Source organism: Melospiza georgiana, chromosome 5 (assembly GCF_028018845.1).
Source record: "Melospiza georgiana isolate bMelGeo1 chromosome 5, bMelGeo1.pri, whole genome shotgun sequence".
NCBI lineage: Eukaryota > Metazoa > Chordata > Aves > Passeriformes > Passerellidae > Melospiza > Melospiza georgiana.
In genome coordinates, this window is record NC_080434.1 from 65,959,133 (window position 1) to 66,103,311 (window position 144,179).

Consider the following 144,179-nt stretch of genomic DNA (forward strand, 5'->3'; position numbering starts at 1 on the left):
TGACCTCCATACTGAATATTATCAAGGACTACAGACATCAATACTAACCATATGTCAACAGTGTTCACAGCTAAATTGCAATTTTTAAATTTTTTTTAAGAATGGACAGCTTTGTGTTTATAGTGATAGTGATTCATGCTACATAAAAATCAAATATTATCACAAAGTGTGTCATTAATGAATGGAATTAATAGGTGCCACTTTGAAGCAAAAACCGTGTTACCAGTCTTCTAAACATTCTCATCACACTGACATCTAAATCACTGATCTAGATAAATATAGATATAGATACAGATGATACAGAGATAGAGAAAAAGAGATACAGACTTAACTGCAACACAATTACTTCTGCCACTCAAGTGCTGAAATAGATGATTAAAAATTTGATCTATGAACCTAAATATTGACTCATCAGGGTAAAAAGACATCTTTTCATCAGAGATAATATTGCTACATAGTTTTCTAATTAATGTTTAGAAGACTCTTCTGTCAAATGTATAAACATATTGAATTTTATAACAAAATTATTAGTATACAGCCAGTTTTGCTGCAGCGATCTCCAAGAAAAATAATCAGAAGAACATTGCCCAGTCTGATCAAAATATAAATTCCCCATAAACAGGCACATGGAAAAAAAATAATTAGATACAATCTTCACCTGAATTCTTACTAAGAGCAAACTTTTTCCTCTGAATGGCTGTCAAACAAGGAGCATTAGCTGAATATGTAACAGCATTCACTTTCACCGAGTTTGCAGATGGTGACACAGAACAGTTGACACCTTCTGCTGCTGCTGCTGCAAACCAGAGGGACCTGGACAATATAGGGAAGGGATGGACTGCCAGAAACCTCATGAAGTTCATCGAGAACAAATGCCAGTTCCTCCTCTGGGTGTGACATGGTCTGGGACCTCTCCAGCTGGGGGGCAGCTCGGCAGAGAGGGCTCTAAGGGGCCGCTGCTTGGCAGCAGGTTGGGCCTGAGCCAGCAGCATGGCCTGGAAGCAAAATGCCAAGAGCAGCCAGGGCTGGACTAGCATGGTCAGGAGGGGCAGAGGAATGATTACACCCCCCTCTCCTCATGGGTCATTCGGCTGTCAGTTTTGTGACCCTTACTCAATAAAGACACTGGTTACCTGGAGTACGTTCAGCAGGAAGCCGCTAAGCTGCGGGCAGAGTGCAGCTGGTTCAGCCTGGAGAAGAGCTGAATTTGAGGGAACCTGACACTAACAAACCTTGCAGAGGGCAAAATGGAGCAATCCCATCACAGTGGTGCATGGCAGGAAGACAAGACACAATGACCATAAGTTTCAACAATAGACATCTTCCCTGTGTATAGGAGAAGCATTTTTCCTCATGAAGACGGTCACGCACTAGAAGAGGTGGTTTCAGAAAGGTGGTTCAGTCTCCATCCTTGAGACTTTTTGAGACCTGATTGAACAAAACCCTGGGCCACCTGGTCTGATCTCACATGTGACCTTCTGTGAGCAAGAGGTAGGAGTAGAGTCCTCCTGAGGTTCCTTCTGAGATCATGTTTCTGTGTGTGACATCAGAAAACTACAGAGACGCTGAAGACTGATTCTGTGATGAAAGAAAAAGAGAAAAATCCAGGGAAACTGAAACCCAAATGACTTATAGGACTTTGATGAAATTTATTTTAATTCCATTCTGTTAGAAGTGAGATTAGATCGATGCCAATTACTATAGGAATAATGAAACCTCATATCCACTATCTAAAAATGTCATTATGAATTTATAATAGGAACAGTTCTTTCTATCAATTATACAATTCCCTTCAGCAAAAAATGCAGACAAGTGCTCTCTTAATTTTAAGACCTTTATTTTGTAAACTTCTGGAGTGGCTCTTGCTGACTTTTGACAACAGCAAATGAAATGTTATGAGTTTTCCAGCAATTCTGGAAAGGGCATGTTGTGAGATGTTATCTTTTATTGTTCTACAGTGTTTTCTTGGTGTAGGGAGAAGTAAAATAAGACATGCCTTTCTCATTTTGTTTTATAATTATCAACATCAAAGCTAAATAAAATTCTAAAAAGAAACTGCAGTTATATGTGTATGTAAATACATATTTTCATAAAATGTATGTATCTAAAAATGCACCCTTATGAAAAATCACAGCAGTCAGGTGCTCTTAATATTTTTCATGGTTCTGTCTGTCTCAGAAATGTGTGTGCAAATACAAACATACACATGCAGACACAAACAGTATCATATCTCCATTTATTCAATACAATTATGGAGAACAATACCACCAAGTTAATGTAAATTAACTAGCATTTCATGCCATATTCCACACCCCGGGTTTAACAGTAGTAATGTGAAAATTATTTTGTTTCCTATCTCATGAAGTAAATTAATTTCCCTTATTCCTGTTCCCATGATGCAATGATTATGAAAAAATTGTTAATATTTTACAAATCTCTAATAAGATTAATCTTCATAACTCTTCATTCATCACCTATGAATTTAAATGAATTGTAGAGAATTTACAGAAGAATTTACAGGAAAATATATACTTATCTGTTTTGAAAAAATTCAATAATTTTTGAAATCCAAATAAGGTTTATTAAAAACAAGTGTTGTTTTTTTTTTGGTTTTTATTATTTCCTATTAATATTGATTGCATTGTATTAATATGCAATTCCTGGTAACCATTACAGCAAAATTGCAATGTCTCTTTAATTTGTTAATTGTATGCCTTTTAGGATAGTTCATCTAAAATGTTGCAAATATTTACTAAGCCCCATTGTCAAAACTTATTTAAAACTCACAAAATCAGTCTATTTGTTTCTCAAAGGAAAATGAAGAGCTGGAATTATACTCTCTTCATAAATGTCAGGTAGGGGAAAGAAATATAAAAGGGAGTTTAAATATGCATTATAAAATATTCTTTTAAAAGGGCTACCATATCTCATATGCTAATAAATTAATCATAAAATTAACTTATATTTTTTGAAAGCATGCAACAAAAAATAAAACGGAATCATTTTATATCCCAGCATTGCTTTGGAAGCTCAGTATTTATTGACTTGTAAAATAATTATTAATAAATTATTATTTAAATTTAAATTTATTTCACCTTTATCAATTGAAATAATAATTTCAATTTAGCAGCTGAAATAAACATAGGTGTAACAAGTGTCTTTCCATTTATTGAATCCTTGAAGTACATGAACTCTCCAATACTAATTTCCTTTCATTCTGATAACAGTCTCTGGTTTCTCTGAAGTTCCATTTTGAGACACTATTTACAGCAAAAGAAAAATCCCAGAGAGATACTTATAAATATGTGACTTTAATTCTATCCACACTTGTAACCAATATGAATTAACATTCAATCTTGCTGTACTTCTCTGACATTCTGATATTGAAGAAATATAAGGATCAATAGGATAATTTACAGTGGATTGAACTGTGGAAAAAAATTCCAAGTGATTCTGTCACTGTGTTTGAAAATAACAAAATAAATATTACTTTCTTTTTTTTTTTAATTGAGCTAACTGTATTAAACTAAATAATTAGAGTAATATTTAGTTATATTCTGAATATTTGCATTAGGAAATCCAATTGGTATCTGCACTAAATCTTTAAAAAAGGTTCATAAATAGATTTCAGACAACTTTATCTGGGCATAATTTTTGGATTCAGAATTCTGCAGCTTTGTAGTAGCTGTGAATGACAAGTATGACAGCTGTCATAGAACTTCCAGATCATACAGCTGTAAAATATGCCATAATTGGGTTTGAATGCCCAGTATAACTTTGAGAAAGTAGAATATTGCTTATGCCTTTGTGGCATAGTTTAGAAAGCTTGTCAGATTTACTATTAAATAAATTGGGCTGAAATTCAGGTCAGCTCAAGAAATAAAGTATTTCCTAAACCCTGTTTTCAAATTTTATGTATATAAATAATTTCAACCTATGAAGGTATTAGGATTATTTGGAAAAAAATATAAATAGCTAGGCATTTTACCCTATGGTAAACTATTATTAGTTTAGAATTCTTTCATCAAGATTAAAAAAAAAAAGTTCATTAAGTTCTCATATTTTGCTGGTGCTTTGGAAATTTAGAAGATCTCCTCCATTAAAAGACCCCAAATCATACCTGTCTTGAGCAATTTAGCATCATTTGGCAAATATTTGTATAACAGGTGATTACGCTGCTTTTTGCTGAAATGAAAATGGAACTTCCAAAGTCTACCTAAGACTTTCTGTTTAAAAGAGAATATGAAGTCCCAGAAGAGCCTGTAGATTGTGGTTGAAGAATTTGCCTTCAAAACAAATGTTCTTCTAATTCAAAGCAGGAATCTGAAGCATAGCAAAGATGATTACAATGAGAAAATGGTTTCTTATGATCGCCCAAGGTTTTAAACCTGATATAAATAACTAACTATGAATTTAACTAGAATATCTGAGCAGGACAAATTTTTCTGAAGGACACAGACAAATCTAGAATGCACATCTATCTTTCTGTCTTCTTTTGTGGACTCCTGGATATTTCCCATTCTTTTTTGCCTTCCTAGTAATGGAAATGTGAAATATTTCATTCAAGCACAGAAAGAAAAATATTAGAATAAAACATAACCAGTAACATAAAATAGATTTGAAAGCACAAAAAATAAATTAAAAAAAATAAAAAGGAAATACTGTTTTCTAAAGAGTCCATGTTAGCCCTTCTTTTATCCATGCTCCTAAGCTGTTCTAGAAAGAATCATTTACATAAACTAAGAATAATTTCCTTATTTATTTGTTCAGTTCAATTACTCATTCTGACTTTGTTTTTAATGTGGACTTATTGAAGAATTTCCTAAGAGAAAATTAATGCAAATTAAGATATTGAACTATAGTTCACCAACAAAACTAAATAAAACATCAACACCGACAAAAAAAAAAAAAAAAAAAAAAAAAAAACCAAACAAAAAAAAAAAAAACTCACAAAACCAGAAAAAAACAAAGTTATGCTGTTTAAAAGCAAAGACAGATTACTCTCTTGGCCACCACATTTTCTGGGTCTGACACAGCACTTAATCAGATCTTTTGGGGAAATTCAATAGATAGCAGCATACACACGAGGGTAGAGCCATCAGGATGGATACCATGCTTCACTTTTTGTGTGACTTACTCAGGTTCTGTAGAAGCATCTCTCATGATCTAGCAGGAGTATCTGGGTAGTGACTATTCATCAGCAAACTTATAAAGGAATGTAAAATTTTGATTAATAATATTTAATTAAAATAATTATGTACATAAAGTCAGCTCCCTGGATAATTCTGAATTGGCTTTAAACTTCAATATTTGCTTGTGAAAAATTAACATTCAATTAATAGATAGCATTTACTCCAAGAAAATTAATTTCATTATTATCTAATTAAGTAAATGTAGCAACAAACACATATTGTCTCCAGTACATTTATACAGTAGGAGATGAAGCAAAGTTACACATCAAGAGTTTCTAGATTTTGAGGGAAAAACACAATTCTCATTTTGCTTAAATAGAAATAAAATCTGAACTAATATTAAATTAGAAAATAATATAATAGAATATTATACTTAGAAGTTTTACACAAAACATCCTTCTACTTAATGAAATGAAAGCAGTACATCATCAGTCTTGGACTTATTTTCTAAAAAGTTATGATCAAAGATTATGCAGCAAAAAAAATAAGGGCCTGATCTTCTCTGGATAAAATAAACAAATATAAATTAACAGTAATAACTTGCTTTATGACTTTTACTGATTTATGTTAAGCAGGTTATTCCAGCTGAAGGCCAGAACAAACATCTGGTTGATCTGATTTAAAGCAACTACACTAATCAGCATAAACAGAATATTAAATAATGCATTCTTGAAAGCTAAGGAGTGTATCTAAATCTCTCTTATGCAAAGGAAAAGCAGAATGTCACATAGGTTTCTTTTAATTGTAATGAGGAAGCAATGGGTCACACCACCTGTGAGGCATCCTTTGTGTCATGTATAAATCCAGGAATTAGAAAAATCCAGAAGTGCCTGAAAGAGACAGCATATTTTCTGATATTTCAAAATAATGTAATCACTTAGAAAACACTGCAGTAAACTGGAACAATATCTAGGATTTATTAATAGTTTCAGAGCAAACTCAAATTCTTCATGAACGTGGTGTTGTACCTGGAGTTGCTTCCACTTCAAAGGGAATATCAGAAGACCTGTAATTAGCTGGGAAATTATTTGCAGGAAAAAGAACTTAAAATGGCCCCACTCATTTTTTTAAGAATTAAAAGAAAGTGTCTGGTGGTATTGTTATGTTTTAAAAGTAATTTTATCAGTTCTCTTGTGATTGAATTCTATCCATTTATGACACTAAATTACTAGAATTAGAAACAGCATATCTGTAAAAAAGATACAGAAGGTTAATGAAAATATCCTTATAATCATTCATACAAAAATTTCTTTTTATTCAGTCATGTTACAACATTGTACACTGCTCCCTCTGAACGTCTGCCTTTTATGCTATCCATTTTACATTTACCACATATAATGTTGCAAATAACAAGGATGTTGACTTTGCTATGTTTTGCCATTTTATTCAGAAAACAGATCTCCATACTAGAAAAAGTCAATCTTTTAAAAACAACACCATTTCTCTCCTTTGACTTTTTTTTTTTTTTTTTTTTTTTTTTTGGTCATCTTGTGCTATACTACATCTATTTAGATTTCAACATATTATTTGAAAAGCTCGATTCAAGTCTGTGTCTGTCTCCAGTATAACTCAAATTACTTGAAGGTAATACACACATAAATATTTCTCCAGGCAAATGAGTGTTTTGGAAAACATCCCCAGTCTTTATTTTCCTCTCTAGTATTAACAATTACTGGTAACTTAGAACTACTTGTAAATACACAAAAGCCTAATTCTTGAACTATCACTGAAGATTACTGATAAACATCTGAAAAGTTTTTAATCACCTTTTCAGTCTCCAAGAAATTTTAATTCCACAAGAACAAAACCATTTGCCCTGAAAGGCATAAAACTCACTTTGATAAAGAATATATGATTTCTTTTTCTGGCGTAGTTTATGTAGTGCTAGTTTAGTTCACAGTACCTTGGATGACTTGTAGTCAGTCATGCTATTGTAGGGAGAGTTTTATTCTTAATTTGCCTTTTGAGCAAACTACCTTAGTAGCACCTAAAAAGTGAACCCAACAGATATCTACTTGTTATTTATGCAAAGTGGAGCCAAAGAAAATGCTGTGAGAACTGTTTTACATCAGAGTTGATAGCTCCCTAATGAGACCAGACAAGAAATAAAGCTCATTAACTGAATCAGGAATAATCAGGGTTTGCATTTCTGGGGAGTGTACCAGCATTACAAGGAGAAATGCTCTATCTTTTACATTAGCCAGGTACTCCATTTTATAAATCGAGAACAACAATTTTCTTGAGTGTGTTACAAGCAGATTTGTTTTTCAGAAACTTCTATTTTTCAACTAACTAAAATCTTCAGCATTAACCTGCCTTGTGACATTTTTAGCTCAAAAGTAGCACTGAAAATTTGCTGAATGCCTAATAAAATCATAAAATGCACTGCAGTTGGGCTAAAACTCACATTTTTTTATAATGCCAGACAATCACTCAGGCATAACAGCAACTATTCCCAATGCTGAGCCCTTTCTTTAAGCTTAGCTTAATAGATACTGAGAAAAAGTAGGAAAGTAGTCCATGGGATCATCTGTCCTTAAGATTAGTTGTGCTCAATATCATATAGGATAAGCTTATGGGCAGATTCATTAATACCTTGCAGGAACGAAGTAAGACTACATAATTGTTGCCATAACCCTGTTTTCTCCTCCTGCTTGTCTTCTTGTGTTCAATAATCTACCTAGAAATGTAATGTTGCAATACTTTACCACACAGTAAAAATTTACCACACCCCATAAGATGTATAAGAACCTGGCATAGTGAGAGTAATATGTGATTAAAAAACTGTAATACCAGTGCAGGTTATCGTGATTATTTTTAACCTGAAAAGAGTTCAAAGCAAAATTATTATTCTTATTACATTTTGCCGGTTTTAGCTAGAACTTTGACCTTTCTGATTTTGTTACTCAGTGTTTGAGCAGTTTTCATACTACATTTTCTTTCCTACTCACCCCATTCCTTCTAAAAGTCCTTTTTTTCCATCTTGAATCATCAGTAGCTAGTACGGGGCTGTGTATTGGGTTTGTGCAGAAAACAGTGCTGATAACACAGGGATGTTTTTGTTATTGATGATCTGTATTGACAGAGTCAAGGCTTTTCTGCTCTACACCCCACTTCAGCGCACCAGGGAGGAGGCTGGAGGTGTGCAAGGGGACACGGCCAGGAGAGCTGACTCAAGGGATATCCCATACATTATGGGCTTGTACTCAGCCTATAAAACTGGGGGAGAGAAGGAGGAAATGGGAGACATTTGCAGGGATGGTGTTTGTCTTCCAAAATTCCCTTTCACACATGACAGAGCATTGTTTTCCTGAAAGTGGCTGAGCATCTTTCTGACAACGTGAAGTAGTGAATAAATTTCTTGTTTTGCTTTGCTTGCACACATGGCTTTTACCTATTTACCTATTAAACTGACTTTATCACAATCCAAAAGTTTATTCCTTTTCACTCTCTTTATTCTCTCCCCAGTCTTACAAGAGGAGTGTGAGGGAGTGGCCATATGGGATTTAGTTCTTGGGTGGGTTGAACCAGAACACCTATTTAAATAACCCCGCTCCAAATACTTATGTGTCCCTCCAAGTCTTCATGACATCAGTCATGAATATCAGGACATCATGATTGCAATCATGACATCATCATCAACAGCATATCCTACAATCATGATTAGGCTCTTCATTCTAAACAAGGCACCATAATGGAAAAATCAAAGTTAGTTGTGACATTAGATGTATAGTCAAGCACTTGGATACTTCTGCCTTTTGTTTTATCTTGATCAGAAGGGCTGAGGAAAACATTACTGGGGCCTCTGTACCCCTACTCTCACCCACAGTCCTGACACAACTGTGGTCATGTTGGGAGTTTCTCTGGCTGCAGTGTTTGTGCCGTGGTTGAGAAGCAGGGTAGAGCAGTTAGAAGCACAGGAAACAGCGGCTTATGCAATGCCACATGTCCTGATGGAGATACCTTCCTGCTTGAAGTGGTGCTAGGCATATCTGGCAAATGAATGCTTTTGTCCTGGGCAAGAGGTAGTCAGCAATCACTAGCACCTTTCACTTCATCTTCTGTGGACTCATCCTAACTTGAAGCCTGCCCCAGAATCCTCATGTCTGAATTTATTTTTTGTGCCTCCTTGTCAAGACCACGGGTTTAAACACTTTTATGGGGTGATGAAGCCTTGCTTCTACTGCCACAAATCCCAAGCTTCTAGTTTCCATGCATCAGGCAGTTCATGGCCTCTCCCTTCCAATTCAACAGTGACCATACCAAACTTCACATCTGTGGTCTTAGACTCTTGCCACTGCAGAGCCTTTGAGAATGTTTGTTGCGGTTTTTATTTCTTGTTGATCATTCCTGATGCAAGGAAGTCTGCTCCCCTTCTCATATACCTCCCTCACCTTCCACTTTGCCATAGCTACCAGATCATACCTTTCTGAGGATGAAACAAGGAGTACGAAGCTCTTCCTGCATTCTAGTATCTAGATGGTGGAATCCATCCTCATGAGTTACACCTAGACAGAGTTACAATACTAAAACAAATGACTGCAACAGCTGAGGCAGAAAAGTTCATCCTGTGGTGTGTTACTGTGATCCATGATTAGTATTACCTTACAAACAGAATGTCTGGACCTCCAATATGCTGTTTGAAAACTACCATGTCCTATTTTACAGCTCATTCAGAATGCTTCTCATTCTCTCCAGGCACCAGACAATTTGGGAGGTCAAATACAAGCCTCCTCACCTTCAAATAAGTCAGGACCTCATGCTATCTATGAGATTCTGGTCGTGGTTCACTTATCCTATGAATGTTCTTCTTCTGTACACAATTTCCCCCCATGCTATGCCTTTTTTCCCACCCATTCTCACAAATGCATATAAACACAGTAGCTTCTTTTCAGCACCTTACAGAAGGAAAAACCTGTTAATATTCAACCTTCCCTCCAGATCTGAAAAAATGCAGTATTTTAAAAGCTGTGTAAATACTATATATGAACTGTAAAATTACATGTTTTATTAGTAATTTTCAAGATATAATATTGCATACTTTTGTTGGCTGTAGGAATAGGTTGTGGACATGAGTGGAGCAAAAACCTATTAAAAATTAAAAGGACAATCACTGTTAAAAATACCAAAGAGAATATATTCTGCGTAAAGCTACTGAAACTCTTTCAGAATTACAGAATATTTTAAGCATATTTTGAAGATCTGAACCATTATATTAAAAGTTGAGAATCCCTGCTCCAATGCAGCCACAATAATGTGTTACCTCTCACCAAAAGATTAGATTTAGCCTCAGCACATTAAATAATAAAAAACCCCAAAGAGCTATTTCCTGGAGCAATGTCTCTCTGGTACATCTAGGAACATGGCTTCACACTTTTTTCATGAAAAAAAATAAAAAAAAATATGTAAAAGAAATGGAAAAAAATATTAAATGTTACATTTTACATACAGTAAATGCAGATAAGGTTAACATGCCTCATCATGCATCCAAGTACCAGCTGAGAGTCCCTCAATAGCCTGAATTATTTTCTAGATCCAAATATACTCTTTAGACTTTAACTTTTTTTGGCTTTGTGTGATTCCTAGAACCACTGGTTACATTTGTTATTCATACCAAAACTCATTAGTGAAGGAATATTTCTTCAAATTGAAGAATGAACAGTTATAAAGAAAATAAGCATTAATGAACATGTTCACTCTTCAGTTTTCATATTTTATTTATGCTATGAGTACATACAAATCTTCAAATCTTTACTTTCAGTATTACACATTAGATATAAGATTGTAGAATTTTTTTCTCAAATATTCCAGAAAAGAGAATTCTAGATCAAAACCACGATTTAGATTTTGTGGGGGTTTTAGGGTGTTTTTGTGGGGCTTTTTTGCAGGGGGTTTGGTTTTCTTTTGGGGGTTTGTTTTTTTTTAAGGTTTAGTTTGGTTTTTGCTTGTTTGTTTTTAATAGGGTGAATGAATGCTTTGTTTTTCAGCTAGTGAAATCCTTTTTTGGTTAATTCTTTAAATATGTTTTCTCATTCCAGTTTTGATAAATGAAGTGATTTCTGTTTTCTAATTTAGTCTCCCTTAACATTCTTGATTTTTACTTGAGTCTGTCAAGCAATGTTTCAGCACCTCTTAGAGTGCATTTCAACCAGGTTGTTTTTAATACTCTTTCCACTCTTATTTGATGATTTTTTCCCAATACCAAGTTTGGAGTGAAAATTTACTGCCTTTAAGCAACAAACACTGCCATGTCCTCTCAGGTAATTTTTATAAATTCGGCCAGCAATACCCTGGGTCAACTGTTCCTCACCAGGAATCTCTCCATTATGGATTGATCTTTGATCTTTTGGTTCATCCACTGTGAAGAAGTATTAGAAAGATCTGTCAATTATCTGGAGCTAAACACATCCTAGATATGGAAACAAAAGGTTGAAAAACCCCAAGTATTTATCTACTAATTCAATTACAGATTTAAATACTTTAAATCAGTTAAATATTATTTCTACCTTCTGAATATATACCTTATTAAAATTCTAGTATTACCTAAATCCTAAATATGAAAGTACATACTGAAGAAATGCATAGAATATACTGAATAGAAATAAATGGAAAGAATATACTGAAGAAAGACATAAGAAGAATAATAAAATGGGTGTTGGGGTTTGAGTATGTCTAGTGCATATTTTAGGATAGGATATGCATAAGGAAGGTGATTTGTCTGCTGAGGATTAGAAGATACATTATTAATCTCCCTGTGGCTTTTGTGGGGTTTTGTTTTTCTAATGTTACAAATGTTTTCTTTCTGATTCAATAATTGTAACTATTATTTAATTTTTACCTTATTAATTCAAGTTTTATCCCTCCTACGTTAACCTAGTGAGGACTGGGGAGTCATTGCACCTGAATGTAAAACAAAAATAATGAAAATAGATGAACCTTGTGTTGAAAATGGCTTGAAGAATTGTAAGATCTCACTTTTCATTTGCAACTGTTTCTTAGTATTATTTTGATTCAAAAACTAATAAAATCATTTAAAAAAGCAAACAAACAAGCAAGTAAAAGACTTGAAGTCTGTTCGAGGCTTTTTTATTGTAAGAGAATCAGGTGTCACACTTCTTGATCTATTCAACACAACAAACAAAGACACACAAAAATTGAAAGTCAGAATAAACAAGAACTCTTATTATAAGTTAACTTTAAATTTAAGTCAAACTTTAAACTCAGTCATGTTGTAGGTAAAGTTATCACCTGGCTTTTGGAGAGAACTATTCCAAATGTAAAGAGTGCAGACTTTTTTTTTTTTTCTTCATTTATTCTTTATTTTTTCTTTTTTTTTGTGCGTGTGTTTTGTGCAAAACTCAAGTCTGTTACTGAGATTCTTTACAAACAATAGAGATGATCACAACCTCTTCTAGTGAGAGAAATAATTTCTTGGATATGTTCAAGTAAGAGCCAAGCTGTTGAACATGGACTTTAGAAATTTTCTGTATGCATACATGTTCAATTAGCATGAAATATTAAAGCATGCCTGTACTGGTTTAATCATTCAAGGACAATAGACAATATTTCATTGCCTAAGTAAAACAGATTTAATTGCTAAACAAGATTTCAAGGAACCAAACTTCATTTTAATCACAAACAAGCTGCAAGGCAATTTTCAATTACAGCAAGCTTTTTATTTTTATCCAGCTGTGTATCCCTGCTGATTCTTGAAATTACATGTAAATTGTCCAAGATTTTGAAGTGCTATACCTACTGAGGCTTTTATTTTGTCAGCTGATGAAGTATCTGTGATTAGAAACTCACTAAATTGGCATTTTTAAGACTCATTACCCCACCCTGTATATTTTTGGGCTGGATGATTGAATATGAAGAAGGTTTTCTTGTCCCAAGGGACATCATTCTTCCTAATTAGGCTGTTGGTAGTGCAAATTGCTCACCTATCCTTCAACAACTTCAAAAGGTAATACAGAAACGAAGCTTTAGACAAGAGCCTATGGGGTATTGAAGAATCAGGTCAATAACTCTTGTCTTAAAAAAGTTTTAGATTAAATTCACCCTGGACCAACTTGCATAATGATGCTGCCTTTAAACTTTTACCATTCTTCTATTAACTCTTCAGACCTTAGATGTAAAGATACACACCTGTCTGCACTATATTTAACTCAATAATTCATATTACTGAGCTGTTTATTTTTAGCCTAAAGATTCTCTATTTGAACTCACGAGGTTGCCTTTTTTCTTACTATCGTCATGCATGACATAAACAGAAAAACAGGAGGTCCATTTTTATTCAAAACTAATGCATATAATCAAATGCAAGTGGAATGATTTTCAAATGACAGATTTTCTAAACATATTGTGATAGCATAAGAGTTTTGTGTAGTAAAAGAAGTCCTGTTTACCACAGCTATTTCCATCAGAGCTATTCCCAAAGCTGACACAACTGCTGGAATACACCAGGCACAAGCTAGCTCCTCATGGGAGAGGCGGGGGCGCGGGCATATGCCTGCTAGGCAAACACGGAGGAAAGAAATGTAGACATGAAGTCTGAAAATACAACAAATGAGTCAACAAAGATGTTAGACAGGGAGAGACTGAATGCTCAAGTGTTTTTAAAAACATAAAGATTTTTCCTTGGTGTGAATGACACTGGAAAGAACATAGGTTGTAGCGAGGAGGTTTTGCTGTTCTTTATTTCTGTGGTGTTGTTAGACAAATTGTAAAACTCCATAGGAACCTGTAAGCAGTTTAGACCTCAATCAAGTCATCTTTCCATAAGACTGCAAGGTTATTTCCATATCTATAAGACTGTAAGGGTATAAATTCTATTTCCCTTGAAATAGGATTTTGCAAATGTGAACTTTACATTTTTCTATAGCATTGTCTATATGGATTAAGTATTGAAGACGTATGGTGCTAATGCAGTGTTGAATGTGTGCACATAGAAGAAGAGAAATTCTCTAGCCATTTTTAAGCAATGTAAGAGATTCTCACTGGGCTAAAAGCATTAATTTAGGTAGTAATCTAGAAACTAAATTAGTCTTAACTAAGCTTAGAAAAGTATTATACTGAAACAAATATTTGACTGATTTCTGATCATAAATAAAATTGTGTGATTATAGTTGCACCTGAAAAGTAGTAACATCTCCCCCTTGGCTTGCACTGAACTTTGCTGTCAGTGAAACAACAAAAAAAGAGCTCTTATGAATCAAAAGGGCAAAGTTCTGAAGTGGGAAATGTTATCCTTAGCTTCTTATCCTGAAATGCCAAACCTGTGGCCTGGCCTTTTGTTGCTTAAGAAGTTCTTTTCCCGCTTTGTCACAATAGATTAAATGGCTTTATGCTCCAAAGCTTGTCCCTTACACTCAGCTCAGCACTTCTTAAAAGAATTGACTTTTTTTTTTTTGCAGCCATCTCTTTGCATAATAAATCCTGCTCTATTTTAGCTTCATTCCAAACTTCCCAGCTTTTAGGATTAAAAATTCTTTGTTTAAGCTGCATATTCATAAATATATTTGTTGTAGTATGCTTAATATTAACTTTTTAGTTAACTTAACCTGGTGAATATAACTTATTCACTAGGAAAGGGCTGGAGGCATCAGAAATATTATCCAACTGAAAACGCTGGAAGTTCTGGGCACAGTTTGCCAGCTTTGACACACTGCATCAGTTGCATGCGTGGCAAGATAATGACAAATTTGATTAATACTGTATCTGAACCAAAATAATGACATGGTAGAGGCTAGGCTTTGTGAGCCACGGATACAATATACACATAATATAATGGACATATAATCCATCTGTAGAAAAAGGAACACAATTAACTACTCAGCAGCTTATTTGCATCAACAAATGGAACCCACAAATCAGAACTGTCTCAGAAAAATGGATTTAGAAACTTGCTAGAAAGAATATTTTCTGTTAACAGGCTGGGAGTTAAATATAACTCATGAACTAAAATGTAGAATAAATCTTAATGCTAGTAAAGCCCTTGTTTACATCAGTAAAAAAATAAACCAAAACAAAACAAAACCAAAATCTAAAAAAAAAACCCAAACCAAACAAAACAAAAAAACCGGTTAATGGAAAGTCATTATACAAATTTGAGGGAAAAAGGATAAGGTATTTTGATTAGTTGTTTAAAAGCAGCTTTTGTTCAATGTGGTCTGCCAGAAATGACAAAAACATTGTAATGCAGCAGTTTTCATTTGCAATGCCCAATGCAACTCAAATAACGTCTGTAATAGCTACTTACAATAGTTGGCCTTTTAAAAATGGCAGAAAAACAGGATAAGGGGAATGCACATCATATTACCCTAGTGTCAAGAAATAAACAAAAACCAAGCACAAATAGAAGCAATGCATTAACTGTTTTTCAAAATGGAGAACAGTGGAGCGTGAGAGGTCTTTTCTACTGCCAAGGCACTTTGCTAAATGCCCTCTGGAAAGGCATTTTCTTCTGTAGTGTATTAGGTCAAAAATATATTTGGAAGAAAATGAAAGAGACTTCAAAGTGTTTCTGATATTTATTTATTTATCCATTTATTTGTTTGATTCCTGTTTTTTAAGCTGGTGAAAGTGTATAGCTGTATGTGCTTGCCTCAGGCTTGATGATATGACAGGACAGTCAAGATATTGAGAGGCATAAGGTGCTAAAAACTTGATAAAAACATGTCTGGTTTAAATTCCAAAAGTCCCAACTCGGTTAACAACTTTTATATGCACACATACAAATATTTGAACAATTAAAATGGAGATAAAACATCTTACTCTGCTACACACTTCTTCCTAATGTATTACCAGTTTATACAGTCCTTTCCTATGCTTGAGATATTATTAAGCAATTCAGTAATTTTATTAAGCTAGTCACAAGCTTCAGATCAGATTATACCTTCTGGCTTCGGTGTTTTTGGCTTTTTTCTCCCTTTTGTTACTTCAGTGCTGCTCTCCCTGTTACTCTTGAAAATGTGCTCCTTTGTGTCCATTTTTTATCTGCTGAATTCTTTCCTTGAGAACCAAAAGAAGCATCCTTAGTTCAGCGAGGCAAAACCAGGATATGAGTAAATTTCACATTATATTTACCCTTAATTTGGACTTTTTGTACACACATTCAAATTAATTTCATCCATCTGTAAAAGCGATACCACAGTATACTGTAATAACATTGTAAATATATTTTCTCAGTTCAGAATATAGCACAGTGGAAGATCATTCAGCTTAATGATGATATGAAATAACAACAAAACATAAACGCCACATCGAGGGCTAAGAGCAGTATTTCTAACTTGTTCACGTTTGAAAGCCAAATATTTGTGTCCACTAGCAACCAATCTTCCATTTATCTACACCCACCTAATCTTGAATATGGATCAAAGTGATCTCTTCCCTTCTTCCATTCTTCTCCATTCTTACAACCTAAAAGAATGGGAAAAAAGAAAAAAAAATCAGTAATAGAAAATAATATAACAGACTTTGGAGACCAGTAAAACTTAATAAATGTGTATCCTGAAATGTGGAAATATTTAAACATTAAGCAATTTATTCCTTTCCTGTGATAACAATCATTCCTCCAGTTTACTTTGTGTGTTCTCTAGGGCACTCAACCATGAAACAAATTTTAATAGGTCCTCAAATGATAGTACATGACAATAAGTTATTCAGCTCATATCCTGTTAAAATGACAGGATGGTACTGCTGCTGACATTATGGCTCAAGATGCCTTTACCTTCAAATGCTATTGGAGAGTACAACACACTTTGTTATTTTGTACAGTCTAGGAATATAGATTCTATTAACTGTGTTTCCTGAATCCCAAAAGTCTTATTGCCCAGCTGATCTGTCAGTGACTGTCCTGTCCAGAAAAGTAAGCTGAAGAAATTTCTCAGAGGTACCAGAAATAGGCAGATAAGAAGCAATATTGTTTTTTGTATTATAGTTTTAAATTTATACAAGGAAAGTTTGCATATATAGAACTTATTTACCTCTAATGGTTTGAGGGTTTTTTTCATATAGGAGGAATGTGTTTTAGTTTTTTAGCTATTTCACATATGTGTGTTCTGTATGTACGGAGAAAAGATTCTTTTCATTACCTTGAAAGAAAATAAACTAGCAATAGCCGACAAAAATAAACAAACTTTATAATAATTTTAAGAATTTTTGGACTTCTTTTCAGCTAAATTGGGTCATTTTCCTGCTACCTTCTGCCAAAAATATTTAGACTCAATAGGATAATAGATTGAGCAATTGAATGCCACACCTGGTGGGTTTCTTGCACATTCTTGCACATTCTTTCAACCACAAAAAAGACCATATGCGCATAATCCCCATTCTATAGATTCAGGCTTCATAGAATTAAAACAAAATACAGGACTTCAGTACCTATAAAAGGTCATCTACAACAACTACTTGATGAACTTATAGATCATTTTGATCTTCAGTAAGATCTAGCTGAGTCACAAGCAGGATAAAAATAGATATGCCTTACTTTAGGAATGCAAGTAGGGCTTATCACTCTAGTGCTGGAAAAACTATAAACTAGTGTTTTGTCTGTTATGGATATAATATCATACGTGTAAATTAATCTAAATTGAAAAGAATAATTTTCTGTAATAAATTACTCCTTATTTTAATTTCTTCACACTGTATATCTTGATAAGCTTTTCTAAAAATCTTTGACAATGGTGGATATCCCACAATGCTTAAAGTTCTTCTGACTAGGTTAAAATTGTTTTTTCAGAGTAACACACTAAAGTAACTAGTGTTTATTTTAACAGTGGGCATCTGTCTTTGCTGACATTTTTAGACATTTTGTAAGCCCTAAAGAGTTAAGGGATATCCCATTGTACACAATTGTTCTGGTTACCTATTTGTCTTAAAAGCTACCTTATGCCTCATATATGTGAATTTTAGATACACACTGCAAATAGCTTTTATTGTAGTGAAGTATTGTCCTAAGACCTACCACAGAATCTGAGGATCATAATAAATTATACAAATAAGAAGTAAAAGAGATGCCTTTTCCTAAACACCTCATGAAAAGACCAGGATCAGAGATTGAGAAATGCAACTGATGTAATCGGTTACCATTTTGAGTAGGTAATTCTATCAATGCAAAATCGGATGGATTGGCAAAATTTGGGAATTATAGCAATTCTGAAATGGAACCATTTATTTTCAATTTTCCCATGGATTGGGCATGAACTACAGTGAGATGTATGAGCCATATGCAATTATATGTAGGAGGGACAGCAACCTGAAGTGTTGGTGACCGTGGTAGTCCAAAACTGGAAAAGACTGAGAACAGCTTTACATATGGTGAGAAACTACTGAAAAAAATTGTATTCAGGTCTGACACATTTATCACTTGCATGTTTTTCTTTACATTTCTTCTGAAAAGGAAAGAAATATATGAAATCCATTATGTTAAATTTCAACACTAAGTGCAGACTGCAAAGACATTTGTGACACAGAACAGCAACCTGCAGCATGTATAATTATGTGGTGTGAGTCTGCACAAATACTACAGATCTCAGCTGTTATCTGTTCGTGATAAATAATGTAATCCATTACATGAAGGAAAATAATTCTGATTTGTAAGAGAGTCTAAAATGTACTTTTCTGCCTTAGGTATGCATAAATTAGCCGGGCATGCTTGGAAACTACCACCTCTCCCTGACTCCCTGAAGAAAAAAACCCCAAACCCCACAAAGTTATATAGAGGTTTCCTCTATAAGGCAAGTTTAAAAAAAATCCCCAAACAAAAAGGGTTCTCATTTTTTAAAACTGAATTTTTCATATTAGAAGCTGAGGGATCTTGGCATTAACCTGAAAACTGCAGAAAAAGGTTGTATATGGAAATTTTTAAATTGGAAACTACCACAGTGAATTCAGTGAATTTCAAGACTAGACAAACAACATTTTTGTCTGTGTTGTGGTTTGATGTTGGCTGGGTGCCAGGTTTCCAATTAAACCACTCTATAACTCCCCTCATCAATGGGACAGGAGTGAGAAAATATAATGAAACTCTCATGGGTTGAGATAAGGAGAGGAAAAGACACTCAAAAATTATCATCATGGGTAAAACACTTGTGGAAATGTGAGAACCCAGGAAATTGCTCTGGCTGCCCTGGAGGACCAAGACAGGTCCTCAGGGACTCAGAGACCCTGGCACAGAGTCCAAGATTCCTGTGGCTTTGATTATGACCCATGGAGCAAGTTACCAACCTTTGATTAAGATCTGCAAGCCATGACAGTTTAATGATAGTGAATTTTTCACGGGGTGAAAAAGCAGATTTTGGGGTTTTTAGAATGGGGGTTCAGGGGGAAAGATGGAGGAATTGGGGCGTGACCAATTTTCTCCTTCTTCTTCCTAGCCTCCAACTTCTGGATGATACTGGCACTTTTAGATTGGTTTAGAGTAGAAGCTCACTGTCTAACATAGATGATAGGTATTGGAAAGTAATTGTAAATAGTGTATTTGTAATTTTCAGTATAAAAAGATAACACTGCCCAGGGGCAGGCAGAGTGCCTGGACTGAATGGACCTCAGCTGGACAGGGGAAAATATTTTGAAGATAAGGAACAATAAACAACCTTGTGACCAAGAACTGAAGAGCTCTGACTCCTTCTTCAAGTACCGGGCTGGGAAAAGAGACTTTCTAGCTTTTCTCGGGGTCACTCTGACCAGCAGGAGGCCCCGAGACAGGGAAATTCCTTGAATTTGTTGCCAATAATATCAGAGTATGATAATGAGAAGGAAATCTAAATCTTAATAATATAATTCTCCCACTCCTCTGCTTCCCAGCTTAAATTTAGTCCTGATTCTCTACATCCTTCCCCTCAGTGGTGCCCAGGGATGAGAAATGGGGTTACAATCAGATCATCACACATTGTTTCTGCCACTTCTTCCTTCTCAGGGGAAAGACTCCTTTCCGTGTTCCAGGTCCAGGGCCCTCTCACATGAGACAGTCTTCCATTAATTTCTACAATTTGAATCCTTCCCATAGGTTGCAGTTCATGAGCTGCTGCTCTGTGGGTCTCTTCCACGGGGTGCAGTCCTTCAGTGCCCCAGTGTGGGTCCCCCATGGGGTCTTAGGTCCTCCCATCAAACCTGCTCCAGTGTGGGCTCCTCTTTCCATAAGGCCACAGGTCTGTCCAGGAGCCTGCTCCAACAAGGACACGGGCTCCCACTGCAGCTACCACCTCCATGCAAGTCTCCTTCCTGAGCAGTTGCATCTGGGCGAAAGCAACACACAGGGACTGTGTCAGGAGTCACTGGTTTAGGGTCTGAGGCAAGTGCCCACCATCAGGGCAGAGTCCTAGAGCACTCAGCATCCGCCTGAGCTGGGGACCCACTTGCAGATTGCACTCCCTCCACACATGAACTGCTGAGCCACACGCCTCTCTGTGCACCATGCAGCGTTCCTGCCCTGCCCAGCATGCTCCCTGGAGCAGTTTGCACCTCCCATGATCCCAGCTGCACCCACTCCTTGTCTGATCAGCTCTTGAGAGCTTCCAGCTCCGGGCAGGTGCTGCTCAGGTGACCCTAACCCCAGGGAGCCCCTGCACAGCTCGATCTCACCCTCACCCCTGGACTTACCTCAGTCACCTCACTATGAGACTGGTTTGGTCTTAGTACATTTAAACCTCTTGTAGTTCTCCTTTTTTTTTTTTTAATTTCTATTATTATTATTATTATTATTATTAGTCCTAAATTCTACTTGTATTCGAGTGCACCCGGACTTTGAGGGTTTCAGTGATCTATCTGCAATGATCTAATAACATTATGCTTGAGAAGAAACACCTAATTTCATGACAGCTGCTGTATGCACATAGTAAGGACTGGCTTTTTTCCCCTCCACTTTACTTCAGAACACTGAATTTCACCTCCTGTTTCACCAAGCAATTACTCCCATGCGAGATCTTGCTCCAATTCTCCTCTGTTCATTTTATTTTTGTAGAGCCCCAAATACTTTGTATTGGTAGCAAAGTTCACTATTCACACCCATTGTAGATAGCTTATAAATTTCTACAGCACTTGTAATTCCACGACTAATTTGTAAGAGGCTCCATTGGTGACCTTCAGCCATTCTGAAAACCGATCCATATTGTTACCCTTCCTTTACTGTATTTCACTGACATTTTTAAATTATAAGGCTATATTTCTTCTTACCCTATAAAAACTTAAAGAAATTAACCAAAGTCTTTGAAGAAGAAATTGATACCTTGATACCTATATCAATTCATTGACTCCTTTGAAAAACTGCAAGAGATCTTTGAGGTACTATACTTATCTCTGACTTGCTTACATGCTCCTTTTTCTTTTGTTACCACTGTTGGCACTTTTCTTGTTTCTGGTGAGGAGGCTGATTGAGACAACATATTAAACACAAGAACTCATTCAGGAGCTCTATATCTGATTTCTGGCATCCTATTATTTCTCACTGTATCAAACTGTTCTAAAGCTTTATCATGAGAGCAGTCTTATGAGGGTTTTGTTTCAGGAATATATCTTAGGTTTTCCACAGTATACATCAATAGAAAGAATTTAATTAATTTTTTTGCTTTTATCTTGTCTTTTTTTCAGTATGATTCTAACATGAAAAAAGACTGCAATTGTATTTCTCTCCGTTACTTGTTCTTTGAAAGACAGGCATTTAATGATGCTTTTGAAATTCCCATTATTTATTGATGTTTATCATTACCTAAATCCTCTAAAAAGTTCCTCAATATACTCATCAACGTTGCCCAATATTTTCATCTTCCTGCCTTATTATGCATATGTATATAATTCCTGAGTCACATTTTATAAAAAGCTGAATCTTTAATGTTTGTTTTCCTTACATTGCCTGACTGATGTCAAATTGGAATATATCATGCAAACTGCACAGAAGGCTTTTCAGCCTGCCATACAAATATCAGACAAAATCAATAGATACTGACTGATTTTTTTATTTACTCCCTAACAGTCAGCACATTGAGATGAAAAGTAAACCTTCTTTCACCAAAAGAACTTCTGCTATGCTAACCTAAAGCAAATACTATTAGAAATTACAATGTTCATTGAAATAAAAATTAGTAACTCTAGTCAAACATCTGTAAAATGACAGTTTCCTTTAAGGGTCTGTTGAAGTTTCTTTTACAATTAAAATAAAATATGAGGATATAGAGGTAAAATTATTTAAATAAAATACATCCAATTGATACGGATATGTTTGTACTGATATTTAAAAGCCTTTCCAAATTGGGACAAATTTTAGTTGCCTATTTATTGCAGTTTTAAGTGCACTTTGTCAGACAAAAATACATAGGAGACAATCCTCAAAGTTACTCTCTTTAGCTCTATAAAAGTTAATGAAGTAAAACATTAAGGCTATATTTCTAAGAGTCCACAGTAGCTGCACAATTAAGGAAGGAGCTTAAGAAAAAATATGCTGTTTAAATACATAAGCAAGTCTCTGACAAGAGCAATTTCTATTAATCTAAAGTGTATAATTGCTGAGATAAGTCTTTCTTATGAATGAACTATCATTAGTGTAAACATTCCTTGTTCTATTTAGTATAATTACTCAGTTAAAACTGGGATTCTCTTCTTATTAACTAGAGATTTGTTTAGGAAAAATATTATTTTATAGTAGAGCAGTAAAAATAACTGTTTTCAGCTAAAGATACTGCAGAGAGAAATGTATCAAATACATTGAAAATGTTTATGATCAAAAAGCAGCAACCTGCTTCCTGATACGCATTTTGCAAATAATAATGATCTTGTGATTGCAGAGAGAAAAATAATGGGCTTAAAAGTTACAATTCCTGTAAGTTTTTTCATTACATTTTCTGTTTGGTAGCTAATTGTTTGTGAAAAATCAGAGGTCACCCTGAAGCAATCTTTCTAAGGCCAGTTTACTGAACTATGAATCATTAGTATATATATTTTCTTTTTGTTATTGTTCAAAACCAATCAATTTGAAGTGTCCATCTGAACTGAAGGTTGAGAATGATGAAAACAGAAATATAAAGCATAATTTTCAAAGGCAAACAGTACTTGTTGCCAAGTTTTAACCAAAATAAATCTTGTCGTATTGCATTTGTATGACAGTACTTGAAACTGTTTAGTAGAAACAAAGAGATACAGTCTTAATGAAGGCATTAATTTCTATCAGTATCTAATAAACACACAGGTAGGCCTGACAGTCAGGTAGCATGACAAAAAATGAGATATAAGAAGAATAAAACATGAGATAAATGTTTGGAGAAGGCAAAATGTATGGGGTAGGACACAGGTCTGGACAGGTACACAGGGAAAGGAAAATAAGATGGGTGAAGGTAAAGGAAAAAGGAATAGAAAAATGAACTGCAAGAGGCTGAGAAACAACCGCATTGATTAAAGTAACAGACAGTTTCTTTATACTTTGTCTAGAAAACCAGTAATGTTGATATTCTAATGAGCAGAGATGTTTAGACACATGTAGTATTTCCACATATGTGAGCATATATGAATGAACATGTAGGAACAGGCACTCATTTTCATACACCTGGTTCCTCAGGTAGCTAGCTACATGCAACAAAAGTGCATTGGAAAAGCAATCTAACCCAGAACAGTAGTCAGGGTAAAGTTATTAGTATGAGAAGAGTCTCAGGTTGGACTTGATGATCTTGGAGGTCTTTTCCCACCTTAATGATTCTATAATCATGAAAGTAATGAATCTTTCATATTATGTCAGATCAACCTGATATCTCATGATGCCTATTCATCCATAGTTTGTCATACTCTTCAACCTTAACTCTATCCAATGTTCACACTGTGTAGATTATTTGGGTGCTGTTCAATACCATGGACAGAAGCTGAGAAATGTTCCCTTCCAGAAAGTAAATTATTGGGACTGAAGTAATTTTCTTTTCATAACTGGAGTTGATTTTTTACAACTTCTACCCATCAATTACTCAGAAGAAACTTCATAATGGTCAAATGAATTCAACAGCCAATTTTCTGCTCTTAGCCAGCAGTTTCACAGACCTGTGGGATGACCACTAATGGAGCTGAACTTTCTCTCCATCAGGACACTGATGTCACATAAAGTTTGTGTCTAAACTATGAGTTTAAGGTTCCTAAGCCATGATACCTAAGAGAGTTCATACTGAAATGAATGGAATACCTGATGCCTTGTACTATTTCTGGTCTTTAAGGTAACTTAGGAAAGAGCTGATATCCATTTCCTTTCTTTCAATTTCTTCTATTTCTATTTTTTTTTTATTTTAAACAGAGAATTTATACATCCATTTTTCCAAAGTAAAAGAAAACATGAAAAGAAATATCATGCTGTTTTTGTCCCAAAATGCTGTCAAAACATAGATATAAAACATCAAAATATTTAGGTGTATCCTTAGGACAGAGAAAAAATATTCTGAAATTTTCAGCCTTCTGTATTTTTATAGGTTAATCTAAATCTACTTCCAATATTTATTTTCATTTGGCACTTCTGTCATCAAAAAAACCTGTTCTGCACATCAGTTACTAATGCTAACAATATAGTAATAAAAGCTTTCCTTTAATGGGCTGGCCTTCTTGAGAGTTGTATTGAATCAAAGAGTTTTGATTTGTCCTCTTAACAGTTCAGCTCTTGTTTCTTTTTCTGGGCTTTTTCCTGCATAGGCAAACTTTAAAATTTGAGATGGTCTTCAGAGGGGGCCAGATAAAAAGCTGGGAGTTAACTATACTCATTGAGCTAAGTGTTAGGCATTTCTCCTGATTGTAACTGCAATTGAGATGTGAGACTGAAGAGATGTCTGAGGCATTAAGCAGTTTTTCCAGCCAGCTCTGTGACAGCACATCTTCTACTGTAGCAAACATGTAGGGATAAATTCAAAGCAAGTTTCAGCACTATTAGTTCTTATACTAGTGTAATTTAGGTCAAAGTAGGGAAGAAGGGAATAACCTTATTATCACAAGATTAAACAAAAATATCCACCTTGCAGTCTCATGAACATCTACAGAAGTGACATGATAGTCCTCGACCATGACACCTAGTCTTTGCACCATCTTTGGTTTTACATCTTTTTTACAACTCAGATAATGGGGAAAAGATCTGTTTTCTGAAAAATTTAGAAACATGAAAATATTTAACTTACACAGAATTGTATGGCTGTTGCCTAAACTTGATGTGTTCCACATCTGCTCACATCACTCATTAAGTAGTATGTAATTTTCAGTCACAAGCAAGGCTTCCAAGTTCACTGGCTACAAGGATGGTTCATAAGATTCAGGGCACACTGACAATCTCTTTACAAACGTTCTTTAAAGGAATATTACAACTCTGTGAAGTAGAAAAAGTAAAATTCAAGCATTAAGGGTGTTTGTGGGCAGAAAAGCTTTGTAAAGTTGATGACAAAAAAGTTTTACTTCTTGTAATCAAATATAAAACAACCACTATCAAATGAGCTGCAAATCATTAAAAATTTATTTCTTATATCTGATGCAAATTGACTATGGAAGTTTAATCTGTATTACTGCATGCTGTAGAGATTAAAATGAGTCTCTTTTAATGAAAAAATACGGATGAACTACTGAAATCCTCATAAACATAAAATACTTTTTCTCTTTAGAGAAGGTCACCCCTGTTTCCTTGACAACGTGACTTAACTAAGTAAAAGTGACAATTTAGATGTTTCTCTTATGAATTAACGCAATTTCTCTCATATTATGTTTACAACCAACAACGTAAACTCTGTTTAATAAAATTATATAACTATTTATTTATCAAGAGTTATTTATCAAGAGTGTATAAATTAAATGGCGAAGCAGTGGAATAGAAGGTTTTGCTGAAGGAAGTAGGACTTACACAGCCTAATGCGTAAACAATTTCTAAAAGAGAGCTGGGGTGGGACTGACAGAGCTGGACAGAGTAAAGCAAGAATTATGGGAGACAATATAGGGATGCTTTGGGAGGTTGAACATAGCTCTTTGTTATGAATGACTCATGCATGAAATTAAGTTGAAGAGGAATTTCCATGCCTAAGGAAAGACTTTTCATCAATTTATCACAGAGCACTGACTCACACTCCAAAAAAGATAATGTTTTCTACAGGATTTTCAGTATTTACTGGCTTCCAAATATTACATCATACATGTCCCAAAAATACCTCCTAACTATATAGAAATTGACAGCAAAAATAAGTTGCAATAGTTATAAACACCCCTTGAACCCTACCCTGCATTGTCAAAATAATACAAGACCAAGAGACATCTCTTTGTGTCTTCTTACTTATTCCTACACTGCTAAAGGATGACCCTGTGCTGTACATTTTATGGCATCATCAGAATTATGCAGTACTTGAAAAATGTGATTTATTGCATATTAAATATGTATTTCATTAATATTTTAATTTGTTTTTCTCCTATTATATGATCAAATACTTTTGCTGATATTTCTGGAAGATTATAGCTGACCAAATCTTGAGGTTTTTTCTTATTCCTGGAAAGCAGAATATGAATTAAAGAAAGTATGGGTATTCTTGGATATGTTTGAGGAAAAAAAAAAAGATCAGGATGCAAATAAAATATGCAAATAAAATATTTTTCTAAGTTTAAAAACTGACTTCCAAAAATACTTCCATTTTTCAATACTAATCATAGCAAGTGCTTTCAATCCGTCCTAAGTAATTTTGTAATAGAGTTTCAGGAAATTAACAAAATCTCATTCTATACAGATTTTATACAAAGAATGTCTGCTTAAATAAAATTGTAAAAACACTTCCAATTCTATCATTTTTCCCTCTATCCTCATTTTTCTTGTAATTATATGACTCATTAATTTTCATTTTTATCTAACCCAAAAACATAAAATCAACTGAATATTTGTTCATTCACATAGTTAAGTCAGTGTTAACCTAGTATAGACAATTTTCTTAGCATTTTTCTCTTTTTCTGAAAGCAGACAGCTTTTCAACAGCAGATTAAAATATATTCAATTGTGAGTCTTAATAGGAATCTTATGCACCTTTATTTATTAAACAGAAGAAACACTTTAAAGTTAATAAGTTTGCAAAGCTGAATAACCAAAAGAAAAAATATTGTGGGATTAATCTCATTGTGTTATGCAGATGCATTGAAACTGCCTTCAGTATTACATTAACATCACATTGTAAATACTTTTCTACTATGTGGAATGCATGGTGCTCATAGAGTTTACAATTTTTTCCTCTATCACTGTGTTTCTACAATATTTTAAACCTTCTCTGAGTATAAAAATTTTGTTCACCAACTTCTGCATGGTATTCATTGTAACAAAATTTTTTAATGTATGATGTAACAACACTACTACATAGACATTCTTCTGACTTGGGTCAAAAATGAATTTAAAATCATATGCAACCATCTTCTTAGTAAAGAGCCTCAGTAAAGTAGAACTGGCAATATGTGTGACAGGCCATATACCCAAACAGCCTTAGAGACAAGGTCAGGATGTTGTAGGGAGTAATGCAATTTCCTGAGATCTTTTAGAAAGGAGAATCCCTAAAATGAGGTAGCATAAGTAATATCTGTTGTATTACAAAATGAAGGATAAGAAAATATAGTTGAAGAAGGCTCCTAAGCTCCTACAGTATTTTATTCAATCACAAAATGTTTTGTTTTTATATCAATAATATAGAAGACTTAATAGTGACAGTAACTGGTAGCTTCCCCAACTCAAAATTATTTTTGTAGAACCATTATATGAGGAAGGATGTCATTATTATTTATGTCCTATTTAATAAAACATAGGTTGAGAACAAAGACATTGAGATAATAAGGTCAAAAAGAGTCACTAATTGTATGTGCCCAATTTCACATAACCTGGACCTGATTTTTAGAGAATATAATTGTATATTACAGTTTATGAATTCAAAGCACAACTCTAACTAGCTTATGCTGCAGTTATGAGTACCCAGTTGTTTTGCAAATAAGACCATAGGGAATAAAGTCAGTCACCCAGAAAATGAAGAATACATAATCATTGTCCACCTGTGATAATGTGATTTAAGTGACTGATCCAGACTTAAACAGGAAAGCTGAGCAGAGACCTGACAGCAGATAATTTCCCTGGGCATTTCTCAGCTGCCTTCTCCTGCAGCTCCTCTGCCTCATTTACCTAATGCTTTCCAGTGTTTAGAACAATTGAAGCAGGAGTCCTGCAGAGAGCAGTCTCCCTCACATGCCCAGGTTTAGAATATGTGGTTAAAGGGAGCACAGAGAGACAACTGCAGGCTCTGGGTTAGACCAGGGGAATCATACCCTGCTAGCAGCTCCCATCACATCCCAGAAGAGCCATCAGCCCACCAAAGGGCCCATCTGCAACACCAGAGGAGCACAGGGGCTCAGGGACAGACAGGAAGCCAAAGTAAAGTTTAAGGATGGTGCACGCTGTCCAGGCCCTGTCAGATTAAGGTATTTGCTGCCTGAAAATGGAGGAAATGCTATGGGATGCACAGGAAAAGCATTTTGGGATTCCACTGAATTTTTCATAGGGTATTTAGAAGAGAAATCAAAGGCGGGGAAGGGTTTTTGTGCTTTGGGGAGGAATAAGAAGGATAAGAGAAAAAAAAATGTCCATTCTCATGTAAGCAGGGGCTGATCAATAGGCTTATTTGGCCATGCCCTGTACCTGAATCACTGTGGTCTGTCCTATCATTTACTAAACTCCACTATCAATTATGTTCCGGTAAGAACCTCTTTACTCTGTGCATGTATGAAACTTGACAAGGGCAAGAGCTGGTTTTGGCACCTGGGACAGAGCAACCCTGAGTGTAATGGAAGGCTGGAGTGCAGCATCGTGGAAAAGTATTCAGGGGAATCCTGGCTGATGGCAACTGGAATATGAGTCAGCAGTGTCCCAGCATCCAGGAGGGCAAATCCTGTTCTGGGGTGCATCAGGCACAGCATCACCAGCTGGGCAAGGGAGGGGACTGTCCTGCTCTGCACCAGGGCAGCCTTACCTGACATGTTTGTGCAGTTTTGGGCACCACAATACAAAAGCATTCAAAGAAGGGCCATGAAGATGGTGGAAAGTTTAGAGGAAAAGCTGTATGAGGAGCAGCTGAGGACACTTGGTCTGTTCAGCCTGGAGCAATAGAGACCATGGGTATTACAGCAACCTGAGGAGGTCTTCATGGTGAGAGAAGGACAAGAATCTTAGTTGATGATCAGAAGGCTGGATTTATTGATATATGATATATAATAATTATAACTGTACTAATAAGAATAAAGAGAGAAGTTGCAGAGGCTGTTAGGCTAAGCTAAGAATAGAAAAGAATCTAAAACAAAGTTCTGTGTCCAGGGAATCTTTCCCCGAACTTGCTCCTGTGATTGGCCCCCAACTGTACACACGGAACATGAACCAATCACAGGTGCATCCTATTGCATTTCACAGCAGCTGATAATCATTGTTTACATTCTTCTTCTGGGGCCCTTGCTTCCCAGAAGATGAACAAGTCTGAAAGAAAGGATTTCTGTGCAAAAATGTCTGCGACAGCATGGGTAGACCCCAATGAAGTCTACAGCTTCCTCATGAGGGGAGGTGCAGTTTTTCTCTGTGGTAACCAGTGACAGGACCCAAGAGTGTGGCCTCAAGCTGCATCTGGAGAGTTTTAGGTTGGATATTGGACACAGGGTGCTTGGGCACTGGAACAGGCTCCTCAGGGAAGCTGTTACAACTCTAATCCTGCCAGAGTTTGAGAAGCTTTTGGTCAACACCTGCAGACACGTGGTGTGATTCTTGAGGCGATCTTTGCAGGGTCAGGAGTTGGACTTTGGTGATCCTTGTAAGTCCCTTTTAACTCCAGAAGTTCTATAATTCTGTGTATGTGGATCTCTGGTACAGAAATTGAAGTGACTGTTGGGATGCAAATGAGGCCAATCCAGACAGTAGGTGAAGTGTCCTGGGACCAAGGACTTGCTCTGGATGTGTGTGTGTCTAAGGGAGAGAGCACAGCGGGTTGGCTGTGGGACCAGGGAACTCCTGGACATCTCTGTGTGGGTGAAATGTCAAATCCAGTATGAAATATTTTCCTCTGACAACTAGGATTTATTCTCAGAATTATGTGTTTTCTAAACTTAATGGATCAGGGAATCCGTAGTATAGAAATTGGGTCATAAGTGAAACTAACAGAAAATGTGCACATAAACAGGTCTTATTAGGTTATGATTAGATATTTTAGTTTTAACTTTTCCTGACCTTTTAAGGTTTTTGGCCCTGTAACTCCTTAATACCATTCTGCTAGGACTCTGCAATGTTTTGTAAACAATTAAAGCACAATTGTTCTTTGTCTGTGTAGCTGCTGTTCTAATTAATGCCATATTTTCATTATTTTAAAATATTTAATGTTATCTTCTATAACCTCATAGACACTCTGATGTCATGTGATCATTACATGGCATTAGAATTATAATGTATGTAAACCCAAGACAACAGTTCATGCTATGACTCTGAAGATCCAATGACTGAAAAAGTTTCTCAACTGCAATTATAAAATTCCCTGCCAAATTCCATGTTTAACTTTTCTGTATGCACAAAACAGACCACCACACAACATTTATCATGCATGTTTCTAAATACTACAAACATCCTTTAAAGGAAAAAGGAATTAGCTACTTAATATTCACTGACTATTTTTTAACCATTATTAAAGTGTGAGTTAATGAAGGTCACGAATCTCCTGTTTCCACCCACATTTTCTTCTGTCAAATATCCAGCAATTCCAAAATGCTCAAAATAAGTTTGCTTGCTGCTAATGCACCAGAGGTAGTCTGCATGCAGAATAGGCTGACAGTGGTAACGCAGAATTAGTCCAGTGTATCAAAGACACAAGAAACTACTTACTGCTTATTTTGCAAAATCTGAAACAGTTCTCATGAGTGCAGAATTTCCCAGGATTTACTCTTAATGTGGAGCGACCAACCCACTGAGACAGCTAAACAACAAAAAACACAGGCAGGACCATCAAATTTAGGGACCAGTTTAGAAAACTTTTCATCCCAATAACAGTGTATTGCACAGTGCTGTAGATGCTTTAACTTTTGTTATACTGAGGACTTTTCTCTTTCTCTCTGTAGCCTGCTGCTCACTTAGACTCTTGCTACCTTTCTTTATGCATCTTGAAGCTGCTCTGACAGTGTCTTTACCCAGGGCCTCAGGTGCTGTTGTCCTCACAATCTTACAGTGTCAGACTCTGAAGGATAGTTATGTCTGCTAGATCAGGTTCCTTGTAGGAAGGTAATATCATTATTCTTTAAAACACTCTTTTCTTCAGATCAGGTTCCTTGTAGGAAGGTAATATCATTATTGTTTAAAACACTCTTTTCTTCTTCTGCTTAGTCAGTCTTGTCTTATAGATATTATTGTCTGACTCCATAATAAAAGCTGATTGTCCATGTACTCTCATACGTTTCAGTTTGTAACTTGAAGATCTAGTATAGGTAACATAAAGGACAACTGTTAATAATACATTAAAAAGGTATACATGAGTTGGGAGAGAGATTCTTTCTTCTTTCCCCCACTATCCCCATAATTTTAAAAATTGTTTTCCTAAAGTAATTTTGAACTCAGAGTACTCTATCAGCTACAGACCTCACTAAAAAAGCCTTGTGCATGTAAATTTGCCTCAATTTTATTTGTACCCTCTAGAATAAGAGAGTAATTAGGTTGGTTTGCAATTTTTTTCAGTGTTTTTGACTGTCTTTATGATGCATACAGCATTGAATGAGAGTTTGTTCTTAAAATTTCTGACTCTTATTTACTTCAGATGTAAGGCAGCATATATTGAAAAATAACAGTCCAGGAACAAATCCATAAAAATCCTTTACTTGCCCTTACCAAGGCACACGAATAAATTGTGATGTATCTCGTGAAGAGCACTGGGAGAAAAGTAGTGTGTTCCATGTTCTACTGCAGCACATACTTTACCTTCCTCTACTTTAATCCTATGTTAGTTATTTTGTGATAATTTTGCCTTGGCTCTGTTCCCCATATTTTTAGTCAGCATTTATTTCTGTCAGAGATATGCATTGGTTCTAGAGTCAGTTCACTGTACCTAAATAAATTGGGATTTTACCCCAATTTTTTTTTTTTTTTTCAATATCTGCACTTGGGATTGTTCTGCATCTAGAACATATGATCCTACTTTTACCACTATTAGAGAATGGTGGCAAAACACTAATTCCTAGTAAATAATATATGCAATTGAGTTGAGCTAATTACTATCAGAAATCTAATTTTTGGGTAATGAAAGACCAGTGCATAGTTAAGCTTTAAAATACAACTGGAAGCAGTGCTTTCAAATCTAAATCCAGTCTCAGTAGGAGTTTTTATTTATCCAGTTTTCAGGTTGGCAGAGAGTAATGCTTCACAGGGTTACTTAGCCTTTTTTTCATTTTTCCTATTAGTAACTACACCTTTGTTTAGAGCAGATGTTAGGGTTGTGCAAAATGCTTGTTTCAAAGCACTGCACGTTCAAATAAATTTAGGCCTGCTTTTTGATTTTTCTTTTTAATTATCTTGATTATTCCATTGAAAATTAGGCGTTTTAGTTAACATTATTTACCAGCATTCTCTATCTATACATTATAAAATGTAGGTCATTGACTCCATTTCTTATTTCTTTTCTCACATATGGAAGTGCGAGTGTTAGTCCTTTTTTTTCCTCTCTAGCATAGACTACAAGTTTTTTCTTTTCTCCGTTTTTACTCAGGTGGCTGTCAAGCATATCCAATTTTAATGTGATGTGGTGGCATTTTAACTTAATAAGTCCCAACTATTTTATGAGTTATTGTTACTGATTTTGGTGGTTTTTTTGAGCTTATGGGTTTTGGATTTTGTTTGTTTGGGATTTGTTTTGTTGTGGGTGTTTTTTTTGTTTGTTTGTTTTTCCTGTTTCTTTTTTTGATTCTCATGTGTGGGGTTTTATTTATTCCAAAACAATGACTAGATTTTTTTCAGACTTGAAAAATATATGCTGCCAGGCTTATTGGTTCTTCTTCAAGACTTAAGTAAAAAGAGTAATCATGAAAACTGGGAATAAAGAAAAATTAGTAAGTTTTTTCTTTAAATAATTATGTCAGACCATCTATAAGAGACAGTATCTGAGTTTAAGCAGGAAAATATGGGATTATATATGAGAAAAATAAAGCAGATGGCAATCTATTGTCTGGTTGAATAAGACAGTGATGAAAGGCAGTGCATAATTTTCATAGTTATTCTAGTGTATTGACTAAAAAAATGTAAAAAAATGCTTTAGAATGTGTTATTACAGAAATGGTATCTACTCTGTGATTCCTATTTCTATGACACTCTCAAATACAGTGTGAACTCTTATTTATGATCCTTTACACGTCTTTCATGTTTATAGAGAGAGCTGTCTCTATTTTTTTCCTCTCTTTTTCAGCCAGGGTATTTTTTACAAAATTTCTACTGATATGAGAAATTCTTGCTGGCGGTGGTACGTCTCAAATGTAACAAGAAACTTCTTTTAAGATGCTAGAATACTGAAATATAGATTATTAACTCTAGTCTTCTGGCCAAATTCATGTTGGGCCATCTACCCAACTTTTAAAGATGTTTTGATGTTTCTGTTTGAGAAGTTATTTATCTTTATTACTGGCCTAAGGCAAGACTGATGTGATTTGTTGAACAACTGTTTCATTTCAGTAGCAGTAAATTGATTAGGTTTCCTCAGAACCCTTGAAAAAATTGTGAACACTGGAAGGGTCTGAGAATGAACTTCTCTTTGCTCACAGACATGGCTATATAGTTGAGTCATAATTATCTGAGTTTTATTTAAGGTCCATATAAAGAGTTTGTTAGATGCTAAATATGATTTCTATACTTAAGACCAAACGTGGAAGAGTTTATATTCAGTTTAATGCTAAGAGATGTTATCTACAAATTTCTTTTACAGTTTCCAAATCATTTCAGTATATTTTTAAAATATTTTAAGAACTTCTGAAAAGATCTTAAAATTCCAATTCTATCAGAAAAAGTTATAGTTGCCTTCTCTTAGTGACATGCTCTTGAATAACACGAAAAAGAAAATAATGTAACCTCTCAACCACTTTAGAAAAAACTGGCATGACAGGCCACATACAAATAGTTATCACATGTTTTTCTTTAGGGATACATCTAGCTCTGCCTGCCACAAATAAATATTTACTACTGTAATTCCAGGTATTCCTGGCAAATGAAGGATTTAATTTAGAATGAAGGACATTCATGTGTCTAACAAGCTTCCACTACTTGCAGTGTAAAACTCTCAAAGAACTCTAGAGCAACAGCAAATATAATTAAAGGAGATTTAGATAATTGAAAGAATAATAGATCTTTGTTTCAACAACAAATTAAGTAGAGGTCTAGACCAAAATGTACCACAAGTTATGATTTTTTCATCGTGTCAGAGGGACTCAACACAGAGGGTCACTGTTTCCATTGAACAACTCACCTACAGTCTTGGAGATACAGCTCCAGACTGTGAAAATTCCTTCTGGCATCATTACAATCTTTAGCTCTTCATTCCTCTCCATAAACAAAAGCCTCAGCAAAGAACTGAGAAAGGGATTGCACATCACAGTATGAAGCTGAGGCTAAAGAAATGGATTTAAATGTCCTCTGTAGAGTGTAACTGAAACACCACAAAATCAGTGCCAGTGGAATACAACAGATAACATGACAAGGCTGAGTTCTGGAGCATAAAGATACAAGACAGAGGAAAAAAAATTACTCTTAGAAGTTAGCTCATTGTTTATCATAGTTTATAAAATCACTTTTACTTCCACATCAACGCAATAGATTGTTGTAATCTTTTCTATTACATTCATTAGAGCTACGCTAGCAATGTTAAATTCATTGCCTTCCCTCTCCTGCTACAAATTATATCTGAAAGGAAACTTAAAAAATCAAGTAAAGGTTGGTGTTGGAAGGGACATGTGGTGGTCACCCAGTCTCATCCCCCTACTCAGGAGGTTCAGTTGTAGTATTTTGCTCAGGACCATGTCCAAATGAATTTTGAGTATTTTCCAGCAATTTCCATGCTGTACAACCACTGTAATACTCTGCAGCCTCTACAGCCAACATGTGCCAGTGCATTAAAAAACTATTTCCTGATCCTCAGATGGAAATTCCCATGTTTCAGTATCTATATATTTTTCAAGGTTTTATATTTATTCCATATTGCAGCCTCTGCATGCTTTGCTTTTGCTGTTCTTTTTTTTTTTATATGCAATTCTTAGTTAGCTTTTTTGGGTAGAATGTTTTAGGCATTATTTAGAAAAAGAATGGTAAATGTAACTGTCAGTTTACCATGAAAAAATCAATCTAAAGAAGACTTATAACAGCCCACAAGACAAAGTACCCACAAAACAGGATAACAAAATAGTCAGGGGTTTTCTGTCAGTTTTTTTTTTTTCTCCCTTTGTTTGTTTATGCAATTATGAGCCAAGCACATAAATGAAATGGGAAATTATGCTTCCACGCACTGTATCTATGTTACAGACATTTAAATAGAAATTCAAATTACTGAAAATGTAAACAACACAGTGATAGCAGAGTACAGAGTGGATGTTAGCTACATGGTTAGAAAAGGAAAACAGAGTTAAATATTTCAAAGACAACTTACCTATGAAATAGAGAAATATGCAATATTCTGTCAATCTAATGCAATAAATTCTGTCAATCCAAAGTGTCTGTCTTCTAAATATTTTCAAAATGGAAATATTCATAATATCCTTAGCTAGGAAAAATGAATTTATAATCAATTTTATGGAAATATTTATAATTTCACATCTCAGAAATTTACTTGGGTAAAAAGTGAGGTGCATAACCTCAAGAAACAGAGTTCACTAATACTGCATGTATCTTGCTTCTTAGAAGAACAGATGTTATTATACAAAAAGTCTCTTTAGCTTTAACAGTTCAAATTGGTTTGGAAGTGAAATCAACATTTGACACTATATCCTGCCAACAGTGCTGCCACTGATAATGCTGGCCATGCCATCAGTCAAAACATATACAGACCGATATCAAGACAGCTTAAGAGTTGTAAATTCAAGGTGCACTTGAAAGTCCAGTACTAATATTGAAATAGAAAACAAAAATATAAGTACTATTTATAGTATTCAAAATATATATGCTAATAAAAATGAGCTGCCAATAATAGCTGTACTAAGCAGTTTTACATTTTTTCCTTATCTGTCATGCTGAGTTAACTTCAAATCTCATCACTTTTTCCTTCAGGTACAAAGAGAATTTCTTAAACCTTGCCCTTTTAACAAAAATTTTAGTTCCTGACATCAAAATATTTGGAGAAGGAAGGTGTTACTGACCAATAAACCCCTACAATGAAAGAATGCTCAGAGGACAGTAAGGGAGATGAGCCTATAAAGCTCTGGGAATAAAGCAGGCTGTGGCTGCCCACAGCTGCTGTAGGAGCTGATTGTATCTCAGGCACAGGGCTCCGGAATGGATCAAGTAGTATAAATGTTTACCCCTGAGCTCATTAAAACAGTGCAAGTGTGTCCCTAATTAGCTGGACAAGCATGGGGGCGGGGAGGGCCAGAAGTGAATATGGATCTCAGCCTGACATAGTTTATGGAAACTCAAAAGTACTTTGAAGGGAGTAATAGGCTTCATCTGGAATGCACAACTCATGCAGTCCATTCTGGGGCTGGGGATGCTCAGCATCATGGTGGTGAGCACATCACAGACACTGATTTTGAGAATGACAATAGCATTGAAAAGTGTATTGCAATTGCTATGTGTTCTGTTAGCTGTAACTTACATTCTTATTCTGCTATGCAACACATTTTGCATTACTCTGCTAATTTGTAAATCTCGTGCAACATCAAGTATTTTTCTTAAGTAAATTTGTTATTGAACCACACACTGCATGTGGATTATCTAAAACAACCTGTTTGGGGTCATAAAGCAAAAGAGTCACACAGAGTTGGGGACTCTGGTAGAAGAGTAAAAGAATATGCTCATATGAACATAATAAAAACCACATATTCTAAAATTTTTCTGGAAATGTCATAAAAGCATAAACATCCTAGTCTAACGACCTCAAACAGCCTGTGCTTTCTTGCTTGTTTCTGTTGTCATCTTATTGCAAAAGTTCCATACCTTCTCAGTGATTTCTCATGGGCATCTCCCTACAGCACTGCCTCCTCCTTCACAGCACAGCCAACAAACTCCAACTCTCTCCTCACCCAGCTAACCCTGTATTTTGTAGCACTCGTCTTCCTATTGGGCACAGCTGGGGCCTGTTCAGGACAGGCCTGTTCCTAGTCTTTGGTGATTAGTGCAGCTGCAACTCCTCAGGTATGAGACTACCTTCTGCACCATCTTTATTTTCTTACATTCCATCCCTCCACATATTTCAACAACAGCAGCATGTGACAAAATAGCAAGCAAATGAATAAAAACAAATTTTATGCAGTATTTAATTTTAATTTATCTTTTTAATATTCCAGAGGGTTATTTTTTGTAGTTTAAGCATGATTATTAAAAGAATTTTCAAAGTTCTGTAAATGAAAATGGTTTTTAATATATATAAAACTAAAACTTATATATATGACTATTTGTACTGTTAACATAGCTAATGGTTGAGATAACCCAAATTTTCTTTATAATGGAATATACACAAATTAATATTAGCTATCACATTCTTAGCTATTCACAATGGATGCAATTTTTGTTGAGCTAGTGGCAGTTACATAGGCATAGTGGTGAATTTTAAAAACTTCAGATTTTTTTACAGGAAATGCAGTTGCTTTTATACTTCCTGATTGCCTCAGTAAACTGGTAGTGCCATGTGTACCCTGTGTTTTTGAAGTTATGTATTTAGTTATGAGACATGTAGGAGACAGGTACACTTCTTTCCCCCCACCCAGTACAGCATCTAGTATCTCAGTTAATTGGTTTTTGTCTGGCTGTTGTTTTCTTTTAAGTTGTCAAAGCTTTTTCAGAAGCATTTGGAATACAGTAGTGTTGTCACTCTCTGTCAAACTACTGGAAGCTACTGAATTCTCCTATTTTATCTGTGTTTTCTAAAGATTAACCATGAATGGCAAGATTTGCATAAGAATAAAAACAGCAGATCAATCCAGATCAGTGTTCTTGGTATTTACAACTAATGCATATGGCATTTACTATTTTCTTCCACTTTCTTTTACCTGTAAAACTATAAAGATAATATTACTATTCTAATTGCCTTCATCTAAATTATTCCAGCTTCCTATTTTTGGGAAATATCATTAACTTAAGAGATTATTTTAAACAGTTTAAACAAAAAAGAATCAAACTTGCTGATGTTCTGGCGTTGTACTCTAAAGAACAAACCACATCATACAGCATAACTGATATCAAGCATGGTGCCAAATACCATTATTCATATTGAGTTATTCAAATTGAATTAAAGTCTGAACTATAAGTCTAGTTTGTCCATTTGGCCTTTACCAGACTTACTTTGGCCTGAAAACAGAGGATGACACATTGAATTACTCGGGAGCTCTCTATGTCCCTTGTTTCCTCGGAGCGTTTTTGTGCTGCCGTGATTCAGTCTTTTCCTCCTGTCCACAAGACAGTGCAATTGTCTGTGCACTGAAGTTCATGGATCACTGGCATACAAGCACCAGTGGTCATGTGTCAGCAAAAGGGATTTACTCAGTCAGGAGGATACTTTTGTGGTGGAAGAGGGAATCTGCAGCCCAGAGAGCACTTTCTGTGACCACTGGGTGATTTACTTCTTCTCACGCTGTTAAACACCAGTTGTCTAAAGAAAATATGAATTAACAACTGTTCTGTCTCCCAAAGGAATGAATGAAGCAATCATATTTTTAATCCTTCTTTGGTTAATTAGCTTCTTGATCTTTGTATTGCCACTACTCCTCAAGCTGCTTTTCTTTTCTCTCATTCTTCTGCTCACTTATCATTCCATATACTTATACTTCACATACCTTCATTCTTTTACATACCAAACACATCCACCAAGTTTGAAGTACCAAACAAAAAGCTAAATTTCTTACAGAAGAATCAGTGTATTATTTTTATATTATACTCAATTATTTTAATCTGAAGTTATGATACATTCTATTCTCTTTTGAAGTAAAAAGGATAAAAAAAGGCAAAAAAAATTGAACTGGAAGATTGCATCTCATAACAATCCATTATAATATGATTCTTGTCAACAGTCAAGCTAATATTTTGAGATCTATGAGCATAAATTAGGAATCTAAATTGTTAGTTATATTATGTACTTTAGAAATTGCTAAGTATTTTAAAAATTAATGAGATTAATTCAGTTTTGGATTTTACTCCAGTTAAGTCTTTCCGGATTCAATAGCAACAGTCAAAAGAACAAATAAGACTTTATAAAATTCTGTTATTAGTGTCTGATTCAGCTTACTCCATACTGATGTCCTCAGAGACAACCAGTCTGACTTTCTTTGGATCACAAAATGAGTATCACTGTTTTACAAAAATCCATCCACAGTCACTTGCACATCTTTGTGACACCCACTGTTTTTCCCACTTTTGTCAAATTGAACTTCTCCAATTTGATTCTAGTAATAGCAACATTATCTTAAATACATGCAATAAAACTCTGACCATAACTTGTTGAAGGTTTTTAGGTAGGCATGTATTTAGCTACATGAAAATAGAGATATTTGCACCACTACCTGAATAAGCTGCAATTAAAGGCAGTTATATATTCAGATGAAATCAATAGAAAATTCTCCTTGAATATTTTTGAATACTTGCTGTGAATGCAGTTCTATATAAAGAAATGAGCCATGAATACTGGAATCTAGCCTGCAGTAAGAAATGGAAGCAGGCAATTGCTACTCTGCATTCAGGTACTTGACACTAATCCTGAAACATTTCACTTCTACTGAAAAGCAAAGTTTACCAATACCATTCCTTTCCCTCTCACCTTAAGTGTACAGTTTTATGTGAGAAAGATTAACTCTGATTTTCTTTCTCTTTGAGCTAATTTTAACATATAAACCTTATTTTGCCAATGATCGGTTGTTAGCCTTGTACTGAAGTCAAAGGCGTCACAACTGCTGTTTTTCAGATTTGCTCTGTCAGAACTTGTCTCAACTTTCCTGTAGCTTTGTTTTTGCTTGTTTTAGCTCTATCATCATCTTCTCTAAGAGACCAGCAGTCCATGACTACTTTATTTTACTTTTAATTATCTGTATATGATACAAGACAAGTTTTAAATAGACATTAATAACAACTAGGAACTATTCTATCCAGAATTAGATATTTATAACCTTAATATGACAACATAGAGAATTAATAGTCTAATTGAATAGCAGGTGCTTTCAAAAGTGTAGGCAAAGAAGACACTGTAGAAGAGTGCAGCTATGGGGTAAAGAATGGAATTTTGGTCTGGCACAAAAGACCTAGGGGCTATAATCAGCTCATCCACAGTCAATTAAAGAAGTACAGATCTGAGCAAAACTATCCAAAAGACATAAAAAAGCACATATATCATGAATTTGGAGTAATGTGGAGCTGCAGACTAATGAAGAAAGATCAAAGTTGTAAAACTGTTATCAAATGTTGTTCTTGGAGCAGAAAAAAGAAACTATTAACATGAGCATGGTATTTCTCCAACAGGTGGCTGCAGACACTGACAGCTTGCTATAATACACCCCTGTCCCCACCATCTTCACACAGCCATCAGTCTTTGAACACAGAAGAAGTGGAAGAACAGCACCAGGAAAAGGGGTAGAAACAAAAGAGCTCTTACCATTTTTAATTGTATTTATACTTCCATTTCCTGTATACAGTGTGTTGGCCCAAGGTGGCAGATAAGACCCCACCCAGCTGGATGAGGGAAACAATTGGAAATGCAAAAGCAGGGGGAAACAACCCAAACCTCTGGGTTGAGATAAAGGCAGTCTAAAAAAATTATGGGGGGACAAAAACCAAACAAAACAACCCACCCCAAGCAAGCAAACAAAAAGAAACCCTCAAACTCAAGTGATGCAAAAGCAGTCATTGCCACCTGCAGAGCAATGTCCAGCCAGTCCTTGGGCAGTGGCTGCTTTGGAGATAACCCAGCACCAGTTTTGTTGCTCACCATGAAATCACGGAGTATGAAATGCCCCTTTGGCCAGCTGGCTTGAGGCGCTCTGGCTAAATCTCTCTGTAATCATGAAATCACAGAGAGGTGTTTGGAAGGGACCTTAGAGATCACCTGGTTCCAGCCCTGCTGCCATGATCCAGGACGCTGTTCACGACAACTTGCAGTTTCTTGTCCTCCCCTAGCAAGCTTGCTGACAGAGGCAGGGAAAGAAACAGATACTGTCTTTACATTGTGCAAGCACTATTCAAGAATAAGTACAACTGGTATGCTATCAACAATTTTGCTCACCAACACAAAGTACTAAATTGCCAAACTAAATACAGACTGCCATGAAGAAAATTAACTTCTTCCCAGCCAAATTCATTACAATCTCTATGCCTTTTTCCATGCCACTTACATCATTCTCAGGCCCTACATTATTCAGTATATTTTTACCAGCCACATAAAACCCCTTTTCTGTCCTTTGACACATACACAGATAGTATTGCTTCAATTGTGTTCGTCTAATGTCTATCTCCATTCAAATTTCCATTCAGTTAATTTAGTTCTTGACTTAAGCTTTTTCTGTTGTGATGGTCATTCAGGACAGATTAGTGAACTAAATTCCATTATATCTGAGCCATATGTTGCATCACTCTAGGCTTCCTCCATATTCTATGTGAGCAGTTCATTTAAGTAGCCACCGTAGACATAGATTTAGAGCAGAAAATCAAATGTGTCATTGCTCAGGCTTAATAGGGAAACCAAAGAATTATCATCCATGATATTACCATTTTTACAATGTAGGAATGATGAAACATCGTATACTGGATCCTAATATTGCATTATTGTAGTCATGCATCTCTTATCTAAGAAAGTGCATTGACTGTAGAGAACATGTGTATCGCACTATTTTAAAATGAATCACAGCTTTTATCTCTTTACATTTATCAGCAGTTTCAGGAGTGTGCCCCCTATGTTTTTTTGCATGATTTTATGATTATTGCTGGAAGCAATGAGCATGTTTTACACTTTTCTGATTCTTTCTTCTCAGCTTCCTTCAGTGAAGAAATTTATTCTTAAGACATCCTGGGGGAAAGAAGTAGGGGGTAGAGCAGCACATTCCTTACACCAGAATTTCTGTTAGTGTCCTTTTAAAGATATATTTATTAACTACAAATGCAGTTAAACCTTGTCATAGAACTTTCCTTTTTTATTATTGTATTGTTAATAGTTATTAACTAGTATAACATCTACAGTAAAGTACCTATATAAAGTACACATCATAGCACAGGCTGCTTTCTTAAATATTCATCATCTACCTCCTGCAAAAAAGATGTCTTATATTTTAAAGTAAACATTCATCTCTTATTTGGCCACCTCCTACTTAGGCTAAAAATTTCACAAACTTGTTTTTTTCAGATTGTGTGGGTGGGGCCATAGATTTTTGTTTGGCTGGTTGTTGTTTGTTTTTTGGGTTTTTTTTTTGTTTGTTTTTTGTTTTGTTGTCTTTGTTTTTTGTTGTTGTTGTTCTTGGAAATAATTTTATTTTAAAGCCTGTTTTCTTCTGCCAGCTCTAGATGACAACTTGTAATTCATACCCTACCAACCTTTGACTCTGAAGAGACAAAACCCTACATCCTCTGATATGTGGAAAGCCTGAAAGTCACAGTAGTAGCAGGATGGATGTTTTCTTTCTATGGAATTGGAATCTCATAAATTGTGATTTTGGGTCACCTATCTAATCACTGAGTGTGTCACACCCATGACAAAGTAATCAGAATTATCTCTGTAGTCTTCAGATTTCTCTTTTTCATTAAGAAAACTTTGGGGAAGCATGGAAAGAACTGTGGAGAATTAAATCAGGCTTGTTTTTGGGAAGATGGGATTGATATCTGCACTCTCCCTCAGTCAGTATATAATAAAAATCCAAATGGTTTATCAAGCATGTGGGTTATCTAAGGACTTGTTTCCCCGTACCAGTACTTAAAATAAGCTGTGCCTTACATACATAAAACCTTTATAACGATGGACTGTGTGTTTCCTAATCAGTGTGTGGTTCCTAAGTGACCAAGTAACAACCACAGATTTGCAATAGGCCTGAGATAAAATATGCTTTGATAGAATTTACTACTTAAGCACATACAGAGTCAGTGAAAAGATTTGCAAACATAGGGTTAGACAAAGTAAAGAGAAAGGAGATATTATTATAAATGATAAGACTAATTGTCAGGCTTTCTTTTTATTGATTTAAGCATTTGATTGACTAATGTAAACAAACTAATAAAAGAAATACTACTCAGTCTTATGTTTGTAATTGGATACAGACAAATTAAAGAGGTTATATAGCAGAGGACTTATATTTCACTTTCTCAATGCATGGGTAGAACCAGAGAGGAAGGCACTGTCTTTTTAATGGAGCTCATTTGGCAACTGAAAGAAAAGAATAAGGACACTAAAATATCATTTCTGCAATTTTGCACTTGCTCTGTTAATGCGCTCATCTTATTACTGAGTACTCCTCTGTGTTTTCTACACTGACGTAGAGTTACTGATATCAATGAAACTATCCTGACATCCTGGATTTTTCACCTCTGAGTGTCAGAGAACTTAAGTTTTTTCATGTTATTTATTCTTTTACATTTGAGAGCATAATATTTAATTGAAAGCATTATTTAATATTAAAAAGTTCAGTGATGCCTGACTCTTGCTGGGAAAAAGTATTTGCACTTAATTAGAGAGCATTTATTGGATTGCATTTTGTCCTTTTTTTATCACAGGTTTAAATAAAAAGAGAACATGCAAGAACAAACCAGAAGGAATGCTTTTCATCACGTTCTGAAGGTTATACTGCCTGATGAGCAATTGCTTAATATTTCTTTTCAGCATGATTACCTACCTTCCTCTTCTAAAAATCCCAGAAGTATTTAGAAAATGCCTGAGGTATCACAATAATGTGCAGACACAGCCTGTCAGACACACATGAATTAAACCTGACCAGAAGACTCCTGTATAAATTGAATTTCCCTGAGTTTGCTAGTCCTTCAAAATGAAAATTTCTCATGGTGCTGAACCAGTATCTGTCAACAGTCAGCACTGTAAGTGCAGCTCAAAAGGAAGGATCCCAGCGAGTTCACTACTTTCCCAGCACATTTTCAGTTCATAGCAGTTGATACAATAAGAAATGATAGTCAGCTAGAAAACTTGAGTGACAAGAAACTGAATGTTCTCTTCTCATTAATACATGAATTTGACTGTATTTCTTTCAGTTCCAAGTTCCTTTCTAAGAGGATAGGTTTTTGTTTGCTTTTTTTCCTGAGCTCCCCTTTATTTAAGTCTAAGATCTAGCATATATCTGAAGATTTTTTTCTTCCTTTTATCCAGTTTGCTCAAAAAAAGGCTAGAATGACTAAAGTTTGTGTGACTCACTCTTGTGAACTGCATGATGTCCTCAGTGAACATTAAATTCAATGTGCCCTGTTAGAGCAATAAAATCTTCTTTGTGTAATGAGCAGTATATGTGGCACTTCACCAGCAGCTGAGAAAAAGACCAAATTGTCATTTAGAGGGATAGATTTCCTTCAGGCCTTTAGCTTACCATGGAATGCACAACACATGGTAGAACTTGGTTTGCCTGCCCTTTCCTGACCAGCTAGCATTAAACATTTTTTTTTCTGCATTAATGCAAATGGAAATCCCAGTCTGAGACTGGCTGAGAATTTCGGTTAAGAATTACAGAAAAAAAAAAACCCTCAACCGTCCAACATGTTTTAATACGTATCTTGCAGCACTAAAACTTCTGTAGGTTTCGTGCATTTTCTTCTCTATTTTGGTTTTTAATTTAGAATTTATCAGACTACACATTTGATCTGTAATCTAATATGTAATTCTGATCTGTCAAGTGTGTACAGGTCCTTTGTAATTTCATAAATGGAAAGAATTTTAAGGTGCATACAATAATCATCATTATTTGTACTCCTAAATTAAAAAATATTTCAAAAGAAACTGTTTCCTAATGCTTAAATGAAGGCTTAGTAGTAAAGTACTTAATCTAATGAACATAGACACAGTTTTTAGTCTCCATAGCATGAAATTATTAAGACATTTGTTGATTGTCTGGAGACGGGATGAGAAGAACCTTTTTATTTCAAAAAATGTCAGCACTAACATTAAGTAAAAGGATAATAAAAATATTTAAAAACCAATCCAGACTCAAATATATGAATAAATAAATTGTTGAAGGGTCATGTGATTGAAAACTTCCTCATGTTCATTGCCCAAAGAGATTTCTGTCTTGTGATTTTCCATGGTATTCTTGTCATTACAGTAGGTTACTCTTTAACCTTGGCCTCCCATGCTCACTCACTTCAACTTCTACTACACAACTGGGATTGGTAGAGTACTCACGTTAGATTTGTGTATCAGCTGCAAAAATATTTCAGAGGGGAATTTTCTTGCAAGATCAGCATTCTTATTCCATCCTGTACAGCTGCATTCAGAAGAAGAGTAAAGCAGAGATGTGAGGATATACTGCATTCTTCAGTTTTCATTAACTGATCTGTTAGTCTTCTTTTTTAGTTGATCTTTTAATTACTTGATTAATTCAGATTCAAGATAAAGTATTTTAATGAATATAGAAATGCTGGAAATTAGTGCTTTGAGACAAATTGAAATAAGAGAAACCTGACCCTCTCAAAATAGGAAAAAATCAATTAAAATTGTACAAAGTTTATAGATCTTGTACATATTTCCACTGTTGTATTGACAAACATGGAAGGGATTATAAATTGTATTATCTCCTCTCAGTTTGCCCTTCAATTGCTCAAAAAAAGGCCCAGAAAAGAAACAAATAGACAAAGAAAAACTGTAAAGGGATGTGTAATTCAGTTCCAAGTCTCAGGTTTCATACTTACATTGCCAGTTGAAATATATTTAATTGCTGACAATCAAGAAATAACTCAAGTGTAACAAAGGCTTACCTCATAATACATTTCCATCCCTGTAAACATATGTATAAAAAGTTGTTTATTTCCTAGACATCCTATCATTGTCATCTCTATGTGATTTGACTGTACAGGTTATGACAGAAATAAAGTTTAGTGTTACCATTTGACTCTCAAAAATGGAAAAAAAATCATGACCCTAAGGACCTCTCAGAAAATATATTCTAAAATACATTACAAATAAACCTTGCATACTGGATCATAAATGTGTATGTTAAGTGGTTTTTACAAAAATTTGTGATTTATATTTATAAGTTATTTTATTCCACAGCATATCTGGAAATGTATGAGGATACTCTCAGTCAATCATCCAGAGAGTAGGAAGATGGAAAAAAATAGACAAGATATGAATAAAAGGTTCAATTCAAAGCCTAAGGAGGAAGAAAGGTTTCTTCTCAATTTCTTCATTGGTCCTGTGTGCAGAGTGCCACACTATTACCTGTGATGAAGGAACAAAAATATATGACAAATACCTTTGCTATAGCATAGATGTTCTGAGATAAGTAATGCACTAGATTTTATTTACATAATCTTTTAAAATGAAAGAGGCTTGCTTATCAATAGTCAGAAATTCTATTTATAGCCTACTTTTTTTTCTGTTGTCTTTCACAGTTGAAAAATTCTAAACTACGGGTGAATCACTGTGAAAATATGCAAAACACTATGTATTTGCTGTTTATTAAATTTAAAAAAATAGCTCAATACACTTTCAGTACTTTTTGCTAGAACTGTAGAAATATAATATTTTAGAGAAATCTTAATAATATAGAGATGAACTATATGTTTTTTTCCCCCAATAGCTAAATAAATGCCCAAATAAAAGTAGTACAGTATAAGTAATTCAAACTTTTTAATTTAAAGTTGGAATATCCACAGTTAGAACTTGAAATACTATGTGCTTTTTTCTATATACAGTAGAATTCAGAATAGGGCAAGTTTGATGGATAGTCAGATTCTAAAATTTTGCCTGACATTATAGACAATATATCTGATAACAAAATTCATTCTATTACTTTTATAGAGTATGTGTAATACTGATTTTTTTTTTAATCTGACTAGAGTTAGTGACAAAACGCAATAAAAAGTGCTCATCTGAATATCTAATTTCCAAAATATCATTAATTGTGAAAAAATATTTTATAGTTCATTAACTATTCAAACCTATCATAACAAATAAATTTCATACTAGAGAGATATTTATTCTTCTATTCTTGAATTTCTTTAAATTTATTTTAATATGTGGTAATTGCACAGTAACCACATTAGTACAATTCTACTGAAATCAGCAAATGTTGAGACATCCTAAACATCTTAATTTTTTACTACAACACCACTCCCCACCTCTCATCTATAGAATGATTCCTTTTTGGTTTGGGTTACATAAACTTCTGTGAAAAGATATTAGATCTGAACCTCTGCTCTCTCAGCCTCAAATTCCTGTCTTAGCACATGGGTGGGAAATATATCTTCAGCAGTTTTTACATCTCATTAAACAATGATAATTGCTTTAATTTGATTATGTGGCAAAATGCATTTGTCATGAGTTATAATCATCTAAACAGACCTTTCAAACTCAAGATGTTTGATGATGCAAGAGGTTTTGACCCTATAATAACAGAAAAACTAGAAAACACTTAGAAAAATAAATATAAGGACTGGAAAATGAAAAAGTCACAACAAGAGTGATCTGTCTTCAGTCTGACTACTTGATCATTGTTTTAGAGGAGCAGCTAACTTTGTTATAAATAAACAAAAATAGTACAAAGCCTGAGAAATCATAAGTGAATTACATAAATTTTATTGATTTAAAGACTTGTAAAAAAATCATATTGTCAGATTAGAACAGACATAGAAAGAACAAAATACAATATAATCATTGCAATGAGTTATGTGTTGAGAAGAACATATTTTCTTAACAGATATGCTGCATTGTGTCCTGGTTCTTTGCTAATGTGTTGCTATAGGACATGAAATAAATTGCATGCACATTGGAACCTCCAAGGTAAAAAGAAGGGAAGTTTAATTTCTGACTCCAACATTTATAGACTTTCAAAAGTGTCACTGGATTGGAGGATGAAAGTGCTACCTCTCCAATGTCACTGGACAAGACAATAGTCCATCAAATTTCTCCTCCTTCAGAGAAAAAGTGTAAAACAATAATTATTTATATAAAGCTGCGTGAGAAAGTTCATTACAAGAATGTAAACATCAGAAGGCTTAGAAGAACTTAAAAGAACAGGGCCGCACTAACGAGGAATTACCATGTTTCATTATGTTTACCTTTCATTAGGTTAACCTTCTGCAAGGCCGCTGTTATCTGGGCAGGGCTTTGTGGACACCCATGTGTCCTGGCCAAGCTGTCACCGTGGCTCTGGCCAGGGCCCAGGCCCAGAGCCCCTGAGGTGGAGGGCTTGCAAGGGTTCCTCAGGGGCGAAGAGATGGACGAGAATCTTGACTCCATGATCAGAAGGCTGGATTTATTAGTTTATGATATATAATACATTAAGACTATACTAAAAGGAATAGAGAGAAAAGTTCAGAAGCTGCTAAGCTAAGAGAATAGAATAGGAATCAATCAACAAAGGAGCTCTCTCTGATGATGTCTCAGAGAGATCTTGGTCTTTGATTGGCCCTGAATTGTAAACATGCAACATGGGCCAATCACAGCTGCACCTGTTGCATTCCACAGCAGCAGATAACTATTGTTTACATTCTTTCTCTGGGGCCTCAGCTTCCCAGAAGAGGGAAAAGTCCTAAAGAAAGGATTTTTCACAAAAGATGTCTGTGACAGCAGTGACACTGCAGCACGGCTGGTCCCCATGTCCCTGCCCTGACCTGCCCCCAGGGACCCCACCCAGGAGCACAGCCCATCCCATCCCATTATCCCATTATCCCATCGCCAGGGCATGCAGTGGGGCTGCCCTCTGGAGCTCCTGGCTGTGGAGGTTGGCCACAGCCTGGCCCCATCCCTCTGCTTTGCCGGGGTGTCCCTGCAGCTGCCCTGACACACAGACACACTCATCCAGGAGAGAGCTGTCAACACTTCCAGCCACGCTCATCCCTCTGAAAGGGGATGTAGGGCCTGTGAATACGTGTACAGCTGTGCACTAACAGTTTTTGTGCGCTTCACACCACGGCCTTTGCTGTAGTGTGGCCTTTTTTCCTTAATTTCCCCATGTGAAATAACTATGCAAAGCATTTTTTCTCTTAAAAACTACAGTACTTTTCCCAATCATACTGAATGTGACAGCACATATCTAGAAAACAAGACCTACAGTGAACTCAGAAGACAGCCACCATTTATCCCTACTCACCTAAATACTTTCTGTATTCATATTGATAGGCTACAGTATTTACAGTAGTCTGACCCTGAAAATAAAAAAAAAACAAACAAAAAATGTATACACCCTGTTTCCTTCTTATGTTTGTTTTGATCCAGGCACGTAAGTTTGGAATGAAATGACTTAATGATTAAAGCAATCTTTCAAAAGCCCAAGGGCAGTAATAACAATTGATTAACATTCAGAGAATGATAAACCATGTTGTAGTGTGCAATAGTATATTTTAAAGTGAGATACCAACAGCAGATTGGTTTAGATAAATTAGGATGCAATGTTCTACTGACAGCATTGTTCCTATGTTGTAGTACATTAAAAAAGCCTAGTAACTACCAGATCTGTGACTACAATGAGAAATATCAAATGTAAACCAAGCTAATTTTATAAATTGCTTGTAGTATGGGGAAACAGAATCAAATTCTTCCATCTTTGTTACATGGATAAGCTTTATACTAATTTTCTATCATTTTGATGTGTGAGGTAAAACAGATGTATCTTTATCTAGCAGTCACTTTTAATCTAATATTTATTGTTTTAATTTTATCCTTGATAAAATTAATTAATTTCTTTTATTAATTTTACAATTTTTCATGTATAGCATTGACAGAAAAAAACCAAAAAACAACGATTAATCTGTTTCAGACCACTTCTAAAATCAACATTGGCGTTCAAATACATACAGAAGAATGTAAAACTAGATTGGTTTCAGCTGATTTTCATTAATGTGATCCACATTTTTTTTTGTTATATTAATTTTTAGTTACATTTTGAGTGTTGAAACTTGACAACTGATTTACAACAAACTATCACACAACAATTTCTTCATATAATTGGGTTTGATCCTCTGAATATTAAGAGATAACTTCCTCCTGTGGAATATTTCAGGATCATTAATATTTCTATTATTCCAGCAGCCACTATCTAATGTTTGTCTTTGGACCACCTACTTCTTCACTATGAATTCCACTATATATATAATTGCATGTTGGAGAGAGAGAGAACAGTTAGATGTATGTTGAGAAAGACGCATGTAAAAAAAAATAAAGTCAAATATAATAACAACACAAATGTAAGACTGAGACCTTTCAGGTGCATTCTCAGCTGATTCTTAAACCTGGAAATGCTCAAATATTGCAAGTTCCTCATGTTTTAATCTAAAAGTGCTCTAGTTAACTGAAATTCTTGTTGCATGTGTTGTAAGCTCTAGTCTTAGCAAGGCTAAAAGTAAGTTCCATGCCTATTAGCTATTTTCACTCTTCAGTACTCATGGCCACAAATAAGAACATGCATGTCTGCTGTTCCTGAGAGCCTGAACTGAGAGATCAAAACAAAACAGAGCAGCACCTATTGTTTCTTTGAAACTATATACATAAAGATAAAATTGGTGCCACACCTCTGCCTCAAACTTTTTCTCATAAATATTCCTTTATCCATGTATGTAATACATAAGAGTTACTTGGACTTGAAGCATCCAAAAAAAATTTAAATAAAAGATTTTACTAACACTAAGGAATAACAATTATTTCTGATTTTATTTTATTTAACTCTTCTGCAATATACCTCAAAATATATGTTTTGATTCAGTTTTTGTTTCATTCATGATATCTCTTAGACATAGCTGCCTTAATGCTCTGAATATGGTCTCGAGGGTTTTTTTGGTTTTTTCTTCCTTTCAGCATATATTGATTGCATGTCTTCAAAATCTTGAGCTTTTTGGAGAACTATTAATTTCATTTTGGATTTCCTATGGTATTCTTCCAATACCTTAGTATTTTGCAAATATCACTTGATTTATCTTTACCACACTACTGTGAAGAAAGCTCTTACCTCCCAGCAAGAGGAAGATGTAAGTACTCAATGATTCTACAAATCAAGTCACAAATTCTACAAAACCAGCTCAGATTTTAAAAAGAGAAGGATCCACATTTAATGGCAAGCTGTGAAATTATTGACATATATGATATGCTAAGCATTGCAAAAGAATTGTGACACAAGTGCTAATAAATTATCCTGTTCAGTGGATTATTTTACATCCATGAGATGATTTCACGGCCTTATTTACCATATATTAACATTTTCTCCTGGGATTTGCTACAAATTTGGTTTTGTCCATGTAGAAAGAATCTTTTTGTCATGTGATTTAAAAACTGTATCATTATGTTAATTTAATGACAAAATTAAAAATAGAAAAGCATCATAAATGCTGTTATTTCCAAGAATTTAATTGTATGTCTTTTTAAATTTTTCTTCTCATTTGACCATAAATTTTATAACTTTTGTGTTCATGTCCAAATGCTTTTAAATAACTATAAAATAATATTGCAAATAAAAAACAAGATTTCTCTCACAACAGAAGTAGCCAATACAGAACATAGGAAATAAATTTTTATTTATTTTATTTATTTTTATTTATTAATGAAGTTTGTCAAAACAGAAAAAATAAATTTAATTATCAATGAGGATGTCTCAAAAATATGCAGACAATGATAATGTAAGCATTATCATTTTAAGTAGTCATTAGTATTGTAAGCATTTTTGATCAATTCCCACAGCTGATTAAAAAGCATCACTTTTTGCAAGCTAGTAATTGTTGACATGAGCCTCATCAATTTCGGCTGGTAATAAATACTTAATCTATTTACACCACCCCTCAGTTTATACTTTTTTATTATTATTATACAAAGTGAAAAATAGTAATCTCTAGTCCCCAAAGGTGTTTCAAAGGACTGAACTAGTAGAGATGGGGAGAAAAGCCAGATGGAAACCCAAGACACAGCAGACACCACAACAGCACTGTGTAGTAGGTGCAGTTCCCAGAACCACAGTACTCTTCTAATAATGCTGCTGCACAATTATATTGGCACTACAAGTATTTAAAATCATGGTGTCAATGATTTTTTTTCTAGTGTCCGAGGCACTATGGCACACATGGAAAAAATGAATGGCTGAGGTTGGAAAATACTTTAAAGATCATCTTGTTTCAACCCACTGCCATGGGCAGGGAACCTCCCACTGGGACAGGTTCCTCAAAGACTGTCCAGTCTGGCCTTAAATACTTCCAGGCATTCGTAATTTCATGGTCAGCCTGTTCCAGTGCATCCCCATCCTCAGAATAAAGAATTTTTTCCTCATGTCTAAACTAAACCCCTTGTCCTATCACTACATGCCCTTTTGAAAAGCTCCTCTCAAGCTTTCTTGCAGTCTCCCTTTATGTACTGAAAGGTTGCTATTGTATCTCTCTCTCAAGTTTTCTCTTCTGCAGGCTGAACAACTCCGAGTCTCTCAGCGTGACTTCACAGGGGAGCTGCTCTGATCATATTTCTGGTCCTCCTCTGGACTCACTTCAACAGTTCCACATCCATCTTGGGTGTCCCAGAGCTGGACTCAGTACTCCAAGTCGAGAGAAGAGGGAGAGGAAGAAGCCTTCTGTTGATTTTCTGGCCATGCTTCTTTTGATGCAGCTCCAAAGACAGTGGCTTTCTGGGCTGCAAGAATGCATTACTGGGTCATATCAAGGTTCTCATCCAAAACCCCCAAGTCTTTCTCCAGAGGGCAGCTTTCAATCCATTCTGTGCTTAGGATTGCCCTGGCCCAGGCACACGTCTTTACCCTTGGCCTTGTTAGAACTGATGAGATTTACACAGGCCCACCTGTCAAGGCTGTCAAGGTCCTTCTGGATAGCATCCTTTCTGTCCAGTGTGTGGAGCTGACCACACAACTTGGTGTTGCCAGCAAACTTGCTAATGGTGCACTCAATCCCATCATCCTGGGAACTGACAAAGATGTTAGAGAGCTGCAGACCCAATACTGATCCCTGAGGAATGCCACTTGTCACAGCTCTTCCTCTCCAAGTTAGGGACAAGGATATCATGCAGAGCAATGTCAAATGCTTCACAAAAGTCCAGGTGGATTATATGAGTTGCTCTTCCCTTATGTACCAGTGCTGTACCCTGTTGTAGGCCATGATTTAATGAGGCATGATTTACCCTCAGTGAATCCTTGTTGGCTGTCACCAGTCCTCATTTTTCATGTGCATTACCACAGTTTCCAGGAGGATCTGCCCATGATCTTTTCAGATACAAAGGTGAGACTGATTGGCCTAAAGTTCTCACGGTCTTCTTTTTTCCCTTTTTAAAAAGGGAAAAAAAGGGGATTATTTTTATTTTTCCCCTTCTCAGTCAGTGAAAAATTCACTGGACTGCCACAACTACTTAGATATGATGAATAGCTTGGCCAGCACTGGGGTAGGTGGTGTGGATTTTCCAGCTGGAGCTGCAGCCTTTGCTCTCAGATGAGAGCCTGCCATTCTGTCTTGAGGACCATGTCAGATTTGTGCCCTTGGCCTGTGGAGATGGTCACAGGTGCCTGGCTGCAGGGGGATAGAATATAAGTAAATAAAGGTAGTATAGAAGGTAATCTTACCCCCTAATGAGTTGCAGCTGGGTTAATTATTAACGATTAGGAGCAGGCCTGACTTTACCAGGGCAGAGCTGCAGCCAATAAGCAGAGTGTTATAAAAGAGTGGATTGGTTGGCTGAGGGAAACTGGAGTTGGTGGCTGCTGTGAGAAGAAGGAAGAGGCAGTGCCTGGAGGATCTGCCTACAAGAAACATCAAGGAGGTATGAAACTCTTGCACTAAGGAGACAACAATATGTAACCTTTGCGATATAATGACAACATCTGGCCACTGCATTATGCATGCTTCACATATAATGTATGCCATGGTCTTCTGTTTATAAGATGCAACAAATACTGTTTCAGGTGGCACAAGTCAACAAATTGATGGCTTGTTATTGCTAAAAGTGAGGGCGAGGCATCTGAGAAAGTCTTGCCCTTTCATATATACAGAAGAAAGAGCTGTAAATTAGAAGTCGCTATTTATTTTTCACTATTATTCATGGCATATCTGTACCAAAAACTGCGGGTCCATGCCAAGTTAGTGTTCACTGGGATGTTTTGGAAGTCTCTGACCTGATGCTGCCACTCTGAAGTCAGTGAAGCTTTCAGTACCAGCAGAAGCAGATCTAGGGCAATGGTGAGTGCTTTAGACGTTCCTGCATGAGAAGATGCCCTGGGAACCAGCCTGAAGGGTTTACAGCCTACTGTTACAAATGATGAAACACCTGGGACTGAACAGTAGGATGAGTTTGATGATGGCCAAGAAAGAGAAATTGAAAGAGGGAAGACATAATTTAGTACTTCAGCAAGTATTTTCCTGAACTATGAATTATTATTGTTTTTATTAATTCTGTTTAGAAAATAAAGATGTAGACCAAATAGTGAAACAGTGTCTTTGTTAACACATCCCTTAAAAGGGCGAGGACACCTTGTATTGGCATTTTAACTAAAAAAAGGCTTAGAATGCTTAAAAACACACTTCCTTAAGAAATTGGCACACTCTCTGGAAAGATAAGACACAACTTTATAAAACAGAACCTTTACATTTGAATAGGAAGTATAAAATAAGTGTCTCGATTAGGAATGCTGGTGAATACTGTCAGTGTTATAGGTATATGGGTAAAAATTATGTAGTGTTTTGACTGTATTTTTATAGACTGCTATAAAATAAAAAAATACAGTTCCTGTGGTTGAAACTCTTGTTAACAATTATAAAGAAATGTCCAGGTCATTAATGAATTAAATATTTAATGGACACTGGCAAAACAAAACCTAGCTTAGAACCTTGGCCTAAATTCAGACAACAGAATACCCTCAGGCTTCTCCATGAGATATGTCATGATTAAAGAAAAATGGTTCAGACATTGATTGTTCTGGTAAAAATTATTGAATAGAGCAGGTTCATTACTAATGGATCACTAGAATATGCATTTACAGATGGATTTTTCTGCTGGGTTCAGTCTCTCTCTTCCCTAGGGTAACAAAGGCAGCAGGATGTATGTGTAAAACAAGAATCCATCTCTTGCATGAACAGATAACAGCGTAGTAAAGTGAACAGATGCTGAAAATCATTAAGCATCCTTGAGTGCTTCATTATTAGAAAGTTCTACATTTCTCGCCATGTTTTCTTTCTTCAGGTAATCACAAGTTCCTGTTTGCTCACTTTATCAGCTGAGTGATAAGTGTTTCCTAACCAGTGTTTCTCCTTCCATGCCATTATCCCCTTCTGCTTTGTTATTTTTCTTGTCATCACTATACTTTTCTATCATTAAGGCTTAGTTTATTACTATTTCTGGTATTAATTTCTATAAAAGGATTTGACAATTAATATTAATAACTCTGTGTGTATATATATATATAAAACCTTCATTAAAAATTGTATTAGGGACAAAAAAAGGAATTATCTGAAGAATAGCAAATAGTAAAATTTCATGACACTGAATAAAGGTATGTGTCGGATGAATTTCTGAGTAAAGCTCTGGACTTGAACTCACATTCTATAAATTTCCAGAAATTTTGTTTGTCAATTCAAGTCACTGTCAGAAGAAAGTAAACATAGTATTTACCACTGAAATACACCAAAGAATCCTAAATATCAACTGAACCTTCATAACTTTGTATTCTGTCACACAGTGATAGAAGCTTAAGCATGTCATCTAAATGTAACTTACACTTGATTTTCAGTCTCTTGGTTTACAAAAAATACTAAAATTATGTCAGAATACACTGGAAATACTCTTGTTATCATAATCAATATTACAGTAATGAAAAATGTGATTTTCATTGGTCAAAGCCACTAAATTATTAGTGTATTTTTTCAACTTAATGTAATTTGGGCACTTTTTATAGCTGTTTACTCCAATAATTATATTATTTTGTTTTGGGGGTGTTTCCTTCATTGGTTTTCAGTATATCAATCATAATTTAGAAAGTTTACAGTTTTTCATTGTAGTGTTAAATCACACCTCAGATTTGATTAGCATACACTGATCCAAAGTTTTAGAAAAATATTTTTTCTACGTAAAGAGAGACATCAAACCATAGCAATCTGTTTATCACAGACTCCTCAACACAGAAGCTCTGGCCAAACAACATTGGGTACTTCAATAGTGTTGCAAGTATGCATGAGTTTGGTAGAAGTCTTGCATTTTCAATAAATATAATGAAAAATTTTATGCGAATTTTAGTTACTAGGGTCAACAGCATGTATGATGCCCATAATACAGAAATTAATCCCACACCATACTTTTACTGTCCTTTCAAATTGATGAGGAGTTTTGAAACCTACAAAGAGAACTCCCCCAAATTGAAAGTCAAGATCTGAATAGATTTGTCTGTAATTTTAAAACTGCCTTGAGAAATAACAGATTTTTCCATAATTGCAAATAATAATACCTGTAAATGGAATAAAAAAATAGGCCTTTGATACAGGAATTGAAAGAAAAGAATGTGCAAAATTTCAGGTGTTGCCAACTAAAAGGAAGAAAGGTGCAAAGACATTGCAATCCCAGCATCTGAATTAAAAATAGCACTAAATTTAGATGTATATAGGTTTGCTCATTTTTTCAAGACGTTTCAGCATGTAAGTTTTCATCCTATAGCCTTTTTAATGAGGCATTCCAGATTCATATGGAGAGGGATAGACAGAGCAGAAAGAGGAAGTAGAATTAATTGTAATTGCCCTCATTCATAAAAAAGAAATAAAATAAAAGGAAAAAAAAAAGAATTAAATATATGCTCTTTTCTAAACCCTTTTTTTTTTTTTTTATTTCTTCATTAAATATACATGTGAAGATCTTTCCAGTTTTGAACACAGCCTGAAAAGAATTATTGCAGTCCTGAAAAAATTGTGGAGGAACAGTTTATTAGATTGCGGAGTTTAGAAGTACACGGAGTACATATGTGCCCTGAAGAAATTTTATTATATTAAGTGTCTTTGATAGATAAAAAAGACCTGATTTGTATTTCAATGAGTAAGATTTGTCTTTTAATCGATGAATACAACTGCTATACACATTCCCTGAGGCAGTATTTGCCACAGAGAAGCACTTTCCAGCCAAGGAAAAATTTTAGCAAGGGTGTATCATGTTGATGTTCTGAACACTTGTATTAGATTTTATCAGTAAGTTTGTCATATAACACAGTTATGATACAGTTTGCATATTATTAGATTAAAGCAGCACATGCTTTAATTCATAGGAATAAAAAAAAGACTACAATTATGGACAAATCTGTTCTTAATATTTGAAAGGCATATCAGTCCACAAAGTTTGTACCTCTCCTGAGCCCTCTTCACAGAGGTAACGTTCTCCAAGCAACAATTCCTGTCAGTCAGAGTATTCTGAACAGATTTTTTATGGCTATTTTCCAAAAGGTTTAGCTGCTGTGTTTGAATACTGTCATGTTAAATTTTGCAAAGTAAGAATAATATAAATTTACAAGTTTTACTCAAGACCAGTCCTTTATCCTATACATGAATTTGTGCCACTTCCACCAAATGAAAAGTTGATTTTCCCTTCTTGTAAAAACTTACTGTCCACTTTGCAAAACCATTAGCTTTGTTGTTCATATGCTAGCAACTATTAGTATTGGCTAAATAATTGGAACACAGTAAAAAATAGTCAGTTGGCTTTTAAGTAAAATTTGATATCATAGCAGATAATAGTTCCCTGCTTTCTTCCACCACAGAAGCAAATTAGCTGAGTATCTTTTGCTACTTGAGTCTCCATCTAAGTCAATTGTCCTTGACTGAATATCACAGTTAATAAAAGATGGTCATCTCATGACCTCTATTACAGCAAAGCAGTTCATCAAAGTCTTGTTTTATGTTGATATGCTTTTCTTTTCAACCTTTACATATAGTCTATTAAGATCCTACTCAGAAATCTTAAGCTTAGTGTTTCAACATGTAATTTCCATGAACTTCTTTCTTCAAAGGTAGAGCTAATTGCACTCATATTTAACTTTGGAATCACTGAGGTAATTTGTGATGGCTTTATTTGTTTTTCACTTTATCATTCTAATGGTACTACCAAAAGCTTAATGATATGAACAGCAGAACTCTAGCTTCCCTTCAAGTCTAAGAAAAATGTTTATTTAGTGTATCTAAAGGGGTTTTCAGGACTTGAACTGTATAATTCTCTTTACTTCAGTGTAGCTTACCTAGTGTGTCATGCACAAAAAGCAAATGCTGTTGATTTTTATAACCTGTTTGAAAAGCTGATTGTGCTGCATTGGTATCATAATCCTCTAGGGAAGTGAATCCTGCTGGAGAGTCTGTATTTTGTTGCGATTGTCTTTACAGTTTTCTTTCTTTCATGCCTTTAAAACTAATATTATTTAAATGCAATAGAAAAACTCCAGAAATATTGTGATTTCATAGCAAGAACTTTCACTGGCTATATCCTTGAAAATTTTTCAATCCCAAACTCAAGGTAGGAAAAAAATGAATAACACAAATATTCAAATGAAGGCAGAACTGAAGGACAGAAGAGCGCACTTAAGAAAGAGGATGGAGAAGTAAGGTGTAAGGAATTAGGACAGCATGATAGGCAAGGAGGCAATTAGGATTCTGCAGTACAGAGATAGCTTTTGCCCTTTCTATCACCTTCTGCCTAACATAATGTGCCAGGTGAAGAATGTTATATATACAAGAAAGATGGAGCAAAAGGATGAAATTGCACAAACATCTGCTGACTCACATGGAAGTGTCAGCACTCCAAAGGCAAAAAGATTTTAACTAGATAAATAACTTTTTAGATCTGTATTTTACTTTTTTGGTTTATTTTATGAACAGAGAAAGATCAGATTAGGTGAACTAGAAGAACGTATACTTCTTCCTTTCTGAGATGTACATTTTTTACTCTACTGATGCTCAGACTTCACTTCTTTTCTTCTTCTTTTTAAAAGGATTATATTTTATGTGCTACTTAATTCATAAACCTGAATTTTTATGATCAATGATGAGACATAACTAATACACTCTAACAATCTTCTTTTCCTGGTAGTAATGTTAACCAGTGCATGAGGAGAGTTTAGTTTTATTCAGTACTCTATGCAATTCTCCCAAGTCATTTTGATAGATGTAGCTGCAAGGTGTAACTGGGTCTGAAATTATTTAGACCCAATTACCTGTGCATTGGGAGCCACTTATTTTAAATTAGGTGATTCTGTTTCATCACATCTCCAAGATGGTGCAAGGATATTACACTAGGAAGATCAAAGACTGTTATGAGGCTAAGTATGAAGCAGCCCAAATAATAAGCAAAGCATGAAGTTTCCATGTTCTGTCCTTCATACTTGACTGAAATAAAATTGAGCCTCTCATTTGGTAGTAGAAATGCATCCTCAATTACCAAAGAAAGGGCAACATGAAGGGGATCAAAATCTTTTGAAAACGTTAAACAAAATTAAATACCCAAGTACCTAAAGCCAAATCAATAGATTATTTTTCAGGTTAAATATATTAACTATATAAATACCAGCATCAGAAGTATAAGGAATGCTGGGACTGCATGACTTTAACAGACACTCTATAAGCAACTTCTGACTGACAGTCTGCTCCAGAAATTTGACATAAATTGTAATGTACCTGTGAATTATACATAGAAACTGATATGGCAAAAAGAGACAAATATGGAGTGTTTTGTCCAAGATCATGAAGCAGGTCATTGCTGCCAAAGCAAAGGCTTATTGCTCTGGAAGAATAGAAGCACAATAAAATATATTACCATGTGTTTGACTTAAACACTCAGTTAATATAATCATTGTAACATTACAATAACACTGTAACCAGTAACTTTTGTTTAATATTAATAACCTTTTGTAACAGCTGAGCATAAATATGCTTAAAATGTCCATAGTCCCAAAGGAGAAAAAGGAAACCTGTGGTTATATAAAAAGGGTACAGGAAAATGCAGTAATATGTGTAAGACTGAGCAGGTGAGTAGCTGACTGATTCAGCTGAAATGATCCAGAAGAATGAGCAAGACATGTCTGGAGAAAATAAGACAAGTCCTGATTACAAAAATAAAATTAAGAACAAATTCCAAGAAAAAAATAAGATCACTACTTTTCCTTTTGTTTGTAAAAATGACCAGGAAATATAGGAGATGATATCATAATTTGTGGAAAATAAAATTACTATACTGATAGAGTTTGGAAAAACCCACATCAGTCATCTTAGATGGAGTAGATGGCTATTATTCACATGACCAAATAATAAGAAATGCATATTTTTTATATTTTCTTTGACTCCAAGCTACTAATGCTGAAATTGTTTCAGGCTCACTGTGATTTTGTATTTTAATTGCCTTATAAGCTAGCAACTTAAAAAGACAGCAAACAAACTAAAGGTCTGACTTTGCCATTATAGTACTTCTATTTTAGTTTCGGAGTATCTGAACTGAAGGTCAAAAAAACAAAAGAGATGGCAGATGCCTAGAATCAATTTTAAGTAGTTGTGCTGTAGAAAAAAATAAAAACTGACTACATGTCCTGTTTCCCCATCAAAAGTCAGAACTCATTTTTAGAAGTCATTTTTTACTATGTCATGTTTTGAATTATTTTCTTGCTTCTTTAACTTCCGTTTTTTTGTCTACGAAATTATAAAATTACCACTGGTGGATCAGCATGAGGGGAAAACTGAAACTTGAAATTAATTTAAAAATATTTTATTTTTAAGGTGTTTGCTCATGAAATTAATCTATAATGTCCAATAATTTAGTATGTTTATATATTCCTTCATTCTGGGACTCTCAGAGTTTGAGTTGGAAAGGACCTTAAAGTTCATCTGGTTCTGATGCCCTGCCATGGATAAAGTCACTGACCATGTTGCTAAAAGTCCTATCCAGCCTGGCCTTGAGCGCTTCCACAACTTCTCTGGGTGACCTATTCTGATGTCTCACCAGCAAAGACTTTATTCCTAATATCTAATCTAAACCTACACTCTGTTGGTTTAAAGCCATTCCCCCTTCTCCTATCACTGTATGTCCTGGTGGAAAGTCTCTCTCCAGCCTTCTTGTCGGTCTTTAGGTACTGGAAGACTCACATGAGATCTCCTTCAAGTTTCTCTTCTGCAGGCTGAGCACTCCCAACCAGCTCAGTTTGTTTCCTGTAAGAGCTGCTCCAGCCCTCTGATCACATTTGTAGCCCTCCTCTGGACTCACCCTAACACGTTGATGTCCCACCTGTGCCGAGGACCCCAGAGCTGAACGCAGCACTTCAGCTGGTGTCTGACAAGAGTTGAGCAGAGGGGCAGATTCACCTCCCTCCATTCAGTCTTCTGTTAGTGCAGCCCAGGACATGGCTGGTTTTATGGCTTGCAAGGGTTGTCAGGTCATGTAGAGATGCCAACATCCACCAATGCCCTGAGGTCCTTCTTTCAGGGCCACTCTCAGCCCATTCTCCCCTGAGACTCTGTTTGTAACTCCCTGGCCCCTGTGCAGAACGCTGCATTTGGACTCTATGAAGTTCATGGGGTTTCTACAGGGCCACCTCTCAGGTCCCATCGAGGTCCCTGTGGATGGCATCCCTTCCCTCCACACAGTTTGGTGCTTGCAAACTCGCCAAGGACACAGTCAATGCCACTGTTCAAGTCACCAGCAAAGATGTTAAAAAAGCACTGATCCCAATACCAACCTCTTAAGAATGGTATATGTAATTTTAACATCTTTTACTCTCTTCACTCCGCTTTTGTTCTCAAATTCAACCTAAAAAGTTTTGAAAACTTGAACGCATCCATATTAACTCATGCAATGAATGAAGGTAACTTTTTCCTATTCCTGACACTGTGACTTTACATAGCTGTATGGGAAGAGAGAATAGAAGACAAAGAATTAAACCAAACCACAAAGAATCTGTAGGAAATCTCTTTGAAACTCATGTGTATCTTATAACACCAATTCCTCAGAAACAACTTCAGAAAAGATATCATTGATGTCAACTAGCTAACATTTATAATCATAGCCACTCACATTTCAGAACTTTTTACTCGCTGTCTGGGTTTTCCAAAATCTTCAGACAAAATTTCACAGGAATTAACATAGAGATGCCTTAGATTTTGGTTAATCCATGAATTCTAGGAAAAAATTAAACATGATATGTCTGTCCAAAAGATATGAATTTTATCTGTGTTAGAAAGATAAAAAAAGCTCATGGTACAATCATAATTTCTAACATTTTAAATAATTATTTAGACAAAGCTATAGTGTAGTGGATCAGGAACTTTGCAGCATAAGACAGGTTACATAATTATGTTACATAAGTTACTTGATTATGATTTAGGAGACTGGAGCTGCAATCTCAATACATCAGAGAAGAATAATTTCAGATGGTATAGATGCAATTTAATGCTTAAAGTTTATTCCCTTGGGTAGAAATATTCCTCAAAAATGTCTAAAATGTTAATAAAAATGAGTAACTTTATCTAACAAGAAGAAGGGGCTCATGCTGTTAAAAAATCAAACTGCAATTCTTAATGGAGTCTTCAGTGATGAAATCAATTTTACATTACAATATAGATCTAAGAAATTGCTATTTAGGCTTGGTTCCCTTAACATGTGTTATATAAGCATAAAAATAATTATAATACTGATAAAAGATTATGGAGATGACCTAGATACTGAGGAATTAATTTTTTGTCCTGTGTCAAAGGATTAACTTTAAAGCATTTCAACACAAAATCAGCCAGCTACAACTGTGTTTTAGCAGGAAATATTCTTCAACAGTAACTGTACATGGAAACAGACAACCACCTTTGTCACACAGGTAGAGGTTTCTGCCTAAAATGATACATTATTTTACTCACTAAACAGAAATACAGTATCTAAAAACCATATCAAAATTATTAACAATTGTTAATATTTAATATTTTGCGAATAGAGTTTAATAGAAAAATTGCGAGTTTTGGAAATTATGGTTTAGATAAGCTGTTTCCTTTTCATTACACTGTCAAAGGTCCAGGAGCATAAATGCTTTCTTTCAGGATTTTTGTACTGTGATATCTAGTGGGTTTGTGCCATGTATGCACATACATCTTTTGTATACCTACATATATCCATATATATGTATATATACACAGCTATTCTGAAACCACTAAAATACTTGTTTTTCTTCATTTCATACACCTAAAAAGAAGACATTGCATTTCAGAGAGAAGCATTTAAAATACAGAACCACCATTCTCTGTGAGTTATGTCAAACAAATTTCTTTCTGCTTAAGGAGCCTCTAGGGCAAACAGAATGTCAGAAAGCCTCAAGAATGGAACAGAATGTAGAATAAGAAACCTAAGTAAAATGTGTGGATTCATAATCACATTACATGCAATTCTGGTCACCAAAAGAAGGACATGGTGCAACAAAAGCAGCTAGAAATGATAAGGAATGGGTACTGGAATTGAACATTGATAAAAATCTGGGAGCATTCACCTGAATAATAAAAGGAAAGGGCTGAATGAGGACACATACATAATTATGGAATCTGAAACAATTTTATTTCTTTGAAAATTAAAAGGGTGGTTCTTACATTTCAGTTTTCATTCAGTAGCAGACTTAAAGCAACAACATTTATTTTTTTCTTATTCAGCTCCAGAATTAATCGCCATTGGATGTCATAGACGTAAGCTATGAACAAGATATGAGGAGTTCCAGTCACCTTTGGGAGAACCTGCATACAGTGCCTGTAGCACCTTTGTGATTACATGACTAAGAAAGAATTAGAGCCTTGTGGCAAAGAAAGAAATGGAAACTACAGGATTTAATGGAATTTTATTTTGCTAAACACTAATACAAAACCAGTTTGGGCTTGTTTTGATCTTCTTGTTCTTCTAGGGAGATCCTAACTTTGATACATGGAAAAGTTAAATCCTATTTATACTGTGTCACTTACTGCAGAGGGAGCAAGATTTCTGCCTACAGGTCTTTATTATGTTCTATTTATTATGTTCTAAGGGGTTTGCTTCCTGCCAATTTATTTCACACATTTCTTTGCCTGTGCAATTACTTTCAGCATTTGCATCTGCTGGAAAACCTGTTCCAGTGTGCCTGACCATGGCAGGTGGGGTTAGAACTACATGATCTTTAGAGTCTCTTTAAAACCCAAATCATCCTGTGCTATGATTCTATGAACATTTGTTCAAGAAAACTAAAAAAAATTAAAATTCCACTTTCTGTTGGTTGCAGATTCTTCAAATTAATTTAATTGGCAAGAGCTTGAGGTCTACAGGTAGGAATGCACTGCATCCAAAATCACGGTCTATAAACTGTTATGGAAAAAAATGGCATTCTTCTCCAAGCACTGCTGTGAAATTTTGTTCCGTTGCTCTAAAATTCACTGTCCATATGGATAGGAAATTAAAGTAAAATTACCTTTGTGTCTCGCTATTCCAACATACTCAAATATGTGCAAATGACAAAAACTTTCACACGAATACCCTATGGTACATGAAACTTCTGAAGATATTTTTATCATTTCTATTGATATAAATTGATAATACATTTAAAATCAGGAGTAAAAAAATGTTGCAGTTATGGAAGTAGCATGAAAAATGTGTAAAAATTTTATTGTGAAAAATTTTCATTATAAAATATTTCAGTATTACAAAAAAAATTAATTCTCATTTCTTAAAGTGCTCAAAATTTATTAAATAATTTTTAATATTACCCTCATTTACCCTTGAAAGAGTAAGACAGAATCTTGTTGATTCCAGTTTAAACCCTAGATTCTTTTTTCATTTCCCATTTCAGAGATAAAATATATTTTTATATATAGACATTTATGACTAGATGTATAGCTCACATTTATCAAATGGAAAACATGTCCGTATGAGTATTTTTCACCAGAAAGCATAAGTCAGCAGAGGATGGAAAAACAGAATTGAAATATTTGAAAGTATGTGGTAAAAGATAAATGCAGATTAATACCTTACTGAAAAGGTTAAAAATATTTTATGGCTAGAAAAAAAACCAATTTGGAGCAAAAATATATTTCTTATTTTATGTTCTTTACAAAAATACTACTATTTTGCAATACAAAAAAAGTAAAAATTTTTGTCTGTAAAAATTTGCTGTTAAAATTTGGAGTCTTAACAGTTATGCAAATGTTGCTAACCTACTGTTCTCTTTAGGCTTTGTATTTATGTTTTCTCAAAAACTTACATGTCAGAAAAAAAAAAGAAAATATCATGCTGAAAATAATAAATAAATAAAGCCAGCAACAATTTGTTTTAACAACGGAGATTCCAAAATAATACAGTACATATTTTCCATTAAAACCCCAGATTCTATCACCTTTCTCAGGAAGTAAATGGTTCCAAACCTTAATGAAAAGGGAATAGATACTGAAGAGCTAACCTTATTTTACACTTGTGTAAGCTCTGCTTTACATCTTCAACCCTTTTGCTAGTGGTGCTGATTTTTATGGAACACTGGAGAGAGAGAGAGAGAGAGAGGCGTATTTGTCAGAAAAATCAATGCCAGTTTTCTTATACAACAAATTGCTGTTGAGGAATGCCACTAAATATGTTTTACTGCTTGCTCCTGTTGTGGAATCTCTTGAAAAAAAAAGGACATTTCTGCATCTTATTCTTTGCTTTAATGTACTGACTTGTAGGAAGAAGCATACATGACTGAGCAAAAGTTGCAGAGGTGCATTCTTGGTGCATTGACTGCAGTGAAGTTACTTCTTACAATATAATTAATAGCAACAGGACAAAGAGAAACAGCCAGTTCTCTCTTGAGGTCTTAAAAAAAATAACAGTCTTGTTTCCAGAAAGAATACAGTGATTATTCAAAAGTGTAGTTAGATTTTGTCGGGTTACCAGAGGAATAAGCCATGTATCTTCTAAGTATATTTGAATCCTGCTAAATTCTATCATTTTTTTCTTTACTGTCACCCCATCTCTTCTTCCTGTTTCTTGCTGCTCTCTCCTCTGCTCTCACAAGTGCACACTTAGAGGCTCCAGATCAGGCCAAGTTTCCTCTTCTGTTACCAGAACCTCTCTGGATTTCCCAGCACCTGTAAGCAAGGACATGAAGATATTACAAAAGGTCAACAGGCACCAGAAGAAGTTCTGTGATGAAACTTTTTCTTCCTGATGGTGACCAAACACTAGAACAGGCTACTCAAAAAAATTCGGTGAGGTTTCAGAATCTCAGTTTCTGGAGGTGCTTAGAGCTCACCTAGACAAGACCCTGAGCACCTGCTTCAGATAAACCCAGTGTGAGGAGGAGGTTAGATCAGATGATTCCAGATCCCTTACAACAAATTAGCCTATCAAAAACATAATATTCATGTTAATTTGGGGCTACCTGTTTACCTTATTTCAAGTTTTTCTATAGATCTTTTCTTTATAAAAATATTCAGTAAAAATTAAGTTTATCAAAACTGCAAATAAAACTTTGTGCTTCTCAAATTAACAGATCTTACTAATTTGAAATTATTTTTTTTTCCTCAAGGTACACACAACAATCATATACATGATAATTTCTCAGTCTGGTACATCTCTAGATGATACCCTTCCAAAAAAAAAATTATATCCTTGCTGAGCTTATCTTGTAGGACAATATTTCTTTTTACTTTCAAAAATCTTTTGAAAACCTGACTCAATTCTTCTGAGACTCTCAGCAGGCTAGGCAAGCATAGGAAATAATTCAGAAAGAAGGTAGTAGAGGCAAATTGCTTAAGGCAATTAGAAAAAAGGGAAAGAAAGAAGGGGTACAATTAGGCCCCCAGAATAATATTGTTATCGTGGTCTTTCCCCCCCCCCCCTTTCCAATATTTTAATAAAATTGGATATTTGAAACTTGTAGAATCCTTTTTTTGGTTTTGTTTTTTTTAACGAGTTTTAATTTCAGATTATGCTTGGCTATATTAGCCCCATCCCTACAGGACAGGACAGCATCTTTAGACTTCTCCTGAGTCACCTGCCCCTGCTTTGCAATCTTGTATCTTACTCCATACATCTGAGTTCAGTCAGGAACTTCTTGCTCATTAACACAGGTCTCCTGCTGCCTTTATTTGAATTCTAGAAGTTTTCTTAAAAAGCTTGTGAAGTTTTATTCATAACACAAATTTTAGGAAAATAGGAAGTAAATTCATGCAGAAAAAGATAAACGAAAAATTCCAACACTGACAAATGACTGGAAAGTGCTACAAAGCACTGTCAGATTCAGTTAGCTGTCCACACAGTCAGTAATTGTATCTTAGAAAGCAACTTGCTATTAATTTTCTGGAAACCAGAGAAAAGACCACAGCTATTATGAAACAAACAGACAAAAACAATTACTAGTATAAGCTTACTAAGTAATTCTTTTGATTGCTTTTGTTTCACTGATGCTAAGCCCTGTTTCTTTAATATTTCTTGATCTTTTGTGATGTGGAAGCATGAACTTGTATATAAAAATCTTATCATTGTTCACAGTTTTTTCATCAATGTTACATTCTTTCCCCCGATGTTGATTCCAGACTTGCTTATTTTCAGCATTTTTATTATCTACCATGAATTACCAGTACAAACCTGCTGCTATATCTGAGCTATGTTCTGGTTCTCTTTGGCATGAAAGCAGAAGAGCACTTGATGAAATTTATGCTAACAAGGCTTAGATTCAGGTGCAAAATGTTTAATACAAATGTATCTGAAGTGAATTCCATTATTAAAGTAAACATGTTTCTTCACACTAATAATTTCTATTTTTAATCATCTCAGAATTAGGGACACAGTCAGACTGTATGAGGTCAATATTATTGCAATAAACAGACAGTATTAATTCAGACTTTTAGTCACTTAACTATAACAGAACTGCTTGTCCTTGTTTGGTTACACATCCCACTGGATAAAACACATTGATTTACTATTCCCTCATGAGACACTTGAATTTGGCACACAGGTAGCAAATGCATAAAATTATTTTAAATTCTCAATCACAACACTGAAAAAGCAAGCATTGCTACATACTAAACTGTTGAAATTTGGGGTAAAATTATGCAACTTTCCTAAATATGTAACATTCAAAAATAAAAATCAAAATTACTGGGAACTGAAGCCAAATTCACCATAGTTCATTTACTACTGCAGGTAGGAAACACATAAAAAAAAAGGACTTAGGTTTACTTCTCTTGCATAAAACAATGGTTAAATTTGCCTACTTTTGTAGTAAAAAATCTCCTGCTTCAATGAATTGAACACATTGATAGAATTCTTCCTGAGATCACACTTTTTTAGCTGAATATTTTCTCCTCTTCCAGCCTTTCCCTTTATCAAAATTACTTCAGATCCTTAATCATATTTGTGGTCCTGCCCTGGACTTGCTCCAGTATATACATCTTTCCTGTATTAGGGAACCCAGAACTAGACACTGTATTCCAGCTGTGCAGAGGAAAGCAGAGGGAGAGATACAGAAGTACACTTGCATTCAGTAGCCTCCAGGGAGTAAAAATGATGAAAACGAGAAATTTCAGAATGTTGATTTATCATTATGTTGTCTTTCACGGGTTGCCCTCTCTAAAAGCTCTCAGCCTTTTCATTCTCAGTGACTTCTACTTACACCTCTAGCCTCACTGCCCCCTGTGTATAACATCTTTTTGGAAATCTACTCCAGCAATAAAATTAAGGCACTGATTCAGTTTAAAAATAACTCTGCACTGAGGGTGGGAGGAGGTAGTATTTACATGTTATGGAATATTACAGTGTGGCTTTGCAAGTAGTTGTGCAGAAAGTGGCCAAAAGGAGGCAAATCTCTGCGTCAGGCTAGGAATGTCTTCAGAGACTGACAACAGCTTCATCACAGAAGGAAAATGCTTTCTGGAATACTGCTCCAAGAAATTATTCTTCTGCAGGAAGAATTCGCCTAGATACATAACATATACACACATCCCTGTTTTCTATATTTTCTGTCAGCTACTTGCCTACACAGACTGTGCTGTTTGCATTTATTTCTGTTTTCAAATCCAGTAACCATTTCCTTAACAGAACCTTTCACTAAGGAAAAATTAGTCTTCAGTTTCCCTGTTATTATGACTGGTAGTGCAGACATTTTGACATAATTTACATGTAACAGGAATGTCAAATGAGCCTCCTGGTTTAGTCTCCAAGGAGTGCTCAGAGTCAGCAGACCCAAAGTCAGCAAGTCCAAGCTGGGAGCCGTGGGAGCTGGTTTGGCCAGAGATGTCTCTCTAGACACAAGTTAGCAAGCAGAAAATTTATAGAGGGCAAGAGTCTGAATCCATCACTAGAGCTAACTGGAAAGGCATATTGTAGGGGAAGGTAGAAGAATCCTAAAAAGATCCAAAAGAAACAGGATTCCTATAGAAGAGCCTCTCACAGGAAAGAAGAGAGGCCCAAGGCAGCATTTTCCAAGATCAGTAAGGCAAAGTTAGGATTCAGTTGTGGCTATCTAGATTACAGTAGTTTCTCTTGCTTTATAGTTACTGAAACAGGAGATTACTTCCTTACATGGGGAAAAAAAGACAAAAAATATTTTTCATCTGGTCTTAAATGAATCCTGTTTTGAATATAAAATGCATCATGTTTTAAATAAATTAAAAAAAAAAAAAAGCACCAAAAAACGCACCCAACACCCTCCTACTTAAAGAAATATATGAGGAAATAACTTCAGGATAGATACATTTTTAACACAGATCTTTCACATAAAATGGGATTTTATGTCAGAAAAAGACTCTGAGGCAAAGAAAAAATTCTTCACTGTAGAAATTGAGAGTAGGAATGATGGAATTTATTATAAGCAGATCTGTCAAAAAATTTTTTTCATGCCTTATCTCCTAAAATATTTTAATTTTCCAAAGAGTTTATGGTATTGAATCACCATAGAATGGTTTGGATTGGAAGCAACACTACAGACCCTCAAGCAGTGTTCAGGCTCAAAGCCCCCTGATGTTGGCAGGGACATCTTTTACTGCACCAGCTTGCTCAGAAATCCATTCAACCTGACTTGGAACACATCCAGGGATGGGACATCCACAGCTTCCCTGAGCAACCAGTTTTAGTGTCTCACTACCCTCACAGTAAATAATTTCTTCCTAATATCACATCTAAATTTACTCTTCCTCTTTAAAGCCATTAGCCCTTGTCCTATGAGCACTACTACATGCTCCTGTAAAAAGTTTATCTAAAAGTAAATAGAAATTTATAACCAACCATTCTTTCTTGGTTGAGAAAAACACAATCAGGTTGTGAGAAAAAATATCTGGACATTTTAATTTGCCAGTAAAATTAGGATACCAACACACTGCGGAAATTAAAAGGCTTGAATAAAGCTTAAAATGCTCAAAGTAAAATTGAAAGTGCTTATTCATTTTTTTCCCCCCTCACCCTTACATTGAATTTCAAAATCAGACATGGTTCAGGCTCATAACCCAGCTCACAGGCAGCTATATTCCTTTTCAACGTCCTTATTTTTTATTAAATTCACTCTTTATCACATTCAGTTTCTTTTTCATAACCAAAATATTTATCAACATTTTGATAGCCTTCAACTGCCTCAGTGAAGGACAGGCCACAGGGTTACTGTCAATGTATCTATGTTTATTTTTAAGTGTCAGATTAGATACTTAACCATTACCAAAAAGTTATTTTTAATTTTCTCAGTTTGTTACATAAAATAATTGCAAAATACCAGTCCCTTATCTGTGCATTCCTTCTGAAATAGAATTACACGCTAAATGACATCCATGCAAATCTGAAATAAATTTTAAATATATTTATGAAATCATCAGATTGCTGGAATTTAGTAAAAACAACAGTGTTCAGTCTTTTGCTTTTTGGAAACATGTTAAATAAACAGACCCAACTGATGAGAGCTCCTCATTAAGCTGGTGAATTACATTTGTTACCAGTCCTATTTATAAGAATATTTTTTATGATCAGGAAAAGAGGAGAAGATAAAGAAAATCCTTATCTATTCCAAAATCTAGTTGAATTGAAATATCACCTTTAAATGTTCATGATTTTTTCTCTATTCTCAAGATAGATAATAAAAAGATAACAAAACCAGATAACAAAACCACATATCCTCACAAAAAAAAAAAAAAAAAAAAAAAAAAAAACCCAAACCAACAAAAAAATAAAAGAACACAATCAAAACAAGCAACCTCCGTCTAAGAGAATATTTTTGATAAAACCACCACAGCTTCATGTAGGCCAGACTAATTCTGTGGTAAGTCAGACCTGAAGAGTAGATGGCAAATCTTTGTCAATTGACACCTCAGAACACTTAGAATATAGTGCATTTCCTAGAGATGTCTCATGGATTATTTTATTGTACCAAGCCAGTACATTGTGACTGGGACATCATCCCCTAACTAGGACTACTACTGAACTGAGGGCTACATAACAGATATATTTGATCAGTCTGAACTGGGATTCACAGAAAAATTCCCAGGTGGTAAAAATTGGAATGGATCTAATTAATTTGTGCGGTATATACCTTCTAAACATGTGATGAATTTTCAGATAAATTCACCCTAAGCATTTTCCTTATGTTACAATCCACAGCATCTATCAGATACTGCCAGTAGCTAAAAAACTTCTTATAACTAGAAGTATTATATCAAAATGTTCTATTCCTGTTAAACTGTAGGAAAGTGGCTTACTTTCCCATATAAATTTGAATATACATTTCCCTATAACATGCTTCATGTGGGGAAAAAATATCAGCTCATTGAATCCTTATGTCCTGCTCGCCACTCACACTCCTCTACTGTAAGGTTAGTGCTAGTCATTTTAATTTAATAATTCCCACAGTTTAATTCTTATCTTTGCTGTGAAGTCACTCCTGCCTTGTGACAGCGTGGTCCTTTTTCTTTAAATAGCATTGTACATAATATTTTCCAGAGAATGCTGGGCTTCCTAAATAAATGTTTGACTTGAAAATCAGACAAATTAATTTAGATTATTATTTCTTTATTTTTTTCTTGTTGTTCATTGCTTTCAGCTTTACTTTCTAACCAAATTTGCTTTCTCACTCTGCCAAGCTTGAGTATCCATAGCCAAGAAAGAAAAAGAAAATAAAATTTCTACAATTTTTAGGTACCAAACAAAAAGAATCCCTTTCTTAGACCAAAGGGGAAAAAAAAAAAGAGTTTAATTTAAATAGCACAAATGCTATAAGAAGGACAAGTTTGGGCATTAACATAGTAGTATACTCAACTAATTTTAGTGCATCTATCATATTTTTTAGCTCATGTGCAAGATTGGTAAGTATTCTAATAATCTGCATTTGGGCTAAAAAATTCACTTTATGAAAGCAACTCTTAGATTTTCAGTTCAGGATGCTTAGGCTGCATGAAATTCAGAAGTTTCATCTGTTAAAATCTAGCAACAAAGCAAGTTACATTGTAAATGTACATCTTCAGGATTAATTGATGATCCAAGTACTGAGGTAGGATAGAGCTATAGATTCCTTTCTGCTTCTGATTCGGCGATCCCTTTTCTTCCTGCCTTAACAAAAACTGCCTCTTGCATCCACAGCATATATAATATACTGGAATAACAAATCTTGTCAACCACTACAGTTAGATGACAAATGTCTCTACCTGTGTATTTCACATAGGCCAAAGTATTGCAAAAAGTATTTGTGAGCAAAGCAGTCTTTGATCAGGAAAGACATCTTGCTGCATCCCACAATATGGGTCATGGTGGCTAGAAATAAAGCCAGATGGGCAAAAAAAGCTGGATGTGCAAAATAAATTCAAAATCAGCACAGGTCAAAGAATTTTGCACCATCAATATTTCACAGTGCTCTACAATTCATTTATCTAAATGCTAGATACAAATTTAAGTAACAGGAAGCATTCCTAAAATCTTTCATTTAGAACCTTAATGTCAATGGAAATTAATAGGCTAATTCAAATCTGGTGCTTGCTGGATCACAGACTATTTCTGATTTGGGTCAGAAGTTACCATCTTGAACTTAATAAAAAGAATGCTAGATAAATGGGCTAGTTTAGCACGTTCACGAGAGAATATTTCTTTGTGGACAAAATCAGTCACTACAATTTTCATGCCTTTCACTGAAAGTCAGTATAGCATCCCTTCATATAGTGTTTTTCTCTTCTTCTCTTACTTGAAGGTAAATTATATTTGTAATTCATGGGCGCTATTATATCCTGGATAGATCAATCAACATCTGATTTTCTATTTATTTCAAACACTCTCTACCCACTATATCATATGTAGTGGTTTTCTTAGTTATTTGGCACATCTTGCTTGAGATACAAGTTTGATTTTTTTCGAAGTGCTTGGATCCTTTCTATTTAGTCACTTGGCTGCTTCTTATAATCTCCCACACTTTTTTAATCTCTCTCATGTACTTTGTAAACACCTCTGGCTGCCTCACTTATGGTGAATAACAGCTACGTCCCTCCCCCATTCCAAATCTTTTTCCAAACTCTATCTGTTCCTGTCAGTATTTCTAATCTTCTCTCAAAAGTTTCTCAGTTTACTCCAACTTATCTTAGAGCTCCCCTTGCTGTTGGATGCTGTTATGAGGCAGAGAACCTTAAACAAAAATTGGCAGCTGATACAGGCAGCATTCAATAACAGTTTACAGTATTTTGATGGCATTATATAATCCAGAATGATAGAGCCAATTGGGCAAATTTTGATTTTCACTAAGAACTGCTAAATAATGCAAAGTCTGTTTATGACATCCACAATTTTTGAAGAAAACAGTAGTTTACAATACAAGTTTTCTTCAGAAATATATAGAAACACAAGTGTTTCTATCAAAAGATTATGCTTATGAAAAATATTAGTTTTGCTTTCAAAAGAATTATTTTCCTACTTTACTATTAATGTTACCAATATGGACTAAAGCTACAAAAAATAAAGTAATTTAATAGATAAAATGAAAAATCATCATTCAATTAACAATAAATTTGCAGACACAATAAATAAAAAATTAAAAATCTAGACTATTATTATGATGAGTTCTATACATCTTTCAAAGACTTAAGTTCCCTTTCTTATACAATGGTCTGTAATTCATTAATCACTCAGGTATCATTCTTAATCAAAAGGCTACTAAAAATGTAGCATCATAAGTTTTAAATATATTTTTTTTAAAACTGAAAATATATATTTTTAAAAAATAACCTATTCTTTCTCTTTATGAAAGTGCTATAAAAAGTTATTATTACATCTTTTTAAAATAAATAATGGGTGTCTAAAAACACCATTAGCAACTGTGTGACTAAATGTAATTTATATTGATATTGTAAATATTAAGCCAAAAACCTTCTCTTCTAAAAGACACAGGATTCTAAATAGAATAATTCAAGAAGAATTAGTCATATTTGAAATAATTAAAAATCTTGATTTATGGATCTATAATTTTTTATGTAAATATTATCATACACTGTTTCTAACAGTATCATAAGAGGATTTGGGGTTTTCTAATCACTACTACAATACTAATGACTACTGCATTAATGGGAGGAATTTTTAATTTATAATCTTTATAAATGAGAATTTACGTTCACGTGACAAGTGTGAAATACTGAGACTGAGTTTTTTGATGGAAGCTGCAAGAAGATTGTTGTGATTTTTTGGAGAGTATGGCAGTAAAAAAAACAAAACACTTTAAACCTCATTATATATGAATAGTGAAACTTTCAAAACTATGGTGCTTTTTCCACACAAAACAGACAATTAAATCTTCTGTATTTGAGACTGCAGGGGGAGGGGAGAAACAGAAACTCCAAAACACTCTCAGTGCTGATGACAAACCATTTGAGAAGCAAAATTATCTGAGGATCTGGGGTACAGAGAGACATCATAAAATATAGAACACATTATGTAGTGGATAGAATATAGTACATAGAAGAAAATTAAGGTCCTACAGTATGAAATTACCTGGCCTTTCTAGTAAAGTGGTAAAAAAGTCTTACTAAAGACTTGAGAAACAAAACCAACTCACTTCCCACCAAGGTTTTACTTTTTCACTAATAATCAGATTTGTCCCAATTATTTTATTTATTCTGAAAAAAAAAGTTTTTTGACTACAAATACACACTAACATCTTCTGACTCATTAAATGAATGCATTCCTAAAACTGTATGATGACTAAAGCTGGGTTTTTTTATATTTTTGTCGACATCAAACAATTTTTCTTCCTCTTTAAAGGCCTTCTCTGCATTTCATTCTACCAACTTTTGTCTTTTTATTCTTTTCTTTCTTCTCATTTGTTTCTGAATTGTGTCCATCTGAAAACAAAGATTTTGAGACACGAAGGTGGCACGAAGTTCATATAATTTCCTAGGGCATTAATAATTGTTGCTATTGTTATTGCTATCTCATTGGCAGTTTCTCATTTCTAGTTGCTCAACCCAGCTGCTGGTGATTGGGGTCTATGGAGAAATGAGCTCCATTATCACATCCTGAGTTTCTGAAGCTCTGGTCTTATTCATGCAAGGGAGCAAAAGGATCAGCTAACTACACTGTCACTCAGAAAAAGAACCTGTTTAAATGCATCACAGAAAAATAGCAAGTCATTTTACTGCAAGGTGAAGCCATAAAAAAATTTAAGTCCTAATAGTCAAACCATTATTTTTGTCTCTGATCCTAATGTATTTCCCCTAGTTACACAGTCCATTCTTTCCAAGATCTTTTACAGATCTTAATAATAACAACCATAATTAATATAATCAAGTGATAAATAAAAGCATTAGCCATAGTTTTAAATACTTTTATTTATTTTGAATTATAAAAGGCATAAGATAAAAATAAATATAAGCATGCTAAGGTTCCTTCTAACAGCAGGAAGACTGGGTGAGTTCCTCAAATAAGCCCATAGCAGAAAAGGAGAAAATGCTGAAATATTGAGTTTAGCATCTAGTTCCTACTTCAGGATTGCACTCCTTGTGCAGGATGCGTTGCTGTACTCAAACATAGAACAAAAAAGAAAAAAACAATTGGTCCAGTAGGCATGGTGTGTAGGATAGATCCATTCCTGGCGTTGTGGCTGAAAGCTGACAATTCTACATCACACTGTGTGTGCTGATTGAAAATAGAAAGGATCTTCTCAGGAGGAAAATTCTGGGCTGTGCTTCAGAAATGAGAGGAGAGGGGGTGAAGTGTGCAGGAAATTCAGCAGTACTCAGACATTTGCTGTCAGTACTCCTGTTTTCAACACCAGGAAACTAAATCAATGGTGCCATGTTAAAGGAACTTTTTCTAGCAGACGCAGGAATAGAGTCGAATGAGCAATGATTTAAAGCATGTCTTTCAGAAATTGAAATGTTCAGATAACTATTCTTCCAGAGCTACTCACCTGGATTCATTATCCTAATGAAGCTGTACTTAATAAGTAATAGGAAGGACACTAATATGCTGGAGAGATATGGGGAACCTAATTTATAATAAAAAATCTCTCATACAAGAATTTTAACTGGCACAATCTCTTAATGAAAACTCCATTGAGACGCTTTCTTTGTCTCTCTGAGTTTGATTAATTTGATAAAAAAACCCTATTACCTGTGCAGTGCAAAAAATCTTCTTGTCTATACAAAATTGTATAGACACCACTTACAGGAAAATGGGTTTGTTTGAGAGACAAATTCTCATTTGCATGTTCATATGCAAAAGCAATTTTAAAATAATTTAAATCATCAAAAATACAACTTAAATGGTCTTGATTTACTGCCAAATGCACACTCTTGAGATTAAATTAAACCTATTTGACCTGAAAGCCTTAATTTAGTAATACCTGGAAGGAAAACAGGAATGAATACCTAAGAGTGCTGTAAACTCTTCATGCTGATTTATGTTATTGAGGACACATAGAATTCATGAAAGGAATTTTCAAAAGCAGGGGTGGAGTCAGGGGGAAAAGAGAAAGAAAGACAATAGTAGCACAATAAATCGACCCTCTGGCTAGATATAACTCTATTAATTGCAGGCACTCTTACATTAAACTGTTTCCAACCCCCTGCTGATGAAACCTCTCAAAATAATTTCACCCTTTGACAGCTTAAATTATGATCTTCCCACTCTATAAAAGTGTTTGACACATTTGTACCGAGTATTTAAATGACATGAAAAAGAAAAGTTCTGTTTTACATGCACCTGAACTGTTCTTTAAATACAATTCATTTTCTGTTTCTTTCTTTTCTTTTCGCAAACATACACCAATTTTATCTATATCTTTACTTTTGTAAATGATTATTTATCTGGAATACACGGTGGCAGTGGCAGCTAAAACTATTTTAAAATTTCAAATATAATCCCCTTAAAATTTCAGTTGTAAGTTTCTTATCATTTCTCTCAAACCTTTTGTTTGCGGCAGAAAATTTTCTTGCCCTTTGTTTAAAGAAGATTGTAAAAATACTAAAAATTAATCTGATCCTTTTTGTTAACAGCACTAATTAAAATCACAAAAACATTAAAAATGTACTTACCTGAATAGATAGACACATTGGATGGATACACAATTGACAGTAGATGTGCAGATTATCTCTGAATTTTACTCTGGATATCGCTCAAGAATTTAGAATATAGCTTTTTTCATCTTACCAAGCAATACGGAAACATCAGGAGAACATTTAACCTGTTGTTAGCCAAAAGTTCTGTGACCAAAAAAATATATTTGCTACAAAGATATTTTTTGTAAATTCACTCTCAACTCTTAAACTTACTAGAAAATAAGCAAGTTGTTCTATTCTTTTGAATAAGAATTTTTAAACTAGAAGCTACATAGACATTTGTGATATAATTCAGAATGTATAATTAAAAATATCAAGACTTAAACTAGAGCAGTTTCTCTGGTGACAATATAGTGATACTGCAACACTAATGACTCCATGGCTTTAAAATTACTTGATGTTTCAAAGAGTAACAAATGTGTGTAGACAATTGCACGTAGGAGAGGCCACAATTAGTAAGTCACACATTTTGTGTAGTCTGCCTAATGAGACCATTAACAGCATGGAAGTGTGTAACCAGAGAGGGAGACCAGGTCCCTTTAACTTGTCTTTAAAGTCCCCTGGGCATCACTCACATGTGCCAGACATTGAAACTGATGAACCTTTTGCTCCTCAAACACCTGCACAAAGTAATAGCTTAAGATGCCATGTGAAAAACAGGATTTCATCTGCCAAAGATGATCTAAGTTGAGATATTAATTACTCCTTTGGGAACTGGGTACGGTACATGCTCACATGAATATATAAACATGATTTTTCAGATACAAAGCTAGTTGAATTCACTGAGCTTGTATAAACAATCATCAAGATGTGAGCAAGACTGCTCCACTTCAAGATAGATTTTTAGGTCTTTGGCTACAAATTGTTGAAAATGTATCGTGAAATTCGCTCATTTTACATTCATAAATCTGCTTGCTGATTGTTGAATCAGAATTTATTTTCCTTGTAAAAAAGTACAAAGCACTGTGATTTATCATCTGAAGACATTTACTTGCTTTCGTCATCAGTTTTATATGATTCATTTAAAATCATAACCTCATATATAATTTCTAAAATTTTTGCCTGAAACTTATACTGATAGTGAATTTGAATTCTTCAATTCAGTCTTTTAAAATTTTTATTCTATAACCACACTTCTGACTGACAGCTTAAATTTTATATTTGGATTACATTTTTGTAGAATTATCCAAATTAAATCTAAAATAAGATGTCAGCCAACTCCTATAAATGAGAAAGTGATTATTCTTTAAATCTACACACTTCAAAGTGTATTTCGTGGTACACTAATTTTCTTAGATAACTTTTTCACACAAGGAATAAAGGTATTAGATCTAAAAGATAACCTGAGATTTGCAAATATTCAGACACAATTGTTTTACTAGAAATTTCACTTGAGAACATCAGCTGAAAGACAGCTAGAAGGCAGTCCCCATATATTCACATTCTCTCCCAACTCACTCCTAATAAATTGAAAAGTATTCTTTGATCTGAAAATACCCTAACAGTCTGTCCACCTTATTTGAATGTGCGTTTGGAGGATGCAAGCACCCTGACTATTTTAAATACCACACAGTGAGGATGTGTGTACGTATGTTGAAAGGGTGTATTTACATGAGCTGATTTTCAGTTTTGTAAAGCTATGTCAGAGATATTTAGTATTTTAATGTGAGAAATCAAAGGCAACATACAAATTGAAAATGAACTGAAGAAAATACCATTCTCAGAAAAAGATGTCATATGCTAGAAGAAATTAGAGTGAATTAAAGTGAACAAAGGAATAGTCATAATTTAAACTGATGAATAATCATATTTATTCTCAACAAACAGATTGACAGGGATTTTTGAGTCACAAAATTGATTTGTTATGCAATGATCAGGGGAGATCACAGATAATATTCTGAACTGAAAACAATTTATTCTTAGTTTTGTGAAGAGTTTCATAGGATAGAGTATAATTTAGAAACTGAAAGATAATCAAATGACAGAGAACAGTTTAGAAGACGCACATAGGGCCTGATTCAAGTCTCCATTCTGAGTACTCTGTTCCCAGTTTCCTGTGCTTGTTTTGTGCTGTGACCATTCCGAATAGCAGAATTCCATGTATTATATACTAGGTAATGACAATAAAGTGTTAGCTAGAAAGACTTGTCAAAATGCTCCTAAAGAGTGGGCTGTTAAAAACATCTTCCAGCAGATCAGCTGAATGCTTTCATGTTGCAGTGTGCCTACTGTAAAGCATATTGTAACCATGATGATCTAGATTTTCACAGAAATATTTCCACATTGCTCTTTTCATTTCTGAAGTATAATGCATTTCATAAGTAAAAACATGTGAACAATTTTAAACATTGGCTTTTGAAGAAACTGTTGTGAAAGTATTAATATGAACGTCTAAGTTTTCAAAAGTGAAAATGATGAAAGCTATATAAAGCACTTCCAAAGTTTAAGTTACTGTTGAGTTTAGTGACCGCTGAAAAACAGGAAAAGGGTTTGCTTCCATTTTTTAGTGAAATGTCATACTTGAAATTAATGGTTACGTGATTACACAAAATTTACAAAACAGAATGCTATATGCTGTAATGTGTTTTTTAGTGTTTTTTTTCAAGCAGAGAAGGAGAGAATGAAGAGCCAATGTTCAGCCACTAGTACAATGACCTGTGGTTGAATTCTCATGTATCTGTAGTTATGGTCTACAAGAATACTTAAAGGAACTGGGGCCAGAATACTTAAAGAATGGGGGCCAGTATAGAACACTGTCATGAAAGGCATTTTCTCCCACTTGGAAGAATGGAATGAATGGAAAGGGAATTTGTACAGGAAAAGATAACACCTCACAGGGGTTCATTGAGTGCCTGGACTATAGCATATGCTCTGTGGCATAACAGATACCTACATATTCACACCAACATGCATGCCATATGCATTCTTACAGACACATAGGCAACCTTAGGACAAAAAAAAAATTAAAACCCTGAAACATTAGTAGTATTAAGGCATAAGAGTCTGCACACCTAAATTTGGTGTTTCTGATATTCTGATATCAGTATGTGAGCAGTCTCAGTCCTATATAGCATTGCTGACATGGTTTCCTGGCTGTAAATGGTCTTGATCCCTGCTGCTTACATGTAGCTTACCTCAGTGAATTAATAGACATTGTTATCCTTACTTTGGCCTTGATGGCCCTACACACCTCTAATCAACACCAAGACATGTCAGGAACTGCAAGTAAGGCTGGAGAATAGGTAAAGTTTTTCGGAATGCCTTCTAAAAGTTATCAAACCATAACAATAAAAGATCTTCTAACATGTAGTCCTATACCTACCAGATAATTTCTGAGACAGAAGAAGCCTGCTTAGTGGCACAGTTGTTAAGTGACACACAATAAATATCTGAAAACAGAATTTTTCATATCCCATTTTGTTCTTCTTAAGTGTATTACAAATAGCAGCACAAGCTGAGAGAAGAAAGAAAAATGTAAGGCATCCAAAGAGATAAAACCTTGTTTAAAGAAGAGAAGCATATGCAAAACTTGGATTGAATTCAAAATAACTTATGAATGAAAAGTCTGTCTCCTATCAAAAACCACACGTAACATTTCCCCATTTCCTTTGGATCTTTTGCTGATTTGGAGTTTTGATGTGATCTGACTGTATTTATGTTTGTTTAATATTGTTTTTTATTTGTAATATATAAGTAAAACTTTAAAACACAATAGTAAGGCTTTAAAATCATCAAAAACATTATATGAATGCTGAATGAAAAATTATTTTTTTAAAAAAATATATGATACATTATATTTACATTATGTGATTCTATTAGACTTCACAAAGATGCTGAAGTTCTGTGTGTTAGAACTACATAAAGAACCTTAACCCTGGAATAATGCCAGATTAAATTACATTATTATACAAATGTAGTATTATTTTCTAATGCAATATATGATGCATATTAATTTTATTACATTGGTTTAGAGGTTAAATAATTTTAAAAATGTGAGAATTTTTAAGGCATGTCAAATATAAAAGCATTCTCTTTCTTCAAGGAGGAAAACTTAGAGGCAAGTTAGGACAAACAATGGACTCTCATCAAATTTAGTAACCCCTCCGGATCAAAATTTGCCTTGTTATACAACATGGTTTTTCAAAATTTGGCTTACATCTTACAGTAGCACAGTCATGTAATTCATAAAATTTGACATAAAAAAATTTAGCCAAAAACAAGTTAAACTTTAGGAAACTATGTGAAAAAGTATGGTCAAAATAGACATTCTCCAATAAATACTTATAACTTTCAATCTCATTTTTATCTATTTCTGAGTGACAAAATCATAAATGTTTAAATGAATTATACCATTGGATAGGACACAGAAAAAAATGTTAGTTCATGTTCAAAGTTTAGAACCATGCAGATATTAAATTTTAGTAATGATACAATCCACACTTAGGTATCTTCCTGAATAATGGAGTTTGCAGAAATCTTAACAGAGAAATTAAAAAAATAACCTGAGCGATTTCCAACTCTCATTTCAGCTAGATTTGGGGTAGACATACGTATGTACTCTATGAGTTAGATACGGTTGCAGGAAAAAAATGCTTACTTACTTACAGTCCTCTAAAAAGCCTTTGTACCTAATTGCCTAGAAGTTTTAATCAGACACTGAGTTATATGAACAGAGAGATATGATCTCACAGGATGTCCACACTTTTAAAAAGAACAGACTTCCTGAAATTAAATAGAAAGAGTTTCAGTTTTCAGTGAGTAGGACATTTGGTTCTTGGAATATTTTACAAATATTTTCTACACTTTGAAGTTAGGTGTCAGCTAAGTAAGATTTTTCAAGGGCATAAATGTGTTCCTATGGTTCTTTCTCCCTTAATTATGACACAGACCTTGCTCTGAGTAGGGGCTGTGTCAATACCCTTTAAACATGAATCTGTGTGAACAATGGTAACGTGTATGCCAATTGTTAACGTGCTTTCTTCTTTCCCCAAGAATAATCTTCAGCTTAGAGTTCAAATTCAGCCACAGATAAATGTCAGCACTGGAATAGTCTGCAGAGTGATCTGTTTACCAAACCCCGGCATAAGAAACATTTTAGATGTCCCTTTTTAGCTGAAACCTGTGCCTGGGGCTGGCAGGGCAGATCTTTCTGTTGGAGGCCGTGGTGCGTTGACCGCGGTCGCATGCCGGTGCCTGCCAAAGCCGCTCCATCAATGCCCTCAGCTGGGCAAGGGGAGAGAAAATGGAGCAAAGAGCACGTGGGCTGAGCTAGGGACAGGGAGAAATCACTCACCAATTGCTGTCATGGGCAAAAGAGACTAGTCTCGGGGAAAATCAAATTTCTTACCTATAAAATCAGTATAGGGAAAAGAGAAACAAAATCATTAAGCACCTTCCCCCACATCTTCTCTGCCAGTTTCCTCAGTTCTCTTGGGTGAAGCCCATTCAACCCCAGAGAGTTGTGAATGTCGAGGTGGAGTGGTACATCACTAATCATTTCCCCATGGCTTATGTAGGCTTCCTCCTTTCTTCCTTTGAGAGTATTTTCAAAAGCGTTTAAGCATCAGTTCATGGTCAGAGTCCCAGTGTTTCAAATAAAAGAAGAATAAGAGTAATTTATGTTTGCCTATCTAATAAAGAAAAACGATCTGGTATTGCTATTATTTTAGTCCCTAAACTGGCCAAATTTTATATTTTACTAAAAATTTTGCATAATTTTTCATCATGTTTAAAGGGTCTTCTTGTGTGAATAATGACACCACAAACATACTAGGAGAGATGTAAGTAAATTATTTTACTTGTATGACAGTATAATTGGACTATTATTTACTGAATGGTCATGAAAAAAGAAAAATTTCCTTCTAAACAGGGATTTCTTTGGTTTTTTCTCTCATAACAAAACTCTACAAAAGTTAAAAATTTTATTGTTTTACGTCATCGCAAAGAGATACTAAAATGAAACTGTTTTCTTTATTGACCCTATAACAATCAAAATTTGGCTGAAGTATAGATCTTCTGTAAAGAAATTACAGAATTCATGTATAAACTCTAAGTGGGTTTTTAAGCAGCATCATGCCCCTTCCTCACCTCATTTTATTTCACTTTCAGAGCTCATATACCACTACAAGTATTCCCGTTTTTCATATTACATTATGACTAAATCTGCTGTTTGCTACTGATTTTATTCACAGCTCCTGCATGCAACCCTTCTTCAAAAAGAATACTCATTTTTAATGGGATCCAAAGAAAATCACAGATCTAAAGTTTGAATCTATTTCAAGTTACTTTTTCTCATCTTTTAATATTTAAAGGTCAAGTAAGAAATATAATTCAATACAGCATATATACTTTCCATTTCTGCAAAGTCTCAGAAAAAAAAAAGTAATTAAATTAAAGTGAGAAGAGTCAATAGAAAATATTGAAGAGCCTGAGGAGACCTAAGTTCAAAGAATAACAAGCAGGACAAAAGAAAAGAAATAGTCTTAATAAAGAATTCCTAAGCATGAGGAATTAGAAGGAACTCAATCCTTTTTAGCTATACAAAGTACTACAACAAAACAACAGAAAACAAACCTAGAATTGCATACATAAAAACATGTTTATTTTAGTTTCTTTTCTATGAGAGTTTACTAACTAAAGGTTAAATAGACATTTAAACATATTTTTAAATATACATTAGTGCTTATTTCTGTGAGCTGTTAAGGAAAGAAAATACTCTTTGAATTTCTTAAATCCTTAATCATAGAAATGAAAGGTACAAAGTCAGAGTCTAGTCTGAACTTCACAAGAAGTGGAATTGGGTTAGTTACAAGGTTTTTTTACCTAATTTTGGTGAGCAATATATGCTGGGTAAGAGTAATGAACTTGTATCCTGTAGTAATTTTTCCTTATATCATTTTATAAATTGCCTGAAGCAGGTGTTCCCACTGTTTATACAACTTTGGTGACGAAGCTATTTGGACACTGCATAATACAAGGAGGGTAATGGTGACACTGCACAGACTGCTCTCATGACCCCTCCCAACAAAGATTTATTTGCTGTTAATTCATTGAGGACATTTCTAATAGACTTCAGACTAAAGTCTGAATGTAGAGCACTCAAGATTTGGTATCATCTGTGCTGAGCAGACAGGCAAGTCCCGTCTGCTGCCAACACTGCCTAACACAGCCCGTCCTGCTGCTGCTTTATTTCCCTGAGAGCACTTTTCTGGCTCGTGGTCAGTTTGCCCACCAGTATCTCAAGGTCCTGCCCTGCAAAGTTGTCTCTTCAGGTTGGCTGGCCTCCAGTGTGCACTGCTGGCATTAAGCAGAAGTTACCAGAAGCCTCAATTTCTCTCACTTCTCAATAATGAAGTTGCCTATAGCAACTATTGGATCATCACAGTCTATGTTATCCCTGCATACCATTTCTACCTGCACAAATTAAAAAGATCCAGTACAAACACTGTCTTGGGGAATTTCTTTTCCTTTCACTTTGAAAAATTGGAACCAAAGTTTTTCTACAAGGATGCTCTTTCACTCCTAAATATGTGTACAAAGAATGAAAACAAAGATGGTGGAAGGACAGGCAGGAGTGACTTATGAGAAGTGGCTGAGGATATGAGGTTTGTTCAGCTTAGGCAAGGGGAAGCTTAGGGGTGAACTCATTGCTGTCTACAATTTCCTCATGAGGTAGACCTAGAGGGAGGTGCTGATCACTTCTCTCTGCTATCCAGTGATAGGATGAGAGGGAATAGCTTAAAGATGTGTCAGAGGAAGTTTAATTTAAAATTTAGGAAAAAGTTCTTCACTGAGAGGATGGTCAAGCACTGGAAAACTCCCCAGGGAAGTGGTCAAGGCCACAAGCTTGTCAGAATTCAGGAAGCATTTGGACAATGTTCTTGGATGCATGGTTTAACTTTAAGGCTGATTAAACTCACAGAAAAGGTATGTGGTTTTGTGGAAGAAGGTAGAAAAATTTCTGAAAAAGGACACAGCAACAGGACTTTTGGAATAAATATTTGACCTAATACTACTGGGGGAAAAGTCTTCTGAATCCAAGATAATATGCAATTGTTGCCAGCTTGAGTAATTTTCCTGTGTTTTTCTGATCTTATATGCCAACAATGATATTTGCATACTTCAATTACACTGCCCTAAAATAACAAAAGTTTCTAAATAGATCAAATTAGCTATTATTTTTACTTGAACTTCAAACTTATTATTTCATTTTAACTTTGACCTCAGTTTGATTACTCATTTGTTAAGCAGTAATCTATATAGTAATAGGTTGTAAATTGCCTTAAGAATGTACCTTCTTAAGGGAATGTTTACTTGTTTTTAATTTTTAATTTTTAATTACATCTTTAAGTACTACTTACTTTGTCCTATTGCAATATGGGTAATTAATTCTGATAAAGCAGATAATCTTGAAGTACTTAGACTGCTAAATAACACATAATTCATATAAAAAAATTGCTTTAAATTTCTTATGAACTACTTCAGACAGCCATTATCAGTGGTAAGCAATATTTATTTCTTTCCGACATATTTTCAAGCTACTGAAAATTTACCATATTTGACATATGAATTCAAAACATATTGCTTGTCCAAGTAATCCACATAGCTCATTTACTAAAATGAGTTGCAACTACTTATGATAGAGGCCATCTTCTTGAAATTATGACAATTTCTTTTTAAAAGACATTAGTATTCTTGTATTTTAATAAAATGTGTCTATCAACATCAGTGAAAGAAGGTCATAATATCATCTATTCCTATATCCTAATGGCCCAGAGACAGGGAAAACCTTCAGTGCCACAGAAAATTTACTGAGGAGTAATTTTTATGTTTTCATTCCTTTCAGTCTTTTGCACAAGTAAACTGTTCAAATGGTTTACAAGGCATTTGTAAATTTAAGTCAAGGTTCCAACTGTCCTAACATGTGGCTACTGCTTTTTAAATTATTTTCCCCTCTTTTTATGTTTCTTTTATTTCCTCATGGAAAAATTATGAAATTACATTTCTAAATTCACAATGAGATTCTAAAACTGTGTTTGCATTTGAAAGATAAATATGCTCCAATTTGTAGCATTTACTTTACAGCAGTGTTCTGAGCACTACACTAGCTTGCACAGTGTGTGACTAATAAGGAAATTTATTTTGAGGCAGCAGTTTCCTCAGTGTGTCTCTTTTCATAGACCGATGAACTCACATTACACACAGTAGCAAACTGCAGCTAAAATCCCAAATGGAATCCAAAACCAGACAAAAGAAAAACTTCCTGCACGTACTTTTAAGTCACAAAAAAAGAATGAAAATCTGCTGTTCGTGTCACAAATATAAAATTATTAGTACCGGTTAGTTTCATAATGTAAATGATCATAATTTTTAGGAAAATATTAATTTATGTGGGATTTATTCTAAAATATTTCTGTTGTGAAGCTTTGATTTCCTCCACTCCCAAGTAAACATTACTGAACTTTGTTCAGGAATACCTAAGGGAGGTCTTTGGCTTCTAATGAGAACTGTAAAGAAACAACATGGATTCTTTGTTGCCAAGTGCAAAAAGCAAACTCTTGAATGGTACCATTTCTTAATAAAAAATAAAGCAGAGAGAGAGTTCTTTTAGCAACTTTTGGACTGGGACTATTCCCTTATATGAAATTTCTCCAAGTACTGGTCTACAGAATTATATTCTTGTAATTTGTCAGTAATCAAAACCCCCTTAATTCTTTCTGTGAAGAGCAAAAGGAATTCAGTAAAAGCATTTCTTGAATGTCAGAATGATCTCTCATATACTGAATACTTCAGCACAGATGATTGGCAGTAAAGGCTACGCTAAAAAATAATATTTATTATACTTCATATTACTTCATGTACAATATGAAATTTAATATTTAAAAAATTATAAGGAAATTAGAAGCGCTAAAATCAATGCCTTTTTAGAAAGAGAATTTTGGTTATTCTCTGAACAAATATAGATTTTATTGGAAGGTACAGAAGTCTTTTATCTAAATGCCTGAAGATCTCAGAGGATCTTTCTCTTACCTTCAAAAGGAGATGTTAATTTAGAGAACTGAGAAGGAGGCATAAACTTCTCTGCACCACTTCCTTTCTCTCTCATTTTGATGTTGCATCCACTTTCCTTCTTGAATGTGCTCTTTTCCTTCACAGGATGGCTGCTGTCCCCCAGGAGACATTGATCACTTCTGAAATTAGTACATTATCAACATGCTATTTCTGCACTTTTGAGATCTTCACGGTTGGCATTTTCTTTACCTTGAAAAACCTATTAAATGTGAACTATTGTTGAACATGTGACCTATTATGTTCAGCACTGAGGGAATTAAATGATAAACAATGCTTGTAAATGAGTATTTCTTCTGCTATCAGTCTGCATTCCAAAGTATATATTTCACATTTCATTTTTTCTATAATTAATATAGTACTGCCAAAGAAATGACCCTGTTAGCCAGTGTACAAGAGATCTTAAATAATTTTACCGCTAAAAAAAAATCCCAAAAAGCTACTATTAAGGAGAAAGAACCAAGTTAGGCATTAGCAAAGCTGTTATTTTTCAAATGATATTTTAAGTAAGCATGAAAAAGGAATGAATATAAAATTATAATGTGGAGAAGGAAAAAGAGACTTTAATTAGTCTTTTTTATACATGCAGTATAAGAATTATTCTCCATAATAATGCAGTAGACTTAGTTTATTTGAGTATACAATAAGTTTAGATTCAATGAGCTGAAACATCCTAGTACAAGTAATGCAGTTTCCCTACTACAGGACAATAGTGACCTTTTTTCGGTTCTGACAGAGCAGTGGAAGACTTCTAACTGTACTGGTATTTGTTAATTTTTCCATAATCCATGATTTCTCTCTGAGTCTAACATGAGCTTGTTTATAAAACCATATCTGCTGAGAGAGAATACAGTCATCACTTTCTCCTAGTGTTCATTGTTTTGGTTTGTGTCTTCATTATTTCAGTTTGTGTCCTTTTGAGGCCTTCCCAGAAGTGCAAGTCCCTAAATTACATTCCCAGTCTTGACATTGTGATGCATGTTAGCAGAAACTTCTGCTGACACAGTGGTGTGTCTGTACTGTACTGGTAACTGTACTGGTATTTGTTAATTTTCCCATAATCCATGATTTAAAAGTGTCAGACAAACTGCATTGAAGAGCAGATTCAACTGCATTATATTTGCAAAGACCTATGCAAAGAGCTGGATGAGTATACAGCATTCCTAAAAAAAGGCAGATGAAAAAGTTGAGTGACCATGTCATTCCAAGAAAAAGAACAAAGATGAAGTGGGATGTCATAGAATTTTCTGAACTGGAAGGGATGAACAAGGAGGATCAAAGTCCAGCTCCTGGAATGATATATCCACAGACAGGCAAAGACCAGTAGAGGACTTATGATAGAAATGTATGTCATGTTGTAAACCTATTTTCTGAAATAAATGTAAACATTTGTTTTGACTCTGGCTGCTAATACCATCAAGCAGCTCACAAAGAAATATCTCCAGACTGCTACAGACCACTGTTGACTTAAGTGTGCCACCGTGTCAGCAGAAGTTTCTGCTAACATGCATCACAATGTCAAGACTGGGACTGTAATTTAGAGACTTGCACTTCTGGGAAGGCCTCAAGAGGACACAAACTGAAATAATGAAGACACAAACCAAAATAATGAACACTAGAAGAAAGTGATGACTGTATTCTCTCTCAGCAGATATGGGTTTATAATCAAGCTCATGTTAGACTCAGAGAGAAATCATCATTCAGTCTGTCTCAGACTCTTCAAATAATAGTGCTGCCAAACTATTTCTGCATCAATTAACTTCTTTTATTAAGTTAAAACACCAAAGGGGACAACTTAGCTGATATAAAATTTAGGAACTAGAGTGGCCTTTTTCCAGTGATTTATCTGGTACAATTAGAGCAAGCTGTTTGTGCTACAGCAAGCTCAAACCAACAGACATTACAAAAATTACAGCTCTGAAGTTTTCTTCCACTACCCTAGCAGGCTTGCTGTTCCAAGAAACTGCAAGTAAAAGAAACCTAAGCTATTTATTAAGGGAGTCAGAGAAAAATGAATGTGCAAGTACATGATACAGTAGAAAATAGGAAGAGTAAGAGCAAAATATTACTTAACTGGGAATATAAAATGACATTCAAAACAGGACTGATAAAAGATATTACCATAGATAAAATGCAATGGAAATTATAATGATGTCAGAGGTAGCACACTAAGAAGAGCAACTCATATTTCAATGGCTCAGAACATTTAACAAGTCAGTCAATAACTGTTTTGTAAAACAGAAGAAGAAAAATGTGTCTGAAATTCTATGCTGATTTTCCTTTCTCATTTGTAGGATAATATTTTTAATATGACATCAGAAAATTCTTTGATTTGAGGTCTGGTAAGTTAAATAAAATGACATGAACTTTGTCAATTGCATGCCTACATGTTAAAATGCTAAATAGTTAAATCATTATTATAAAAAACCTAAATATCCATGAGATGTCTGATTTTTTTTTTCTGTTAATATTTGGCATTAAGGCGTCCTAGGCATCTGGCTAAAGTAGTTGCAAGATAATTAGAGCAATTCAGTGCTGTGACATTCTGAGCATCTGCCTTCTACTTCTATCACCTATCTCTTCTCACTCTTCTTGAAACTCATTTCATTTTCAAAAGAATAAATACATAATTCTTTAAAAATATGAGAAAGAACAAGATCAAGCTTTTGACTACCCTAATGATTAGTGTTGCAAGATCATAGAAATTTGTTTTTCCATCATAATTCTAATTAATATTCACTGGGAAAATTTTATTACCAAAGAAAGATCAGGTTTATCATATTGGTACAGGGACATAAATAAGTGCTGTAAACATGGAGAGAAAAGGTTTAGAAGTCAAATATTTAAGTTCCGTTTTGGTTTGCCTTTCCATTGTCTTTACCTATGTTTCCAACTCTTGCCCTTCAATAAAGACAGGTCTGAAGTTGCAATTGCATTTTGGGTTGGATTTGATTGCCCAAATGTTCTTACTAGATACTAGTTTTACTTTGGCCGTAATTGCTGCCAGCTTATTTTACCTGATAAAGTTGCTTGTGTTCTATCTGTCAGTTTTAAGTGAATGTGTGAACCACCCTTGCATTCATCAAATGATATTAGGTAGATTTATTTAGGCAGCTGAACAGTTAGTTGATGAGAAAGAGAAGATTATGAACTGGATAGCATAGCCAAAGCAAGATAGAGCTTATTCTTGGGCACTAAATACTTCTACAGCAAAACAGATCTCAAAATATGTCGTTTCTACTGGTTCTTAAGCTGGTTCTTTAGGCACATTAAAATGCCTTAGGGTGCATATGGATTCAGTACAGTATTACTACACATTAGTTCGGTATTCTGTATTCAGAAATGAAATTAAAAACAAACAAACCAATTGCACAAGGTAGGAAGAACCAGAAATATTTACTGAGTCCAGCAAAAGCAGCGGACCAGAGAAGCCTTGATACAACACATAATTATAGAGAGTGACTTTCAGCTGCTTCTGGCCAATAACACAGCGTAAGGATGAGCCGCTTGGTCAACCCAGGATCTGATTTATCTCTAGTCAGTTTAACTTGACAAAGGGTTTCACTTGACTGGCCAGGAACTTGTTTTACAGTTTACTTCACTTCATTTATTTATTGTTTTATTACTAAGCAATTTTTTATGTATGAACACGAAGTCCACCGCTTGGATTAAGGAACTTCTCTGAGTTTTTAAAATGGCTTATATCTGTTTCAGTATCATCATAAAGCAACTTATTAAGGAATGAAAATTTGTATCAGAAAGCATAATTTCCAAAAGAAATAATCCAAAATAGTCATGTCTTCTGTAGATATTATGAATAATATTAATTTTATTCCTTATTTTTTCACAGTGAAGATACTCATATTGCTGCAGTTACGAAATGGAAAAATATTATTTCATATAATGTTCTTCCCCCTTATAAGATTGCTTCTGTTACAAAATTCATTACTGGGGGCCATTATTTTTTATTGCAAAAGTTATCCTAATTTACATAATATCCATGTTACAGGTTAAGAGAAACACACAGTACCCAAAAATATATCTAGCTTGCTTTAAAGTGATTTCATTATTTCCAAAACAGGACATGAATTTAAAAATAGTCCAGATAGATGGTGCTGGTGAGTGATCTCTCCCAGCCTTTATCTGGACCTGTGGGCCTTTCATTACACTTTCTCTCCCTTGACCAGCTGAAGAGGGAAGCAGCAGAATAGTTTTGATGGATGCCTGGCATCCAGCCAGGAACAATCCACCACACAAATCCTTGCCCAAATATTGGGAATGTGTTAGAGGAAAACATTGCAGTCAGTAAAAGAACCTGCTAGCTGAAGTGACAATTTTTACAGTTTTACTTGCTAGCTGAAGTAACCATTTTTACAGATGTAACCATTGTCATTTAAGGATTGGAGTAAAATTAACCCTCTTAACTAAAACAAAGCCACCAGAAAGGCAGACTGGTTCATTATGGATGCTAAAGATCTGGAGTTAAAAAAAAAAAAAAAATATAGTTGGGTATTGTGTACTCCATGATTCTGTCTCTGACAGACGGTAATAGTGGCTTCTGCTCTTTTCTGGTGATCTCACCTTATGTTATGTTTGGAGTTATTCTGATAAACAATGAAAAAACCCACAAAATATATATTTGACTGTAATACATAGTAAATGTGAATTTTGGGGAGCAAGTTGTACACTTTTTATTTTCAACTACATAACCAAATTAACTATTTGACTGTTAGTTGGCCTTTTTTTTTCAGAACAGTATTTAAAAGGAGCACATGGAAATAATGTTTTACAATAAAAATCCTTCTTTAAGGAAAAATAGTAATTTAAGTTATTGCTAAGCCAAAAAATAATATACTTTTGGCAAAAAGCATTGCATTCTTTCTAGTCTATCTTTGCTATGTAATTTTTAAGATGCTCATTTAATTTACATTAGATTTTTAAGTTATCCAAAGCCACCAAAGTCCTAATTCTAGACTCATGATAGCGCACTGATTAGAGACATGTAACAGCAAGGCTACTTAGTGGAGTTAGACAGTGAAAAAAATATTGGAACACAGAGTTTTTATTAAAATGTTGCCTTCAGTAAGTCAGGTTGAAATCAGCTGACCTGTAATGTGACATAAGCTTTCAGTTAAGGTACCCTCCTGAGTTATGGAAAGTAAAAATTTCTGTGGTTTTAGTTAACAGCTATAAATTAATTGCCTGAGTCATCTGTTCAACATTAGTGTTTCTCATGGGTGAATGGTATCTATAGGAGGAATCTTCACCCCATTTTTCCAGTCCTTTCTTTCCTTAAGGCTCAATAAGGTAGGTGTCCTCTGAGATTGCTCATTGGATCTGACCGTGGGTAGAAATAAATGCAGATGGAGCCTCAGTTGTGTGTCCAGCCATCCACCGTGAGGAGGGGCTGTGCCACACACAAACGGCTCCAGCTGGCTCCACAGGACACGCCGCAGGGCACAGCTGAGCCCCTCAGACAGGCTGGTGGCATCTCAGGGAAAACATGTTCAGGAAACGCAGAAAATGCCAGAAGCAGATGGAACAGAAACTGAGAAGCAGCTGAGGGAACATTGAGGGTGTCACAGCCATCAGACATTATCATTGAAACTTTTAATTGATTTTGCCCCTGAGGGAACATTGAGGGTGTCACGGCCATCAGACATTATCATTGAAACTTCTAATTGATTTTGCCCCACGGTAAAATGTAGCTAAATTTTGGTAAGGCTGTTTTGCTGACTGTATATTCACACTCTGAGTCTTCGTGATTGTCAGGGTCAAGACTATATTACCTAATACTGTAAGGTCATTTACTCTTGAGAAATTGTACAAGCTCCAGCTGAAGAAAATGAGTAAAATGTCACATCGGTCATTCTCCTACACTATCAAAATTAGGTATCTGCATCAATGCCAAATGCATCATATATTTCAATTACCTTTATTGCCGTCCTGTCACATGTCAAGGATACAAATATCCTTACTTCTGGATTGTGCATTCCTATTTCTTAACTTATCTGCCCATACCTGAAAACTGCAAGGTCAGACCTACAGTGACAGGTAAAATTGTTTATGTGCAATATTAATTAAATGTTTCAGCTGAATGGCCATTAGTTATGTATGACATCATGGCCCATTCACCATTATTCATTTGTGTTTTACACTTCTGGCAAGATAAAGCAACCTTAAATCAAAAGCTAACATCTCTGAGATGAAGTGAATCTATGCTACAGTTTCTTAGATTGCTTAAAGTCATACAGTGGTTTCAAACTCTGCCCAAGCTTTATAGGAGAGGGTGCTGTCACAAGATTTTTGTTTCTCTTCCTTTCAGAAGGGAAGGGTGAAAGCAAAAGTCTTGAAAACAAGTGAACAGAATTTAAACAACTTCTAAATTACCTGTCTTGTGGTAGCCTTGAATGTCTTAATGTACAAGTATATACGTATATGTATGCATATGTGTATATGTATATGCATAAGATGTATATGTATATACAATAATCATTAAACATTTATCATTTACCATGAAGAAGCTATTGGATATGAACTCTGAATGTCCTGACCAAAAACCTATTCTCTAAGATGCATGGTTCTTCATTTACTTCTATTTCATTTTACCTATGTTGAAGAGATCACAAAGGCCGCATTTCAGCAGAGGTAGAAACAAACATCTAGGTATCCCTCAAACTGGATATCCCCCAAACTCAGCTGATGGGTTGCTTCCAAAACTCCTCATTGTTGTAGAAAGTATTGAACCGTAATAGTTTTAGGAAGCACAACTAGATTTTAGTTGTGTGGTGGAACTGTGTAAGTGGTTAAACCTTATACTTTTCTAACTTTTCATTTGTTTCATTGTTTTATAAGCTGTTCTTTTTGAGTGCAACTTAATATGACAAATAAATAGCTGAGCTCAAATATTCAAAAATCTTTAAAAAATGCTTTAATTATTAAAAAAAAAATCTACCTATTAGCAACAAAAATCTTTTGCAAGTCTTGTTGTCTTTCTGTCTAACACTGAGTTTATAATCATCCCTGGCACCAATAGCTGAGACACATAATACGTCAAAAACCCTGATCTCTGCTGCAATCATTTGATATTTCACATCCTGCTCTTCAATAATATACTTTAATGTATGAAGCCATTCCTTTAATTGAAAATCTTTATTTCATCCAACAGCAGTTATTCTTTATCTTTCTATCTTCACAGAAATGGAAAGCTATTTACATCTGCAGATTACCAAACAATACTGCTATTCACACAAGAAAAGATTTAATTTTCTTTATTTGCTTTTAGCAACTGAAATTTTTGTTCCTCTTTTGTTCTCATGCTCCATGATACTGATTACCTTGCTCCATGACTATTTTAAAATAATTTAATGACTCAGAAATTGTATAGCTTTGAATTCTCTTTAACTGAGTATAATTATTGAAAGCCAGCTATTACATTTGGATGAGTTTCCATATTTTTTTCTGGACAGATATATTTGGGATTATATTCATATAAAATTCATATATAACTATGGAAGGATATATTTGGATAAGGTTTTATCCATTTCATATAGGAAAGAACAGAAGTAAGAAATTATTCTTCAATATTTTAATTTTGTTCTCACTTCAATTAATTCTTGATTTAGTTTTGTAAAATGAATATTAATTAGTGTCTTCCTCATTTGTTCAGTGCCTTCGCATTACTTAAAACCCAAACTATAGATTAAAATAGACAACAGTATCTCCAAGACAAGTCAACTTGTTTAGCCAGAAGAACGACAAATTCTGTACTAGCCCAAATTTTTCCCTTTATTTTTTTATTGTACAGCACTTAAATATTGAGAGAGTAGCAGATAAAAGCGGAATTCTAGTATTTCAGGGCTACACCCTTATGGGAGACAGCTCAAAACATCTATTTGGTAACATCATTTTTGTGAATATAACCTGTATATGAGTTTCTGTACAGAAATGCATCTTATCAGTTCTGCATTTAAGTAGCAAGGTCTCCAGACTTTTTCCAAAAACTGATTACTTATACTAAACATTTACATTTTTTTTGCCACATATACATAAATATTCTTCTTTCTTCTTGCAATATTGCTTTCAGAAAAAAACTAAGTCATTCATGTTTTCACCATTTCTAATTTTCAAGCCCAAAAAAATCTCACTGTGAGAGAGGAATTCTCAGATGCTATGCCCTATTTGGTAACATGCAGAAAATCAGATGCAGTGAGGAAATGGACAGGATTGTTTCCAAATATTTGATACAAATCCAAAACCCCTCAGGCCTGAATTTGTTTGGCAGAACAAACAATAGGAGAATAACATTGCCAAGATCCTGCTGTCTATTCCCCTGTGTGCTTAATTATTTTTAGTCATTGATTGCTGTTGGAATTTTTTTAAATTTTGATTTTTCTAGAGCAAATTCACGAAAACAACTACTTAAGATGTCAGCTTGTGTTACAGAAAGCTGTGGATTTCTAATATTTAAGTAGCATTAAACAAAACCTATCAGTAATTCCGAATTTACATTTTCAAATGTTATTTTCTTAATTCAAGTGAAAAAGTAACGGAAAAGGAAAAAACAAAACCCCTAACCAAATGTATGTTGGTTTTTTTTTTTTTGCTCCTGGAGTTTTCCAGTGGGAAAATAGAGGCTCAGGTACTCGAACACAGGTGAATTATTTTCAGCTAGATTGCAGACTTTGGCATCTCTTGGAGATCCATTGTGAGATGGACTAATATAATTTTTTTTATTAGTAAGTGACCAGAAATTGATACTTAGGACAAAGAATCCACACTAGACTATAAAGAAACTTAGGACAAACAATCCATACTAGACTATAAGGACACATACTTGTGTAGTTAATGTGTGTCTTCCATTTTATTTGTTTTCCTCTTATGATAGTCTTGATGGCATCTACAGTGAGCAAAGCAGGAGAAAAAGCACAAAGGCTGGGTTGCAGTGACATCTCTTAGGAAGATAACAGTGATAACTCCGACCACCAATGGCCAATAAACTTTATGTGAAAACACGAAGCTGAGATCCTCACAATGTTCACTGCTCTGGGAAATTTTTAAAGAAGCTGGAAGGCAAATACCACTTGAACAGCTGGCAAATCTTGCATTACTGAGAACTTGTGGTCCTGCTGCCAGCTGTCCCAAATGAGAATAAGGAGTCAGTACGGAACTGTTTGTTGTATTAGGCAGGGAGAAGATCAGATTGTGCTTCAGGTGCTTGTGCAGCCAGTACTGGGAGGAGTATGGCGAAGGAGGAATTATGTCCAACATTCAACAAATGGTGCCATCCCACTTCACTTAACAAGTCACCCAGAAGAAAACATTGATTTTAATAAATGTCAGTTTTCCTGCCTGTCTGACAATGTTCTTCATTCCCCATGAAGAAACTTGTGGTAAGTCTTCAAGGCCTGATCAAGAGTGCTGGGAACTGCAAAACCCCATGCCAATTATAGTGGCAAAGTCTGGTTTAGAAGCTCTGGTAGGCCTGGGACCTTGTGCAGAGTCTGCTTTGGGGTCATGATTACTGTGAAGACAAAGAGTTGAAGCAGATTAAAAAAAAAAAATAGAGGTTTTGGATACTTCTTCTGAGGGAGTGTATTTCTTCTTGAAATGTAGCATGAACTTCTGCATTCAAAAAAAAGTTTCAAAACGATAACATTTTTGAAATTATAAGATTTAATTGTTCCAAACAAACTTTAAAAGAAAATTTTTCTCCGAGTGAGATGTATTCAACTCTTAATGTTTTAATTTTTTTCCTTAGCAGGAAAAAAAAGGCCACCAGTTATTTTATGTAAAACATTATAGGATATGTCTTCTTAAATCCAAATACAAGTCTTATACTTTCTGGAAATTGAAGATTTCCCGATGCTTGCAAAATGATACAGTAGCAGTCAACAAAATTCAATATTTCCAGTCGTATCTCCTAGACTTGTCCTTTTGCGGTACACAACATCCTAATTTTACCATCGGAAATGTATGTGTGTTGGCAAGGTAATCTGTAGTAAGCAGTTCTGCTTATACATTTAACATTGTGGCCTTTGAAATCAAATTCCCTTGTTTAGTGGATAGCATATAGGAAATGTAAATTCTGTAATGAAGATATGATGTTCTATTTAAAATAATTAATCTTCCAATTAAGTTTAGTAGGTGACACTAATGAATGTGTTTTTAAAGTTTTAAATAGTAAAGCTCTAAATATTAAACTATTTAAAAATTATATGATGTAACATAAAAAGATTTATATCTAATGTTTCTTTTAAGTTTATGAATTTTTTTTCATATATTTTTTAAGACAGTGCTTTTTTTAAGGACCAGTAGTTCTAGCAGCTGTTCATGTGCATATGTAGAAAAATGGCAGCAGTTTGTGAAGCTATTTAATCTTCTGAGCAGAAATATTTACAGATGGATACTGAAAACTATTATATAGAAGTTAAAGTTCTGTTAAGTCTTTGGATAGGAGCGGATGAGTACAAGTAGGAAGCAGATAAAAAGTAGCTGAAAAAAACCTGATTTATTTAAAGTAGTATCTCTTCACATTGGTTTTTGACACTTTAGTTTCTAGACTGAACAAACTCATACATTCAAAGCATTTCATGATATATAGAAACAAACATTTTGCTGAGACAGATTTTGAGTAATTCAAAACAGTACTCTTGTGGCTGTTAGAAATTTATTCATTTATACAATATTAGATGCACAACTATACATGGTTTTGTAAATGATGACACAAAAAAACTCTAAATAAAGAATTCACATGAAAGTAATTTGTATTATGAATAAAGATACAGAACTTTTTCCCCTTTTATCTGTAAACAGCCCTTAAGGGGCTAGTTTTGTTTTAATGTAGGATTGTCTCCCTGTAAACAGAGTACTTTTGGAAAAACACAGAGGATTTTTACAGAGTTTTCTCTAAAACTCCAGTTTTAGAGAAATAAAACTGGAGGAACAGAAGAACAAGGGATGAAATCTTTGGTTTTGTAGCAATTCCCTGCAGAAGACCATGTCCATGATCCCTCCTTCTGCTTTAGCTGAAAGAGGATGCCCTATATCCTCTGCAATCTTGGTGCCATCTACAAACCATCTACTCTTAACGCTGACTGTTGGTCCTCCTTTTCTATGATTTGAAATCTGCTACACGTCTCACTGGCAGCATTTTTACCTTATTTCAGTTTTCTTTGGGCAGAATTGGGGCAGGAAAAGTGAATGCTTGTAAGCTAGGGCAACTGAAAAAAGGTTGAACAGTAATTGCAGTGGATGTCAATCTATTGCAAAGTGAATAATTTGCATCTATAGCATGACTGTATTCTAGTCCTTCACAGCCTTTTAAAGTGACTCGGACTTCAAAGAAAAATAGTTTGTTGGAAAGGTTTTGCAGTTCATCAAAACTAACATCAAAATAAACCCCAATAAGCAGCCCCTTAGAAAGGCATCAGTGTCCAAACACAGACATAAAAGTGATCATTCCAGAAGCAGCGTAAAATGTCGATTTAGACTGTAAATGTCTACACAAATGTTAGGAGTAATTCTAAGGCAGATGCTAAGATCCTTCACTCCTTAGGGCAACAAATATTTTACTACCTAATGAAGCACAAATCCTTAACTGAAGTAAATGCAGATGGTGAAAATAATGCTCTTAATCCTTATTTTGAGAGTGAAGAGTATGTCTCTTGCCACCAAACAGGTATTTAAACAGATTAGAAAAAGCAATAAAACAGAACTCCAAACTACTTAGATCATCATGGGTTTACCCACAATTTGTTAGTTCATTAAACTTACTTAAAAAAAATTAAAATTTTAGATTCCATATGAAGTTGAGAGGCTTTACAAATCACAGAACAAAGAAGACATAGCCAGCTACAATTTAAGAAAAATAATCAAAAAAGGAGAAAAAGAATGATGGGTTGTGTTTTTTTTGAAGTAGCTGACTATATCTTGCTTCTGTCATTTTAGACTCAAGACTTACTGAATTCTTCAATCTTCTACCACGATGCATTTCTTTATATATCCCTGGGAATTCCCTGCTTCATTGATACCTATTTATCTGGAGACTACAGACATTGCCCTTATCAGTTACAGATCAAAACGCTAATAAATACTTAAAAAGCAATTTTTAAGTAACTTTTAAGTTGTCATTGACTTTTTGAATACCAGTCATTACACAATGATATATGAAAAATGTTTTGATGGTGCATGTCCTTTATCTTTCTCTTGTCCTAAAAACTTCATCTATAAATACCAAAATTTCACTTAAAAATTTATAAACCCTTTGTCTTCATTAAAACCAGAAATTAATTCTAAGGCATGGTTCAAGATAAGCTCCTATTCATTCATTGGTCTTTAAAGCAAGATATAAACCCCATAGTCCAGTGCTTTTCTAAATTTTACCTTAATAGTTAATATAAATAAATAGAAAATTTAAAAAAAAGTCTTACACTATTAGAAGAGACTCATTACAGAAATTGCAAGACATTAAAAAAGAAACTTTTTGATGCAGCTACTATGTTTTAAACATTTTTTTTTTAGCCACAGTTGTGCAAAGATGTGTGTTTTTTCTTTTTCCCCCATAGGTTTTTCAATGCTCTTTGTCATCATTTACAATTTGATGGACTTGCTTGAAAGACTTCACTTATCTTTTTTCAGTACCTACAGAAGTTTCATGAAAAATTAAATAGTAATGTAATGGCTACATTATTTTAGCTTTTCACACTTATTTCTTTGTAGTGCTTTTATATTGCATTTTTCTTTGCCAGAGGCAATCTAAAATAACTATCTCTTTCTTATCACTTATAATTTAGAGACAAATGTAATAGTTTCCTCTAAAGACTTCTTAAATTATGAATCAGAAGGCTCTTTTATTGTAGTAGATTTTTAGATTAGTAAGTCAGATGGCAGATGTGTTTAAATTTAAGGTACAGAGCTTAAAGTCGTTCTCTTTACACAGAAAGCTACCTAAAAGGATACAGGATTTAGCTGGGAGAAAAGAGCTGAAAAATGCATTGTAATCAAACTGTGTTCCTCTTGGGGTCAATAATTATTCTACCATTACACCAGCAAAGAGCATGAGCAATACTGACCGGTCTTGAAAATCGTGTGTGAGTTTTATTTTTAAAAGTTTTGCCAGTTACAGAAAGTAAAGAAATTAGTATAATATGCTATCTGGATATAGTAACTCTAAAATCAGAACATAGAGAAGACCAGCACCATCAAGTTACAAAATCAGTTATCTCTTTACTGTTTTTAAGATAAAATCTACTAAATATGAGACAAACAGCATAGCTGAATTTTAGTAAAGTTACTGAATTTCATGTGGATACCATTCCACATATAAAGTTGGGAGGGTTTGGGTGGTTTGGGGTTTTATTTGTTTGCTTGATTGTTTGGTTGGTTTTGGGGTTTTGTTTGGCTGGCTGGTTTTGGTTGATTGCTTTTTGTTTCCTGTTTGTTTTTTTTTGTTTTTAACAGAAAGAAAGCTCCTCACTTTTAAAGGAATATACAAGCTGTTTTGCTCCTTTCAGATCAGCAGAAGTACTTCTGCACACCATCCACAGGAGTGGTGTCACTATCCACCATTTTAAGGAAGGATATTCTGCAGCTGGGTAGCTTGTCATTCCTAAGCAAATGAGTGGGGTGAAGACACATGAATGTTCTTCACATCTGTTTACTATATCACAAAACAGTCTATATATAAATTGTGATCATTTGCCTGCCAATCATCAAATGGAAAATTGATGTGTTACATTTTAGTTTTGTGAATTCATCAAAATGTGGTCAAAATTCCAACAAAATGTGTGATAAACCACACTATTCTATGAGATTATTGGCTAAAAACATTATCCTTCTGTATTTGCTTCTATGTTATCTAAGCTTTCTAATATACAGTGTGATTTATTTTTTTTAATCTGAGTTTTACAATAAAATATTTTACCTTTCATGTAAAATACAAATGCACTGGCAGTATCAGAAAGGTGTAGTAGAATCAACTTTGAAAGAAATGTAGAGATTTTGTATACACAAAATGCCCTTTCAGTAGTCTTTTGATTCTTATCTACATAAATTTGGGAAGAGAATATTGACTGACAGCAATGCACAAATACAGATTTTTACTGCTACTGAAAGTGAAGCAAATTTTTCATTGCATTTGTCAGGTGTAACAATCAAATAAAGCTCTCACAAAATATTAAATCATTATAGTACCATGCCTGCCCTTACAAACAAAGAAACAACCCAAACAAAAAATAAACAAAAAACCCCAACAACAATAAAAAACCCACACTACAAACCCATCAAAATATCCCCAGGTACTCAAGTATGCATATGAAAAGTAACATAAATTGAATGAATACATTTAATTACCTACTTGTTGTCACTATCCGCTCAGCTAGTTGATAGAATTTTAGCCAGATGTTTCTACTCCAACCTTCAGTCTTGGTAGGAGAAAGAAGTCATTTGACCAGAGCTTTGTTATGTTATTAAGCATCCTGAATGCATATGCTAAGTTATTTGCCCCAGGATAATTCAGAACTTAAGTTTTAGAATGTTACTAATTATATAGAAGTATAAAAATGACAAAACAGTGATCTGTAAGCGTCAGGAAAATGTACAGTACTAATCTTTGCAGAATAGTTAGAAAAAAGGGTTATTAAAGGCTCTATGGAAACAGAAGTACTAATTGAGCTTAATGGATTCTCACAGAACAGAGAGACAGCATGTACTGTAATTCAACAAATTACCTGTTGTTTTGAAGTCTATGTTGTGCTGGAGTGAATAGATAAGGCTTTAGTGGAAACAGAGTTAAAATAATGCTCCCTCTTGATAGTTATTTAGGATTTTTTTTTTTTTTTACAGAGGAATATCTGCAATGACAAGGCTATGCTATTTCTGATCTTCACAGAAGTTACTGTCAGAGTACAGCAGACACGCCTACACAGCTAATTTGCTCTTATCATAGAATAACTGTGGTTACAGAAGAGACAGAATAAAATGATTTTATGCTTTAGGACAAACATTTCCAATAAACATAAAAAATATTGCATTGAAAAACTTTGTTTGAAGTATTTATAAGTTTGCTAATACATACTTTCTCAAACTATGTGCCTCTTTCCTATCTGAGTACATTAGAAAGGCTTTTTAACCTTCTATGTGCTGCCACACATAGTCTTAATAGTAGTTTCAGTGGCTATTTCACATATTCTCTTCAATTCCATTGCACGTATTGAAAGCAGGCTTTAAAAAGTAGGAGAGACAAAAATTTGTCAATGTTCAGTCTCGCAGGGCAACACAAAAGTATAAACAAATTTCCCACTTGTCACCCTCTAATTTCTAAGAGTTTAGATGTAAAATTTGTAGGTCTTAAAATGACAAGAAAGAGAAACATTTAGTTGCCTTCAATAACACAATTTAGCTTTAGAAAAGACATTTCTAAAAGAAAGACATGTTTATTGTTTCAAGGCAGGATATTTACTATTGTTGGTCTGCGGACTGAAGAGATTTGTTCCATGTTATTTTACATTTATTTCTATTTGGAAGGTGGTGTGGTTCTTCTTTTTTTTTTTTTCCTATGAGCAAATTCTTTGAGCAAATTTTAATTTTTTTTTGGTTCTTATAGGGAGCACACTTATAAAGGACATGTCACTCCTAGGTCACAAAATACTCCATGATGCATTACATAAAGCAGGAAAATATCAAATTATTTAAGCCAGCTTTGAGTATCATGAAAATAGGTATTTTAAAATCCGAATTTTATTTTGGAATAAAACTTTAAAATATTATGTGGAAGCTGCTGAGAAAGTAAAATTAAGCACTTCCTCCATATTTGAAACCTTCTAATTCATTTAGTACTTTGTGAAGCATACAAAATTTTACATCTACTGCTGTGTAGTTTTCTTTACTTGTGTTTCAATGGTATAGTCAAGATCTGAATTTAGCATTAAAAGACAGCACAGTTGTACAGAGAATTGTTTGGTGTTCTCTGACCTTCCCATAATGGAGCAGATAATGAACATTCTATTAATTTTCTAAAGTAGCTCATAATTAGGATACTCTTTCAGATCACACCTGGGAACTTAACTAAGTCATAAAACTGTGGAATTTGAAGTTAAGGTGTAAATTAAAAAACTCTTCCTAAAGCATTGAGGTGGGAGGTCACAGACCTCTCATTTATTTAACAACAGGTAATCAGTGACCAAGCAGAGCATTTATTGGATAATACAGGCATACCTCCCCTCATAATTTGCAAATTACACACCTTTCTAGTGTTATGCTGAACTTTCCACCTTCTGGGTATTCAGGTAAATGGGTTTTCTCTGTGCAAGTGTAGAAAGGGTATTCAGCTCACCATATCCTTTTCCAGGGGGACTGCAGTGCTCATGGTTTCTTTCTCCTCACTCTTAGGTCCACTTGCAGCATGTAATCACAGAGATATTGCTTGGACTTTCTTCGCTTGTTCCATGCAAATTTGCTGTATCATGTGTTTTACACATTTTGGTTGGTTTTCTTGCTACAGCTAAAACTGCAGTTCCCAAGATTGCATCAGCAAGTGACCACTGGGCAGCTCTTAACAATTCCAGTATAATTTTGTGCCTGTACTTTGAGTCCACAGCTGTCACACCATAGAGAATATTACACTACACTGCATTATACTCAAGGGTCATAGATAGTTCATTCTGAACATAAGAAACAATTGTTAATAGTACCTAAGAGTTAAAAAAAATAAAAATCTTTACAGTAATAAGCATTATGCAACCAAGATGCAACAGCTAAAAAAAGTCAAATAAATCAAATAATAATTGACTGAATAACAGTCAATAAGTCTGGGCCTAGGTAATTTTTCTAACTGCTAAATAAGGTTAAACACAACTCCAGACAGGCCAAAGTTTTAAAAAGGTCTAATAAGCTTTGTGGCCTCTGTTGTTAGCTTAATGCAGTACTGCATTTACTGTGGTTGCTAGGCTACATATGACTGTGGACATATGAGCTATTATATTTTTACTATTTTTAAAGTAATATTCCACATTCCACAAACTGACATCCAAAGACATTTTAAGAGCACAGAGGAAAGAGAGCTACAAGGACAGATGGTCTTACCAGGTGTCAAGACAATTTTTCTCCAGGAACAAACAACCTGAAAGACGAGGATCTCTTCTGAGAGGCAGCAAAGACCACTAACCTGCTGTTTCACAAAATGTTTTCATCTGATGACTAACAAAACACAAAAAATATTTTTTCACCTTCTCTCTGTAATTATCACTCTCCTAAGACTTTATTTGGGAAAAAAAGGTAGCATAGATTTTTTCCTCTAGAAACAAAATTTTTAGAAGCAGTTTGTGTTTTATTTAAAAAGAGGGAATAAAATCTGGGTTTCAGGAAGCCTTTTTGTGACACTCCTGGTTTTTGTTTTTTTTTTTTGGCTTCATGTTTTGCCTCTTGCATCTGTTTTCAAATTAAATGTACTTCATTAAATGCATCCATTCAAAGATAGACCTTTTTTTTATTATTCTTCTTTCAAGAAATCCTGCTTTCACACAAATAGAGAATTTCATATCACTTTACAGTGCTCCCACTAGGCAAAAATAATACTTGAGACAAAGGATAATTTAGACAGCAGTTCTTTTCTACTGAAAGCCATTTGCTTCAGAATGAATAGTCTCCTTTTCTACCTCATTCTCAGGACTCTTACTGGCCACACCAGGTAAGTAATTAAATGTTCATTCAAAAAAGCAGAAAGTAACAATCAAGTAACATTTGATAATAGCAACAAAAGCATTTAATTATTAGAGGCTTTTCTCCTTGATTTCAAGATTGTTCCACATGTTTTCTGTTCAAGGCTGGAATTCTTAAAACTGATCTAATTTTTGTTTGAGTTACAAGAGGAGTTTCCAGTTTCACTTACACTTTAAAACCATAAACACCCAAAGTTTTCTTAATTCTTCTGAGGACACATTTGGTAACAAAACACCCTTAAATCTTTCACAGATCCACACTTGGAATTTACCATTGACTTTTATGATAAAAAAACTATCTTCTGGGGAAAAGTTCAGCAAAATATCAATTGAAAAAGAGAAAGGCAGGCTAAAAAAGAGAATGACACTTAACAGTTCTGAGAAATTTGAGAAACGGGTCATAAAACAGAAATATCCTTTGTCCGTGACATATGACTATAAATTGTAAATTTATCAACAAAAATTTGTACCCTAACATTATGTAGGAAATCATAGTAGGAAAACTCCATGTACATTATGTAGGAAAACCCTATTTCCTATCATTATTGTGATTGACAGTCTAACAAACCTGACTCATTTAATGATATTAAAAGTAAAATTTTCTAGTATTGAATTCTGAGTTTAAACAACCTAATGGAATAGGAAAAATTAACCATAGGGATAGGATAATTTTTTGTAAGAGATGCAGTTTAAGGCTGTTTTCTGTGTGCTTAAATTGGCTGTTTTTCCACAAGTTTTAATAGTAGGCAAAGCTAACATAGATCTGTTCCTGTTTGTACATACATGCTCTTATTGTGTGATTACTCTGGTAGTTCTTGCCTATTTTTTTAGAGGTCTGTCAAAAGCAAACCTATAATTCAAAACATGATCAGCTTCTCTGAGGATCACCTGTATATAATAAAAGATGCCACAGATCCTCTGAATTAAAAATGCCATTAATTTCTCTCCATTTCAAATCCAGATTGCCTAAATAACACAATTTAAACAGTGCACTCTTCAGGGAGAAAGCATACATGGAACTTTTCTTCTACTACAAATCTGTATTTCAATTAAAGTATTCTGATAAATCATGAGATAACACTTTAAAGCTGACAATACCTCTAAAATTGATTTGCAAAAATTTCCCAACTCTGTTTCACAATTTATAGTTGCTATTCCTTTATTTAAAAAATAAATATATTTACCTTGAGGCATACAAAGATTTAGACTTTGTATAACTTTTATGTGTACACAAAGGAGCACAGGTGTAGAGTTTGTACTTTACATAATCCCCATCTGGAGAGAAGGAAGAAATTTTTCCAGTTCCTAATGAAGAAAAATCACATTAACTAGCTAGCCAAAAGACCTAGAGTATTATTGCTAATGAACACACATTACAGAAGAGGGAATGAGTGTAAAGGTTAGAAATAGATTGATAATTACAGTGTGCTTCAACATATCTAACACATAATACCCCACACCATAAGAGAAAAAAAAGCAAAATAATTGTCCAAAGGACTATTTTCCACAGAAAAAGAAACACCCCAAAACCAAAAAAAACCCACCAAAACAAACATAAAAAACAAACAATCAAAAAAAAAACCACCCCACAGATTAACAAAAATGTCAATCAGACAATGCTATTTGTGGGGTAAAAACATGTGTTGTAGAAATACTTGAAAGTAATTTGAAAATTTAGTGCTTAATTTTGACATTTTCATAGCCATTTCATTTTCTTAAAAATACACTCATTTTGAAATCTATTCTCATCTAGAATAGTTTAAATTGTGGGCAGAAGAAAGGATAGTACATATTTTTTATTAATTGTGTAATGAGATATGTCTGTTTTTGAGAATATTACATATAACTAATTTTACTATTTATGTTCTTCAAATAATAAGTAATTATTTCCTCAATTTATTTCCACATGTTTTTCAGAGATAATTGTGTCCTGTTTTTTTGATGTTGGTGGAAAGTAATTTCTCAATAAAACCTAAGGAAAAATGTACATTTCTGCATGACTACATAAATAAACCTATTGGTTGTGTGTGAGGACTAGGCTTATACTTGTGCATTATTTTATTTTTTCCTTTATCCAAGAAATTTGGTTATTAACAATGTGTTTAAATCTTTAGAGAATCTGAAGGTGCATGATTAAAACGCCATCACTGCTTGCTCTATAGGAAGTATGGAGAGAGGATTTTCAGCATGATTTTAGTGTTGTAATGACAATTTATGATGACAAAGTCTACTGACTCTCTTAGCCATGCTGGCAGAAGAAATCTGAGCTGGTTACTCCAGAATTTGACAGTTACAGCTTCCAGCCCTGTTGTATCTGAGATATCAACAACCCTCACGAGCAGTCCTGGATTCTCTACTGATCCATCTTGGTCTATGTGTTTGGCCATGTGGGCAATATGCCATGTAACATTTGGAAGGCCTCACACTGGACTGTGCAATCCCAGAGGATGTAAAAAGCCTGTGGAAATGACCATGTTTCTGAGCATCACAATGCAATTTCTCAGAAGTCTTACAAAGCCCAGCTGTTAACCCTACACGCTTCACTTGTGTGGTGAGTCCAGTTGGTTGCACTCCTTGCCAGGGCCCCAGGGGCAGACACAGCTGCTGTGGCCCCTAACTAATCTCTCCTTGAGGGAGTTTTCACACTGAACTCTGGAGTACTTGGATTTTTTTTCCAAGCAGGGAGAGGCTCAACTCTGGGATTTCAGCATAAGTACTTGGCTCAGTATGTTAACTGACCTGCAGCTTAAAATTAAAATTTTCCAAGCTTTTACTTTTTTGAAGTTTCTACCTCCTACCCCTCTGCTTTAGACTCTCATTGCTCTGATGGTGTAAAAAAAAATCATTATTTGGACGTAGAATATCACTATTTTTAGTGAAATGACAGGAGGACACCATTGTGGGCTGCAAAAGTTTTTAAGAGACTGGAGCAGCTCTGATGGAAAGTGGATGAAAGTGTTTAATATGGAGGAATTCACAGGAATCTTATAAATGTGTATAATTACCTGATGACACAGTGGTCAAGAAGACAAAGGAGACTCTGAGACGCCCATTAAGAGATCAAGAAAAAATACAGAATTGGAAGAAATTCCATTTAAATATCAGGGCAGGTGGAAGAAACACAACTTGAGGGTGGCTGGGCACTGGATCACGTTGCCTGGTAAGGGTGCTCAGCTTGCCCTACTTAAACCTTTTTCAGCAGGGAGCAGGACTAGATTATCTCCAGAGGTCCCTTTCAGCCTCAGACATTTTGTGATTCTACTTGATTATACACATGATCACTGCTCTGTTAAAGGGATAGCATTGTGTCAGTTGAAAAGAAATTTTTGAGATGAAGTGTAAGGGTGTGTGGAAGGAGCAAGTGTCTGTTTCCTCCTTCCCTACTGTCCCTGCTCAAGGACTTTTTTATTGTTAAAGGGGAAGAGAAAAGAGAGAAGTCAAAACCAAAAAAACCAAGACATAAACGTGATCAACACGTGCTAAAGGAAGCAGTAAGGAGAACCCAAGCTACTCAATCACTAATTGATGAGGGCATATAATTTATTTCTGTAAGATTATGCAATCAAGGACCTTGTCAAAATGGCATGACAAGGTCCTTGATTGCATAATGACAAGAAGGGGAAAGTAATAAACAAAATACACAGAGGCACAGAGCTAAGAGAGAAACTAAGACAATACCTAGAAACAAACCACATCAGGGACACAAAGGGATGGGCTGTCCGGAAACTGCAGGTACACCAGGAGCTTGCAGGTGATTGAGATATAAACCCCAGGGTCCAGGTTGTTACAGAAGGTCATTGGGGCAAGCTGATGGAAGAATGTGCAGGGCAAGGTCACCAAGTAGGAACAAAGAAGGATAGGCAGAAAGGGCTATGGAAGGGGCTGGTCACTTGTAAAATGGGGTTGGTCAGTAAGCTTTGTTCCTCATCACTGCAGTTTGTCCTATTTTCTTGCTACATACTTTCTCAATTGTCTTTCTGTATAATCTCAGTCTCTATCCAATGTGCTTTTGAAGACTTACCACCTAATTAAAAAAAAAAAAAAACAAACCCATGCAATTTCAAGGCAAAAAGGGTTTCTCAAAACCTACTATTTGGACCACAGAGGGTTATCCTTTAAAACAAAATTTATGCTTGATCAGGTATATATCAATCAATTCTTGTCATTTATAATTAGCTGTTATATATAGCTTTTTTGAAATTAAATGCATCCCTGCTGTTTATATGAATATTGCAGTGCGGGAAAAAAGCTCACTTGGCATCAATGAGGAAAATTCAACCCACAACTTATCAAGTACCCAGGGAGAGCTTTGCTGTTTCCTTATTATGTTCCATTTGAACTCTATAAAACTCACACAATGCAAAACATAAAATCCTGTATTATTTATGATTTCTGCTGTTTCACCACTTACAGTGAAGAAATTTATAGGTGAAACTCCATTTCCTAGACTGTTCTTTGTCTAATATGGTTTATGAATTTTATATTCTTTTTCTGACTGAGTTTATTATTTCAGTATATAGGACAGCTAAACTCCCTGGAAACCACTGCCCACTTGACTAAGAATAGGTATGTGAAACTGCAGGTTTACTGACATTGTATATGGCCATCTGAAATATGAAATACTTCATCCACATCCCTAATAAACAAAGCCTGGCTTTCTTTCTTGGGTCTTAAACAATGGCATAGGAGTTTCATTAAAAATTTGTGGTTTCATAGTGACAAAATGTGAAGAATAAAATAGAATGGCTGAACCTAAACTAATGCAGTTTTGCTGAGACCGTAAGGATTTATGGTTCATAAACAACACAAACCAACACAAAAAGACAAGGATCTCTGGAACCGATGGTTTCAGCAGTTAAGGGAGAAGAACAGAAGTCCTGAAACTCTCATCAACAGTCCATTTTGTGCTGTATATTTGTCCTTTTCAATTGGTAATGGCACGGATCTCATTTCCCTTTTGTTGCTATGGGCACCTCATGAGAGTCAGTCAAAATAAAATTGAAATTATTGTGGCAGGTGTTTCAATGGTTTTGCTTTTCTACAGAGATATATGCTTTTGTGTTTTACGCAATATATTTACGTTAATTTCTGCTAGGTTTTTTTTTTTTTTTTATTTAATTGTGTTAAATTTCTTACTTCCTCATGCTACTAGAAAGTGGAAATGGACAGCTGCAGGCAACCTTACACCTCAGGCTGTATCTCAGCTGGTGAAATTTGGAGCATTTCCAAGTTTTGTGGCTCTGGTGCAGAGTCTCCTCCTCTATGGCCTTACACCAGTGCTGGAGCAAAGCCTGCATGCACAGAAATCCACTTTACTGCTGCAGCGCGGAGATAAAGGCGCAGGAGTTGCGCCAGAGCCAGCTAGTGTTTCACAGGTGAACAAAAGTTCCAGACTTTCTTGGAACTAAAATGTCCACCTAAATTAGATCACTTCCAGTGAACCTTCAGCAAAGGATCTACAGATTAGGACCACAGTTGCAGAAATTCAAATTCAAATTGATTTTGTGCCTGGAAAAGACCAAAATTCTGCAAACTATTATGGAGTGAAGAATTTTGCCATACATCTCTCATAGTAGGAGAAGAATCCAACTCTACCCTCTGAGGATTCTGTGATTCTGAGTTTCCTTTTCTCTTGCTAAAGATGAACACACAGCATATTTCTGGTCGCTTTTTAGCACCTTCTCAGTTATTTTGGTTCACATGTTGGCAATAGCAAAGAAATGAGCCTCCAGACATGTAACTGCCGACTAACTCATAAAAAGTTAAGACCACAAAAACTGCTGCTGCTTCAGAATGCAGAAAAAAGAGGCAAATGATTCACTAGTCTGTGCTAAAAAAAAAAAAAGGAAAAAACCTTAAATTTTCTACTCTACAATTGTACAATTGCTCTTCTCTTCCTTCCAGACATGCACTCATTTCATGTTATTAACCTCTCAAATTCACTCAGATTGGAAAATTGTATACATTAGAGTAGAAACCAAGAGAGATGACCCAAGAAAACCCATGGAGTGCCTTTTTTCTTCCCCCACAAAATACATTCAAACATTTTGCCCAAACTATTTCTTAATGAGATTTTAGTCCATGAAACTTAACTTCCAAAATATTTGCCTTCTGTGGATAAAATGGTTTTGCCACAAAAATATGTGGATGTGCTAACTTTGGAAAGAATTTCAAAGGTCCACAGATTGAAGGATGGTGCAATCCTTGCAAGATCGGAATGTGGATTTAGAAGAGTGCATCTCTGCACTGACAATAGAGGGAGCCCAGAGTAATTCCTAATTTGGGTATTGCACATGAATGCCTTAATGCAAATGCCTGACCCAGCTGTCTCCCTATTTTGTAAAATTAAAGATATAAAGAATAATCAAAATTAATTACATGTAAAATTATTTGCATGTAAAGGAGTAAAAAATTTACATGTAAAGGATAGTCCAGTTGAACTGCAAAAAGTGCTATACTAAAAACCAAAACCAAAAAGAGAAGAAACAAAAAACATTAATAAAAGAAAGGTAAATAACAAAATTTTATTTCCTAGAAGTCAGAAATAGAGAACTTAAAATGTTTCTAATTTTAATGTTTTTCTGAAAAAGTTGTTTTTTCCATAGTTTCATTGCCAAAACTTTTTCATGATCTTTGATAAATAATACTCAGAATGCATTTTAGGATTCTAGAATTAACCTTGGAATTTTTATTTTTTCTTAATGAGTATGAGAGTTCAGCAATTTCTATATAAAGTAAGATTATGTAACATAACTTTTATTTTTTTTAAGAAAAGCTCATGTTATAAAACATTTGCTTAATCTGAGCATTTTTGAATTTTTCTTACCACCAATATTTTAGTATTTCATATACTTATTTATGTACAAGTATTTTAATAATGGAAATTCACTTCTTAGAGTTAGAAAATTAGGCAAAGAGCTGTATGGTTATTAAAAAGGTAACACTGAAATTTACAGAAAGATATTTTTTCAAATTAAAAAAATTTCTATGCCCATATAAACTATTTCACACTGCTGTGATAGATAATAGATTAGTGAAGTGTACTGCACAGAATTAATATCAGACAGAACTGTTGAGGGAAGGTATATGCGGCACATCAGAAAAGGCAAACAAGGAAAAATTCAAAGCACACGGCAAAGTGTATAAAATCAGTGTAAAATGCAAACTCTGACCTTGGGGAATAATGACTGAGCCACTCCACATCACATAGAGAAGGAAAGAAAACCCTACTTGAAGTAGAATAACTGCAAGGATATTAAACTGAACAGATCCATGAAAGGATGGTAGAGTGATGAAAAGTTTCTTGACCTGGAAAATTGTTGCAGTTCTATATAGCCTGCACTGAATAAAAAAAAAAATAGGAGAGAGTAATATATTAAAGATTCCTAATTTTTACAATCCATTACAGCCACATTGATAATAATCTTCTGTGCATTTTTTCTTTTACTCCACATGTGCCGTCCAAGAATTTGCATCTCCTCTGTTAACCTTCTTGGACAGATGAGAAAAAGAGACATGTATGCCTACAAGAAATGAACTGAGAATCTCTGATATTAAACTTGCTCATAACTTGTCCTTTTGTTGGCATGTTTTATATTCTGTCCTTTTCCTTTGCATTCAAGACTCTTCCACTCAAGCCTGAGAACACAAATTGTGACACATTTCAAAGTCAGTAAATACTGATATTTTTTGTCTGTTTGTTGGAACTATCCATCACTTGATAAAACTGGAAATTAAATTGGTACTTTTCTGCACATTAGAAAAAATAAAACTGAAAGATTTAGGTCTCTTTGTAGTTATTAAAAGAAGTTAGCAGCAGAGACCATGGAAAGAACTCTGACATTTTATCACCAGACCTCAAGTGACCTAAATAATCTGCACTTGACCCATAAATCAGTATTTTCCAGATGTAAGTGCCTTAAAGTGAGTGTAAAATATTGATTTTAAAATGTCCTTCAAAATTTCATTGCATATTCCACAGAGAATAAAAGGTTTGCAAAAATCAACATTTTGGAAGGGTTTTTTCACAGTTCATTACTCTTTTCTTTTTCAAAAATTCTTAATTATGGGATTCAGCTGCTGAAAATAAAGGAAGAGAAAGGCGTTATGCTCTAAATAAATATAAGTGGTAGAAGAAATCATACCCCCCTTTTATTTGATTTGCATCAGGTGGTGTCTTACCAGAGTGTAAACACAATTTGAAATTGCATGACCAATAAGTATTTAAAATAGTGTTAACTTTTAACTGCAGGAAAATGAAATGCAGTATTTTATAATAAACTGAAGGCTAACCTATTATGTTTAAAAACACTATGTGATTTTGTTTAGAAGACCGTGCCTTTCTAAAAAAATGTCATTATCCTAAAGGTGATTTTCACATCAGATGAAAAAAAATATTCTTGGTGACTGTATTGCTTTTCCTGTAAAAGTATGCATATCTTACAGTAAATATTATGTATCTTTGACACTGAAAATATTTTATACGAACATCATGGTTATTAATATGGGAGAATCATTAAGAAAAGAAATATAAACCTGAATTTTCTCCCTTCAGATTCATAGATATCTGAGCTCAAACTTCATCTGCTAGAAATCAGTAATTTCAGCAACTTGTCTAGAAAAATGATATGGTATAAGCATAGTTTAACTTCATGGTTTTCCAGTTCAGATTTGTTCCAAAGGAATGATGCGAAGACTGTTTTCTCCATAAAACATCTTCAGCCTCAGTATAAAGCTAGACAAAAATATAGTCCATAGGCACTGAAAAGTGTCAAAATCAGAGAAAAATTAGGGGTGTTAAACTGGCTGCATATGAAGGAACTTCCAGGAAAACTATTGAAGTGTAGGGAGTCTTGCCATTTTTGACAGAATCATCCTTCTCCTTTGAAAACAAAAAATTAAGATGCCAATTGGTTATTGAATAACATAATAGACTGCAAAATCCCTTTTACACATTTGTGTAAGCATATCTATTAATAAAATCTGAATTTAGTGAAGCAAACTATGCCACTTTTCTCTGTGAAAGAGTTCATGAGTTGAAATATGCCAATGTAAAATTAATATGCTGGATTTGAGTGGTTGTGTATTTGAGTTGGCAGCACGCTGGATGAAGAAGTTTCCCCAGCAAAGAAACAGCAAAATTTTGGAAAGAGTACAGTTTATGGAGGTGAGAAATAAGTTTGCTAGCTCTTTTGGCAAGACAAAGGACAGGTATTTCTCACCCACATAATATGATAAATTTTTGTATGTTAAAAACATAATACAGGCTAAAGACATAGGCTAACAGGAGCCTCAAGGAGCTCAAAAACAGGTCAGAGATCTGTATATCCACTGAAAAAGAGCTATGGACTCTGAAGAGACTTACAGAGTGTATATACATTATTTATAAGTGATCCAATCCAGGAAAATTTAAATTTGGTATCAGGGGGAAGAGCTTCTAGTATTAATATAGCATATTATCAAAGAAAAGGCTATATTCTGAAGATATCCAAAAGGCAGTGCCCTAGGCCCCAATGTTCGTATATAGTTTGTTTAGTAATGGATTTATTTTATGATGGTTTCTGTAAGTTAATTCCACTAATTAATAGATGGAAAATTAGCAGTGTATTTTCCAACTGGTCCAAATGCCACGTAAAATTGTAGATTCCCAAGATTAATTCTATCTCTTTACAGAAAGACAAAAGCACAATCAAAAGAGCAAATAGTGAGAAAAAGATGCTCAACATTACTTTTCCTCAGAAATTTTCCTCACTTGAAAAAAGTTGCTAAAATTCTCAGCTCATGTAATACATTTTATCTGAGAATTCAAACCATGGTAGTGGTATGCCTGCGTGTCATGACATTTGAGATGAATATTTATAACATCCTGGAATGTTTAAATTCAGGAGTTAAACTGAGGTTCCGTCACTCTAGCTGGTGCAAGAAGAAATCTGACCCAGAAGTAAGAGGTAAAAATCACACAAAAGTTTACTGGCAAAAATATAGGAAATTAAAGAATTTTGGCAAAGGAGTAAATAGAACACCAAATTCAATACCAAACACTTATTATAGCATTAATTTTGCATTAGTCAATTTAACATAGAAACCTTTAAACCTAGGAGTTACCCAAAAACATTCCATGAAAGAGGATTAGAAGGAGAAGAAAGAAAGAGGGGAAAAGATAGGAGAAATTTAGAGAAACACACATACAGCTGCCAATTCCTATGGTTCCACTGTGCGTGAGATAGGAACTCCAAGGGAGCTGGCAGGGTCCAACACGGGATTGCCTCATGGGGCCTTTTCTCACCAGGAAACAAGGCCTGGCCCACCCCGAAACACACACAGACACACAGGCGTTGGCTCGAGACATTGATTGATCCAGGCACTGACAGTGTAACTCTGTTTGGGTACCATGCTGTCACACAGCTTGTTTCAGTGCTGGTCAATGTGTTTAACTGCCATGGATTCTCAGTATTGCTTCTACAACAGGTTATATGCAAAACTGTAAGCAACCCAATCTACTAATTAAGTTTTTAATTTGTGTTAATTGTTGTGAATGATTATTGGGAAAAAAAATCAGATATGTACTTAGTGCAAATCCTCAGAGGTAAAATTTGTAGCACAAATTTGCTGTGTCTTGATGTACACAGTTGCAGCCCCATCGCAAGAAATAGGAAAGATCATGTAGAATACTTTGATTTTATGTAAGACTTGGGAACTTCTGGACTCCAGTACACTAAGTGTATTTCCTCTTTGCTCACAAACATCCTCAGACAGATATACAGATCATATTGTTTTAATCATTACTATAACTAATGGAAGACACCTGTGCACTAGACACTGTTCACATCTGTATTCACATCCGAGACACACATAGGGAATCATTGAATAGTAAAATCATAGAATGGCCTGGGTTGGGAGGGACCTTAAAGATTTTCCACTTCCAAGCCACCTGCTAGGAACAGGGACACCTTTCACTAGACCAGGTTTCTCAGAGATCCATCCAAACTGTCCCTGAACACTTTCAGGAAAGGGTTGTCCACAACTCCTCTGAGCAATGTATTCCAGCGTCTCACCATTCTCACAGTAAAGCATTTTTGCCTAGTATCTCATCTAAATCTTCTCCCTTTTAGTTTGAATCCAATTACCCTTGTCCTGTCACTATATGCTTTTGAAAAAGTCTTTCTTCAGGTTTGTTGTAAGACTTCTAAAGGTATTGGAAGGCTTCAATAAGGTCATCCCAGAGATTTCTCTTCTCCAGGCTGAACAACCCCAATTCTCTCAGCCTTTCCTCATAGAAGAAGCATTCCATCTCTCTGATCTACTTAGTCTTCCTCTTCTGGACTCACTCCAACAGGTCCATGTCCTCCCTGTGCTGAGACCCCAGAACTGGATGCAGGGTTCCGGGTTGGTGGGGTCTCATCAGAGCAGAGCAGAGGGGCAGAATCTCCTCCCTGGCCCCTGCCCTGCTCTGGGTGCAGCCCAGGACACCTTTGGCTCTCTGGGCTGTGAGTGCTCGTGGCTGGGTCATGTCCAGCCTCTCACCCACCAGCACCTTGAGTCCCTCTCAGCAGGATCTGGATCTGTTCCTCCCCTTGTCAATACTGATACCAGGGGTCGTCCTGACCCACGTGCTGCACCTCACACTTGGTTTAGTTAAACTGAGGACATTCCTACAGTCCCACCTCTTGAACTTGTCCAAGTCCCTCTGGATAGCATCCCATCTTTCAGATGTGACAACTGCACCACTCAGCTTGGTGTCATCTGCAAATTTGATGAGGGCTCCATTGATCCCTTTGTCTCCGCCAATAATGAAGTTATTAAATAAAATTGGTCCCCTGAGGGACGCCACTCACCACTGATTTGGCAAGTTTGTTATCCATCTACTGGTCCACTTGTCAATTCCATCTCTCTTCATTTAGAGATCAGGATGTTGTAGGGGACCATGTCAAAGGCTTTACAGAACTCCTTACACTTATCTTTAGAGAAGATAAATGACATCTGTAGTCCTTCCCCTTCCCAATGTTGAGGTCAGTCTGACATAGAAATCTGCTGGGCTGTTCAGGCAGGAACTTGCCCTGGGTGAAGCCACGCATGCTGGCTGTGTTGAATCACCTCCCTGCTCTCCATGTGCTTTAGCACAGCTACTAGGAGGAACTGTTCCATCATCTTCCCAGGCACAGAGGAGAGGTGGACAAGCTGGTACTTCCCAGAGGCTTCCTTTCTGCCTTTTTAAAGATGAGGGCAAAATTTTCCTTTTCCCCAGTTACCTCGGACTTCACCTGATTGCTATGGCTTACTAAAATATGTGCATGTATGAAACTAAATGTAAGACTTCATATATGTTTATTTTTTGTACTCACAAGTATTTGTACAAATGAGAATTTGGTCTATAACTATATTGATTACTGTGATTCTAAGTTAAATTGCAAAACAAAGAATCAAATAATCAAATAATGAAATAATTGCTATATGGCACAAGACAATAACATGAAAAAAATAAAAATATAAAAAATAAGTTCTACATCTTTTTTTTAACTGAAAAGCACTAGATCTTCATTGTTTGGTATTTGCATGTTAAAATACCATTGTATTTATGACAACTATATAAGGTATTACTTGTCTTGCTCCAGGCATCATTGCAAGCAAAAAGCAATACCTTTTTATTTTCATGTAAACTCAACGTATTGTACTCATGCTTATACATGCTGTGCAGCATGCCAATCAAATTTGTTTTTCTACTTATATAATTTTCTTATGTCTGCGTAAATACTCTCTATCTCTTTTTCCTTTCATTTACAGCATCTTCAACTGCCAAAAGCTGCAGTGAGTGAGTGAGAGAAATCACTTTGTACTATAGGTTTTTCTCCAATATGTACATTATAGCAAATCTGCTCTCACTTTCAAAATGAGCGGATGCCTGTAAACCATCTCTGCTATAATTTTAAATAAAAAGTTGGAGCTTCAGGACATGGAGACAGGAATTTATCCCCAATGTCTAATTATTAGCTTGATGAGATAGCTCCTGGTGCAGCTAAAAGTGTATGAATGCTTAATGCAGTTGTGCTTAACAATATGACAAAGAGAATAGTATAAGCATATAGATATACCTTCATAGCTAGAATGAATAATTAAATGTAAAAAATCCTAAATTTGTTTGCATAAAGCATATAAATTTGGATGCATTCAACATGGCACTGAGAATTACAATGCCTAAAGTTAATTTTAAAAACTGACAGCCAACCTCACATGATAAAATCTGGATAAATTTACTATAACTCAAAAAAATACTGACAACAGATAGAGAGGAAGAGAAGACAATCCATTCTACACCAGACCAGATTCCTTAGAGTTTTTGTACTTTGTTGTAGGGCAACAGGGGGGAAAAAAATTGCATGATAAAATCAGTGCTACTGACAGCTGTTCCCTAGTTAAAACATGATCACAGATACAAATGCCTATAGAATAAATAGTGTTAAATATCAATAAATGTATCAAGTTCCACGATTTTATAAACTCTCAATAAAATTCAGTAAGGCAATGTTTTACATATTGTCTTTAGGGTGCAAAATTCTTTCTCGGTTTCAGTCCTCAGTTGGGCTTATATCTGGTTCATGGCACTCTGGCTGGACCATTGATCAAATGAAAATTTGTCTATCCCTTCCTCAGTATGCTAAGCAGTCCTAAATTGCCTCCCTTCCCTACATGTTCAAGCACATGTCTTTCCCCTCCCAAATAAAAATAATTAAATATATCACATTACTGCTGTTATACGTATAAGTGGCATGAGAACAGTAGTCTAAAAAATAATTATATATCAGAAATTAAGAAATATGGGGTATGTTTATACTATTACATATAGTGGGATCAGAGCCATTCCCTGGCACAGGAAAACAGTCCTGCCCTCTGATTCTCTGGCCTTTCTGCTGCTCTTCCTATACACACAAGGAATTCATGGAATTCAAGGTGTCAGGAATATAAGCCTGACAATGTTCAATTATTCCCTGATTCTATGAAAAGAAAGGCAGGGAGCCCATCATGGAACTACTCCTGCACAAAATAAGAGTGATTATGTGAATCACTGAGCATAGCCTCTGCTACTGAGACAAACCTTCCCCTATTTACATATATTTATTAGTCTCAATATTAGAAGTAAAGACATTTGTTAGTTTTCATTATTCTTCCTTTATAAGACTCTGATCCAGACTCTTTCTGCTCAAATGGCTATGAATTTTGTTTTATTATAAATATATTACCGATCAACATAGCCTCATTTGTTACTTATAACTGTAAAAAAAGCACCTTTTAATTTTATTTGGAAGTTATTTTTACCTTTCCCAGGGTTTACAATTGCTAGAATTTTTTTCCAAGGCTCTCAAATATTGCAATATTATATGATCAGTACTTTAATTATTTCAGCAGCACTTCCTTTCACTCAGGTCCTAAGTTTATTTACCAGAACAGCAGAATTATATGTTTGAGTCCAAATAAAGCCTTTCCAAAAAGCTGTATGCAATTCTAGAACTTTTTCCCATACAGGGAGGAAACACCATACTGAACATAATAATGAGATCCTTTTTTAAATATTTTCTTTTTTTTATTGCTCTATAATATGTCACCTCATATTAATATTCCACTAGGCAGAATATCATGCTAATCTTAACATTTTTTTCTCTACAATAATCCATGTTAAACTCCCTGGGAGACATTAGGATTTAAGCACGTTCCCAAATACAACTGATTAGCTCAGTCCAAGTATACTTTCTGACTAGCACTGAACAACCACTTCTGTTTTGAATAAAATATCAATTCTTTACCTGGCCTGCACAGCCTCTCTGGTCACACTCACTTTTGGTATATCCTGGATATCCTCAGAAACTAAACATTTTTTAATTCTAGCCTCAGTACCTGAGGAGAATGACTCTTTCTTCAGGTAGTAAATGAAGAAGACAGTAGTAATAGTGAGAAGTAATCCAGAGAAACAAAAGCCAAAAACATCTTCGGAAAAAAAGACTGAACTGAGTTTAATTTATTTAAAAAGGACAAAACTTGGAGATATGCAGTAATAATGCTATATGCTAAGTGTTGTCAAAAAAATGAATGTTCTCCATGTCTGTGAGGTACAAAACAAAAAGAAATTAGCTAAAATGTAAGAAAAATTAGCTGCATGGCAGGGGAAACACTGTAATATGGGTGACTGAATGCTATTAAAAACAAGCAATTCTATTAAAAATTTTAGTAAAATGAAAGGAGCTGTAGGGCAGGGGAAGCACTGGAATATGAGTGACTGAATGCTATTAAAAACAAGCATGACAAGCATCTACCAGTTTCATTTTCTATGTTTAGAAGCAGTAAGCTGGGGCAAATAAATTTGTGAGGTGTCCCCATGAATTATTTTATATTTACTTATGATTCTGGAGGCAATCATGCCTTCTGCTTTATTAAGATTTAGTGCACAGGACTTATAAATGCATTAATTTATTGTATTCAAAGTACTCAGCTGAAGATTCTAAAGTCTCTAAGAAAAATTAGATCAATTAATTATAACATAATAAAACTAAACATTTATATTGGTGGATTAGTAATTAAAATGCCTAACAAAATTTAGAAAATGTGGGTAATCACTGCGTAAAAAAATAGAAAGCAAATAGTGGTTTATAACCTGGGCCTAAATTATTTATTTGTTGCCATTTAAGTGTAGCTTTCTAGAGAACAAGAATGGTCCATTGCAAAGGACAAAATACCAAGCAGGCAAGGCAGAAGCTGTGCATGGTCAATGTGGAGCCCTTGACAGAAGTGAGACATGAAAAGTCCATAGTGGCTGGACACAGGGACAGGCTGTATGCAAGGGACACAAAGGCATTGCCTGATGAAGGCAAAGAAGGTGAAAGGTAATGTGAAAGATTTCTTTAGGGAATCATGATGACAAAAAAGTTTAGGAGCTCAGCAGGACAAGGAACATGGTGACAAAGACAGTGGAAAAGGCCTTTTACAAAATGCCTTTCTTAAACTGTCTGATTCAAACTTTCTGAATATATTCAGTAAAGAAAAAAAACCCATGGAATAAGCAAATAAATTTACAACAGAACATTATTTTTTAAAAATAGGTGATATAATCAAAATAATCAGTAAGAAAATTAATATTAGAATTAAAACAAAATAAAACATGGCAGTAGATTTCTACATTAGAGAAAGATAATAAAATTATCTGTAGTGCACGATTTTATATAAAACCATGGAAAAATACAGATTTTTATGCAAGAAATCTTCTAATGCAACCCTCTCTCCAGATCAACCCTAATCTTGTTAAAGCAGGTGACTCAGGGCTTTTAGGAGTCAAGTTGGGGAAATCACTGAGGATGAACATACCACAGCTTCTTCACGGTGCCCGTTCCAGGGCTGAGTAATTTTCAAGGTGAAGACTTTTTCTCCATTACAACCTGGAATTTTCTTTGTTGCAAATTGTCACCACTGCAGTCCAAAACCTGGCGAAGTTCCATCACAACGATGGTGCACTGCTGCCTTACAATTAAACTCATTCTCAACTGGGGCACCTGAGCCCTTTTTCTTCCTGAAGACATGCTCTGCAGCCAGTTGTTCCAAGCACATGTGAATACAGGAGGAGTTTTCTTTGCTGAACTTGGAAGCATATGATACATTAAGTCCTCGCTGATTTCAAAATGCCTGGATGTCACCTAGTAAATTGAAAGCCAAGATGAGAGGAAATAGCCTCGGGCAAAAATGCAATAAAATGCAGCTAAATAAGTAACACATCTTGAATGTTCATCATTCGATATTGAAGCTTTGTATCAAAATGAGAAAGCAAAGGTTTTTTCAAGCTAATAGCACTCATATGGTTCAAATAGAGAGTTCTTTTTCTGCAGGGATGGTAAGACACAGTAGCATGTGCAAGCTGAGTAAATTGCACCAGCATTTTTCTCAATTAGCAAATTAAATCATATTAAAAGAACTGGCGGACTGCCTATAGAATATTTTTTCTATCTTGGCTTTTTCTCTTTGTAAATGTTTTCAGTGTAATGCTACGTTGTTATGTGCCAACACAGTAGTTCCCTCAATCCTCAATAAGCAGACATATGTTGGCACTTTTCCATCTCTAATTTTGTCAGAGTACTTCATTTTCTCTCACAGTGTTCTTCCTGGCACTGATCCTTGCCAGCAACTGACAAAAAAACAACTGGAAATGAGAGAAAAAAAATTACTTTCAGGGGCAATCCCTGACAGCAGCACTACTTGAATATGATCCTTGCCAAGATTTTCTCCTCTGCCTGCAGACATCTACATGGAAAACCTGTTGGTTTTGCTGCTGCTGCCATTAATTTCAGGGCCCTAGTTGTCCTTTAAAGAACATCCAATCAAACCAACTTTTTTTGTATTAAGATAGTTAGAAAGGAGTAACCTTGCTGCAATCAAAAATGTCCTGATTCAATTTCCAAAATTTTGTGCAGGTATACACAGAGGTTTTTGTAAAAATCAGACTTACAGAAAAACATGTGCTTTGAAAAGACTAAGGATCCATTTGTACTGCTTAAGAGACATCGTATTAATTAATGTCTGGTAAATAAAAAAGTACTAGAATGTCCTGGAGACCTGCTCTTTCTCCCACTCTCTCAGCTGTTCTTTCTACGAAAAAGAATCCAATCTCCCTCAGTTCTGTGGCCCTTTGCTGACCTCATTCCACATCTCTGTCATCCCAGAAACCCACACATGGACACAGCACTCCAGGTGTATCTCACGAGTGTTGCTGGCATCTCTCTGCCTGATGCATTCGTGGCACTGTAGGCCACCTTGGCCACAAGGATATCCTGCTGGCTCATTACTAACTTTCCTTCCACAGCATCTCTGCAAAGCTGCTTTGCACAATTATGCCTCAGCCTGTAGTGGTGTGTCTGCTTATTTCTCACCTGAGCCACCGACATTTTCTTCAGCTTCACTGAGAAGTAACTAATATTTCTTTATACTAGGAATGATATATTCTGCGATCATTTTTCTTGGACGCTTTTACAGTGTCTGATAACCTGAAAAATTCACCCAAGATGTGAGGCACTGGCAGTTGTTTCAACTATAGGTTTTGTGCTTGTCAAGAGTGTTTCAAAACATCTGTGTTTTATTGAGGAATAAATGTTTGGGTAAACATGATATTCAAGGCATATTTTATATTTATAAAAATAGTCCACACTATTTTTATAAGAGTCTGGAGCTAAAAACCAAAACCAGATAAACTAATTTTCAATGGAAAGGAGGATTATATTTAATTGTTTGCAAAATCTATAGTTTATCATAGTGACTTTCCTGCCAAGATCTGGCCAATAATTATCAAAATTAAATTATTGTATTTGGACCACTAAGAGAATCTCACATGACTGGAAGGGAATGATACTATCTAGAGTGCTCTTGAATGCCTATGAATTCAATTTTACACAATGTTGGACATTTTTAAATGCAAATTGCAATATCCCAAGAATTTCCTTCAGAAAGTATCATAATAATACTTACAGCCAGCTGCCTATGTATTATTTATAATGTAGTTCCCTACATGTTTGTATTAACTATCTTCTACCATATTTTAGAGATAGTTCTCATCTTCTACAAAAAAGTCAACAATCACTACTTATAAAAAAGTCTCATTTTGTTACAACTCTGGAAATGTTCCACAAAACTGGTATTGGCAGAGTACTACACCGAGGAAGAAGAGGGAGGAGTTTGATAAAATAATAAGATAGCTAAATGAAAGTATTGAGTACCAAGTATGACAGACGTGTAAACATCCTACATATTAGCAAGTATTTCAAATCACTACTTCCTGCATAGCAGGAGTTTTCAAACACTCAACTTCCCATTAGAATTGCAAGTGAAGTTCAATAGTGTTAAAACTGTTACACAAAAGAGTTAAATGATTTGCTAAATTAGTTACTAGAGATCTTCCTCCTTTACTCACATTTTTCATGAAAAGCTTTGAGAACATCATATGTGTGTTTATATTAAAATTGATTTGTGAGTGCTCTAATTATATAATGATGTCACATACTATTCTGCTTTCCATTTGCATGTATAGGATAAAAAAACAAGTATGAGAGCTGTATGAGACACATGTGTTATGCTCTGATAATCCAATAAATGTTATAAATATTGCAAGCTAATATCCTTGAAATCGGCCTTTGTCTCAAAAACTCTTAGTTTATTTATTAAATGCTGGTGCAGGCTTTATCATCACAAAAACTTTGAAGGGACTTCTGTTTTCTTTTGCATTCAGAGCTCATGGGAATATAGTGTAGATTGCACAGTAAAATTTTACCTAGATTTATTTGGTCATTTCCTTATTTAATTGATAATGGTTTTGAGTAGGGGTTTTGGACACTTACATCTTAGCAGATATGAAAAACTTTAATTAAATTAAAAAATGTTGATGATATCATATGAAGCAAATGTTTCCATAAGCATGTAATTTGTAAAGTTCCCAAAAAGTTCCTCTCTGTGGGAGTTATTATTTTCATACATATTTTATCCAAACTTTGTTGATTACAGATCAGACTCCTGAAACATTTCAAGGTACAGTTACTTGAAGTGTCTCTTTTCCCCCAGAAGTATTATTATCTTATAATAGAACACATCTCTAGCAGTTATATGTAAAAGTAAATTAGTGTCTTCATTGAAAACTGACAGAAAAGTTAAAATATTTAATGAGACATTAAGAAAAATTAATTTAAAAATTTCATCAAATAATAGAGAGTAGTCATTTTTTTGAGGATGGGCAATTTTTATTTTATATTTTAGGTGTTCAAGTGGGAGACAAACAACATTACTTATCTTTTATAAAAGATTACCATTTTCTATCTCTACTGCACATCAGTCTAAACTCAGACGTTTTTCTCTTTTCTTATTAGTGCACAGTTTTAGAATATGTGTATGTTGTCTCAGAAACTATTTTAATAACAGAAAAAGGAGGATAATCATTCATAGCTATAAATGCGCATATTTTATAAAAAAAGCTTTGAAACATGGTAGTGCGAGTTAGAACATCAATTTCCAGTTTGCAATAAGTAAATCATGAAAACAAAGTTAATGTCTTTTTCTTTCATATCTTTTTTTTTTTTAATACTGAGTCAGTTCCTCAGATTCACTATCAGAACATTTGCTCTTTTTTGTTATTAAAATAGTAAGAGCTCTATGCCAACTCATTTATTTAAAAGATAGATGAAAAGGTTCATATTTAAGCACCATATAACTGAAGGCTTTTCCCTTCCATTCGGGTAGAGTAAGAAGTCCAGATAACTAGAACAAGCATTTGGGCACAACATTTTCCTTTGGGTACCAGTTTTGTTTTGGAAAAGTGTGAGTAAAACAATGGACTTTCAAACAAAATATTTAAGGATTTTGGGACATGAAATATAACAGATAATTTTGTACATATGTAGGGAAACCTCCAAGGTATGAAGGTAATTCCGCCGTTAGAAGAAAGTGGAAGATTTACTCTGCTGCAGATCATGTCATCAGTGCATTTACTGAGTAAACTAGAGGACAGGGGAGCTTATTAGGATCCTGCCTTGAACAGAACAAAGGAAAAAAACAAGTAACAGAATAAAATAAAAGAATAAGAGATTAAAAGATGGAAAAGGTAAAATTTTATGGAAGATAATTTTTAACGTTAAGGAAAAGAAATCATACATTCCATTTTGAAACTTCTGGGCAGATTTTTCACTGAAATGTTACATTATCAGATACAAATACTTTCCGACTTTTTTATCTAAAGCTTTCAGATTTCACCATGAATGTAAAAGCATTAGAAGGAGCAGCCATGTGGTTCCTGGAAACAGGTATAAGAATATTTTAGGTTGGAAAAGACCTTTAAGATAGGGTCCAACTGCTAATTCAGCACTGCCATGTACATCACTAAACCACCCTAAGTGCCTCAAGTGCACATTTTTTAAGTACCTCCAGGGATGGTGACTCAACAACTTCCCCGTCCAACCTGTTCCAGTATTTGACAACTGTTTTAGTCAAGAAATTTTTTTTCCAATATCGATCTACATCTCCTTCTGGTGCAGGCTGAGGACATTTCCTCTTGTCCTGTCTCTTGTTGCATGGTAGGGTCAGTTCACCTTCAATTCCTACAGCAGGAAGCTTTTACACTGTGCTGATATATTACCAGATGTGAATATAATGCCAGTGTGGGAAGAAGAAAACCACCAAGACCTGCTGAGACACAATCTTGACTTGTAACGGGAAGCACCAACAGCATAACACATGGCCACAACTCTGTCCAGCCTTTGGACTTCCTTCCAGTCCTCTGTCCTTAGTCTCCACAAGATTGAAGTTGGAGTTTTATGGCTCTTGGTGACCCCAGTATTTTATTGTATAATTTCTTGAGTCCAGAGCAAGGCATCTTTTTATTCCAAGCTTATGTACCTGTATTACATAGGGAGTTGCCCTGTAGGCAACTCCTAGAGTAATGTTTACTTTTTCTGCAGGACTCTATGATACAAAATTTTTTAAATGTAATATGTTTAATTTTATACTGTTACATAATTCAGTGAATTCATGGCAATATTAATACACACTGAGTAATTATAACTGCAGATGTTCAGTAACCCTTATTTCCATAGTTCTAGACTTATTTTGCTAATCATAACCATACAAGTTTGTATTTCTTTCTAAAGTCAGTTAAGTATCTGTAATATATAAATTAATTGAGAAAGTAGCCTTATATTAAGTTCATGCCATCTAAAATCAGTGTATCACTAACGTACTTAAAGGAATATTATTTCAATTCAATTTTACATTGGATTTAGTACTTTTAGATTGTCATTTCTTAAGCTTTCCTAATAAAATAATTCATAAAAGATCACTCTCATTTTCTGTTATACATTAAACTGGATAATTTTTTTCATTTAATATTTGTCATAGATTTCCTTTTTAAATAATTCAACATCAGCTTGTGTCCAAATGCAGTAAGTTATTTTTACAGCCATTCATGTTTTTCTATTCCATTTAAACTATCTGAAAGAGCATTAATGCAGCTAAGTCACCATCCAGTCCCCAAAAGTAGAATTAATCTCCCCAAAAGTAGAATTAATCTGTCAGATGAATATATCATTAAAAGAAAGAATAATTTTTTCTGTTTCCAAAATAATAAAAAATGTTAATTTCTGAGGATGGTAGGATTGCACCTGTTTCTATAGCTGAAACCAAGTAACAGTCTTAAGTGGAATTTAGGGAAAATGAACTTGTAATGTATTTATTTCCTTGAAGCTAAAACTGTTCCTGGGACAACACAGATTCCACATCACAAAGGAAAAACAAAATTCCTCTCTTCTTGATGGATAGAATTCCATTGTATCAGGGAGAAAGTAAGAAAAATTCAAATTACAAAACATTATGAAAATATGTTCATCAAAAATAAGAGGAAGAAATAAAATTAGTGGATGGACCAGACTCTTTCATGTGCAGAAGAATAAATTAAGTGATTTAATTCACTACAAAGGAATAATACAATTATTTCCAAAACTCATAATTTACTAATAACCTAGATCATCTTCTGCCTAGTATCTGGATGCTGGTTTCATGTCATTACCCCCTAGTCATGAACTCTCAATTTTTGTGAATATCAAGATCCCAGTTAAGGATCATATTATAAGAAAAGAAAAAGAGAGAAAATAAAATCATCAATGTGAAAGTTAAGACCTTTATTTTTCACCCCAAACTCTCTGTCTTTATATGTTAAAGACAGATTCAGGCATGCCTCAATATTTACTACAAAAACCCCTCTTTTTGGATGTGTTTCTAGTACTCAAGTCTGCATCAGAGACATTAATTCCTATTGTTCATTAGAGTTTGTTTTTAATAAGTTTGGGCAGTATTTTTGCTCTGAAATAAACTAAGTCTCTTTACTGTAACATATTCATGTGAGTTTCTTTGTAATCCCTCTGTCTGTGTACCCTCTGATATGTAACATGTCCCAGGTGCCCAAGGTGCTCTTGTGCAACATCCTCAAACACTTCTTTCAAAGAAATACTGCCCAGGTAGCAGCATAAACAGGAATGAAAATATCTGAGTATCATTTGACAATATATTATTCTAGTTCTCTAAATGTAGTAAATTTAAAGTAAATTATGTTCTGCTGTGTGCACCACAATGACTCTCAGTCCAGTTGGCATCTGAGGGAAATGTACATTTGGTAATTTTTTTTAATGACTCAGTGTTCCAAAGTCTTTTTTTGGGATATGAGGGTATTTTCTGTAAATGAAACATGATTAACTGTCTTTTCACATTAATATTTTCACTGGTTGCTTGGATTTTTTAAATTGTTTTATATTATTTTTTAAACTGAGTTTTAACTACAGTATTAAATACCTCCAAGCAGTGCAGTAATAGATGTGAAGGGGTATTTTTATTTTTAATTTTTATTTTTATTTTTATTTTTTAATACTTACACAGGAAAGTAGGAGGGTTTTCCTTGCTAACAACATATTACATTACTTGTTCATGAGTCGTATTTTTCTTCCTTTGAATCTTTCACTGTCAAAATATTTATTCGGATTTATTAAATAACAGAGCATCGTAACATTTGCATATGCAGCAAAAAAATGTATCCTTGACAACAGTAATGAGCATAAATCAAACATAGGTGAAAACAGATGACAGCTACTTTGTGTAATTCCTCTAGCACTTTAAAATGATCACCCAGTTAATCAATGATGAGTTACAGTGCAAATCTTATAATAACAGGTGTGGCATGTACATTAATAGCTAATTGGAACATTATGATGAATGGTACTACAATAAATACCACGAGTTAATGAATAGATCTTTTTTATTTTTCCAGTTTCTGACCAAATGATGGGTTGTATAGATTAAATAATCTCTTAATGCTTCAATGTCACAGACTATCATGGTGAAATAGTGTCTGTTTCCAAAATTTAGTATTTGTCATTCCTACTGGCAGAATGCAGACTGAGTTAGCCATCATCTAGGAACTCTTCTAACTAAGAGTTCTGGGGAAAGGAATACCTATCATAATGTCACAGTACAAGACAACTACTGCACAAGCAAGTGCAGTAAAAGAATGGCAAGATTAGTACCAAGAGTCCTTTTAGGGAGTCAAATGTAGTCTCTAGATTTTTAAATTCTATTTTAATCTAATTGCTTTTAGCAAATTAAATATTGGATCATTTAGTCCCTCCACTACTACTTTTTCCCTTACAGAAAATGAAAAGGCCAAAGGAAAAGGGGAAAAAAGGGATAAAGAAAAAAAGGAAAGAGTGATGCCCTAAGTTTTAGCTTTTATATTTTTTCAGATTCTGTGTTGCTTTAATGCATAGTTCTGAGCTTCATATAAAGTGTTGGTAAGGTCTCTTCGCAGAGTAGGGAGACAAAACATTCATTTTCTAGCTGGGGACCAAGGACAGCCAATCCAAATTTCAGGCCCAAAAGCACAAACAGTGAACTGAAGAGAGAAAAACAAGAAGGATGGGATTTCATAACATGAAGGCGCAATTGGAAAATTAATCTCAATGTGGAAATGGACCAAAACTTAGAAAAGTGTGAGACTCCATGACTGGACTTCCATTTTTGTGACCATTTGGGGTTCATCTTGGGTGTGGCCCTGGCTGGGCTCTTGTGCTGCCCAAGGTGGATCCATTGAGGCCTTTTAATAAATACCTACTTTATTCTTCAGTTCTGTCCAGCCTCTGTTCTAGGTCAGCCTTCTCAAGGCATCAAGAGAAAGGGAAAGGGAAAAGAGAGAAAAAGAAAGAGAAAAGGAAAAAATACTCCTTACTTTTCATAACAATTTCAAAAGAACTCTATTAAAGAACTCACTGGATTCTACTTCCTTGAGAGAAAAGAAAACAAATAAACAACAACAAAACAAACAAATAAAAAACACACAAAAACTCCCACAAACAAACCAAACCAAAGCAAACCAAACCAAAGCAAACCAAACCAAAGCAAACCAAACAAAAAACCCCAAACACAAAAAAACCCAAAAGATACACGCCAAACCAAATTTATACCAAATTTTCACTTTATTTATTATCTGAATTAATATCAAATAAAAAGCTAAAATTAGTCTGAATTAAAGTTATAGGAAGACACTGATGAAGTTATAGAATATCAATTATTTATTGCATCTATTTTTATTGTATAATCTTAAAATCCTCAATAATTGCTGAAGACCACATGCTAAATGATCTCTTCAAATATTTACAAATTTCACCTGCAAAATTCACTCAATCTATTCTAGAATTTCTGTATTTGGAAAATAAAGAGTGAAGTGTTTGGCAAAGAGGTCTGGTCTTAAATTCCTAAAATTTTTTTTTAAAGCTTGGTGCAAATGCAATGCAGTTAAATACAATTACCTTAACATCATTGCAAAATACAGTCAGAACACAGTTTAACCTAATATTTTGTTTGATCTTTTTTTAGGGATTGGTGCAAATTAAAATTTGAAATAAAACTAATTTAAATTCCTCAATCTAAAAACAAACAAAAAACTTGCTATAAATGCCAAGTGAGCATATAGATTTTTTTTAACCTCGTGACAAAAGACAAACATTATTTCTTCAACTTTTATGCACAAGTCTTACATTAAAATAGAATGTTTGGACAGGATATGTGAATATAGCTGCTGTCAGTGAAGAAGGGTATAACAGTAGCTTTTGATTATGCTTGTGCTGTGTAAAAGTAATCTGAAAGTGAGGTCTGCATCACTGAGAAGATTGTGATATTCTTGTTTACAGGCTTGGCTTCACAAATTTATTAATAGGTTTGATTCTGTATCTTTAGTATCACCTGTAAAAAATGTTTGTTTTTATTTTTCTTAAAACGTAAAATAAAGTGCTTCTAAATGTTTTTTAGGTTCAATCACTCAGGATTTTTTTTTATGCATGCTGATTTTTAATTTTTTGGAGCAAGACAAAATATTATAAACAATATTTTTCCAAATAAAGGCCAATGTACACAAGAAAAAATTCTCCTCCAGAAGGATTTAGTACAGCTGAATATAACATGGGATAAAAAATCAACTCTGCTTGGCTCCTTCTGCACCGAATCATTTATACTGCCTATTGCAGTTCTCACTTTGGTTCTGTTCTGGAGAAACCAACTCAATCCTGAAGCAGGGAAACTGAGGCACTGGAAGGAAAATACGAAAAATATTGGCTTGGATGAAGGAAGGCACAGATCCAGATTCTAGTTAAATGTGACCCGTTGCATGATTAAGATAAAATGAAATACACATAACTCAAGGGAGATGGTTTTGGGTTTATTTTTTTTTCAAATAATGAAATTCTTTCAATTGGAGCAGTGTGTGTTTTACACATTTCACCCTTTTATTTATATGACAAGAAGCTTAAATATAAACACTACTGACAAAATATGCCAGCCTTTCTTATAACCCTGCTCAAATACTGGCAAAACATTGTTAAACAAGATGCTGTCACGCCCCAGCTGTCAGATTCAGCCCACCATTGCTAAGTGGCATGTAAAAGGGCAAATGAGCTATATTAACCTAATCCCCAGACAGAAGTCCAGAAAAGAGGATTGGTGTTATTTTCCTGATAAAATCTTAAGAGTAGAGATTTTAAAGACTTCCTGTTGTAACTCATCAAAAGGCTGAAACTCAATATTTCCTGGATTTGGACAGCTGTAACCAAGTTACTTGTGATTTTATCATTAATTGAAAGAAGCAAGTTTCTGAAAAGCATTTCAGAAAGCTGCCAAAAAGCAACAACATTGCAATTGAATATTTTCTCATTTCTGATTCACGCTGCATATTTCTGAAAAGCATCATACAAAGCACACTGTACAACACCCTTAAATTACTGCTTTTTGCTTTGCTTGTCTTCTTACAGGCTGGACAATGTAGATTGCATATAAATTTCTACAAAATAATAAGGGAAAATTATATTTAAACACATCCTTCTCCAGAATTTTTTCTAGAAAACAAACCCCATGCTTTTCTAGTATATAAACCTCATGCTTCAAAGACATAAATCCTTATAAAATTATGACTGTGTGGGATAACTTAAGTATATACAAGAGCAACTTGTCTAGAAAGGCTGAGCTAATGACTTGTGCAACATTAATCATTAACCTTTTTGAGTGCTTCCCAAAGGGACCTCTTAGTAACAGCCATTAGAGAGTCATATACCGAGTTCTTGCAATGTTGTCTAATGATGAGTTATACATTAATTAATTAGTCAAGGCTTGTAAAGTGCTTTGGAAAGGATAAAGGATAACATACCGGTAAGTGCTAACTGCTGTTATGCTGTATTTTTTTGCACTAGCCATTCCCAAACTCCCAGATCTCTGAGGCAATGTAGGAATGATGGTTTGCTTGAGAGCACTGGTCTTTTTCACCCCAGCACTGTACCATCCAGCCCAGTTTTGCAAATTACTGAATTTAGTGCAGCCAGAGTCAGGCCCAGTCCTGGAATGGCTCTTGCTGTGTGGAGTAAATTTCCTTGCACACCCTTGGCTGTGTACAGATGTGCACAGTTCCACTCCTGCACCGAACACATGACAAACATCATGTGTTCAATGCGTGATGTACATTGCTTTCCAATGCTTTTAAAAGCATTGAAATATCTGTTTTGGAGCGTGGCTCTGAAGAATACACACTGGTGCACAGGCCCAAGGTGCCCAAGGCCCTGGAACTGTTGCAGCCTCATGCTATGATTTTTCACAGAGAACTCAGAACTGGATCATGCACGAAGTGATGCTTTTTCATTGCTTACCACAATCAAGAGACCACAGCAGGCAACAGTGGGTGATGCCCAGAAGTCCACTTGAAAATGACTGCAGATGTGGCTATATTGAACAGCTTATTTTAGTAAGAGGGTTTAGTTTAGTCTGGACATGATGCCATAACAGTCCAGAAATCTTCATCATCTTCTGAATGTTAAATACTGCAAGTTTGTAAATTTCCTAGTTTTTTCCTTTCTTCATTTTTTAATAGAATTACATACAGAACAAAATGTACCTACAATAATATTCTGAGAATGTTGATTTTTTCCTTGTAAACTGTAGATTTCTTCGATTGGCTTACAGTTGCTAACCTGACCTGATTTAGACATCATCATCCTGTTTTTCAGTTTTGTTTCTGCCATTCCATCTGACAGAGGGAGAAAGAGACTATAATTTATATCATAATCTTAATCTACCTCCTTCTTTGAGTTTAAATTATTTTAAAAGGCTTTTTTATCAACTATTCTTTTTCCTAATATACTTTTATTCTCTTAAACACTTTTTTCCTCTTTGTTTCCCTAAACTTGAATCCTTCAACCACACAAAATAAATTTTTTAATAATATGCATGTTTTATACACCTGAGTAGAGATTATTGTAATGCAAATTTCTAGACAAGCAGCAATTTTTAGTAAACATAAGTGAAATGAAAAAAAATTGTTATAATTCAAAACCAGTTTATCCTAATAAAAGATCAAAAATAAAATGTACCAGCAGAAAAATATGATTGTAATTAACCATTGTAAAACACTAGAGCTTAGTTGTTACTTTTTATGGAACTCTTAGAGGGGACATTGACGGCATCTAAGTAAAAAAATATTTTTCTTTTGTTTCTATTGTTTTAGATTTTATGAAAATAAATACTATGCTCTTCAAAATTATGTAGTTTGTAGAACAAGGAATTATGGAAAAAATTACAAAAAGAATTGACAAAAGCTTTATATTTCATTACCACTTCTTTCCTTCTTTAACTTACTTTTAATTTTTACCTTATACAAGCTTCTCTGGTATTGAAAAATCATTCTGGGTTGTCACTAAACCATATTCATGTAACAGCATTACATACAATTTACTTTTGGAACAGAGGGCAGTAGAACTGGATGAGGTAACAACGTATTTCAGATTGCAAAAACTAGGAGAAATTTCAAGTCTATATTTAAGAAAGTACTTGTTCATTATTACTTTTGATTTAGGTTAGATCTCATGTTCCAGTAATCTCATGGGAACTTATCTGAAGCCATATACTGAACACATGACCATACAAAACATGATTTCTGTGGATAAAGTTATATGAAGCCCTAGCACTCTGGACTGCAAGAATCTCAGTAGCAAAAATCAATATGGAAAAGAAGATAAGGTGTGTGGGACTAAAAAGGAAACACTGAAATAATAAAAACCAAACCAAGGCAACAATCCCAAAAACAAAGGAAACTCCGACAAATCCAAATGTGTTGGGTTTGTCTAAAAGTTTTATCTCACAGGTAATACAGTGTAACATAAAACAACCAAGTTTACCAAGAATGTGAGGTGCATATAATCTGCAAAGGAATCCAAGCTAAACAACATTGTAAGCCTTTCAGCAAAAAGGCTTTCTGTGAAATGCAAACAGATAAAGAGATTTGCATGCAAGCAGGAATCCAAGCATCCTCAAGACTCCCTTGATACATGCAGAAACAAAAGGTTATATGAAAGAATTAAATAGTGACATAGCTATGTATGTGTGTGTGTGTGTGTGTGTGTGTGTATATATATATATATATATATGATATATATATATATGCACATAATGGGAAAAAATAAATATGCTTTCTTATTTTCTGGTATATTAGTCCATTCTTTTCCTAATGCTATGTGGATTTTACACCAGATAACAGGTGGAATTAAGTTCCAGCCTTTTTTTCCCCCCCTTAGCAGTTTTAGTGATAGCTCATTCACTGTTATTTTCTGATATTTCTCCAAATAAAATTTTCAGGAATGGTCAGGTTGGAGAGATGAATTTACATTCTTCCACTTCCATCTACATAGTTCTTCTTACCTTTAGTCTGGCTTAATTATTTGCCTTAATATTTCTGCCAGCAAATAATCTAGAGCAGTAAATAAAACAAAAATATTGATATGTAGCTTGATAATTGCCAGTCTAAACTCAATCCAATCATGGAAAATGAGGAGTAAGACTTGATTTATATCTCATTAACCACAATTCTGATGAGCATGACTAACAAGGGCCCATAAAATTCTATTTTAGTTGTGAATATTTAATATAGAGCTAGTGTAAGGAAATACACTTTCTTTATTGTTGTATTTTCCTTACTAGAAGAAGTTTTTAAGTTTAAAATTTTATTTATCATTGTGCTAATCACTGTACACCTAGGTAGGAGCTGGCCTTCAAGAACAAAAAATGTTGAGTTAAACACCATTCCAAAAAGACTTTCAAAACAAATATTCTCAATTTTGTTTGAGTTTTACCTAGGGGGAAAAAATGCTGCTTTTGGATTGGCTGTTTGTGTACTTGATGATCGGAAGATAAGATTTCCAAATGTACTGGAAACAATCAACCAAAGGACCACTCATAGAACAGAAACAAACAGTGTCTCTGCCAACAGACTCCAGGAAATGCAGGTATACAGAGAAATATGGCAAATATGGCTATTTTCAACCACTGACATTCTGAGAATCCTTTGTGCAAGTCTTGTCTTTCACTACCTGTTTGTTTCACTGCCGGTTGAACATCATACCAATCTTCCAGAAACGAAAGCTCACTTTTGAGTTCACCTACAGATATTATTTCATGGGAAAGCACCATTACCAATGTGTGTCTTAATGTTATCACTAAAATCTGACTCTAAACCTGTCTTCCATGTTCTTCCAGAGCTCACTATAATAACCTCAATAGGAACTAGCTGCTGTTCACCTGCACCAGGTTTCTTTGCTCTGCACAGAAGAGAACATTTTCATTGATGGGGCAAGCCTTATAGGAATAATTTAAGTTTGGCCTGAAATGTTGCAATTTTTCTCTGAATAAATATGAGAAAAAAATTGCAACAATGAAGAACATAGGCTTTAGGTTCCATGAAAAGAAGAAGAAATGTTATTAGAAAGACTAATGTTGCAATAAGCTAGGGCAATCTGCATGCAAAAGCATTTTTTCCATGCACCTAATTTTATGATACATTATTCCTTGTTCCAGTGACACTGCTTTTTCCTGATCCTTGTAATGATGTTTCAACCTCTTGGGAACAGAGACTCATTTATTGTGATTCTTTCCTCTCAGGGCTTTTGAATTGCTTGTGGCTTGCTCAGAATGCACTAGCAGGGTTGTCACTGCTTGGAACAGGTATTGTGCTGGCTGTGCATTCTTTACACTGCTACCTACAGACTGATAGATTGATTTGAAAATGCCACAGGCAGTTTTAAAACCCCTTGCTGGGATTGGCTTTAGCAAGATCTGAGGCTCACTGACTGAAACTTGTGCTGATGCCTATCAGTTCTCAAACTCCACTACAATTTAGTATTTCTAATTGCATGCCCAAAGTCAGCAGGCAATGAAACTTGTTGCACTGGACCATATGGTGCGAAAGTCAGTGTCCACTAAAATCTACCTAATTTGCACCTATTTACTTTCCACAGGAATCTGAAATCTTTTCCACAATTGTAATTGTGACCCCTCCCGTTTTTCCCACTATGCCCTGCATGGATCAGGATCTGAGAAATCATCCATGAAGTCCCATGCTAATTCAAATTTCACATTATTTCAGCGAGCACATTTCTGACAGTATTGCCTTTGTAAGCCCTGGTACTGTGTGGAGAAAATGTCTTCTGCTGCTCCTTTGTCTTGTAGGTCTGTGTTTGTTATTTTAGGAGGGTGGGAAATTTCAGATTTTGCTGTGTATGAACACTGTTGTCAACTATGAAATCTGCTTTAGCATGATCTGAAAGCCGTATCTTTATTACCCTTTTTCACTTTCAACAGTTTTTGCTTAAACATTGTGTGATTCAGTAATATAGCAGAACTTGGTACAGATTTATTACACCGTGTATGTGTACATTTATGCACTTGTAATAAAGTGCAAATGACATTGCTAAGCAAAAAGAAATGCTAAGAATACAATTAATGACCACATTTAGTGTTATGGATATGCTGGATCATTCTACATTATAATCTATGTATTAACAGGGATTTTTATGATACACCCTAAATTGAAGGACATCTATTCAGCAGAAGAACTGTGGTATTGTTGTTATAGAGTGCACCTCTCCAGAGCACCTGTACTCTCAGATTTTGAGTTGGAGTTAGGTTTCTCCAAGGACTTGAGAAGCAGTTGAGCTAATGGCTTTGCCTCTAAAGCACTCACCTGCTAAGGATCTTGTTTTCTGAAGGGCAGGCACAGCCAGGGTGTCCCAAGCAGACACAATATTCTCTCATCAGCATGGAGGAAGCCAGCAGGGTTGTCATGTCAGGGTTGCCTCCCCTTTGTCAGCTGCCATCATCAGTTAAAGTGCCCTTCTCTCTTTATCTGTGTCAGCTACCAGAACATCCCTACTGGAGTAAATTTTTCTTTATTTAGTCTTCTCTTGCAGAGTATCGTATGCTGCTACTGCAAGGAAAACAAATTTCAGGTCTATGTTCAAACCTAATTTGTTTGGAATACGCAGATTTTTTTACTGACTGCTATATCAAAATAAAGAAACAAACAAACTAGCTAATTTTGCTCCTTTTTAGCTTTTTCCTTTTTAAAAACAAGGACATTGAGATCAATTTTATAAACATAACATGCTAACATATTAGCTTATTCACTCTATACATTAGAACAAGTTCCATAAATCTGAATTCCTGGCAGCTTCATTTCATGGTGCTGAAACACCTGAGTCCTCAGAGGATGTTGAAGGTAAAGGTTAGTAATTTCACTTTGTTCTAGGGTTAAAACACCTATCCCCTCCCAGAAATGAACAAAATGGCTTGTTTAAGATTTAATTTTTTTCCCTATATATATATATATATATATATATATATATATAATTTTTTTCCTCTAGGCAGTTATACAGAATATTAATAATAGAAGCCTAAAAGGTAAAAAGAATTTGTGTGAAAATTTCAATAATAATTCAGAACTATGACAATCATATATGTGTTAAATGTGATTATTATGTGAGCTTTTGACTTCATCTTACTTTCTTAGACATATTCTTGTGAAGACACAGTTGAATAAAAAGACTAAAAGCCATAATCACATTTTCTTAAATTTTTTTGTTGTTGTTGTTCATCACTGCCGCATGAAATCCAAGCAGCCAATATTGTGTTTGTGAAAGAGAAATATTGATATTTGGGGTAAGATCTTTTAGAATGTCATTAGGTTAGCTAACATGTTACATGTGAAGATAATGGCAGCTGAAACTCCTCCTTTGGGCCCTGACTCAGACATTCAGTGCAGCTCCAGCTATTGCAATGCATTAATTGTGCACTAGGAAACAGACTGGAAAAGGCAAACATAGGAAAAAGGCCAGGAAAATGCCTTCATTAGTATCTATCCTCATCAATGAATAAATTATAGATTTCTTTCCAAAAATATGTGATTTCTTTTTAGTATCTAAGGTGTTTTTTTAAATTATATCCTATCCCCCTATCTCTGGTGGAGGTAGGTGCATGGCAGGACTACAACTACTCATGTTGTGTCCTTTTGGTACTGGTGGATTGAAGTTACTTTAACATCTGAATTTCAATTAGATAATTTTCCCCTTTTACAGTTGTGAGGGTGCAAGTAATCATGTAGACACCAATTTATCCACATTTGGACACTATTACAGAACATTACACAACGTTCTGATATTTAGTTTTCTCTCTGCTTTCCTCTAGTCTTTAATGACAATAATTTCTTGCTGGCATTACTACATCTTTTTTCCTAATTTTTTCCCTTTTCTTAAGTTAATTTCCTGAAAGGAACATAAACCTCCCCCTGCCATCCCCACCACCCCCAACAAAAAATAAAAAAGATAAAAACACCCCAAAACAAAACAGAAAGAAAAACCTATAAAGCAAATTAGGTAAATGAAATTTAGTCTCTTGGAAAAACAAGTTCTGAATTCAAATTAAAGAAGCAAAAATGTCCTGATATGATTGCATCAGTTCTTCCCATTAGTTTAATATTCTCACTTGCTGTTCTTCACCAAAGCTTTGTACCTGCTAGTAGTCACGTTTTCATGAAACATTATCCTCCCTTATCTACAGTCATTTTAGAAGAATTTTCCCATATGTATTTGCATTGATTGTCACCAGGGAAGAAAAACAGACTTCTATACTAAGATTCTACTTATAGTCCCACAGAGAAAGTGAACAAAAATAACCATTATTAATGTAACCTAAAAACCAGCGTTTGAGTTACAAAAAGTGAAGCAAAACAGTTTCAGCACTTTCTGGTTGCAAAGAGAAACATTAGATTGCTAGCCTGCTAGCCTCTGATTTTAGGATGCTGTCATGAAATTTATTAAATTTAAAAAAAAATTGTTATTCAAAACAATTCCAATGTTCTGATAGGTGATAATATGCTTGCATTAGAATGGCCCATGGAAATATCTTACCTGTGTGAAAATTGTTTGTATTAGCAGGAAATTTTATGATTTTTGACTTCTAAATTAATATGCTTCTCTAATTCTTACATATGAGATGACTGCAAGTACATCTAAGGAAACTCAAGTCCTGTGTAGTCAGAGGGAAGTGAAACCAGCAATTCTGATGATGTTACACCTCATTTAAGATGTAAACTAAAAATACTAACAACACAGAGGTTTGTTTAAACTTTGGCCAGTATGAATATCCCTAATCTGATCCTTATATAAAATTGGTTGATTTATTACAAAGTTTAATAAAGAGGTCTCTTGAGTCATTAAAAGTTCATTATCAGAGAGATTACTTTAATAGCACACTTTAGTATTAGTTTCAAATTCGTGTGGAGGTTGTTGATTTATCTTTGGTACAGAGAAACTGGATATATTCATAGAAGGGTCTGGACAGGTGTTCTATGGTGGAATCTGTTTTTGAGGAAAAATCCCTGACATATACTACTGCTCATCAAAAGTAGATTCTCTGTGAGGAACTCCATTACTAGTTCATCACAATAACTTCAAAGGGCATATGTTGAAGATCAATTCATTTTTTTGGATGCATGTCTTTTCTGTTTATCTTACAAGAGCAATGAAAGGACCACATTTCCAGAAGAACTCTTGTTACCACAATTTTGATTTCCATAAAAACAGAAACTTTTTCTGGGTCTTTTGATTCTGTCCCAAATCTTGCAGTATTTAGCTCAAGATTTGAAATTCTGTTTTGTCTCTTCACAGCACTGTCTGCTGTAGGTGAAAGAATGAAAAATAATTTAGATAATGCGCATTCTCCAATGCATGTTTATAATTTGTTCACCCATTAAACAAAAATTTCTGTCCTTTATTGCTATAGAAAAAAAAACAAAAAACAAAAAAACCCCAATTGGAAATGTGATGTGAATGAACTGAGATAGACAAAAAATAGTTGCATGCTACCTATTATTCTCAAGTCCCAAGTGAAAGAACAAGACAGGACTGTAAAACACAAAAGTGAGTATATGATCAAGTTTATCTACTGGGCATTAGCTGAAAGACTTTATAAATGTAAGTAAGTAAGTAAAACTGTTGCTTAATAGAAGCTCTTTCATTGTTTTTTAAGCTCATCATGTGGCTGAGGCAAGAAAATTTCTCTTTATACCTCACACTAGCATTCTGTTCCAGTCTCCATTTCAAGAGACTTGAGTAGCAACTGTTGGATATAGGTTTTCCTTCCATTTTTTAACCACATTTTACTAAATTAAGAGACAATTTTTCCTTGTAGTGTGTACTTTTAGAAAGCTGATAAGCAATATATTATTCTTTCTTCCAAAGTATCTATTGAATTTAAACAAAATAAATAAATTAAATCTCTATATCAAATTCATCATTATTTCTTTGCAGATACACTCATGTACAGCACCAACATCTTATACTGATAAAAAAAAAGAGCACTTTACATTTCCCTGGGTGTATCCATACTGTTTCCATTGAAATTCCACTCATATAACACTGTAATTACTCCAGCCTTGCTGAAGTTCAAGTAACTTCTTACAGTTTGGAATCACTTTGTCACATGCTAATCATCAGGCAGTAAATCTCTGGCATCATAAATTAGTCACTTACTGAAATAAGGGGTAACAATTAATCACCTCAGAGAATACTTGGCAGCATTAGCCATTCCTAAGACCACTATACCTTACTGACAAACACTGTACAGTAATCCCATCACACACTGCACATTTCACAAAGCTGAAGACATAAGCTTTACAAACTCAAAGAAAGTAGAGTACCCCTCAGGTTCATCTTGATTATATCAGAAGAGACAAAAGCCTCTGAAAATGTACCTCTCTTAAAATAAAATTTTAATTGTATTCATGATTAAATTCATACTATATGTGAGGTTCCTGATGGAATAATGCTAATTTTTATTTGTAAGATTGATTTTCACTTGAACAAATAAAATCATTAGCAGAGGCATAATTTCCTTTTTTTTTTCTTTTTTTACAGTCTTTTTTGCCCTAGATATAATATTGTTGTATTTTATGGTCAAAATATTCTTTAATTGGATTTCTGTTTCTTCATTCCTAATATTTTAGAATTATTTTATAGCTACGTGTTTGCAGAGTAATTTACAGTACGTAATCATAAAGTATCCTGCTGTGAAGAATATGACATATACTGATGCATTTCTGAATGTCATGAAGCTGAACCAATCTCGCCTGTCAAAACTGTTCTATTAGGAAAAGCTTAAGTTTGTAAGCATCCATCCAGCATAAACACCATTTCTGACCTCTATATCTTGCTGAATAAAGGAAATATGCCTATTATTATGTGCATTTCAACTGTGCTGCTCTCACCAAGACTGCAACTACATGTCCAGAAGTTGAAGTGATAGAATAGGAAAGGAAAGATCATTCCTTTAAAAGAGTAACCTATCTGAAATTCAGCCCACATCTTGGAATAAATCCATTCCTTGTATAGTGTATGAATATGTCCAATCTTGCTTTGTCCCAGTGTGCAGTGTGCACACAATCATAATTCCAAATACAATTCCACTCTCTCAGTTTGTCCTAGAAAGTAATTATTTTCTCCACCTGTATATCAAGAATATTTTCTTCTAATTTCAGTCTGCATTGGCTACAATTTCATCACTTTTTCTTAATAGAACCTTCCTACAACATTCCCAGAATATTATCAAGAACACAGAATATGCATTCTTTGCAGTTAAAAATACCTATGACACTTATGATAGCAGCAAAATAGTCTCTGTTTCCCTGTTAGGGGTGAGGGGGGGCAAACCTCATGTGCCTCACAGATAGCCTAACATCAAACTCCTCAGCAAATCTGATATGCAAATGCTGTGTTCAGTACATATACAAAGCTTACGTTTCTGTATTACGAAATTTCTTCCTATATGATAGCATGAGTGCTATAATTCCATTATTGATTTTAATTTTCACCTTGTTTCCCTTATTGACAGAGATTTAGAATTCCACTGTGGAAGGAAATCTAAGGCTTCCCAACAGTTCCAATTTTTAATGAATACTCAGGATACGATTCTATTATTTGCTCATTTCTGCTTGCTTCTCAGAACTGAGAATATTTTTATTCTTCTGAAATTAAACCATGTCTCAGGTCCCCTATTTTAATTATACTGTCATAATTTTCTGGCTTTTTCAGATTTAATGGTAATTGGGGATATCCAGGAAATCTGAATCTTTTTTCAAACAAATTTAAATAATTTCCATTTTATACTTTCCCCATAGTCATTCAATTGGACAAAACACTTAGAGCCTCAAAATCTTACCTGAAAAAATATAGTGAAGAGAAAACAAATCTTCCTCACATGTATATATTGTGCTGGAGCCCAAACAGCAAATAAAGCAAGTAAAATTCAGATTTTCTATCTCATATCTCTCTTTAAGGACACTGCAAGGAATATTCTTTGCTGAGCAGCACAGTAGAAGCAAGATGTTACCTTCTAATGGCAATGGAAATTATTTAATTTGATCTGCCTAGAAGGAACTTGAAAAAATTATCATAAGATCATAGAATTACAGAATGGTTTGGGTTGGACAGGACCTTGAAGTTAATCTAGTTCCAACCCAATGCCATTGGCAGTAAAATTCCTCATGAATTTCAATTAACTAGGTTTCTAGGACATTTAGGGTAGAAATGACAAACTGTGTCAAAAGTCTCACCCCATTTTTATGATCTGTGGCAACAGAGCACTTGTTCTTTAGTAAGGTTAATTTTGATGCCATTCTTTACCAACTTCCTTAACATAACAGAGCTGAGCAAGTATATAAAAATGCAACTACAACCTTTTTTTTTGCACTATTACTGAATCTTTTGGGATGATTAGTAAAGAGATATGACTTGGGGTGAACTGTGTGTATTTGTCTAACAATTTGAAATTCTGTGTGCTCTGCTGAGTAAGGTTAGGAAGCAGTTGCTCTGAGACAGGTACCATTGTCTTTGATGTTAAATAATGACATGGAAATGCTTTCACATGCACATCAAAGTGTAATCCAGGTAGAACTGGATTATTTAACTGGAACTATTTGCACAAAGTTGTGAACAGAGACAAAATAGCTCACAAGAATATAAAATGTTTTAT